The sequence below is a fragment of the Callithrix jacchus genome, chromosome 5 (assembly GCF_049354715.1).
Source record: "Callithrix jacchus isolate 240 chromosome 5, calJac240_pri, whole genome shotgun sequence".
NCBI classification, from domain to species: Eukaryota; Metazoa; Chordata; class Mammalia; order Primates; family Cebidae; genus Callithrix; species Callithrix jacchus.
Window position 1 is genome coordinate 4,130,793 of NC_133506.1, and position 143,396 is coordinate 4,274,188.

At 42.9% G+C, this 143,396-nt stretch overlaps 3 protein-coding genes and 1 non-coding gene across 15 annotated transcripts in view; 3 read left to right on the forward strand and 1 right to left on the reverse strand.

Annotated features, from left to right (window-relative positions):
• Positions 1-1,428: 1,428 nt before the first annotated feature.
• On the reverse strand, positions 1,429-7,082 carry PROCR (protein C receptor). The gene is made up of 4 exons (XM_002747285.7): positions 6,871-7,082; positions 4,153-4,404; positions 2,333-2,611; positions 1,429-2,080 (listed from the first exon to the last, which is right to left on the reverse strand). Exons 1-4 carry the CDS (start codon positions 6,938-6,940, stop codon positions 1,965-1,967), a joined length of 717 nt encoding a protein of 238 aa, XP_002747331.2. The 5' UTR covers positions 6,941-7,082; the 3' UTR covers positions 1,429-1,964.
• A 26,544-nt stretch (positions 7,083-33,626) lies between these two features.
• On the forward strand, positions 33,627-65,010 carry EDEM2 (ER degradation enhancing alpha-mannosidase like protein 2). Of its 5 annotated transcripts, XR_013535020.1 has the most exons (14): positions 33,627-33,815; positions 34,045-34,155; positions 35,333-35,380; positions 36,233-36,272; positions 38,529-38,634; positions 42,808-42,933; positions 46,474-46,685; positions 49,470-49,611; positions 54,723-54,847; positions 57,058-57,202; positions 61,795-61,916; positions 63,612-63,799; positions 63,937-64,038; positions 64,445-65,010. XR_013535020.1 is itself a non-coding variant. In XM_054255068.2 (13 exons), exons 1-12 carry the CDS (start codon positions 33,709-33,711, stop codon positions 63,759-63,761), a joined length of 1,434 nt encoding a protein of 477 aa, XP_054111043.2. In that variant the 5' UTR covers positions 33,627-33,708; the 3' UTR covers positions 63,762-63,799; positions 64,445-65,010. The 5 variants fall into 5 exon arrangements, 4 of the variants coding, with proteins under 4 accessions (XP_054111043.2, XP_054111045.1, XP_002747297.1 ...); XM_054255068.2 differs by lacking the exon at positions 63,937-64,038; XM_054255070.2 differs by lacking the exons at positions 63,612-63,799; positions 63,937-64,038.
• Positions 63,339-63,413, forward strand: LOC118154347 (small nucleolar RNA SNORD56). The gene has a single exon (XR_004744214.1). It is a non-coding gene; the product is annotated as a small nucleolar RNA SNORD56 (small nucleolar RNA).
• A 25,532-nt stretch (positions 65,011-90,542) lies between the features above and the next one.
• Positions 90,543-143,396, forward strand: part of TRPC4AP (transient receptor potential cation channel subfamily C member 4 associated protein) — an 80,496-nt gene continuing 27,642 nt past the window's right edge. For all 8 annotated transcript variants that reach the window (XM_008995477.5, XM_035298033.3, XM_008995474.5 and 5 more), the window contains exons 1-8: positions 90,543-91,335; positions 103,801-103,929; positions 106,087-106,203; positions 118,545-118,602; positions 121,193-121,248; positions 125,988-126,116; positions 131,850-132,057; positions 141,856-142,041. In XM_008995477.5, the coding sequence (XP_008993725.4) occupies positions 90,886-91,335; positions 103,801-103,929; positions 106,087-106,203; positions 118,545-118,602; positions 121,193-121,248; positions 125,988-126,116; positions 131,850-132,057; positions 141,856-142,041 (1,333 nt within the window). In that variant the 5' untranslated portion in view covers positions 90,543-90,885. The remainder of the gene's footprint in view (positions 91,336-103,800; positions 103,930-106,086; positions 106,204-118,544; positions 118,603-121,192; positions 121,249-125,987; positions 126,117-131,849; positions 132,058-141,855; positions 142,042-143,396) is intronic.

The following is a 143,396-nucleotide window of genomic DNA, read 5'->3' on the forward strand; positions in this document are numbered from 1 at the left end:
GGGTTCAAGTGATTCTCCTGCCTCAGCCTCCCAAGGAGCTGGGACTGCAGGCACGTGCTACCACGCCTGGCTAATTTTTGTATTATTAGTGGAGATGTGGTTTCACCATGTTGGCTAGGATGGTCCCTATCTCTTGACTTCGTGATCCGCCTGCCTCAGCCTCCCAAAGTGCTGAGATTGTAGGTGTGAGCCACCACATCTGGCCAACGTAAAGTTTTTATTTGTGTATTTCTTCCAGTTATATGAGGCATCTTGTTTGTGTTGTTCTTTTTGTATATGTTTTATTTTCTGAAGAGAACACTGGGTTCCTTGAGAAGGATCATATCCTAATCGTTTTGTGTCTTCCAAAGCACATAGTAAAGCCTTCTATATGGAAGTTTCTGACAAACATTTATTAAATGAGTAAATAAATTAATGATGTGAGATACAGTGAACATTTATGGGTTTTCGTTGTTTTTACTTTTCTATTTTATTTTTCTTTTGTTCCGGTTTTGAGCCCAGGAGGTTGAAGCTGCAGTGATCCGTGATCACGCCATCAACTTTAGCCTGGGCAACAGAGCAAGACTCTCTCAAAAAACAAAAAGATAATATGTTTAGTCAGTAAATATAGCAGTGGCTTCTGATCTCCAGGCCTCTCGTTTGCATCAGTTCTTTTTTTTTTTTTTTTTTTTTTTTTTTGAGATAGAGTCTTACTCTTTCACCCAGGCTGGAGTGCAGTGGTGTGATCTCAGCTCACTGCAACCTCTGCCTCCCAGGTTCAAGCGATTCTCCTGCCTCAGCCTCCAGAGTAGCTAGGATTATAGGCAAGTGCCACCACACTCGGTTAATTTTTGTATTTTTAGTAGAGACGGGGTTTCAACGTGTTAGCCAGGCTGGTCTTGAACTCCTGACCTCAAGTGATCCTCCCGCCTTGGCCCCCCAAAGCACTGGGATTATAGGCGTGAGCCACCATGCCTGGCTGACAAAACACATGCTCTTAAAGATCAATTATATTGCTTCTCCATGGAAACCACAGGTAGATAGTATTTGAAGCCATGGAGGTCAGTAGGCCACTCAGAAAGGGTATGGTTCAAAGGGGAACAAAAGGAGCCAAAAAATGAAATTCTAAGGAAGCCAACATTTCCAGGGTGAATCGAGTAAGATGACATTGTCAAAGGGATTGAAGAAAAATGAGACAGAATAGTTTTTAAAAGTTGAAGTATGGTCTCTCAGAAGTTAAGGTAAAAAGAGAGTTCTAGTCTGTAAATTTGCAGATACCATAGAGGGTGATGGTTTGACAATTAGAGCTTACTGGTGTTCTTACAGCAGTTTACACAGAAGTCAGATTGCAGTGGGTCTAAGAGTGAGTGAGAAATAAGGAAGCAGAAGAAATGGGTACAGGTTACTTTTCCAGAAGTTTTACAAAGTGAAGGAAATAACAATGCCTTAAATATAAGAAATTTATTAATATTATTAACTGATTAATTAATAATTCATTACTGCCATATTTTCCATTTCCACCCCTTCTTCGTGTTACTTCTTTCTACCCTATTATACCAGTGTCCCATCCCAAGTCTGACACACTTGGAAGCATTGAATGTTGTATGTTCGTTGTGGACGATTCGTTTATTTGGTTGTATCTTTTGAATGCCTCAGGTGATTCTGTCTGTCTTTGGAGGATGGGCCATAGGCCCCCTGTCCCAATTCCATCATCTGTTTTCCACAGAGACAGATAAATATTCACTTATCAGACCAATTCACCAAAGCATGCAAGTTCTTAAATTCTTAGCAAACCAAGTACTTTGTCCACCTCTCCTCTCCATCTCCCTTCCTCCAACCTTCAGTGGACAGATGAGGGAGAAGAAAGGAGCTGTCGCTCCGAACCTTCTGGTGTTTCAGCTGGGGAGTCTGGCTTCACAGTAAGCTGAAACTTTCCCTTGCCAGCCTCCATCAATCCAGCCCCTTCTGAGGGGGCTGGAGAGTAATTAACATCGCCGTCCACCTGTGCACAGGAAGATGCCCACAGCCACACCAGCAATGATGAAACAGCCCACCAGGACACCCAGCACCAGCGAGGTATAGGAGCGGCTTGTTTGGCTTCCTGCAGAACATGCAGAGAGTTAGCTCGAAGAATAGACCCCCAAGGAGTCCATGATTTGAGTCAAACCCCAAAGCATTTCTGCCTTAGAGGAAAAGGACCCGTTCACCAACTGACTTAAGCAGAGTGTGTTCTGTCCCAACCCCCCAGCTGCAGGCCTCTTGTTGCTCTGAGGATGCATCGTTTAGGTCCATCCCCTTGTCTGGAACCCACCCTCTCCCCAGCTCTCAGGCCTGGGCCCCAGTCCCATCATACCTTTGGTGTTTTCTGTGGTAATATATTTCTGCACATACTGCACACAGGTGTCCTCCAGGAATTCCCGGGTTTCATACCGAGTGCGGTTGTAGGCGTTGAGCTGCTTCAGCGTGTAGGTGACCACTCTGGAGGAGACCCGGGTGCCTGCCTCCCATAAGGCTGTCTCTGGCCGGAAACTCACAAAGGAGCTCCCATTCACAGCCACTTGGAAGAAGACATGGGCTCTAGAGCCCTCGGGAGGCAGCTCACAGCCCAGGAAGCAGCGGATGGTCAGAGGAACTGTGGATGGGGAGTCAGGGTCAGGGGACTGTGCAGAGAAGATGCCAGGTGTGGGGGGAGGCCAGCAAGGGAAAAAGAACACAGGAAGGCGAGAGTCAGTTGTGTAAGGAGAGGGGAGTCGAGGTCAGGGAACTGTGGGGAGAAGGGCCTGGTGCTGTGAGGAGGGGTTTGGAGTTAGACTGTTAGAGGCTAAGAAAGCAGGGGCCAGGGACTATGATGAAAAAGGGAAACTGTCAGGCCTTGTTCAACTGGTAATAGAAAAAAAGTGTGGGGGGAGGCGGGTGCGGTAGCTCACACCTGTAATCCAAGTACTTTGGGAGGCCAAGGTGGGTGGATCACCTGGGGTCAGGAGTTCAAGACCAGCCTGGCCAACATGGAGAAGAGACCCTGTCTCTACTAAAAATACAAAAAATCAGCTGGGCGTGGTGGCATGCGCCTGTAGTCCCATCTGCTTGGGAGGCTGAGGCAGTAGAATCGCTTGAACCTGGGAGGCAGAGGTTGCAGTGCGCAGAGATCGTGCCACTGCACTCCAGCCTGGGCAACAGAGCAAGACTTCGTCTCAATAAAAAGGCCGGGGGTGGGGGGGAGAAGGGGACAGGGGAGACTAGGAGAGAAAGGAGTTAAGGTCCATGAGGGGAGGGAGGGAGTGAGGCTTTAAGAAAAGAAACTGGAGTCTTTGAGAAGGAGTTGGGGTTGTGATGGGGAGGGAGCGGGGCTTTGAGAGAAGAAATTGGGGTCTTTGGGGGAGGAGTTGGGGTCCTGAGGGGAGCTAAGAGCGAAGCCATTAACTTCTATGAAGAGAGGTGGCTGGAGAGTGGAGGGTAAAATCCTGGGGTGTGGGAGGAGAAGGACGGGAATCTATGAAGAAAAGGAGTTGGAGGACTGTGAAGCGAGGGGTGAGGAGTCTTCAGGGGACCTTCGAGGTCACGGTGTCTGGGCCTCCCAACAGGGTCTGCCCCAAGAGTTTATGCCAGCAGGACGACCTCCAGAGTCGGGGCTTTCTTAGCGGGGACACCTGCCTCTCTCCAGCCCCGACCCGGCAATCTTTAAAGGCCCAGGCCCCACAGAGCTCGTGGAGGCCGAGTCCCTTCAAGTCCCTGCCCGCCCCCACCCGCCAGACTCCGCCAGACCCCGCCTCCACCCGCCAGACCCCGCCTCCACCCGCCAGACCCCGCCCCCACCCGCCAGACCCCGCCTCCACCCGCCAGACCCCGCCTCCACCCGCCAGACCCCGCCTCCACCCGCCAGACCCCGCCCCCACCCGCCAGACCCCGCCTCCACCCGCCAGACCCCGCCTCCACCCGCCAGACCCCGCCTCCACCCGCCAGACCCCGCCTCCACCCGCCAGACCCCGCCCCCACCCGCCAGACCCCGCCCCCACCCGCCAGACCCCGCCTCCACCCGCCAGACACCGCCCCCACCCGCCAGACCCCGCCTCCACCCGCTAGACCCCGCCCCCACCCGCCAGACCCCGCCCCCACCCGCCAGACCCCGCCTCCACCAGCCCCGCCCAGGCCCGTCCCCGCGGCGCGCCCACTCACAGTCCAAGCCCCGCTCCTGGTGCACCAGGCGCACGAGGCCGTGGAACTGCGACAGGTAGGTCTGCAGGCTGCTCTGCGTGCGCGCCCAGCTCTCGGGGTCCTGCAAGGGCTGCAGCTGGAGGATCGTGACGTTGGTGCCTGGGCCTTCCAGCACGTGCGTCAGCTGTCCCCCCAGCGACGCGTTGCCCTGGTACCACACGTGATAGGGGTCGCGGAAGTAGGAGATCTGGAGCATGTGGAGGCTTTGCAGGCCTGCGGGCAGAGTCGGCGTCAGCCTGGGCCAGCGTGGGAGGCGGCGGCGGGCAGCGGGAGATAATAGCCCCCTACCTCGAGGCTGGCCACCCACCTTCTAAACCCTTCATAAACTATAATGTGCCCTCCCGTCGCTTCTCCCATTTGACGCTCGCAGTAACTCTGCCAGGAAGGCAGGACAGGGATTATTATCTCCGTTTTACAGATGAGGAAACTGAGGCCTGCAGTGGAGGAGACACTCCTCACTGCCTCCTTTTTCACCCTCAGCTCTCGCTCCTCGCATTTCCTGTTGGTTAACAAATCCTGACCTGAATAAAATCCCAATTCCATCTCCTGTTCTCTATCTCCTCTTCCACTGCCCTGATTCAGGCTTCATCTGTTTTCATCTGGACCGGGGTAGTAACTTTCTACTTCATCTGCCCGTTCACTATTCCGACCTCCACCTGACCGGGATGAGATCCTGTCCTTTTCCTACTTAAAATCTTCCAGTGCTGTATGCCCCCACCCCCCGCCCCTTCATTAATCAAAAATAATCAGAGTCACTGCCCATTAAGTGCTTATTATGACCTGGGAAATGGACTTTACATACATTATTATCTTTGTGCCTTTTCCCAATGGCTTAATGCAAGTAGCTACTATTATTAACCTCAGTCTACATGGGAAACTGAGGCAGGGATAGTATAGCAGAGCCAAGGTTTGCATGTAGGCGGTCAAGTCCAGCACTCTTAGCCACTCTGTGACACTGTTTCCCCACAGGATCAAGTCCAGCACTCTTAGCCACTCTGTGACACTGATTCCCCACAGGATCAAGTCCAGAGTCTTTAGTTGGCATTCAAGGCTGCTAGAGACCTGGCCCTGCTGCCTTTTCTGCTGCTTCCTGCTGCTTATGTATCAAACTAGTTGGGGTTCTTTGTGCTGCCTTTGGCTGACACCTGAATAGCATGTTAGGATTGCTTGGCCTCCCTTTTTCTGCCTGCCGAAGTGTATTCATGATTTAAGACCCCGCTCAGAGACTGGGTGCAGTGGCTCACGCCTGTAAACCCAGCACTTTGGGAGGCTGAGGCAGGTGGATCACTTGAGGTCAGCCATTCAAGACCAGCCTGGCCAACATGGCGAAACCCCGTCTGTACTAAAAATACAAAAATTAGCTGGGCACTACGTCCTGTAATCCTAGCTACTTCTGGAGGCTGAGGCAGGAGAATAACTTGAAACTGGGAGGCGGAGATTGCAGTTAGCCGAGATCATGCCATTGCATTCCAGCCTCGGTGACAGAGCAAGACTCCATCTCAAAATAAATAAATAAATAAATAAATAAATAAATAAGAAGACCCAGCTCAGTTGCCCTCTCCTTTGAGACACAGTTGGTCTGTTTCAGTGATCCCAGACCACCATATATTAAGTGTATATCTCCCAAGATTCTACCTGATTGTCTCCAAATACACATAGGCTACACTGGACTCCTCTAGGCTATGGAAGCATGCCTGGTAATCTCTGCCTCCAACATCCAGAAAAGAGCCTGGCACAGAGTTGATGCCCAGAACACATTTGAATGAGTCCGGGGTTGTAAATCTGTGTGTGTGAGCGGTCCTGACTGTGTTTGCATTTCAGAAGCTGTGCTCTGTATCTACAGATGTGAATAAGTGTATTTATGGACCCTAGACATGGTCCTTAACTACTCTGTGACCCAGTTTCCTCCTCTATAAAATGGAGATAGTAATATTACCCACCTTTCAGGGTCTGTGGGAGTTAAATGGGTCAATACATGTATTAACCATAGTGAGCACTATTGAATACTGGTTATTATTTGCTGCCCCTCTTAGGGAGAGAATGAAGCTATGGGGATTGTGAGGGGCAGGAAAGGAGGCCCTTGTGCAATTATAAGGGAGGGTAATAACTCCCTTTTCTGCTGAAACAGGGCCACTTCAGGCAGCCTGATCGCAGATAAGTTCTCCTATTAGGCACAGCATCTTTCTCCCCAGTTCCATCAGTTGTACCCAGTCTTCTGTTTTCCCTAGCCTCCCCTCACCTCTCTCTGTCCCAGTCTTCCCCCAGTTCTCCCATCAGTTTTCCCAGCGTCTTCCCATTCCCTCCATTTCTCTTCTCATCTGAATCTCTTCCTGTCTTCCCTAGATGTATCCCTATCTACCATCACCCTCAGTTCCCCTTTCTGCCCTCTCCCTGGGGCTGATTCTCCTACCCTCTCTGATGGTTTCTTTCTCATTTTTCCAGTCATTCTGTTTTCCCCAGTCTCCTTCATCTCTCCCTTTTCAGGGGCTTAACTGTGCTAACTCACCTTGGCTTTGGCATATGAACCAGTCCCCAGGACTCTGCCTGCCCTGTAGAGAAATCTAGCCAGTTGCAGACACAGACAATGTGAGATAAGCTCTCCTCTGATCTTGCCATGTACGCAGATAGACTGAGATTCTCCAGAACCATCCTGAGGCAGGAGATGTGCCCCCGACTCACCATCTGAGGCTTCTTGGCTACAAAAGGCCCCGCCAGACAGCAGCAGTATCGGCAGCAATGTTGTCAACATCCTGAGGTTGAGGCTCTGGACCTGGGTTCCTGGCTCCGGCAGGCTGGGGGCTCCCTTGGCGGCAGCCTAGGGAAAAGAGAAGTGAGGACCGTCTGGGAGGGGTGGAGGCTGGGCAGAGGAGGATGGAAGGAAGCCAGGAGATGAGGAGGAAGAGGGTGTCGCGTTTATAAAGTGTTATTCCTACTCTGTCTCATTTCCTACTGGGGGCTGGCCTCCCTCCTGCCCCGCCCTTCATTGCGCCCTCCTGCCCAGACCTGCCTTTTCCCTTCTCTCTGGGCTGCTTCCAAGGAACCAGAAACAGCGAACGGAAAAGGGGGAGAAGGGCTTGGTGAGAGGTCCTGCCCGCTCTGACTCAGGGGGTGGGGCATCTACTTTAACTTAGAGCACACTCCTGGGTGTAGGATCAGCAGGTTGCTGTTGGGGAAATTGAGGTCCAGAGAGGTGCAGGGACTTGCCCAAAGTTTATACATCATGGTGGTGACAGGTCCAGGATGAGAATTTAATTTTCCAGTATAATGGCTACATTTTACCAGAATTTTAAGTAAATGGCAGTTACACAATCAGGGATCTTGCTCTCAGAAATAGTCATAAAATGAGTGTAAAGCAGCTTGCTCACTGCAGCATTTTTTTTTTAAACGGGAGAAAATTATGGGCAATCTGTATAAATCTCAGAAGATGATTGGGTACATAAAGCAATATTTTTGAAACTGAGGTCATAATTTCTTAGTGGACACTGAAAACAATTTAGCAGGTCATGGTTAGCATTTTTAAAAATGAAATAGAGCAGAATACAAAATTTCAGTGCATCACCCTTAGTAAGAGAAAGTTATTTCGTGAAACATTTGCTCCGTTGTGTATCTGTGCTTTGGTTTTGTGTGTGTGTACGTTTTTATGATGAGTTTTGGATAGCAGTGTAGAATGTGTTTCTTTCTCTAGGCAGCAAGTAGAAAACTTTTAAAGTCACTCCCCCAAGCTATGTTAATCTATACTGTGAACACCATGTAATAGTTAAAAAAAAAAATACACCTGCATTTTGGGAGACTGAGGCAGGCGGATCACCTGAGATCAGGAGTTCAAGACCAGCCTGACCAACATGAAGAAACCCCGTCTCTACTAAAAATACAAAATTAGCCAGGCGTGGTGGCACATGCCTATAATCCCAGCTACTCAGGAGGCTGTGGCAAGAGAATCGCTTGAACCCAGGAGGTGGAGGTTGCCTCTGATCATGAGATGGTGCCATTGCACTCCAGCCTGGGCAACAAGAGTGAAACTTTGCTTCAAACAAAATAAAAATACACCTCCCCTGCCCAATCTCCATTTTATTTTCATCATATTACTTAGTACTACATGAAATTCTATTATTTATTTACATGTTTATTGTTTGAATGTTTCACCAGAAAGTAATCTCTATGAGGAAAGACGGTGTCTATCTTGTTCAATACTCTCCCTGGAAGAGCGCACATCATATAATAAATATCAGCAAAGTGAATGACTGAGATAGTTATGGTACATAGATGTCCAAGAGTAAGCTGCAGAATATTATGTACAGTTTAGGACTATTTATGTGTCAACCACACACAAAACCACTAAACAACTTGTTTCTTCACAGGAATAAATGAATCTGGAAGGAGGTACATTGGACATAACAATAGTTTATCTCCAGGGAGGGGTCTGGGATTAAGAGCATGGGTGTATATGTGTGTGTGTGGTGTGTATGTGCAGGGTAGAGGGTAGTGGGCAAACTTGTGAAAGGCTTTATCACTCTAGTTTGTGAAGGATTTCATCACTATGTGTTGTTTGAAATTTTCATATCTAGAATATGATCCTAGGCCAGGCGTGGTGGCTCATGCCTATAATCCCAGCACTTTGGGAGGCCAAGGCGGGTGGATCACCTGAGGTCATGAGTTTGAGACCAGCCTGGCCAACATGGTAAAACCCTGTCTCTACAAAAAATACAAAAAATTAGCCAGACGTGATGGTGTGTGCCTGTGATCCCACCTACTCAGGAGGCTAAGGCAGGAGAATCGCTTGAGCCCGGGAGACAGAGGTTGCAGTGAGCCAAGGTCATGTCATTGCACTTCAGCCTGGGCAACAAAAGCAAAACTCCATCTCAATAAATAAATAAATAATAAAATAATTTGTTTTTTGAGATAGAGTCTCACTCTGTTGCCAGGCTGGAGTGCCGTGGCGTCATCTTGGCTCACTGCAACCTCCACCTCCTGGTTTAAGGGATTCTTCTGCCTCAGCCTCCTGAGTAGCTGGGACTACAGGCATGTGCTACCACGCCCGGCTAACTTTTGTATTTTTAGTAGAGACGAGGTTTCACCATGTTGGCCAAGATGGTCTCGATCTCTTGACCTTGTGATCCACCTGCCTTGGCCTCGCAAAGTGCTGGGATAACAGGTGTGAGCCACCATGCCTGGCCAAAAATTTTTAATTAAAAAATGTCACTTCTGATATGGGGTCTTGCTCTGTCGCCCAAGCTGTAGTGCGGTGATGTAGTACAGCCTTGACCTCCTGGACTCAAGTGACTCTCCCACATCAACCACCTGCGTAGCTGAGACTACAGGTACATGCCACTGTGCCACCACACACCGCTGATTTTTTTTTTTTATTTTTGCTAGAGACAGGGTCTCGCTATGTTGCCCAGGCAAGTCTTGAACTCCTGACCTCAAGCAATCCTCTGCCCTTGGCTTCCCAAAGTGCTGGGATTATAGGAAGGAGCCACTGCACCTGACCAAAATTCACTTGGTGTGTGTATCTGTGTAGTCGTATATACACAGGGAAAATGTCTGGAAGAGTACTGTCAGTGGAGACTACCTCTGAAATATGGGATTGGGTAAAGGACTGAGGGGGGTTAAGTTTTTATTTTATGTACTTCTACCTGGAGAGTTGACATCATAGTGAAATCTGGGACAAACTCTGGACATAAAACAGGCACCCATTCTCTGAACTGAATATATGCAAGAGCTTCCATGCTCACCTCTCAGGTGTTGAAACTGGCTAAGAAATAGCATCAAAGTCTTCTCTTTTTGCAGTTTACCAAAATGGTCTCATTGGAACAAGAATGGAAACCTTGTTTTCCTGCACTGGGCCTCAGGAGAAGTAGAATAACTTAAATCACTACCAATTTATATTGTCTTGTCTTTTATTAAAAATTATGAAAAAAAAATTTTTTTTTGAGACAGCGTTGCCAGGCTGTTGCCCAGGCTGTAGTGCAGTAGTGTGATCTTGGCGCACTCCCGGGTTCAAGCGATTCTCCTGCCTCATCCTCCCAAGTAGCTGGGATTATAGGCACCTGCCACTAACCCTGACTCATTTTTGTATTTTTAGTAGAGATGGGGGTTTCACCACATTGGCCAGGCTGGTCTCAAACTCCTAATCTCAGATGATTGACTCACCTTGGCCTCCCAAAGTGCTAGGATTATGAGCATGAGCCACCACGTGCAGCCTGAAATATTTCATTTTTGATGAGTTATTTCATGCTTAAAGGATTACATTTCAAACATACCTATCCCTACCACCCAGCATAAAAAATAAAATATTGCTAATATAGTTGACACCCCCATGACCTCTTCCCCAGTTGCATCGCTCTCCTCCTGCCACAGCCCCTGAAGTAACCACTTCAAATAAAAATTAAGATTTGAGAGTTTTCATTTCCTTATGTATCTATAAACTTACACTACTTATTTATATATCCTTAAACAATAGATAGTAGTATTTCACATATTTTGAGCTTTGTATAAATGGTATTAAAATGTATGTATTCTTCTGTACTTTTTTCACTTAATATATTAATAAGATTTATTCCTGTGGCTATGTGTAGACCATTCATTTTCACTGCTTTAAAACATTCCAACTGGGAAGGTGTAATCCCAGCACTTTGGGAGGCCAAGGTGCGTGGATCACTTGAGTCCAGGAGTTCAAGACAAGCCTGGGCAACACAGTGAGACCCCCATCTCTACAAAAATAAAATAAAATTAGCTGGGCATGGTGGGGTGTGCCTGTGGTCCCAGCTACTCAGGAGGCTGGTAGGAGGATCACTTAGCCCAGGAGGTTGAGACTACAGTGAGCTGTGATCATGCCACCACACTTCAGCCTGGGCAACAGAGCCAGACCCGGTCTAAAAAAAATAAAAATCCATTTTAGAAATAGATCTTTATGTATTCATTCTCTTGTTGTTGAACATTTTTCCAGTTTTTCACTATTACAAACAGCGCTGGTATGAACATTCCCATACGCAAGTCCTTGTGCGTATGTGGGAGTTTTCGTAGGTGCAAACTTGAGAGGAATTTCTGAGTAATAAGGTATATGCATCTTCAATGTTACTAGCTACTGCCAAACTGTTTTACAAAAAGGTTGTGCCAATTTACATTCCCGGCAGTGTATGAGAATTCCCTCACCTCACATCCGTGCCAGCCCTTGGCATTATCAGATGGTTGGGTGTAAAATGGCATTTCTTTTTGGTCTTATTTTGCATTTATCTGATTCTTAGTGAGGTTGTGCATATTTTTGCTTTGCCTTTTTTCTCCCTTGAAGGCTTGAAGGGTGCTTTGGGATGGAGGGTAAGAGAGTTGCTGGGCCCATCCCACAGACCTTGGATGAGCGACGGATGAAAGGAGTACTCAGACACAGGTATGCAGTGTAAGGGCAGCCAGGGGGCCGCCCGGCACTAGTGGTGAAGAGGGGAGGGCCGCAGCCTAGAACAGCTGGACCTGCTTGCTTTTATTCAGTACAGCCTGGAGCAAACGCAATCTGCAGGTAATTAACATTATCGTTCCCCAAGGCTGGTTTCTGGACAACATGAGTAAACAAACCTGTTTAAGATAAATTCCCCTACACTTGGTTGTACCTACTCCTGGCCCTCTGCCTCAAGGTGAGAGAACAGCTGCCTGCAGCTTATTCTCCCCCGAAGCTATGCAGAACTTTTCAGAAGGCCTGCTCCTTTCCCCACAGTTTCTCCCACCACTGTGAGCGATCTCCTACAGGGAGTGTATGATTGAACCAATTTGGAATTGAATGCTGTGAGTCTTTGATCTAAACGGGCAGGGTCTGGGTCCACTTTTCACTGACATTACTTTACCCAGAGCTCATTACATTGAGGCCTTTCTTTTCCTTTTTTGTTTTTGAGATGGAGTCTCACTCTGTTGCTCAGGCAGGAGTGCAGTGGTGTGATCTCTGCTCACTGCAACATCTGCTTCCTGAATTCAAGCAATTCTCCTGCCTCAGCCTCCCAAGTAGCTGGGATTACAGGCAGGTGCCACTACACCTGGCTAATTATTGTATTTTTAGTAGAGATGGGGTTTCACCATGTTGACCAGGCTGGTCTCGAACTCCTGACCTCAAGTGATCCATCCGCCTTGGCTTCCCAAAGTGCTGTGATTACAGGCATGAGCCACCATGCACGGCCACATCTAGGCCTTTCTTTCTTTCTTTTTTTTTTTTTTTTGAGACAGAGTCTCACTCTCACCCAGGCTGAAGTGCAGCGGCAGGATCTTGACTCAGTGCAACCTCCACCTCCTGGGTTCAAGTGATTCTCCTGCCTCAGCCTCCCAAGTAGCTGGGACTAAAGATGCTCGCCATGGCTGGCTAATTTTTGTATTTTTAGTAGAGACAGGATTTCACCATATTAGTCAGACTGGTCTTGAACTCCTGACCTTGTAATCCACCCACACATCGAGGCCTTTCTAATCAGGTTAAGATCCATCATGGACAGAGATGGCAGCAGCAACATCTATTTCCCAAACACCCCTCTCATATGCCAGAGCCCTGAAAATGCCCTGAACTGTGAGCCAATGATACCATGATTACAGGTAACACTTACTGTGGGCCAGGAGCGGCGTTCAGCTCTTACATAAACAATCTTACTTTATTCTTATGTTAGCCTTGTGAGGTGGGTTTCATTAGCATCACCATTTTACTCATACACAGGCTCAGAGAGGTTAAGTGAGTTACCTAAGGTCACACAGCAAAAGCTATAATTTGAAACCGTCTCTCTCTGATGGCAAAGTTTGTGAATTTAACTTCCACACACTCTCAAAAATTATTTTGATCTCTCTTCATGAATACATTTTGAACACATACCCCCAACATGCTTGAATGTTTAATATATATATTATAAAACATTCTTAAAATTCATACTATGTGCTACGCCTTTAATCACTTTCTCTGGTGCAGACCAGGCTCATTATTTCCATGTTACAGATTTTTTAAAAAATTAAAGCTAGCTGGATGTAGTGGCTCATGCTTGTAAATCAGAGACCAGCATGGGCAGCATAGTGAGACTCCACCTCTACAAAAAAAATTTTTTTAAATTAGCCAGACATGCTGGTGCACACCTGTGGTCCCATCTACTCAGGAGGCTGAGGTGGGTGTATTGTTTGGCTTGGGAAGTCAAGAGGTCAAGGCTGCAGTGAGCTATGACTGCCTCTGCACCCCAGCCTGGGTGACAGAAAAAGACCTTCTCTCAAAAAAAAAACACCACGCAAAGCAAAACAAAAACTGGGCATGGTGGCTCATGCCTGTAATCCCAGCACTTTGGGAGGCCCAGGAAGAAGGATCCTTTGAGCCCAGGAGTTTGTGACTAACTTTACAACCTGATGAAACCTCCCCTGTACAAAATTAAAAAAAATTAAAGCCCAGAAAAGTAGTTAAGTAACTTGCCCAAGGTCACACAACTTGGAAGTGTAGAGTAAGGATTTGAACTCAGAAAGTATGGCACCAGGCATGGTGGTTCATGCCTGTAATCCCAGCACTCTGGGAGGCCAAGGTGAGTGGATCACCTGCGGTTAGGAGTTTGAGACCAGTGTGGCCAACATGGTAGAACCCTGTCTCTACTAAAAATACCAAAATTAGGCAGTCATGGTGGTGTGCACCAGTAATCCCAGCTACTCAGGAGGTTGAGGCAAGAGAATCACTTGAACCTGGGAGGCGGAGGTTTCAGTGAGCTGAGATCTCACCATTGCACTCCAGCCTGGGCAACAGAGCAAGACTCCATTTCAAAAAGAAAAAAAAAAGGAAGTGTGGGGCTGGGATCAGGGAAAATAAAAAGAGTGTTGGGGGCAGGGAAGTTGGGAGGGGGCAGCTTAAGCATTTTCCCATTCTAAACCCAGGGATGGGACTGGGGAAGGAAAGAGCCCTGCTGCTGTTGGAGCGACGGCCTACACTGCATCTGGCCTGGGTGGCTGCGGTGTAGAAAATCACAGAGCAGAGTGGGCACCAGGCCAGCAGCTGGGATTTGACTGAGACCTAAAGAATGAGGGTCCCGTTGAGCAAAGGGAAGTGAAGGAAGCAAGTGGTAGTGTTTCCCACTCCGGAGAGCACATGCTGCAGGAAGATAAGGGAGACAGGAAGCTGAGCTGGGGCCAGTGCTGGTGCAGCTCACTGGGTGAGAGGGGCCTTGCCAGGGCAGCAGGAGCAGGGATGAGCCAGGGACTGGCCGTGTACCCAGCTGGACTTTGGAGGACCAGCCTTTCCCACCCCTGTTGTTAGCTACTGAAGATCGGCAGTTTACTCAACCTGGCCCAATATGGGTAGCAAAGGAGTGTGGATCCTTCAAAGGCGTTTCCCCCTTAGGATGAGGAATAATAACAACATGTACAAAGAGCTTACAGTGTGCCAGGCACAGTATTAAGTAAGCAAAGTACATGTATTTTATTCTCACCAGTACTCTATGAAAAGGCTGAAGAAAGTTCAGGCCAGGCGCTCATGCCTGTAATCCTAGCACTTTGGGAGGCCAAGCTGGAAGGATTGTTTGAGCCCAGGAGTTTGAAGTCAGCCTGGGTAACAAAGTAAGATCCGGTTGAAAGAATGAAAGAGAGAAAGAAGGAAAGGAAGGGAGGGAGGGAGGGAGGGAGGGAGGGAGGGAGGGAGGAAGGAAGGAAGGAAGGAAGGAAGGAAGGAAGGAAGGAAGGAAGGAAGGAAGGGAGGAAGGAAGGGAGGAAGGAAGGGAGGAAGGGAGAGAGAAAGGCTGGGTGTGGTGGCTCACACCTGTAATCCCAGCACTTTGGGAGACCAAGGTGGGTGGATCACCTGAGGCTAGGAGTTTGAGACCAACCTGACCAACATGGAGAAACCCTATCTCTACTAAAAATTCAAAAATTAGCCGGGTGTAGTAGCACATGCCTCTAATCCCAGCTACTCAGGAGACTGAGGCAAGAGAATTGCTTGAACCTGGGAGGCAGAGGTTGCAGTGAGCCAAGATCATACCATTGCAATCCAGCCTGTGCAACAAAAGTGAAGCTTGAAAGAAAGAGAGAAAGAGAAAGAAAGAGGAGGGAAGGAAGGCAGGGAGGGAGGGAGGAAGAAGGAAAGAAAGGAGGGAGAGAGGGAGGGAGGGACGGAAGGAGGGGAGGAGGGGAGGGGAGGGAGGGAAAAAAAAGAAGGGAGGGAGGAAGGTATGAAGAAATAGCCATCATTCCCATTTTACAGATGAGGACACAGAAGAACAGAACAGTAAACTGAGCTGCTCAAAGACACCCAGCTGGTAAAAGACAGAGCTGAGACTCAAACCCAGGTGAGTTGGATGCCAAAACATCCATCATTATTAGACCGTCTTGCGAGGATAAACAAGATGACGAATTCAAAGGTCCCAGCACACAGTACATGTTCAGTAGGTGGGAGAGATAAGAAAGTCGCTTAGCAGCAGCCAGAACCGACCCTGCCCAGGAGGGATGGAGGGGAGATGTTAAGTATGACTTCTTGAAGAGACAAAGGAATAGATTTAAGTCTCAATCAGATTTTCCCCCTGTAGCCACCCCGCAGCATACCCCAACTTAGGGAACATGAAAAGAAGTTCCAAACACTCAGGATGATGCCAGCCCAGCAAATGGTGGGAGCCTGCTATTATTGGCTTGGCTCCTGCCTATCTCTCCAGCCTTATCTATCCATGTATTATAGTTTCAGCCAAATCCATTCCTCCTGGTTTCCTGAACACAGAACACACATGTATTACCTTTCACTTTTTTTTTTTTTTTGCAGTAAGCTAAGGTTAATTTATTATTGAAGAAAGAAAAATATTTTCACTTAAATTTAGTGCAGTCTAAGTGAACAGTGTTGACAAAGTCTGCAGTGGTGTACAGTTATGTCCTAGGCCGTCATATTTGCTCCCCACTCACTCACTGACCCGCTCAAAGCAGCACCAAGTCCTTCAAGCTCCATTTATGAAGAACACACTCTACAGGTGTACCTTTTCAAATCGATTATACCATATTTTTACTGTACCTTTTCCATGTTTAGATTCCTTTGATTATTATATTTTAAGGTTTGGGGTACATATGCAGAATGTGCAGGTTTGCTACATAGGTATACATGTGCCGTGGTGCTTTGCTGCACTCATCAACCCGTCATCTACATCAGGTATTTCTCCTAATGCTATCCCTCCCCTAACCCCCCACCCCACAACAGGCCCCAGTGTGTGGTATTCCCCTCCCTGTGTCCATGTTTTCTCATGGTTCAACTCTCACTTATGAGTGAGAACATGCAGTGTTTGGTTTTCTGTTCTGTGTCAGTTTGCTGAGAATGATGGTTTCCAGCTTCATCTGTGTCCCTGCAAAAGACATTAACTCACCCTTTTATATGGCTGCATAGTATTCCACAGTACATATGTGCCACATTTTCTTTATTTAGTCTATCATTGATGGGTATTTGAGTTGGTTCCAAGTCTTCGCTATTGTGAACAGTGCCGCAATAAACATACATATGCATGTGTCTTTATAGTCGAATGGTTTATAATCCTTTGGGTATATACCCAGTAATGAGATTGCTGGCTCAAGTGGTATGTCTGGTTCTAGATCCTTGAGGAATCACCACAGTCTTCCACAATGGTCGAACTCATTTATGCTCCCACCAACAGTGTAAAAGCGTTCCTATTTCTCCACATCCTCTTCAGCACCTGTTGCTTCCTGACTTTTTAATGATCGCCATTCTGACATGAGATGGTATCTCAATGTGGTTTTGATTTGCATTTCTCTAATGACCAGTGAGGATGAGCTTTCTTCCGTATGTTCGTTGGCTGCATAAATGTCTTCTTTTGAGAAGTGTCTGTTCATATTCTTCACCCACTTTTTGATGGAGTGTTTGTTTTTTTCTTGTAAATTTAAGTTCTTTGTAGATTCTGGATATTAGCCCTTTGTCAGATGCATAGATTTGCAAAAATTTTCTCCCATTCTGTAGGTTGCCTGTTCACTCTGATGACAGTTTCTTTTGCTGTGCAGAACCTCTTTAGTTTAATTAGATCCCATTTGTCAATTTTGGTTTTTGTTGCCATTTCTTTTGGTATTTTTGTCATGAAGTCAAAACCTCCCCTTTTTCCTGAATGGTATTGCCTAGGTTTTCTTCTAGGGTTTTTATGGTTTTTTAATCTTATGTTTAAATCTTTAATCCATCTTGAGTTAATTTTTCTATAAGGTGTAAGGAAGGGGTACAATTTCAGTTTTCTGCATATGGCTAGCCAGTTTTCTCAACACCATTTATTAAATGGGGAATCCTTTTCCCATTGCTTGTTTTTGTCAGATTTGTCAAAGACCATATGGTTGTAGATGTGTGGTGTTATTTCTGAGGCCTCTGTTCTGTTCCATTGGTTTGTATATCTGTTTTGGTACCAGTACCATGCTGTTTTGATTACTGTAGCCTTGTAGTATAGTCTGAAGTCAGGTAGCATCATGCCTCCAGCTTTGTCATTTTTGCTTAGAATTGTCTTGGCTATGTAGGCTCTTGTTTGGTTCCATATGAAATTTAAAGTAGTTTTTTCCAATTCTGTGAAGAAAGTCAATAGTAGCTTGATGGGGATAGCATTGAATCTATACATTTCTTTGGGCAATATGACCATTTTCACAATATTGATTCTTCCTATCCATGAGCATGGAATGTTTTTCCACTTATTTGTGTCCTCTCTTATTTCCTTGAGCAGTGGTTTGTAGTTCTCCTTAAAGAGGTCCTTCACAGCCCTTGTGAGTTGTATTCCTAGGTATTTTATTCTCTTTGTAGCAATTGTGAATGGGAGTTCACTCAGGATTTGGCTCTCAAATCATGTTATTAGGGTACAGGAATGCTTGTAATTTTTGCACATTGATTTTGTATCCTGAGACTTTGCTGAAGTTGCTTATCAGATTAAGAAGATTTTGGGCTGAGATGATGGGATTTTTCTAAATGTACAGTTGTGTCATCTGCAAACAGATGCAATTTGACTTCCTCTTTTCCTATTTGAATACCCTTTATTTCTTCCTTTTGCCTGGTTGCCCTGGCCAGAACTTTCAATACTATGTTGAATAGGAGTGGTAAGAGAGGACATCCTTGACTTGTGCCAGTTTTCAAGGGCAATGCTTCTAGTTTTTGCCCATTCAGTATGATATTGGCTGTGGGTTTGTCATAAATAGCTCTTATTATTTTGAGATACGTTCCATCAATACCTAGTTTATTGAGAGTTTTTAGCATGAAGGGGTGTTGAATTTTGTCAAAGGCCTTTTCTGCATCTACTGAGACAATCATGTGGTTTTTGTCATTGGTTCTATTTATGTGATGGATTATGTTTATTGATTTGCATATGTTGAGCCAGCCTTGCATCCCAGGGAGGAAGCGTCTTGATCGTGGTGGATAAGCTTTTTGATGTGCTGCTGGATTTGGTTTGCCAGTATTTTATAGAGGATTTTTGCATCGATGTTCATCAGAGATACTGGCCTGAAATTTTCTTATTTTGTTGTGTCTCTGCCAGGTTTTGGTGTCAGGATGACATTGGTCTCATAAAATGTTAGGGAGGATTACCTCTTTTTCTATTGCTTGGAACAGTTTCAGAAGGAATGGTACCAGCTCCTCTTTGTACCTCTGGTAGAATTCAGCTGTGAATCTGTCTAGTCCTGGACTTTTTTTGGTTGGTAGGCTATTAATGACTGCCTCAATTTCAGAACTTGTTATTGGTCTATTCAGGGATTAGACTTCTTTCTGGTTTGGGCTTGGGAGGGTGTATGTGCCCAAGAATTTATCCATTTCCTCTAGATTTTCTAGTTTATTTGTATAGAGGTATTTATGGTATTCTCTGACTGTAGTTTGTATTTGTGTGGGATCAGTGGTGATATCCCCTTTATCATTTTTTTATTGCATCTATTTGATTCTTCTCTCTTTTCTTCTTTAGTAGTCTGGCTAGCAGTCTCTATCTATTTTGTTGATCTTTTCAAAAAAGCAGCTCCTGGATTCATTGATTTTTTTGAAGGGTTTTCATGTCTCTATCTCCTTCAGTTCTATTTAGTTCTGATCTTAGTTATTTCTTGTCTTCTACTAGCTTTTGAATATGTTTGCTCTTGCTTCTCTATTCTTTTAATTGTGATGTTAGGGTGTCGATTTTAGATCTTTCCTGCTTTCTCTTGTGAGTGTCTAGTGCTATAAATTCCCCTCTAGACACCGCTTTAAATGTGTCCCAGAGATTCTGGTACATTGTGTTTGTTTTCATTGGTTTCAAAGAACATCTTTATTTCTGCCTTAAGTTTGTTATTTACCCAGTAGTCATTTAGGAGCAGGTTGTTCAGTTTCCATGTGGTTGTGTGGTTTTAAGTGAGTTTCTTAATCCTGAGTTCTAATTTGATTGCGCTATGGTCTGAGGCTGTTTGTTATAATTTCTATTTTGCATTTGCTGAGGAGTGTTTTACTTCCAATTATGTGGTCAATTTTAGAATAAGCACGATGTGGTGCTGAGAAGAATGTATATTCTGTTGATTTGGGGTGGAGAGTTCTGTAGATTTCTGTCAGGTCTGCTTGTTCCAGAGCTAAGTTTGAGTTCTGAATATTGTTGTTAATTTTTCTGTCTCACCGATCTGTCTAATATTAAAGTTTCCTACTATTATTGTGTGAGAGTATAAGTCTCTTTACGGGTCTCTAAGAACTTGCTTTATGAATCTGGGTGCATATATATTTAAGATAGTTAGCTCTTCTTGTTGCATTGATCCCTTTACCATTATGTAATGCCCTTCTTTGTCTCTTTTGATCTCTGTTGGTTTAAAGTCTGTTTTATCAGAGACTAGGATTGCAACCCCTGTTTTTTTTTTTGTTTGTTTGTTTTGCTTTCCATTTGCTTGGTAAATATTCCCCTATTCCTTTATTTTGAGCCTATGTGTGTCTTTGGATGTGACATGGGTCTCCTGAATACAACACACCGATGGGTGTGCTATATTCGAGTGTGTGTGATAGAGTCAAGACCAACGGGTCTTGACTCTTTATCATATTTGCCAGTCTGTGTCTTTTAATTGGGGCATTTAGCCCATTTACTTTTAAAGTTAATATTGTTATATGTGAATTTGATCTTGTCATTATGATGCTAGCTGGTTATTTTGATCGTTAGTTGATGGGGTTTCTTCATAGTGATGGTGTTTTCAATTTGGTATGTTTTTTGCAGTGGCTGGTACTGGTTGTTCCTTTCCATGTTTAGCACTTCCTTCAAGTGCTCTTGTAAGGCAGGCCTGGTGGTGACAAAATCTCTCAGCATTTGCTTGTCTGTAAAGAATTTTATTTCTCCTTTGCTTATGAAGCTTGGTTTGGCTGGATATGAAATTCTGGGTTGAAAATTCTTTCCTTCAAGAATGTTGAATATTGGCCCCCACTCTCTTCTGGCCTTTAGGGTTTCTGCCAAGAGATCTGCTGTTAGTCTAATGGGCCTCCCTTTGTGGATAACTCGATCTTTCTCTCTGGCTGCCCTTAACATTTTTTTCCTTCAGTTCAACATTGGTAAATCTGACGATTATGTGTATTGGGGTTGCTCTTCTCGAGGAGTATCTTTGTAGTGTTCTCTGTATTTCCTGAATTTGAATGATGGTCTGTCTTGCTAGGTTGGGGAAATTCTCCTGCATAATATCCTGAAGAGAGTTTTCCAACTTGGTTCCATTCTCTCTGTCACTTTCAGGTAAATCAATCAAATGTAGATATGGTCTTTTCACATAGTCCCATATGTCTTGGAGGCTTTGTTCATTTCTTTTCATTCTTTTTTCTCTAATCTTATCTTCTCACTTTATTTCATTAAGTTGATCTTCAATCTCTGATATCCTTTCTGTTGCTTGATATTTGGCTATTGATACTTGTATATGTTTCATGAAGTTCTCACGTTGTGTTTTTCAGCTCTATCGAGTCATTTATGTTCTTCTCTAAACTGGTTGTTCTAGTCAGCAATTCGTCTAACCTTTTTTCAAGGTTCTTAGTTTCCTTGAATTGGGTTAGAACGTGCTACTTTAGCTTGGAGGAGTTATTATGCACCTTCTGAAGCCTACTTCTGTCAATTCGTCAAACTCATTTTCTGTCTAGTTTTGTTCCCTCTTGCTGGTGAGGAGTTGTGATCCTTTCGAGGAGAAGAGGCATTCTGGTTTTTAGAATTTTCAGCCTTTTTGCAGTGGTTTCTCCCCATCTTCGTGGATTTATCTACCTTTGGTCTTTGACGTTTGTTGACGTTTGTGACCTTTGGATGGGGGTCTCTGAGTGGATGTCTTTTCTGTTGATGTTGATGCTATTCCTTTCTGTTTGTTAGTTTTCTTTCTAATAGTCAGGTCCCTCTGCTGCAGGTCTGCTGGAGTTTGTTGGAGGTCTACTCCAGACCCTGTTTGCCTGGGTATTACCAGAGGAGGCTGCAGAACAGCAAAGATTGCTGCCTGTTCCTTCCTCTGGAAGCTTTGTCCCAGAGGGGCACCCACCAGATGCCAGCCAGACCTCTCCTGTATGAGTGTCTGTCAGCTCCTATTGGGAGGTATCTCCCTGTCAGGATACACAAGTTTCAGGGATCCACTTGAGGAGGAAGTCTGACCCTTATCAGATGCCATGCTGGGAGATCCACTGCTCTCTTCAGAGCTGTCAGGGAGGGATGTTTAAGTCTGCTGAAGCTGTGCCCACACACTTTTCCCAGGTACTCTGTCCCAGGGAGATGGAGGTTTTATCTATAAGTCCCTGACTGGGGCTGCTGCCTTTTTTTCAGAGATGCCCTGTCCAGAGAGGGGGAATGTAGAGAGGCATTCTGGCCACAGCAGCCTTGCTGAGCTGTGGTGAGTTCCACCCAGTTTGAATTTCCCTGCGGCTTTGTTTACACTGTGAGGGTAAAACAACCTACTCAAGCCTCAGCAATGGCAGACGTCCCTCCTCCCACCAAGCTCAAGTGTCCCAGGTTGACCTCAGACTGCAGTGCTGGCAGCGAGAATTTCAGGCCAGTGGATCTTAACTTGCTGGGGTCCATGGTGGTAGGACCCGCCAAGGCAGACCACTTGGTTCCCTGGCTTCAGCTCCCTTTCCAGGGCAGTGAATGGTTCTGTCTGGCTGGCATTCCAGGCACCACTGGGGTATGAAAAAAAAACTCCTGCAGCTAGCTCGGTGTCTGCCCAGGTGGCCACCCAGTTTTGTGCTTGAAACCCAGGGTCCCCAGGGCCCTGGTAGTGTAGACACCAGAGGGAATCTCCTGGCTGTGGATTGCAAAGACCATGGGAAAAGCAGAGTATCTCGGCCAGAGTGCCCTCTTCCTCAGGGCATGGTCCCTGACCCCTTGCCCTTCCCTGGGAAGCGACGCCCCACCCTGCTTCGGCTCACCCTCCATGGGCTGCACCCACTTCCCAACCTGTCCCAATGAGATGAACCGGGTACCTCAGTTGGAAATGCAGAAATCACCCGCCTTCTGCGTCAGTCTCGCTGGTAGCTGCAGACCGGAACTGTTCCTATTCAGCCATCTTGCCGCAAATCCTAGATTTCTTAATATACACAAATACCTCACTTGTGTTACTATTGCCTATGGTATTCAGTATAGAAACGTGTTCTACAGGTTTGTAGCCTAGGAGCAATAGGCTATACCAAGGAGCCTAGGTGTGTAGTAGGCTATGCTGCCTAGGTTTGTGTCCACTTTTTTTTTTTAACTTATTTTTATAGAGATGAGGTCTTGCTGTGCTGCCCAGGCTGGTCTCAAACTTCTGGACTCAAGTGATCCTCCCATCTCTGCCTCCCAAAGTGCTGGGATTACAGACATGAGTCACCACGTCCAGCTCCTTTGCACTTTCTTTCTCATGTCTTTAGGAACAAAAGTTCCTAATTTCAAGGTGCTTATATTCATCAATCTGTTCCTTCACAGTTTGTACTTTTTGTGCCTTATTTAAGCAACCCTTCCCTACCCTCAAGGTCATGAAGATAATCTGTTTATGTTCAAAGGTTTTTACTTTTGTCTTTCACCTTGAGGTGTACGGTATAAAGTGGAGGTCAAGATTAGTTTCTTTTCATGGATATCCGCTGTCTCAGAACTAGTTATGAAAAGTTGGCCTTTCTTTACTGATTGGCAATGACATCGCTGAGTTACAGAAAATATGTCTATTCGGTTTCAATGGCCCAGTTGTCTCACCTGCACCAATGCCCATTAGCATTATTTCATAATGTTTTTATATCTTATAGATCAAACCTTCCCTCTTTGTTCTTTAAAAGTGTCTTGGCTATTTTTGAATATTTGAATGTGTACACCTAAATTTTGGAATCGTTTTCTATCAAGTTGATGACATTTTGCTTGGTATTGCATTTAGCATGTAAATTTCTGGGGAGAACTGACATCTTCACAATATTGAATCATGCAGTGCATGATAGGGTGTATTTTTTTTCATTTGTTTACATCTTCTTTGCTGTCTCTCCGAGTTTTATAATTTTTCTCTCTGAACATCTGGCCCATCCTTCGTTAAATTTTCCCCTATAAGTTCTCTCTCTCTCTCTCTCTCTCCACACACACACACACACACACACACACACACACACACACCTCTCTTTCTCTCTCTATCTATTTATATAGATATAGAGAGATAGAGACAGAGACAGAGTCTTGCTCTGTTGCCTAGGCTGGAGTACAGTGGCACAATCTTGGCTTACTCCAACCTCTGCCTCCCAGGTTCAAGTGATTCTTCTGCCTCAGCCTTCAGAGTAGTTGGGGTTACAGACACATGCCACCACACCAGGCGAATTGTATTTTTAGTAGAGACAGGGTTTCAGCATGTTGGCCAGGCTGGTCTCGAACTTCTGGTCCTCAAGTGATCCACCTGCTTTGGCCTCCCAAAGTGCTGGGATTACAGGCATGAGCCACTGCACCCGGCCAAGTGCATCATATTTTTAAAATATTATTGCAAATAATATATTTTTTTAATCTCATGGTCTACTTATTTCCCGTGTATAGAAGTACTGATGATTTTGTTGCATTAGTTTTGTGTTTACCAACCTTAATCAACTCCTTTCTTTGTTATAATGATTATTTGTAGACTCTTGGATTTTCTACATGTGTAATCATAGCACCAGTAGATAATGAGTTTCTTCTTTTCTAATTTGTATAATGTTTATTTTTTTAACTTATTGTCTGGGTATAACCTCTTGTGCAATGTTTAACAGAGATAGCAATAGAAGGCCAGGCACAGTGGCTCATGCCTGCAATCCAGCACTTTGGAGGCCGAGGTGGGTGGATCACTTGAGGCCGGGAGTTCGAAACCAGCCTGGCCAACTTGGTGAAACCCCATCTCTACTAAAAATACAAAAATTAGCCAGGTGTGGTGCTGAATGCCTATAATCTTAGCCACTCAGGAGGCTAAAGCAGTAGAATTGCTTGAACTCTGGAGGTGGAGGCTGCAGTGAGCCAAGATCGCACCACCACACTCTAGCCTGGGCGAGAGAGCAAGACTCTGTCTCTAGGAGAAAAAAAAAAAAGAGAGAGAGAGAGAAAGAAAGAAAAAAAATGTGATAGAGAATATAAGAGCGTATTCTTGTCATTTTCCTGCTTTAAAAAGGAATGCCTTCCAGGCCAGTTGTGGTGGCTCACACCTATAATCCCAGCACTTTGGGAGGCTGAGGCGAGAGGATTCCTTGAGCCCAGGAATTTGTCTGGGCTCTGCAAAAAATACAAAAATTAGCCAGGTGTGGTGATACGTGCCTGTAGTCCCAGCAACTTGGGAGGCTGAGGTGGGAGGATCACTTGACCTCAGGAGGCTGAGGCTGCAGTGACCTGAGATTGCACCACTACACTCTAGCCTGAGTGATAAAGTAAGACCCTGTCTCAAAAAAAAAAAAAAAAAAAAAATGCCTAAGGGGCAAGTGAGGATGAGGAAAAAGTTGTTTCAAGTACGGGGTGAAGAAGGTACAAAAGGATATAATAGGAAAGGAGAAAGAATATAACATACTTGAGAAAGCAGTAATATTTAAGTATGGCCAAATAGGAGTAGGTGATAGGAAGGAAGAAGTGATATGAGGAGGTAAGCAGGAGTCAGAAGAAGAGCCTTTTATAATACACTACAGAATCAAAATTTTGAATTGAGATGCTTCCTACTACCTTCTTCAGCCCAGCTAATTCCTGTTAGAATACTCAGGCGTCACCTACTACAAGAAGCCTTCCCTGACTTCATGTCCACAAGCCAGGGTTAGATACTCCCTCTGTTCTACTGGAACCCTCTTTTTCCCTTAGTTCTTTTTATTTTTTTTCAAATTTTTTTTGGTTTGCTTCCTATTTGGACCTGAAGGAAGAATTTTTTTTTAATTTTTAATTAATTAATTATTATTATTATTATTTTGCAAGCAGTCCCCAAACCAGAATAGGTTCAGAGTTTTCCTCCTTTACTTCTTTAAATGATAATTGTCTATTTATGTATCTGTCTTCCACACCAAAAGCCATAAGAGGGCAGAGAATGTGTTTTAAAGTTCTGTATTACCAGCTTAGCAGAGTATTTGGCACATCATAAGTGCTCAACTGATTTTTTTTAAGTCAATGAATAGATAACAGGACTTCCAGGGAGGGAGAAAAAAAACCTGTAACTTAGTAGAGCTCCTGGCACTAAATTGGCACTGAGAAAAATTCTTTTATCTTTTATGCTTTTGCTTTCTCATCTGGAAAATGGCAACAAAAAAGAAACTCTCTTAAAGGCATATCATGGGTCTATAAATTACTTAATCCAGGGGCTGACACTTAGTGTCAGGGATAATTATCAGCATGTTAAAAACATAATTCTTGGCCAGGCGCGGTGGCTCACTCCTGTAATCCTAGCACTTTGTGAGGTCGAATTGGGTGGATCACTTGAGGTCAGGAGTTCAAGCCCAGCCTGGCCAACATGATGAAACCCTGTCTCTACTAAAAATATAAAAATTAGCTGAGAGTGGTGGCCAGTACCTGTAATCCCAGCTCTGTGGGAGGCTGAGGCAGGAGAATCACTTGAACCTGGGAGGCAGAGGTTGCAGTGAGCCGAGATCACATCACTGCACTCAAGCCCGTGCAAGAGAGCAAGACTTTGTGTCAAAAACAAAAAACATAATTCTTACTGAAATAGACAGTGAGCATGGGTCAGAATTTCATCTAACTCATTAATGAGGGAACTAGCAGGATGACAAATCCAGTTCAAAATAGAATATAAAAACTGGAGTTTTGGGTGGGCACTGTGGCTCATGCCTGTAATCCCAGCACTTTGGGAGGCTGAGGTGGATGGATTACTTAGCTAGGAGTTCAAGACCAGCCTGGGAAACGTGGCAAAACCCCGTCTATACAAAAAGATACAAAAATTATACAAAAATTACCTGGGTATGGTGGCACGTACCTGTAGTCCCAACTACTTGAGGGACTGAGACAAGATCACTTGAGCCTGGGATGTGGGAGGTCAGGACTGTAGTGAGCTGTGTTCACACCACTGCACTCCAGCCTGGGTGACAATGTGAGACCCTGTCTCAAAAAAAAAAAGAACTGGAGTTTTTGTAGTCAATGGAAAAGAAAAATGTTGAAGTAAGATTGCTAAATTAAATTCTAAATGGGTTAATGTCCTACAGAGTAATGATATCATAACCTTTGGGATTATCTTCTCTACCAGACAGAAAAGGAAATTGCCACATATTATTACTTTACAGAATTGTACAATGTCTGGGCCCTAATTAATTATGTAAATAGTGTCACATTTCTCTTCAGGGACAGATGACAAGTAGACTTTCTAGTCAATGCTTTATCATCACAGCAAAACGGTATACAATCATCTTTTTATCTTAGTAACATGTTTCAGATAATTTTTCTTAACACTAGTAAGTTTAATTCAGTAAACACTAACAGTTATAAGGCTCTCAATAAATGTTTGCTGAAACGATTTTCAATCTATTAGACTTCTTTTTTCCCTCCCGTTTCTTTCCTCCTGACCTGACTCAATTGATTGGCAGCAGAGTTTGGGGGCTATGGGGCAGGTAGGCTGATAGGGAGAATTCTGTGGGACATGGATCCTCTTCTCTCCCTTAGCCTGGTGTGGTAGGGCTAGTTTTGTATCATCAAATAGGCAGAGAAAGTATCTGCTTTGGATATCAGCAAGGAAGCACTCTGTGGGAAGTAGAAAAGTTTCTTTTTAAAGTTTCCTTTCTTGTTAAAGAATAAGTGTGCTAATAACTTTGTTAAGCCCTATCCTATGTAGCCATTAGAACATGCCATGCTTACATACAGGTATACATTCTATGTCCTTGTACTTTAACCAAGGTATCTGTGCTGGACGTGCTCACAGGCATGTCCCAGCTCTCTGTTGATTTTATCTGCTTAGGAAAAATTTAAGTTATTAGCTAATTGGGTTTTAGTTTAGGTTGTGAGGTCTGGATCTAACCAACGGAGATCAGACACAGCAGTAAGGATGACTCCAAATGCACAAGGGATAAATTTGTGTGTTTTCCTTTGTTCATTGTACTCTCGTGGCACAATGGCTATCGAGGGTACCCTTCCTGTAGTCCAGGAGGTAAAATTTGTGTGGCTGAAAAATCCTTTGTCTCAGTGCTGATTTTTCTTTGAGGCACCGAACATCTATTCCCAACACATCCTTTCCCCATATACCAATCAACCCTTTCCCTGCCAGCCAATAAGAACATATTTCCTTTGAAAGAATTAGATATTTCTTTTCTTTTCTTTTCTTTCTTTTTTCTTTCCTTCTTTCTTTCTTTTTTTTTTTGACAGAGTCTTTCTCTGTCACCCTGGCTGGAGTGCAGTGCATAATCTCAGCTCACTGCAACCTCCACCTCCCAGGTTCAAGCAATCCTCATGCCTCAGCCTCCTGAGTAGCTGGGAATACAGGTGCCTTCCGCCATGCCCAGCTAATTTTTGTATTTGTAGTAGAGACAGGGTTTCACTATGTTGGCCAGGCTGCTCTTGAACTCCTGACCTCAGGTAATCTGCCCACCTTGGTCCCCCAAAATGCTGGGATTACAGGCGTGAACCACTGCACCCTGCCATAATTGTTTATTTCAAAAGGGCAGTTGATGTCATTAAAAAAACAAAAAAGAATTTCGTTGGATCATATTCCATTTATCCCATTCCATTTACCTCTCTCCCACCTCAGCCTCCTGAATAGCTGGGATTACAGACATATGCCAGCACACCCTGCTAATTTTTGTTTGTTTGTTTGTTTTTGTAGATATAGGGTTTTGTCGTGTTGCCCAGGCTCATCTCAAATTCCTGGATTCAAGCAATCCACCCACCTCAGCCTCCCAAAGTGCTGGAATTACAGGCTCGAGCCACTGTGCCCACCCTCACTTTTTAATATTAAAAAAATTGTGACAAAATACATGACATGACTTACCATCCTAACCATTTTAAAGTGCACAATTCCACAGCAGATTTACCTGCAGGTCTGAGTTCACTGGAACATGAGCATAATAAAAATGTGATCTGAGGCCAGGTATGGTGGCTCATGTCTGTAATCTCTAAACTTTGGGAGACCAAGGTGGGAGGACTGCTTGAGCCCAGGAGTTCAAGACCAGCTTGTGCAATGCAGTGAGACCTTGTTTCTACAAAAAATTAAAAATTACCTGGGCATAGTGTCATGCATCTGTTGTCCCAGCTGCTTGGGAGGCTGAGGTGGGAAGATCACTTGAGCCTGGGAGGTTGAGGCTGCAGGCTCGACCTGGTGATCATGCCACTGCACTCCAGCCTAGGCTGCAGAGTGAGACCCTATCTCAAAAAAAAAAGAAAAGAAAAAAGAAAAAGAAAAAGAAAATAAGGATAAAAACGTGATTTGGAGCCCTAACCAGGAGGCATTGATCTAAATGATTGGACCTGCTGCACACAAAAGTGCACTCCTACAAAGCAACAGATGGGAAATTTCCCAGGAATAAACTTGTTATTTTTTGCCAAGTCAAAAGTATGTAGTGTGCAAGCCCTGCTCTGGGAGTTGGGAGAACCAAATGACCTCCAGATGTTTGAAAAAGTTTTCTTCCCTGCTAAAAGCAGTCAAGTGTATTTGGCCAAAGGGCATCTAAAATGCTTTGGCTTCCAACTTGGAAGAATTGAGCTTTTTCCTCTAACTTTCCAGCAAAAGGGAAGGAAATGTTGACCCTAAAACCATATGAAGCTGAAGCTAGAAGACACTGTAGCAGTTGACCAGATCTCCATTCTTAAGTTCTGTATTGGCCTTTTATTTATATATTTGTCATTATTTTCATTAATTCAGTACAGTATAGACTGTTTGGGTTCAAATCTTGACTCTTCTACTTACTTGGTATGAGATACTGATTAAGTGGCTAAATCTCTCTTCAATTCTTAGAATCTGTGCTTCAGGTTTTTGGTGTGTAAAATGGTGATAGTGACACTTTCTCAGAGGGGTGTGGTAAGGATTAATAGTGTTGGTGGATGTGAAGTACAAGGAACATATTAATTGCTATGCAAATGTTCACTATATCAATACATGTGACTATTTTCTCCTTCTCCTTCTTATCCCCCTCTCCATCCCCCTCATTTTCCTTGTTTAGTTGTCAAATAGTCAAATCCCATTTGGAATGCTGTCCCACCACTTTATTCTGCTTCATGGATGTTTCTGGGGGAGGGAAATTTCTGCAGTTGATGTGTGTTGAATTCTGTTTTCTGATTTTTTGCAATAACTCTGTATGGATCTGTTACTATTTTCCTTGTGCTGAGAGACAGTCTCACTCTTTCATCTGCCAGATATGGAAAATGAGTTCCCAAAAGGGAAAATGACTTGCCCAAGATCACACAGAGATAGTGAATAAACAAGTAACAGGTGGCTGGACGAGGTGGCTCATGCCTGTAATCCCAGCACATTGGGACGTCAAGGCGGGCAGATCACGAGGTCAGGCAATTAAGACCATCCTGGCTAGCGCGGTGAAACCCTGTCTGTACTAAAAATACAAAAAATTAGCCAGGTGTGGTGGCGTACGCCTGTAGTCCCATCTACTTGGGAGGCTGAGGCAGGATAATCACTTGAACCCGGGAGGTGGAGGTTGCAGTGAGCTGAGATTGTGCTACTGTACTCCAGCTTGGGTGACAGAGCAAGACTCCGACTCAAAAACAAAAAACAAAAAAACAAGTAACAGGACTGAGGGTTTCCGATGACCAGTCCAAGTCTTGTTCTGCTGAACACAGCGTCCAAGGACATTGACCTCAGATATTGATGTGATCTGAACCCCCTCCAAATTCTATTCACCTACAGGGAAGACTTGAACACCCTATGATTCCAAGTATTCTCTAATTGACATCTTCCCCTTCTAACAAAACTGCAAGCACTTCAAGGGGAAGGACTATGACTTGATTATTTTGGAATCTTAGTTATATGCTCAGCACTGTACCTCAAACTTTTGAGGGTAGGAACTACTGCCTATAACACCTTGGGTGACTAGGGGCAGATGCTCAGTAAATGGAACCAACTGCCCTGCCTTAAAAGAAAAAAAAAAAAAAAAAACTGGGGAGGCAGGGAAGAGAATTATTATGTATTAAGAACTTATATTATCAGTCACTGTGCTGGGAATTTTCACTTTCATTATCCCATTTAATTCCCAGAATTCCTTTATGGCATCATCAATTTCTGGATTTTACAATAGGAAATTGAGGCTTAGAGAGGTAGGCAATTTACCCTGAGTCTCTTCACAAGTAAATGCTCAAGTGTAACGTTTCACTGGTGGGCTATAACCTTCTGGAATCCAATATCATAAACACAGAGTGAGAGAAAGAAGAGTCCTAATACTTTTCCAGAGGGTAAAATAATTTTTTATTCTCATTAGAAAACTATGAAGTTAGTTACATGAATTGTGAAAACATAAGTCATGGTTTTATTTGTTCTGTGACAGTGTGAAAAATGTACATTTTCATTAAGCTAGAAAAAGAATATAAGGGAAAATTGTGAGTATTTCAGTCTTGCTTATATCTTGCTCATAAAGAGAGACCTATCATTACCAAATCCAGGCAACCTGAACCCACCCTTTCTGCAAATGTTTTATCCACACTAGAATTTTGAATGGGAGACAAAAAGATAAGCAATAGGATTTATAATATGCAGAATGTGAATTTCATAACAGGGAAAGGCCCAGGTCTGAAAATTATTTAGTCCCTGTGCTAGGCTGGAAAACAGCCCCCTAGAGTCCAGGTCCTAATCATTGGAAACTGTCAATGTGATTCTATTTGGAAAAAAGGGGTTTTTTCATACATGATTAAAAATCTTGAAATGGGAGTTTATTCTGTATTATCTAGCAGGGCAGGCGGATCCTAAATGCAATTATAAATGTCCTTATAAGAGAAAAAGCAGACGGAGATATGACACATCCACAGAGGAGGTGATGTGAAGACAGAGGCACACACTGGAGTGATGCAGCCATAAGCCAAGGAATGCTAGGAGTCAGGAGAATCTAGAGAGGCAAGGAACGGACTCTACTTTAGAGCCTTTGGAGGGGGTGTGGCCCTTTCAAGAACTTAATTTTGGCCCAGTGAAACTGATTTTAGGCTCCTGACCTCCCAGACTTCATGAAAATAAATTTCTGTTGCTTTAAGCCACTTGGTTTGGTTAATTTATTACAAGAATCACAGGAAATGAATACAGTGCTCCTGGGTTGTTATCCAGGTCTCAGCTTACTGGCATCTCCTTTCCCCTTCCATCTGGAAGCCCCAAGAAGAGTTTCTAAAAACATCCTAGGCCTGGCACAGTGGCTCACACCTGTAATACCAGCACTTTGGGAGTCCAAGACAGGCGGATCACCTGAAGTCAGGAGTTTGAGACCAGCCTGGCCAACATGGTGAAACCCTGTCTCTACTAAAAATATATAAATTAGCTGGGCGAGGTGGCATGTGCCTATAATCCCAGCTACTTGGGAGGCTGGGGCAGAAGAATCTCTTGAACCCAGAAATCAAAGGTTGTGGTGAGCCAAGATCCTGCCATTGCATTCTAACCTGGGCGACAAGAACGAAACTCTGTCTCAAATAAATAAATAAATCCTAATATTTACTAAGTGTCTCTTCTGCCAGACACTATGACAGGCACTTTACATGCAATAGCTCACCAAATCCTCACAATCCTATTAGGTAAGTACTAATATTATTCCCATTACGCAGATGGGATAACTGAGGCTCAGAGAAAAACTGGTGCGGTCATATCCTAACAGGCGATGAAGCTAGTATTTCAACTCAGGTCTGCCAAAATATAAAGCCCATACTTTTAGCCTCTATCATCTCAATCTCTCTGGGTTGTCAGGGATTTAATTCTATCAACAGATGGCATTTTGAGACACTTATTTGGGAAACATTTTCAGGGATGTGGGACCAAGGAGACCATCCCTAGGTGCACTCCAGGTTAACAAACTGAGCTACCACTTCCATCTGACTTTTTCAGCAAATAGAAGATAGCCAATCCTAGAATCATAGAAACCTCGACCGAAAAGGATCTCAGAGATCTGTTTGTTCAGACACCTTATTTTATAGACAAAGATGCTAGCCCCAGAGCAGAGGGTCACATACACAGGGTATAGATGAGTAGCAGAGTTGTCATTAACTGGAGCCTAGATCTGACGTCAAATCCAGGGTTGGTTCTATGCATGTCACACACCAAAGTCATGTGTGTTGTTATAGAGCTGACCAAACTTTAGGAACTTGGGAATAAAGGAAATGGAGAAATGGATGACAAACCTCCTGAAAGCTATAGTGAAACTGAAAGCCCAGTGAAACTGATTTCAGGCTGCTGACCCCTCAAACTGTGAGAGAATTTCTGTTGCTTCAAGCCACTTGGTTTGTGATAATTTGTTACAAGAATCACAGGAAACAAATACAATGCACCTGTGTTATCTGGGTCTCAGCTTACTGTCATCTCCTTTCCCTTCCATCTGGAAGCCCCAGGGTATTCATTTGTACCTACGACATTCTACAGGGCCAGCAGGGATAAGCTTTAGGTTTGAGATAGAGACTGAAGGGACCATGATTGTGTAACCACATCCCAAAGTGGGAGGAGGGAAATATAAATTCCTAGAACTGAAGGGATTTTAGGAAACCTCAAGAGTGACAGCATCAGAAAATGCAAGAGGTGTGTGTGTGTGTGTGTGTGCGCGCGTGTGTGTAAGTTTTGGACAAATAAATGTAAATTGTCTCCTATACAATCAACAAGTAACTGATTTGGGAAACTCAATATCCCTAATAATGGTAAAGGCTAAACATTTTTCATGCTTACCCTGCTTCATGCATAATAAGGTTGCTGAAAAAAATGAAAGAATGCATTTTAAATGCTCCGTACAGCACAATATGTGCTCAATACATGCTAGCTGTTATTATTAAAACATTAATTAATAACAGTTGTAACAACAGCCACTATCTTTAAGACACGTTGATGTTTCCTAAACCGCATATCCCAAGATGGTCTTCGGCCGGGTTTCGCTGCCCATTGCATTCCGGGGCTTGTAGTCCGGAATTGAGAGGCTGATTTCTCAGCGCGCACGCGCGGTGGGGTGAATACCCGGAAGAACCCGCAGCAGCTCCCAGGATGAGCTGGCGGCAGTGGCTGCTGCTGCGGCGGCGGCGCTGAGAGGACGCGAGCTCTATGCCTTTCCGGCTGCTCACCCCGCTCGGCCTTCTGTGCGCGCTGCTGCCTCTGCACCATGGTGCGCCAGGTCCCGACGGCACCGCGCCAGATCCCGCCCACTACAGGTGAAGGAGGCCAGGTTCCCGCCCTTCCGTAGTTGGGGAATGGGAAGCGCGGACCGGGTCCCTTCTCTTTCCGTCCATCCCAAGACCCCTACCCGGACTTGCTCGAACCCCGCCGCTAGGTTCCGGGCATAAATCAGCCAGTGATTCCCACTTTCCGCCCTGTATCTTATTCTTTCCCCCCTTGTTTTTGTGTACTGGCCCCATGCCTCATTTCTTGTCCCTCGCCCAGGGAGCGAGTCAAGGCCATGTTCTACCACGCCTACGACAGCTACCTGGAGAATGCCTTCCCCTTCGATGAGCTTCGACCTCTCACCTGTGACGGGCACGACACCTGGGGCAGGTAGTGAGAGCGGAGGGGCAAGGGTTGGCCAGGGTCTGACTCTCTGGGCCTAGGCGGGCGGGTCAGCTGGGGCTGGTGGCTTCATGGTCTCCTCACCCGCACCGGAGAGCTCCCAGCTGAGCTGGAGCCCCGCTCCCCCCAGTTCTTGCTATCACCTCCAGAATTCACTTAGCCTCTCGCAGTGAAAAAAAAGTCCTGGATTAGCGGGGTGGGCTGGATCGCTGGGCACAGCCCCAGCAGTAACAGGCATCAGCTGTGGGGAATTTCTGGAGTAATGAGATATCGTGGAAGGGCACCAAGAATGAGAAAACCCAATGCTTTGATTGTGTAGGTGTGCAGACAGGTCCTGGAAGGGCTGTGACCCTCCCCAAACTTAAGTCTTTGTAGTTGATGTTCCCTGTGTCTGAAATACACTCTCCCCATTTTCCTCTCATCACCCTCTGCTGCTTGTCATTCAGGTCTCAGCTGAGTAGTCACCTCCTCAGCATCCGCTTCCCTAACCACCCACGACCCCCTTTTAAGTCACTTTCACAAGTTACCTGTTTTATTTTCTTTGTAGCACTTCTCACTCTCTGACGGTATCATTTTCACTTATTTGTCTGATTTGTCTTTCTCCTTTCCACTAGAATAAAAATCTATGAGAGCTGTAATTCACTGCCTTGTTCCTTGCTGAGTGAAGAATCATTGCTTTAGCTAAAGCTGGCATTGATTGAATACTATGCTAAACATTTTACTGTGTCATCTCCTATAATTATCTTAGTACCCCTAGGAGTTAGGTGCCATTATCCCTGTTTTACACACGAGTGTGCTAAGGACGGGAGAAGTTAAATAAACTTGAAACTTGCGCTGATTTTTATTTTTTTTAAGTTGAAACAAAGTAAATACAAATGGCAAATTCAAGTGGTAAAAAATTATATACAGTAAATATCTCCCATACCTTAGAATTCCAACTGTTAACTTTCCTTTGTGTCTCTCCAGAAATATTCTTGGTTTATACCATTATACATATAAATGTGTATATGTGTGTCTTTTTAAAATGAACTTCTTAAAGGCATAATTTACACATAATAAAGTACCCCTTTTTTTGTTTTTACTTTTTGAGCCGGAATTTTGCTCTTGTTACCTAGGCTGGAGTGCAATGGTGTTATCTTGGCTCACTGCAACCTCTGCTTCCCAGGTTCAAGCGATTCTCCTGCCTCAGCCTCCCAAGTAGCTGGCATTACAGGTGACCGCCACCATACCCGGGTAATTATTTGTAGAGACCGGGTTTTGCTATACTGGCCATGCTGGTCCCAACTCCTAACTTCAGGTGATCCACCTGCCTCGGCCTCCCAAAGTGGTGGGCATTACAGGTGGGAGCCATTGTGCCCGGCCTACACTCAGTTTAAGTGCATAGAAACCACCATTACAGTCAAGATAGGGAACACTTGTTACCTTAAAAAGTTCCCTGTGGCCCTTTATAGTCCATCCCTGCACCACTGACCCTAAAAATTGCTGATCTGCTTTCTATCAGTATGTCTCTTTTTGAAACATAGATGGAAATATACTAAACCACCTTGTCTTTTCATTAAAAACAATTTGAATATCTTTCCGTCAGCACATAGAAGTCATGATACAATCTTTTTGATAACTTCATAGTTTTCCATGGTTTATAACACAGTTTAATCACCCAGTGGATAGTTGGGTTCTTTTTAGCCTCTTGCTTTTCTAAACAATACTGCCATGAACACTTTCAAACAGCTGTTCACTGTGGGGTAAATTTCTAGATGTGAAAATTGGTGAAAAGCCTGCGCTTTAAGCTATAATCTTATACTGCCTCCCAATGGTAGAGAAGAATGCCAGAATACAGGTGATGTATTTAATTACAGTTGAGCTATATCAGCCCAACCTCCCAGGTGCATTAAGTGGGTCAGAGTGCGATTTTCACTATGGCTTCTCTGTTGTGACTGTAAGTGGGACAGGCAGAGGCTTTTCTTTGCCTCTTTTAGTTTTAGGGGGATCAGATCTAGGGCAGCCATAATATCTGGTATTTGATTTTTTTTTTTACTAAGCAGCTGGGATTTCTGTCTTTTTGCAGTTTTTCTCTGACTCTAATTGATGCACTGGACACCTTGCTGGTAAGTATCTCGTCTGTTTCTTTTCCTTTCCACCATTACATAACGAACATTCTTCCTCTTTTGGCAGCTTGACTGTGGGTAAGAACTGAATTCCTCTCCTAGGCCTTTTATTTGCATCTATGATTCTGAACCATCAGGCTGTGGTTGCCTAGCTAGATAGAGAAAAATGAACTGCAGAGCAAGACTCTGTCTCAGAAAAAAAAAAAAAAAAGAACTACAACTTATGCAGGTTCATTTATTTAGCAAACATTTATAGAGGACCTATTATGTACAGAGAATTGTGATAGGCTTGTATAGTTCTGTGGGGGATACAGACTTTGACATCCTCCTGTTTTCAGAGGCGTACATTCTAGGGGCCATATTCAGTGATAATAAAATGATATCAGGCTGAGGACGGTGGCTCATACCTGTAATCCCAGCACTTTGGAAGGCCGAGGCAGGTGGATCACCTGAGGTCAGGAGTTTGAGACCAGCCTGGCCAATATGGTGAAACCCTGTCTCTACTAAAATATAAAAAATTAGCCGGGAATAGTGGCACATGTCTGTTATCCCAGCTACTGGGGAGGCTGAGGTAGGAGAATTGCTTGAACCCGGGAGGCGGAGGTTGCAGTGAACCGAGATCACACCATCCAGCCTGGGCAACAAGAGTAAAACTCCATCTAAAAAAAAAATTGAATTAAAATAATAATAATAAAATGATATCAGTGACTAGTTAGTGTGTTTGTTTAGAGCTTAGTACAGACATGTATTATCTTAATTCTTCCAACAACTTCTTGAGGTAAGTACCTTTACTCCTTCTTATGACTAAGAAATCTGATGCTTACAGCTGGGCACAGTGGCTCATGCCTGTAAATGTCAGCACTTTGGAAGGCCTAGGCAGGTGGATCACTTGAGCACAGGAGTTCAAGACCAGCCTGGGCAATATGATGAAGCCTCGTCTTTTCCAAAAATACAAAAAATTAGGCATGGTAGCACGCATCTATTTGGGAGGCTGAGATGGTAGGATTGCTTCGGCCAGGGAGGCAGAGATTGCAGTGGGCCTAGATTGCTCCACTGCACTCCAGTCTGGGTGACAGAGCAAAACCCTGTCTCAAAAAATAAAAAAAAAACCCTGATGCTTAGAAAGGTAAAAAGGGCCAGGCGTGGTGGCTCATGCCTGTAATTCCAACACTTTAAAAGGCCAACATTGCTTGATCCCTGGAGTTTGGTGCTGTGGTAAGTTGTGATCACACCACTGCACTCCAGCCTGGGCAACAGAGCAAGACCCTGTCTCAAAAAAAAAAAAAAAAAAAGACTTGGCCTGGTTCAGGTCAAGTACCCACTCTACAGCTAAGGGATAGGATCAGCCTCTCCCAAACCACAGGAGTGACTACTGGGGAAGAGTGATTCCTGGAGGGCAAATTGGGATGTTATTATCAAAAGAAGAGAGATTGAGATTGCATTTGGCTAATAGTTTAAATAAAGAGGGTTTATTTTCTCAAGTAAAAGAAAGTCTAGAGGTAATTTCTATCATTGAGTCAGCTACTCAACTGTGTCATCAGAGACCAGGCTCTTTGTAGCTTTCCATTCTAGTATCCTTAGTGTTTTGGCTTTTATTCTCATGCTTAGTGCTTCATGGTCTCACATAGCTGCCATAGCTTCAGAAATTGAGTCTGAGTTCAAGGCAGAAAGACAGACTAAAAGCCACATTAGCTGTGTTTGTTCCTTGGTGTTAAGAAAACAGAAGCCTTCGCAGAAGTGCCCCCAGTAGACTTCTCAAGGGTCAAAAATTGGCTGGGTAACACAATCAACTCTAGCAGCAAAGGAGGCTGAGAATGCATCTGGGTTTCCAACCTCTGGTAAGAGGCCATGAGGTAAAGAGGGTAGGAATGAATTAGTCTTGGGCCAACCAAACTTCATGTTTTCCACAAGGCTGAACGTGACAAGACAGGGTTAAAAACAACTGATACCTACTGCAAATGTGGACCTAAGACTTCTTTGTGTAGTTTGCATCTTTGTATTGTGTCCATTTAAATGACTGCATCGGGACTCTTAATTGGGACCTAGGAACTGACTTAACCAGTCTCTTGATATGGAATCTCTGGATGATTTCTAGCTCTCAGTGTTTTCTTCTGCTGTCTGTCACCAATCCTAGGACAGAAACTGGAAGTCTTAAGTGGAATTAGTGAGGGCCACATCAACATAGGATCCCAGACTCTGAATCTGCCTCTACATATGTAAGAGAGCCTCATTGTCAGGTCTCTTTTTTATTTCCAGATTTTGGGGAACGTCTCAGAATTCCAAAGAGTGATTGAAGTGCTCCAGGACAACGTGGACTTTGATATTGATGTGAACGCTTCTGTGTTTGAAACCAACATTCGAGGTGAGGGCTGCTCTCTAGGGACTTTAAAAAAAAAAGAGGGAGAGAGAGAGTGTGTGTGAGGTTGCTTCTGTAAACCAAGAAGTGGTAAATAGGATTTTAAGTACTGACCATGCCAGGACCCTTGGCCGAAACCTCTGATCGACAGAGCTCTTCTTCCCTCCTGGAGGGTGAAGTGGGGAAGTCTCAGGATTCCCCCATCAGTTTCAGATATGAAAGTGAACAGGAGACTAAAAGACTGGGAAGAAATACACCAGAATACTCACCTCTTTAATGTGCATTTGATACTAGGCACATAGCTATGAACAAGAAAGATGTGATCCCTGCCTTCTTGGAACTTACTGTCTGTCCGATCAAATTTTCTACAATGATGGAATTTTTTTTTTTTTTTTTTGAGATGGAATCTCTTTCTGTTGCCCAGGCTGGAGTGCAATGGCATGGTCGTGGCTCACTACAATCTCCACCTCGCAGGTTCAAGCGATTCTCCTGCCTCAGCCTCCCAAGTAGCTGGGATCACAGGCATGCGCCACCATGCCTGGCTAATTTTTGTATTGTTAGTGGAGACGGGGTTTCACCATGTTGGCCAGGCTGGTCTTGAACTCCTGACCTCATGATCCACTTGCCTCAGCCTCCCAAAGTGCTGGGATTATGTGAGCCACCATGCCTGGCTGGAAATGTTTTATATCTGTGTTTGTCCAATATGGTACCCATTAACCACATGAACTATTGAGCATTTAAAATGTATCTATCTATTACAACTATGGAACTGAATTTTAAATTTCATTTAATTTTAATGATTTTAAATTTAAATATTCACACATGGTTAGTGATTATTGTATGGACAGTGCAAGTCTAGGGCATTAATCTTCTAAACTTGGCTGCCCGTAGGAACCACTTGCGACCTTTTAAAAAATTCAGATGTTGAGGGCTCCACCCTAAACCGAATGAATTGGAATCTCTGGGTTGAATCCCAGAATCAGTATTTTTAGCAGACTTCCAGTGATTCTTGTGAAGCTACCACAGCCCTTATTTGCACTGAACCTCTAGACCACTGGCTTAACAGCTGTCACCTCTGGATAGCAGGGTTCTATTTTTCCCCATTATTTTGTATGTTTTCTGCAATGAAACTTATATTCCAGATATCCATAAAAGTTTAAAAAAGAGAACAGAGGGACAATATGGTCTAAAATCCTGGTTTAGGAATCCGGCATGAGTTTGAGGCTGTGCTTGTTGCTCTGTCTCCCAGCTTCTGAGCTCAGTTTGTCATCCGTGAATGAAGGTCATTCTTATACCTTCATTTCTGATATGAATATAATTGATACCAGCTTTCTTTTGGTTGACATTTTCCCATGTATCTTTTTCTATCCTTTCCATCTGTCTGTAGTTTTATGATCAGATACATCTTTTGTAAATAGTGTATTGTATTTTGTTTATCTGTTCTGACAGTCTTTAACTGAAACATTTAATCCACGGACATTTACTGTAATTACCCATATATTTGCACTCATTTCTACAGTTTGTGCTCTCTGTGCCATCTTTTTTTTTTTTTTTTGAGATGGAGTCTCACTCTGTCGCCCAGGCTGGAGTGTAGTGGCAAAATCTCACTGCACCTGCAGAGAGGTTGCTTACTGCAGCCTCTGCCTCCTGGGTTCAAGTGATTCTCCTGCCTCAGCCTCCTACCCTCCTACGTAGCTGGGATTATAGGTGCTTGACATCAAGCCTGGCTAATTTCTATATTTTTAGCAGAGGTGGGGTTTTACCATGTTGGCCAGGCTGGTCTCCAACTCCTGACCTGAGGTGATCCGCCTGCCTCGGCCTCCCACAGTGCTGGGATTGCAGGCCTGAGCCACCGCGCCCGGCCTTTTGCTATCTTCTTTATATTCCTTTTTTCTGTCTTTTCCATGCCTTCTTTAGACTGTCCCCCGCCATTCCATTTTCCTCTTACTAATGTGGAAGTTATGCATAATATCTAGCTTTTTACATAGTTTTCTGAGCAAATTTAACAAGCATAACTTATCAAAGTCTAAATTTAATGAAAATCTTTGTTCTCCTTCTGAATAAAACAAAACCTGGCTCTTAGAGAACATCCTGACCTATGTGCTATAGTTCTATGTTGTAGTTTTTGTTTTAAACCCTCTATACATTATACTTATTGTTCCGTACTGTTGAAGTTTTGCGTTTACACATATATTTACCACTTTTTGATTTGAAACCGAGTCTCACTCTGTCACCCAGGCTGGAGTGCAGTGGCACGATCTCCGCTTACTGCAACCTCCACCTCCTAGGTTCCAGCGATTCTCCTGCCTCCTGAGAAATTGAGATTACAGATGTGCACCACCACACTAGGCTAATTTTTGTGTTTTTAGTAGAGATAGGGTTTCACCATGTTGACCAGGCTGGTCTCTCACCCCTGACCTTGAGTGATCCACCTTCCTTGGCTTCCCAAAATGCTGGAATTATAGATGTGAGCCACTGTGCCCAGCCTATTTACCACTTTTCTACTATCCTTTCTTTTCATGACTCAGACCTTCTCTCTAAAGGATTTCCTTTAGAATGTCCTGTAATGCAGGTGTGTGCTTGGCACACATTCCCAGGTTTTGTTTATATGAAAATGACTTTATTCCACCGCCTTTGTTTGACCTTTGGGTGATATTTTTGCTGGGTGTATGGTTCTAGGTTGATGGTTACTTTCTTACTATGTTGAAAAATTTTTCCATTTTCTTCTGATTTCATTATCGTTAAGAAGTAATCTGTCAGTTGTTCTTTATAGATATCTTGTTTTGGTTTTCACTTTGGCTGTCTCCTCCTTTTAAAAACTTTTCGTTATGGAAAACTTTCATTATGGAAGACATAAAAGTAGAGAAAATAGTATAATGAACTAGATGTGCCCTTCACCCAGCTTTAATTATTATTTACACAGATTCTGGCTGCATTCGAGATCTTTTTTCCCTTTGTTGTTCTGCAGTTTTACCATAATGTACATAAATGTAGATTTGATTTCATTTCCTTCCTTCCTTCCTCCCTCCCTCCCTCTTTCCTTCCCTCCCTCCCTCCCTCCCTCCCTCTCCTTCCATCTCTCCCTGCCTTCCGCCTCCCCCTCCCCCTGCCCCTCCCTCTCTCTCTCTCTTCTTTTCTTTTCATTGCCCAGGCTGGAGTGCAGTTGTGTGATCTCAGCTCACTGCAGCTTCTCCCTCCCAGGTTCAAGTAATTCTCCTGCCTCAGCCTCCCAGGTATCTGGGATTATAGGTGTGCACCACCACACCCAGCTAAGTTTTTGTATTTTTTGTAGAGACAGGGTTTTGCCATGTTGACCAGGCTGGTTTTGAACTCCTGGACTCAAGTGATCCACCCACCTCAGCCTCCCAAAGTGCTGGTATTACAAGCGTGAGCCACCATGCCCGGCCTACATAGGGACCTTTCATCAGACTCCCACTTGGGGCAGGTCTGGCCTTTGTCTCCTATTCCCCCTCTGCAGGAAGGAGGGGAATTTTGAAGCTTAGGGTCACCAGTTGTTTTCAGCGACAGGGCCACTCAGGATATCGGTTTAGCTATATTTCCAAGTACAGAACCTTCACGTCTTTTTAAAAGTTCTAAATATTGCATAATAAGTTGAAATAGATAAATGAACAAAATACAGGTAATAACCACCATTGCCCCTTTCCCCCAGGTATGACAGGTGATTGGGAGACAGACAGAGTGACAAATGGAATGAGTATGGGCTTTGGAATCAAAGATACCCAGCCCTACCACCTACTAGATGGGAGGCCTGGGGCAAGTCACTTTTTCTCATGGAACCTCAGTATCTTCATCTGACAAGGAGGTAGTAGTACTTAGTTAGTGCTTAGTACACAATAGGGACGTAAAAAAAATAGCCACTGTTCTTGTGATGCACCAAAAGAAAAAAAAAAACCCATAAACTTAACACTGTATAAATGTGTGGGATTAAAGGACTCTTTTTTCACTAGGTGGCTCTAGCTCCTTCCCAGTGAGCCACCCCAATGGAGTGAGGTTTTTTTGTTTTCGTTTGTTTTTACCCATGAAATAGCCTCAGGAGGTCCTGAGAACATGTGCCATCCCCCCAACAGAGTGTTTAGTTTTAACTCACATGGGGAAAGCTTCTTGGTCCATTGGTCTTTCCCTTTGGACTGTGACATTTGCTTTCTGTGCCATCCGTAGTGGTAGGAGGACTCCTGTCTGCTCATCTGCTCTCCAAGAAGGCTGGGGTAGAAGTAGAGGCTGGATGGCCCTGTTCGGGACCTCTCCTGAGAATGGCTGAAGAGGCAGCCCGAAAACTCCTCCCAGGTAAGACCCACAGAGATGGGAGAGAGATGAAGTCCAGTAGGTCTTGCTTCCCTTGCTGAAGATGAGAGTGCCAGTGCTGAATTAATTCCTGGTATTTCTCACCACGTGTATTTGGTATTTCTACCCCCAGGCACCCACCATGGAAATCAGGAGCATCCTGGGCATTTAAGGGCCTGCTGGGGCCCTGTCTCGGGATGTATGAATTGACCTTATTATTGTTTGCAGGGGATGGTGAAGGTGGCAAGCCTGGTGGGTGGAAGGCCATTGTCCTTACTTTGAATGAGCCCATTTGTCCCCACCCAAGTACTACAGTTATTCCACCCACTGCGGGAATAACAGCGGCCCAGGGAAGGGTGTTAGTGTGAACATCAACAGCCCTGGATTTTTTTTTTTTTTTTTTTTTTTTTTTTTGAGACAGAGTTTTGCTCTTGTTTCCCAGGCTGGAGTGCAATGACACAATCTTGGCTCACTGCAACCTCCACCTCACAGGTTGAAGGGATTCTCCTGCCTCATCCTCCCGAGTAGCTGGGATTACAGGCATGTGCCACTACATCTGGCTAATTTTGTATTTTTAGTAGAGACAGGGTTTCTCCATGTTGCTCAGGCTAATCTTGAACTTCTGATCTCAGGTGATCCGCCTGCTTCAGCCTCCCAAAGTGCTAGGATTACAGGTGTGAGCCACCACGCCCAGCCCTGGATTTTAGACTCAGCTCTGCCAGCCAACGTCTTGACCAGGCCACTTTTTCTCTTTTTCACAGTTTGTTGTTTGTTTGTTTGTTTGTGATAGAGTCTCGCTCTGTCCCCCAGGCTGGAGTTCAGTGGACCTATCTCAGCTCACTGCAACCTCTGCCTCCCAGGTTCAAACGATTCATCTGCCTCAGCCTCCCTAGTAGCTGGCATTACAGGCGCCCGCCACCATGCTTGGCTAATTTATGTATTTTTAATAGAGACGAAGTTTCACCATGTTGGCCAGGCTGGTCTCAAACTCCTAACCTCAAGTGATTTCCCGTCTTGGCTTTCCAAAGTGCTGGAATTACAGGCATGAGCCACTGTTCCCAGCTTCTCTCCACAGTTTAATTTCTCCATCTATTGAATGAGAATCATAATTTCCATCTCACTACCACATTGGGTTTCGGGGAGGCTAAAATGAGGTCAGGAAGGAGAAACTGTTTAGAGAACCTCCAACACTTTTAAAACGAGAGGGATTTGTTTTGTGGCTAATCCGTGTCCAGGGCTGCAGGCCAAGCCTTCATGTTTTTGTCTAGTTGGGCAGTAACACCAGGCTCAGGAGCATCAACTGGACACTCTGTTCCCTTCAGGGTGTGGTGGAGGCTCTGAGGACTGTTCACACCCAGACACGTCACCCTGTGCTTTCCACCAGCCTCTTGGCCATCTCACTTATTTATCCCTTTCTTTTTTTTTTTTGAGACAGGGTCTTGCTCTATCGCCCAGGCTAGAGTGCAGTGGTGTGATCATGGCTCACTGCAGCCTCGAACTTCTGGGCTCAGTTGATTCTCCCACCTCAGCCTCCTGAGTAGCTGGGATTACAGGCACACACCACCACGCGTGGCTACCTTTTTTTTTTTTGTAGAGATGGGGTTTTGCCATGTTGCCCAGGCTGGTCTTGAAATCCCGGGATCAAGTGATCTACCTGCCTCGGCCTCCCAAAGCGTCGGGATTACAGGCGTGAGCCCCCACACCCGGCCTTTTTATCCCTCTCACGCAGCACTTGCCTCTGCTTCTGGGGAGAGCTGAAGATAGTGGGTGAGCCGGGTTCAGGTCTCATTCATGGCTCATGGCGTGAGCATCTTCTTGCAGACATTGTGTCCTGTGTGATTCATCCTTGGAGGAAACCCTGGAAACTCTGCCTAGCTGCTCCTCCTTTATTATTTACTTATTTTTGGTCATTGGTCATTTTATTAAAAAAGGTCAAGAAACAGGATTTTGTCCCTCCCCTTCTTTTTAATACGGCCTGACTTTTCTGAAATATTCCTTAGAGACCTTCCTGGTTGCGGCTCACTCTCCCATTGGTGCCTCCCAGATAGCAAGTGTCTTATCTGTGGCAGACAGAGTTGCTAGACCCTGTGGTTCTTGGAAGTGTCGAGACCTTTGTTCGCAGTTTGGTGACGCACAGGCTGCTCTAGAGTTGTTTGACTTTAGGCTCAGAGAGGAAATCTCTGCCTCTGACTGGTTGTCCAGTTCTCATCTTGAATCAGAAGGCACGCGAGTGGGGAAGGGAAAGAACTGGACTGGGGCTAGGAGTGGGCATGGGGCAGGTGTTACCATCCCAGCTCTGTTTGACTCTATGTGGCCTTTAGCTGAATCACCTTTTTTTTTTTTTTTTTCCTGAGATGGGGTCTCCCTCTCTCACCAAGGCTGGAGTGCAGTGGCTTGGTCTTGGCTCATTGCAACCTCTGCTTCCCAGATTCCAGGGATTCTCCTGCCTCAACCTCCTGAGCAGCCAGGATCACAGGCATGCGCCACCAGACCCACCCAATTTTTGTATTGTTAGTAGAGACAGGGTTTTACTATGTTAGCCAGGATGGTCTCGATCTCCTGACCTCGTGAGTTGCCTCCCAAAGTGCTGGGATTTTGGCCTCCCAAAGTGCTGGGATTACAGGCATGAGCCACTGCACCCGGCTGAGGCTGACGGAATCACTTCCTTACAGGGATGGTTTTCCCTACCTGTAAATTGATGGCAATACTCTATCAGTGGCTTAGTGGTTGATATCGTGTTTTGCTTCCTTTTAAAAATAATTTAGCCCCTATACTCTTTATTTAAAGCAGGGATCTTTATTTAAAGTCTATGAATGGCTTTGTTTATTTTTATTATTACTTGGAGACAGAGTCTTGCTCTGTCACCCAGGCTGGAGTGCGGGGTGTAATCTCAGCTCACTGCAGCCCCTGCCTCCTGGGTCCAAACGATTCTCATGCCTCAGCCTCCCTCCCAAATAGCCGGAATTACAGGTGTGCCCCACCACGCCTGTCTAATTTTGTGTATTTAGTAGAAACAGGGTTTTACCATGTTGGCCAGGCTGGTGTTGAACTCCCGGCCTCAAGTGATCCTCCTGCTTGGCCTCCCAAAGTGCTGGGATTATAGGCATGAGTCAAAAGTCTATGAATGGCTTTGAACAGGGCTTACTCTTGTCATTGTGCCACAGCCCCACCATTTTCTGTGGCTTAAACCTTGCCTGCGTCACAATAACTTACCTGCTGGGGCTTGGAAGGCATAGGGTAAAATAAATAGAAGTAGCTAAAGCACGCTAGCTAAAGTGAGTGTGTGTGGACCACAGCCTGCTCCATGCCCCTTATCATGGGCGGGAACCCAAGGGTCGTGCAGAGCAGTGTTTGGCAGCATCTGGGCGGGGTGGCTGTTCAGGGCCCTCCAGTTATAACAATTACTCTTCTCTGTCTCAGACCCTAGCGGGGCACCCAGGAGTAAGAGAGAAGTGCTGGCTAAGGTCTCAGGCTTTGGGCATATATCAAAACCGTCCCTGTCCCCCTGCTTCCGTCTGGGATCATCATTTTCCAATTGTTCAGCCTTTCAGACCCCCACTGGCATGCCATATGGAACGGTGAACTTCCTTCATGGTGTGAACCCAGGAGAGACCCCTGTCACCTGTACGGCAGGGATTGGAACCTTCATTGTTGAATTTGCCACCCTGAGCAGCCTCACTGGTGACCCCGTGTTCGAAGATGTGGCCAGAGTGGCCCTGATGCACCTCTGGGAGAGCCGGTCAGATATCGGGCTGGTAGGTTCGCAGCTGCCCTTCCTGTTTGAGTCAAGTCTGCCGCCTTGGCCCCTGCTTATGAGGCCCCAGGCTCTGAGCAATAAGTTGCAATCAAGCCAAGGAAAACTCAGGGTGACCTTGGGAGTGGCCCAGGGATTGGGCTCAGGACACCAAAAATAGACCAAGCCTCCAATTCAAGTTTGGTTTGGAGTGGGGAAGAGAGTGGGAAAGCACATTTCTCTGGTAAGGAGCGGGAGCTGCATTAAGCTATGACCACTTGAGATTCTCATTTCTAGGAAGAGGGTCATATGTTTCCTGCTCCTGACTCACTTAGTGACTTTAGATCATCAGCTCATCGGGCCTTCATTTTTAGTATCTATCTGTATTTATAAAACTGTGTTTCTTAGGACACCATGTCTGAGAGATACTGAATGGCTGTTGCATGAAAAAATAAGTCCTGGCCAATTAAGTTAGGGGAATATTACAATATCCCTCCCCTTTTTTGGAGCGTCACAATGCACATGAGCAGAATTAAAATCTTCTAGTGAAGAAATCCATTCAACTTTGCTTAACATTTCCCAAACTTATTTAACACCAGAACCTCCCTTTATCTTCCAGTCCCATTAACCCATGACCACACTTTGGACCAGATGATCTCTAAGGTCAGTTTCAGCTTCTAAATGGGATAATCCAATGAGATTAACAGTAATTGAGCCAGAGCCATCCAGGACGTAACAATGGATTTACTCAGAACTGGATTCAAGCCCCGGCCTTGCTGCATCGAAACTGCAGCAAGTCACTGAGCAAGTCACTCAACCTCCCTGGTCCTCTGTTACTTCTGCAGTAACGTTAATGGATTAATACCAATTTTACTGAGTCACTGACTTAGGAAGACTCCGTTCAGGTCTAGGCACATTTTATGCGGAGTCTGGTGCTAATTCAGCTTGAAAAGTGAAGCTTGTGTGAGGACCCCTTGAAAATCCCTTAAGCAGGCGCCCAACCTCCCGGAGGAGACCTGTAATAAATCTCTTAGTAAGTCTAACTCAGGCAGGTTTTGCTCCAGCAGTGGGACTGTAGTGGACTCTGTTGGTGCTGTGCCCATATCCTCTCAACTCTTACCATTTCCATGTACACTGGCCAGTCTTCCAGCTGCCATCACCTGGGCCTCTTTGCCTGTGGGTCTCCTCTGGTGCCTGAAGCCACTCTGATTGTCTTTAGCTGACAAGCAGAGTGGCTCCAGGCACCAGAGGAGACCCACAGGCAAAGAGGCCCAGATTTAATGCTACCCATGGGTAGCTCTGTAGCCAGTGACTGATACCGTTGGGAGTTGGTGATAAGCATTCCAGCTCCCTGCCCCTTGGGTGGGATCACTCCAAGGCTCGAGCTCTACACTGAATTCCTGAGCTCCGCAGCAGGATTGAACTCCAGTTCCCACGGTGGAAACCTGCCTCTTGGCATACCCCTTCGATGCTGCCTCCTTTGCCCCGCCTCCCTTTCCCTTTCCTCTGTTGGTGTTTACAGGGACTCACCTTTCAAATCAACTACTTTCTGTCTTCCTTGCTGAGGGTGTGCTCCTGGGGGAACCTAAACTCACACAGGATAGTTAGCTATTTCTTTGAGTACCAACTGAAGTTACTGGCTTCCATGAGGGTCTAAGCTATATGAAAAGTACATATCTTTATTTATTTTTGAGACAGAGTTTTGCCCTGTCACCCTTCACCTCCTGGGTTCAAGTGATTCTCTGTCTCCTGAGTAGCTGGGACTATAGACACACACCACCATACCTGGCTAATTTTTGTGTTTTTAGTAGAGATAGGGTTCTTGAGGTCACTTGAGGTCATGTTAGCCAAGCTGGTCTTGAACTCCTGACCACAAGTGATCCACTTTGCCTCAGCCTCCCAAAGTGCTGGGATTACAGTTGTGACCCAAGGTGCTTGGCCAGCATTGGCAATTTTTGGCTGTCTCTACAGAGACCGAACAATTAAAAAAAGGTCAAAGGATATAACAAAAGGTTCTCAGTGACATTGGTGAAGTCCCCTTTTGTCCCTGTCTCCAGCTATTCACCTTAGAACCACTCTGTCTTCTTGGTGGTTGTTCTTCTTGTTTTTTTTTTGAGACGGAGTTTCGCTCTTGTTACCCAGGCTGGAGTGCAATGGCGCGATCTCGGCTCACTGCAGCCTCCGCCTCCTGGGTTCAGGCAATTCTCCTGCCTCAGCCTCCTGAGTAGCTGGGATTACAGGCACGTGCCACCATGCCCAGCTAATTTTTTGTATTTTTAGTAGAGATGGGGTTTCACCATGTTGACCAGGTTGGTCTCGATCTCTCGACCTCGTGATCCACCCGCCTCGGCCTCCCAAAGTGCTGGGATTACAGGCTTGAGCCACCACGCCCGGCCCCGGATGTTCTTCTTGAGTTAATTTATGGGAATATGTAAAGCACGTCAGTGTCTTCAGATACAGGAATCACGTGCTTAATGCTGAGAAATTAGACAGATTGTGGGAACAGCAAATTCTCATCTTCCATCTCACACTCCAGACAGGACATAAACACTCCAAATCATTTTTTGCTCAGTGTGTATAATTAAGTCCTGATAAATGTGCATGAGATGCATCTCTACTATACAGATGTACAGAAAGGCTGGCCATGATCCAGCCTTGCCCTTCCCTCTCACGGTCTGCATGTCTCCCAAGAAGCACTGGGGTTCCTACCTTGCATCTCCCTGCGCAGTCAGGGTTGGGGGTGAGTAGATTCTTCTTTGGCCATTGGCCTCCCCCTTGAGACCATGTGTCTTTCTTGCTCTCTCAGGTCGGCAACCACATTGATGTGCTCACTGGCAAGTGGGTGGCCCAGGACGCGGGCATCGGGGCTGGTGTGGACTCCTACTTTGAGTATTTGGTGAAAGGAGCCATCCTGCTTCAGGATGAGAAGCTCATGGCCATGTTCCTAGGTAAAAAGGGCAGGGTAAGGGAGCTTTCCCCCTGATTTTTCTTGTTGATGTGTGGTTTGTTTATAAACTTTCTTTTTTTTTTTTTTTTTTTTTTTTTTTTTGAGACAGAGTCTTGCTCTATCTCCCAAGCTGGATTATAGTGGCACAATCTTGGCTCACTGCAACCTCTGCCTCCTGGGTTCAAGCAATTCTCATGCCCCAGCCTCCTGAGTAGCTGGGACTACAGGTGCACACCACCATACCCAGCTAATTTTTGTATTTTTAGTAGAAATGGGTTTCATCATGTTGGCCAGGCTGGTCTCAAACTCTTGAGCTCAGGTGACCTGCCCGCCTCGGCCTCCCAAAGTGCTGGAATTACAGGCGTGCCCAGCCTGAGTGCCTGCAGAATCAGTTCTGAATACCCAAGGCTGCATTCAGAGCCACTGTGGACTTACGCTGCCTGCTTCATGCCTGCTATACCACTTCATGCCTTCTTGCAAGAGCCAACTGAAGGATGCGGCATTCTCTGTGTGTGGCCCTGGATTTCTTAACTCCTGGCCATTGCACATGGTGTCTTCTTTGCCTAGAATATCTTTTCTCCTATCTTCCTGTGGCCAAGTTCTTTTCACCCTTCAAAGCCTAGCTTAAATGTCACTTGCCTAGAAAGTAGCTTGATCCTTCTTCAGAATATAGGACCTTCAACATCTTTTTTGTAGTTAGCTTTCATCAATAGTTACAGCTTAGCCAGGTGTGGTGGCTCATGCCTGTAATACCAGCACTTTGGGAGGCCAAGGTGGGTGGATCACGAGATCAGACGTTCAAGACCAGCCTGGCCAACATGGTGAAACCCCGTCTCTACTAAAAATACAAAAAAATTAGCTGGGCATCGTGGTGTGCACCTGTAATCCCAGCTACTCGGGAGGCTGAGTCAGGAGAATCACTTGAATCCAGGAGGTGGAGTTTGCAGTGAGCAGAGATCAAGCCATTGCACTCCAGCCTGGGTGACAGAGCAAGACTCTGTCTCAAAAAAAAAAAAAAAAAACAGAGTTACAGCTCTGCCAATTGAGTATAGGATCTATGCCTTATTCATCTTATGTTTCCCACAGTGCTTTACATGTGGTAGGTAATAGATTAATGCCTGTTGAATAAATACATCTTACCCTCTAGGCCCGTAGACACTAGCAATATCAAGGAATAGTTGAACACCTAATGACTATGATTATTATAGCTGTGGTAGTCCCCTGTTATCCCCAGTTTTGATTTCCATGGTCAACTGCAGTCTGAAAATAGGTGAGTACAGTCAGATAAAATATTTTGAGGCTGGGTACAGTGGCTCACGCCTGTCATCCCAATGCTTTGGGCGGGAGGATTGCTTAAGGCCAGGAGTTTGAGACCAGCCTGGGCAATATAGCAAGACCCCATCTAAAAAAAAAAAAAAGATATTTTGAGAAACCAAATTCAGATAATTTCTTTGCTGTCTCTTACCGAAAAGACAAATTCACATAACTTCTATACCATGTATTGTTATAATTGTTCTGTTTTATTATTAGTTATTGTTCTTCATCTCTTCCCATTCCTAATTTATAAATTAAATTTTTTTGGCTGGGCACAGTGGCTCATGCCTGTAATCCCAGCGCTTTGGTAGGCTGCTGCAAGACAATTGCTTGACCCCAGGAGTTTGAGATCGGCCTGGGCAACATGGTGAGACCTTATCTCTACAAAAAAAAAAAAAAAAAAATTAGCTGGGCATGGTGGTGCATGCCTGTGGTCCCAGCTACTTGGAAGGCTGACTAAGGTGGAGGAGTGCTTAAGCCTGGGAGGTCGAGGGTGCAGTGAGCCATGATCATACCACTACACTTCAGCCTGAGTGACAGAGTAAGACCCTGTCTCAAAAATAAAAAATTTTTTGAACATTAATGAATTAAACTTTCTCATAGATATGTATGTATAGGAAAACAGTAGTCACGCGTTGCTTAGTGACAGGGATACGTTCTGAGAATTGCATCATTAGGTGATTTCATCATGTGCAAACATCATAGGGTGTACTTAAGCAAACCTAGAGGGTATAGCCGACTGCATACCAGGCTGTGTGGTGTAGCCTATTGCTACCAGGGTACAGACAGCATGTTACTCTGTACAGCATGTTACTCTACTGAATACTGTCGACAATTGTAATAGAATGGTAAGGATTTATGTATCTAACCACAGAAAAAGTACAGTACAAATACAGTGTAAAAGATAAAAAGTGGTCCACCTACCATGAGTGAAGTTTACAGGAGAGGAAGTTGCTCTGGGTGAGTCAGTGAGTGGCGAGTAAATGCCAAAGCCTGAGTCATTACACTGCTGTAAACTATAAATACTATACACGTAGGCTACACTAAATTTATTTAAATTTTTTTTTCTTCCTCCAGTAATAATTTTTTTTTTTTTTTTTTTTTTGAAATTGAGTCTCCCTCTGTCGCCCAGGCTGGAGCGCAGTGGTGTGATCTTGGCTTACTGCAACCTCGCCTCCCAGGTTCAAGCAATTCTCCTGCCTCAGTCTTCTGAGTAACTGGGACTACAGGCACACACCACCACGCCTGGCTAATTTTTGTATTTTTAATAGAGACGGGGTTTCACCGTGTTGGCCAGGTTGGTCACAAACTCCTGACCTCAGGTGATCTCCACCCACCTCTGCCTCCCAAAGCACTGGGATTACAGGCATGAGCCACCGTGCCTGGCCTCCAATAATAGATTAATGTTAGCTTACTGTAACTTTTTTACTTTATAAACTTTAAAATTTTTAAACACTTTTGACTCATATGTAATAACTCTCAGCTTAAAACACATTATGGCCAGGCATGGTGGCTCATGCCTGTAATCTCAGCACTTTGGGAGGCCGAGATGGGCATATCACAAGGTCAGGAGATTGAAACCATCCTGGCCAACATGGTGAAATGCTGTCTCTACTGAAAATTAGCTGGGCATGGTGACACGTGCCTGTAGTCCCAGCTACTTGGGAGGTTGAGGCAGGAGAATTGTTTTGAACTCAGGAGGTGGAGGTTGCAGTGAGCTGAGATCGTGCCACTGCACTCCAGCCTGGAGACAGAGCAAGACTCTGTCTCAAAAAAAAGAAACACATTGTATAGCTATTCAGAAATATTTTTTAATATCCTTATTCGCTGAGCTTTTTTCTACTTTTATTTTGTTTTTACCTTTTAAACTTTTTTGTTAAAAACTAAGATTCAAACATGCATTAGCCTAGGCCTACACAGGGTCAAGATCATCAGTGTCACTGTCTTCCACTCCCCCATGTTGTCCTACTAGAAGGTCTTCCGGGGAAGTAACACTCAGAGAGCTGTCATCTCCTGTGATAACAGTGCCTTCTGGAATTCCTCAAAGGACCTGCCTGAAGCTGTTCACAGTTGACCTTTTCTATATAAGTGGAAGGAGTACTCTAATGATGAAAGGATAGTATAATAAATACATAAACCAATAATTAGTTGTTTATTATCAAATATCATGTACTGTATATAATCGTGTATGCTATACTTTTATGACTGGCAGCACAGATTTGTTTTTTGAGACGGAGTTTCGCTCTTGTTACCCAGGCTGGAGTGCAATGGCGCGATCTCGGCTCACCGCAACCTCCACCTCCTGGGTTCAGGCAACTCTCCTGCCTCAGCCTCCTGAGTAGCTGGGATTACAGGCACGCGCCACCATGCCCAGCTAATTTTTTGTATTTTAGTAGAGACGGGGTTTCACCATGTTGACCAGGTTGGTCTCGATCTCTCGACCTCGTGATCCACCCGCCTCGGCCTATCAAAGTGCTGGGATTACAGGCTTGAGCCACCGCACCCGGCCTGCTCTATTATAATCTTACAGGACCTAATATCACAAGGTCAGGAGATTGAAACCATCCTGGCCAACATGGTGAAATGCTGTCTCTACTGAAGATTAGCTGGGCATGATGATGAAAGAATACTATAATAAATACATAAACATACAGTTCAGAGTTGACCGGTATGTTGTTATGTGGCGCATGACTGTATACAGAGTTGATTTAGTACTGTCCATGGTTTCAGACATCCACTGAGGGTCTTGGAAAGTATTCCCCTCAAATAAGGGGAGACTAGTATACTCATTTATTCAAAAAATACTTCTTGAATACCATGGATGTGGCAAGCCATGTGCCAACCTCCGAACATGGACTGCTTCATATCATCCTTACAACTCTTGTTATCTTATTTATTTGCATGTGTATTTGATACTTTGTTCATTCAGAAAATGTTTATTGCTTGTACTAGTGTGGGGGATTCTGCAAGGAACAAAACAAAGTCCCAGGTCTCATGGATTTACAATCTAGGGGAGAGATAAGAGGGATAAATTCAAGTTCCCACTAGAATGTAAGTTCTCTGAGGGCTGGACTTTGTCTTGTTTACAACCATATAGGTGCTTGGTACCTAGTAGGTGCTCAGCAAATGTTCGTTGTATAAATCCCACAGCTGCATAACATTACTGTGCTAGTCCATTTTCATGCTGCTGATAAAGACACAGTCAAGGCTGGGTAATTTATAAAGAAAAAGAAGTTTAATGGACTCACAGTTCCACATGACTGGGGAGGCCTCACAATCATGGCAGAGGTGAAAGGCACATCTTATGTGGTGGCAGGCAAGAGAGAATGAGAGCCAAGTGAAAGGGGTTTCCCCTGATAAAACCATCAGATCTCATGAGACTTACTCACTACCACGAGAATTGTATGGGGGAGACCACCACCATGATTCAGTTATCTCCCACCAGGTCCCTTCTACAACACATGGGAATTATGGGACCTACAATTCAAGATGAGATGTAGGTGGGGACACAACCAAACATATTAATTACTTTCCCCATTTTATAGATAATAGGGCTGTGGCTTATAAGGGAAAAACCTGCCCCAGGTCAGGGCTAGCAAGTGGTAGAGCTGAAGATCCAGGAATTTGAGCCTGGAAATTTGACTCCAGAATCCATGCTCCTTTCTAGTCACCTTGCCTCATTGCATCCTGGCACTCTTTCAAAAGTATAAGTCCTCACTTCTGCTATCCAGGCCTGCCTTTTGTCCATGCCTCTCCCTAATCACTCATTTGTCCATGATCTCATCTCCCCAACTGCAGAGTATAACAAAGCCATCCGGAACTACACCCGCTTCGATGACTGGTACCTGTGGGTGCAGATGTACAAGGGGACTGTGTCCATGCCAGTCTTCCAGTCCCTGGAGGCCTACTGGCCTGGTCTTCAGGTAGGAATGATCAAAAAATGTGGATCTGGCAAAGCAAGCTCATTTTGATGTTTAAGTCAAATAAGATATTTTGTGAGTTGCTTGAGTACTCTTTCTGGAGGGACAGGTTGAGGATGGGAGAGAGACCTAGAATGAATTAGATTTAGAGTTCTGCCAAATTGAGTGTCAGGAACCGAGCTTCCAGTTTGCCATGGAATGTCGTAGTCCTTAAAAGTTCACAATACATTTCCAGTCTGGGCAGGAACAGCCATTGGCAACGGCTGTTTCTCCACTGGGCATTTCTGTCCGAGCTTGACAATGGGCCTCAGGAAGGGCGGGAAGCAGCTCATGCCGCTCTGCCATCTTGTTATTTTCCCATTACATGGTCTGATAGAGTTGCAGCCAGAAGAATCTTAGAGCTCATCTAATCTACTCCCTTTGGTGTTCCAAAACAGTGCATGTACCAAAATGTTCTTATAATCTAGATTTTTTAAAATTTTAAGAAAAAGTAGTCCCACCTGGGCAACATAGCAAGACCTCATCTCTACAAAAAAATCAAAAATTAGCTGAGTGTGGTGGCACATGCCTGTAGTCCCAGCTACAGGAGAGACTGCAGTGAAAGGATTGCTTGAGCCCAGGAGATCAAGGCTGCAGTGAACCATGATCACACCACTGCAGCCTGGGCAACAGAGTGAGACCCTGCCTCAAAAAAAAAAAACCAAAAAAACAAAATGACCACCAGATTTCTATCCAGAATAACCGGCTAGACATTATGTCATTTACCAAGAAGGGAAAAAGGCCAGAGTAGGAAGACAACTTTGTGGGAAAGCAGGGGAACCAAGAAATTTGTTTAGGAGATGCCAAGTTTGTTCTGTCCATGAGACATCCAGTGAAGATGTCAAGGTCACCTGCTTCCTTGTTAGATTACATTAGTAGTAATGGCTGCTTAGCAATAGCTGGTAAAATTATGGATGCATATATACTTTGACCCAGAGATCCTAATTCTGAAAATGTCCCTTACATACAACACTTTACATCTGTTTGATGTGACATATATACAGATTTATTGCCACATTAGTTGTTGGAACCAAGTCAAATAAAAATATCTGAAAGCCAAATTTCTGAATCTGAAAATATGGAGATAATTAATATCCCTATTAATAAGAAACCAAAGGCTATTTTTTAGTGTTGGGAAAATAACATCTACTCATGCATAAAGAAACTCTGGAAAATTATACAAGACACCAGTAATGGTTATCTGAGGCAGGGCATAATGGGTCATGCTTGTAATCCCAGCCCATTGGGAGGCTGAGGTAGGTAGATCACTTGAGCCCAGGAGTTTGAGGCTAACCGAGCAACAAAGTGAGAACCCCCCCATCTCTTCAGAAAATAAAAAAATTAGCCAGGAGTTGTGGAGTGTACCTGTGGTCCCAGCTACATGGGAGGCTGAGGTAGGAGGATCTCTTAAACCTAGGAGGTCAAGGCTGCAGTGAATCATAACTGTGCCATTGCACTCCAGCCTGGGTGACAGAGCCAGACCCTGTCTCCAAAACAAAAATGGTTATCTGTTAGGGGTGTGGTGTGGGAGTGAGACTTAGGACAAACTTTTCCCTATTCTTAGAATTTTGAACTAGCTGGCTGAATTCTAAAACTTAATAGCTGACATTTACTCAGAAGATTTAGGGACTTAATATACAATCTGTGTTCCTTCCAACAACGTATGAGATAGGTGGTGTATTTCACGTCTCATAGATAAGGCTCAGCGAAGTCCAGTGCCTTGCTCAGCACCACACTGAGTAACTGGCAGACTCAGGGATTAATTCAAGGCCTTTTTGGCCCCACAGATTTTACTTTGTCTTTTCTTGAGGTTGTCTGTGGGTTTTATTTTTTTTAGACAGAGTTTCACTCTTGTTGCCCGGGCTGGAATGCAGTGATGTGATCTCGGCTTATCGCAACTTCTGCCTCTTGGGTTCAAGTGATTCTTCTGCCTCAGCCTCCTGAGTAGCTAGGATTACAGACCTGCACCACCACACCCAGCGAGTTTTTGTATTTTTAGTAGAGACGGGGTTTCTCCATGTTGGTCAGGCTGGTCTCAAACTCCTGACCTCAGGTGATCCACCCACCTCGGCCTCCCAAAGTGCTGGGATTACAGGCGTGAGCCACCGCACCCGGCCTGTCTCTGGGATTTTATGCCTGCTGTCTACCTGCCTGACAGCCACTTTCTCCCACAGAGCCTCATTGGAGACATTGACAATGCCATGAGGACCTTCCTCAACTACTACACCGTATGGAAGCAGTTTGGGGGGCTCCCAGAATTCTACAACATTCCTCAGGGATATACAGTGGAGAAGCGAGAGGGCTACCCGCTTCGGCCAGGTGAGCAGCATTTCTGGCTCTCGTCATCATCTGCCTGCAGGCTCTGGTCCCTGAAACCCCAAACCCTCTCTACAAGGCTTCATGCTCCACAACTGCTCATAAGTTCATGTTTTTCCCCCTTTCTGTTCCTTCCAGTGGCTCTGGGTGGTTTTCTTACTAGGAGTTAATTATCCTTGTGTTTTCAGATATGGAAACTGAGGCCTAGTGGGATGAAATGGCTTGCCCCTGGCTCTTAAGTGCAGGAGCTAGGCTCCTAACTAAATCCTATGCTCTTTCAAATCAGGAAATGAGTGAGAAGGAAAAGGCCAAGGTTGACTCCTTTTGATCTCCTGCCATCAGGATTCCAGAAGTGTAGGCAAACTTCCTTAGGCCGTGGGTCAGATAAATTATGCTTACATGTATGGAATGTTAGAACTTTGGACAGGCCTTAGGAATTACCTAGTCTCTTCCACCTCCCCCTTTACATCTCAGAATCAAGCAAAGGACTATACATGAAACACTGTCTTATATTCCTTTCTAGCCCCGATGCCCTCTGATTCACTTCAGGGAAGCTGAAAATTGTGAGGAGGGGAAGAAAAAGGGGGACAAAGGAAGGAAGCTTAGTCAGCACACATAGTCATCCCCTCACCCTAAAACGGGCCATGAGCCCATTTTTTTACACATTTCTCACTTTCCCACCTGAATTGCCTTTTAGCCATGGGACAGGCCTTCCTAGTGGCTTCTGCTTATCCTGCCTTCCCCTACCCCATTTCCTTCCTCTTCTAACTCAAGTGATTATTGTAGGAGGTGTGGAGGGGACCAGGAGAGGGAGTAAACAGCACATTAGTCACTTTTCTCTCCTTAGAGGCCACTGTTCTTGGTGTTTCCCATGTATTTGTTCTAATGGCATGTTTTTAAAACCAGAAACTCAGGCCAGGCCTGGTGGCTCACACCTGTAATCCCAGCACTTTGAGAGGCCAAGGTGGGCAGATTACCTGAGGTCAGGAGTTGAAGACTTCCTCACCAATATGGTTAAACCCTGTCTCTACTAAAAATACAAAAATTAGTCAGGCAGGGTGGCAGATGCCTGTAGTCCCAGCTACTTGGGAGGCCAAGACAGGAGAATTGCTTGAACCTGGAAGATGGAGCTTGCAGTGAGCCGAGATCGCACCACTGCACTCCAGCCTGGGTGACAGAGGGAGATTCTGTCTCAAAAAAAAAAAAAAATGAAAAGAAGAAAAGGAAAGTCCAGGAAGGGACAGGTTGTCTGCATGTGTCACAGAGGCATATAAACTTAACCCAAGGAGCCTGGCCTTTATAAATAAATAAGTAAAAATAAGGCACCGCTGTCAGGAATCCAGGAGTCATCCTTTCTACCCCAAACAATGACAAATAGGAGATAAGGACTACTCTTTCACTGGATTGGCCAGAGCCTTATACTCTCATATGTTTCTGATCAGCGGTGTTGGAGCACAGAGCCTGGCCTAAAGGCTTCTGTAGGCTTTTACTTCTAATTCCAAATCTAAACTTCAGGCTGTCGCCTCCCTCTAGAGCAGGGATCCCCAACTCTCAGGCCATGCACCAATACCAGTCTGTAGCCTGTTAGAAACCAGGTCTTGTCAGGTGCAGTGGCTCACGGCAATAATCCCAGTGCTTTGGGAGGCTGAGGCGGGTAGATCACGAGGGCAAGAGTTCAAGACCAGCCTGACCAACATAGTGAAACCCCATCTCTACTAAAAATACAAAAAATTAATCAGGCATGGTGGCACACCCTGTAATCCCACCTACTCAGGAGGCTGAGGCAGGAGGATCGCTTGAACCCAGGAGATGAAGGTTGCAGTGAGCCGAGACGGCACCACTGCAGTCCAGCCTGGGTGACAGAGTGAGACTCCATCTCAAAAAAACAAAGAAAAAAGAAACTAGGTCACACAGCAGGAGGTGAGCAGCCCATGAGTGAGTGAGCTTCATCTGTATTTACAGCCGCTCCTCATCGCTCGAGTTGCTGCCTGAGATCCACCTCCTGTCAGGTCAGCCGTGGCATTAGATGCTCATAGGAGCAAGAACCGTATTGTGAACTGCGCATTTGAGACATCTAGGTTACATGCTCCTTATCAGAAGCTAATGCCTGACGATCTCTCAGTATCTCCCATATCTCCATCACCCCTAGATGAGCTTGCAGGAAAACAAGCTCAGGGCTCTTAATGATTCTACATTATGGTGGATTGTATAATTATTTCATTGTATATTACAATGTAATAATAATATAAAGTACACGATAAATGTAATGCACTTGAATTATCCCAAAACCATCCCCTACAACCCTAGTTCATGGAAAAATTGTCTTCCATGACACTGGTCCCTGGTGCCAAAAAGGTTGGGGACCACTGCTCTACAGAGTTGGTCAGATGCACAGGAAAGAGTGAAGCAGTAACTAACATACTCATGCATGAGGAGAGAAGCACCATGGCTGGGCATGGGGCTCTGGCCCCAGCAGCTGCTAGAAGCAGAAGAGGGCTGGGTGCAGTGGCTCATGTTTGTAATCCCAGCACTTTGGAAGGTCAAGGCGGGTGAATCAACTGAGGTCAGGAGTTCGAGACCAGCTTGACAATGTGGCAAAACCCCATCTCTACTAAAAATACAAAAATTAGCTAGGCATAGTCATGGGCACCTGCAATCCTAGCTACTCAGGAGGCTGAGACAGGAGAATTGCTTGAATCCGGGAGGTGGAGGTTGCAGTGAGCCAAGATCGTGCCACTGCACTCCAGCCTGGGTGACAGAGTGAGACTCCATCTCAAAAAAACAAACAAAAAGAAGAGGAGGCCTCCCGTGAGAGCACTGTCTTTTCTGCCTTTGAACACACAGAATGTGTTCATCTAGCAGTGAGTGTGCCCTAGTCTGTGCCTTAGAATATGAGCAATTAGATTAGCAATTGTCTAGAGGTCTGTAAGGGGAGAAGAGGAGGAAGTAAGAGAGAACTGGGGAGATAGGCAGAGACCTTTTCTCTAAAATGAGAACTAGAGGCTGGGTGCGTGCAGTGACTCACGCCTATAATTTCAGCACTTTAGGAGGCCAAGGCAGGCCTTGAGGTCAGGAGTTTGAGACAAGCCTGGCCAACATGACGAAACTCTGTCTCCACTAAAAATACAAAAATTAGCCAGGACCGTAATCCCAACTACTTGGGAGGTTGAGGCATGAGAATTGCTTGAATGTGGGTGGTGGAGATTGCAGTGAGTGGAGATTGTACCACAGCACTCCAGCCTGGGTGACAGAGCGAGAGTCTGTCACAAAAAATAATAATAAATAAAATAAAAACTAGAGTTTGCAGCAATAAACCAAAAGGGAGAGAAGCACTGATCAAGCCCAGGGGTAAACAGAACAGAAGATTGCGGGAGACGATGGTATAGAAAGGGGACAGGGGTTCTTCTCTCTTAGAAAAGGTGGATAAGGTAGAAAGCATATTGAGCTGAAGTCACCCTTGAAGTCAGGTCTACAAAAGTTCTTCAGGTATTTGAAAGCAATAAACACATTTTCCTGGATTTTCTTTTCTCTAGAATAAATATTCTCATCTGGACCCATTCCTGTTGGCTATCACTCATCTTAAGATAGAGCTCATGTCTTAACAGCAAGTTCCAGTTGAGCAAGACAAAACATCATTTTCTTCTGGGCATAGTGAACTGACGACTACATCTTTGTTAGACTGATGTTTTGGTGTTTTTTGTTGTTGTTTGTTCATTTGTTTGCTTTGAGATAAGGTCTCACTCTGTCAACCAGGCTGACGTGCTGCAGTGGCTCGCTCACACCTCACTGCAGCCTCAAACTCCTGGGCTCAAGTGATCCCCCTACCTCAGCCTCCTGAGTAGCTGGGACTACAGATGCATGCCACACCCAGCTAATTATTTTTATTTTTTGTAGAGGCAAGATCTCGCTATGTTGCCCAGGCTGGCCTCAAACTCCTGGGCTCACACGATCGTCTCCCCTTGGCCTCCCAAAGCGGTGGAATTACTGGCATGAACCACCGTGCCTGGCCTGCTGTTGGTTCTTAGCCTTCATCTTTTGGCCTATCCTATCTCAGAAAGAGCCTTATGATGCCCGGCTCTTACTCTTCTTTTGAGTTTTAGAATTAGGTTAGACTCTGAGTGACAGAAAAAAAAAAGTACTTAATTAGGATAGAAATTTTTTCTCTCACGTTCTGAGCCTATATGGCTCGCCATGGTGTCCTTAATCCCACCTAGCTGTTAGAATAATTGCTGGCATTGGCAGCCAGGCAGCCTGTGTTTAGCTGAAGTTTGGAATTCTGCGACTAAGGAGAAAACGGGGAACAGATATTGGGAAATGGGAAACAGCCTCTGCCACCTTCTCTACCCCAGATCCTGGCTACCTTTCTCTCCCTTAGGGTGGGAATCACTGGTCAGCCTGAATGCTGGTCTCTGCTGAGCTTCACGCTTTGGGTATACTGGCTCTGAAATTCAGCATTGGATGAGGTATCCTGTGTTCCTACTAGTTGGGGCCTTATGGACAAGCTATGGAGGAGAGTAGTCCCTCACTGCCCTAAGAGGCCCCAGGCCATCCCTGTGCAGCCACTGAGTGAGGAGGGTCTGCTTTGGACTTTGCAGAACTCATTGAAAGCGCAATGTACCTCTACCGTGCCACGGGGGATCCCACCCTCCTAGAACTTGGAAGAGATGCTGTGGAATCCATTGAAAAAATCAGCAAGGTGGAGTGCGGATTTGCAACAGTAAGTGTCTTCATGGCCCCAAGAACTGGGAAGTTTTCCCATTGCTGCTAAAAAGCCTCTTCAGGAGTAGAGCTTTGGGAGTTCTGATGTATCGGCATTAGAAGGGACCTTGGAGATAGACATTATGCCTGTATTTTACAGATGGGGAGACCAAAGAACAGAGACGCTAAGTGCCTTGCTAAAGATCTCACAGCTAGCAGAGGTAGAGCTAAGATTGGTTCCTCAGGATCTTGACCCAGGCCCTTGCCATTCCTCCCACATCAGAGATCCTTGATCTGTTTGAATTGTTGACTTTGAAAAGGTGAGTTTTGTAAAAGGTTTTGTTAGGGAAATCCAGAGTCCCATAGCCCTATATTCAGACCTGGGACTCCTTAACAAAGCAGTCCTACTTAGTCTTGCAGATATTTATTGAATGTCTTTCACATGCCAGGCACTCTGCTAGCCCAAGGGTTATAGCAGTGACCCTGCTCTCACAGAGCTTACATTTTAATGAGAAAAAAACCATGAATGTGTGTCCTGTAGACAGAAGGCCAGTGTGGCTGGAGTGGAGTAAGCAAGGAGAAAAGTGAGAAGAGATGAGGTCCCAGAGGTAGGCAGGGGCTAGATCACACAGGGCTTTGTGTAAGCCACAGGAAAGAGTTTGGCTTTTTTTCTCCTTGGAATGTGAAGCCTTGGTAGGATTTACGGCAGAGTAGTGACATGATCTGATTTGTGTTTTAGAAAGATCGCTCTGGCTGCTCTGTGGAGAATAGATTGAAAGGTCAAAGGTGAGAGTTATCTCACATCCATATAGGACCCAAGCAGGCAAGATATAAATAACCATTACGGATATAGAAGGAAATGGTCTGGAAGAAAACTCCCCGGAAAGCCTACAGAGTTGGGGTTGGGGTGTGGAATTCAAAACTACAACAAAAAACTTATTTTGCTCTTGGAGTATGTTTGAATTAGAATTAAAAAAAAAACAAAAAACTTATTTTACAAAATAATGTGATTGTATTCTATAAGTAAAATATAGATAAGTGTAGGGGAAGAGAGAAGACCTGCATGTGGAGGGGCAAAAATAAAGCCCTGATATGATTTGGTTTCTAATATGCTGTATTGTGTGAAAAACCAAAATGACAAGCCTACTGGGGTTTTCCTGGGAATGCCGGGCTCATTTCCATGAATGTGAAGCCCTTTGGAGGTCTTCCATGGTGACGGGAACAGGCATCTGACCTTTGTCAAACAGGGCAAGAAAATAGTAGTCTTGATATGTCAAGACCATATTTGAGTCATATTTTTAAATGTAAGATAAAGTCCACTGAGAATGTTTTGTTTAAAAGCATTACTAATTCTGAGAAGCTAAAATAAATGTTTGTAGCAAGTAATCTTAGTCATCCATGCCTGAAAACTCAGCTGAAATTCTCTAAATAAGACTCCTTACTAAAACAATGTCAATGGTTTTCATCCACAGCAGTTGATCTAGTTAGTAAGTGTCGATACTTTGGGTCTGAATGGAGGGGAAAAAAAAGACTCCTTATTAGTTGCTTACAAAAACTTGGGAATCACCTGAATGCCCTTCCAGGGAGGTAGCTAAGTAAATGGTGATACATTTTCACAGTGGAATGCTGTGCCATCATTAAAAGGGACAATTAGCTTTATGTTTATAGTCACAAAAAGGCTGGATAAACGAGATAGGATATTGTCCTGTCATAGGGGAAGGTTATTGGAGACCTTTCTGGTGAGGAAGCCTTTGAGCAGAGACTCGAAGGAACGGAGGGAGCAAGCTGTGAGGAAAACGAGGCAGAGTGCTCCAGGCTGAAAGAACCACAGATGCAAAGAACCCGAGGCAGGAGTATGTGCTAGCTCAGGACAGAAAGGCAGCAGCTGGAGCTCTTGGAGAGGTAAGAGGTGAGGGCAGGGAGGGAGGGAGCAGGGACCAGGTCATGACTTCCGTTTTTATCCTGCATGAAATGGAGGGTTCACAGGAAGTGTTGAATAGAGAACCGACAGGAAGATTTATGGTATAAATATACTGCAGGGGCCGGGTGCGTGTCTCACCCCTGTCATCCTGGCACTTTGGGAGGCCAAGGCAGGAGGAATTGCTTGAGCCCGGGATTTCGAGACCAGCCTGGGCAACACGGTGAGACCCCATCTCTATTTTTAAAAATAGTACAAAAATAAATACACTGTAGGGCTAAGGATGAAAGCTGGAAGCCTATTTGGAAACTGATGTGAGATAATCCAGACCAGGCTGGGCAACATGGTGAAACTCCATCTCTACTTTTTAAAATAGTAAATAAGTAAGTAAGTAAATAAATAAACTGTAAGGCTAAGGATGGAAGCTGGGAGCCTACTGGGAAGCCGACAGGATAATCCAGGTGAGAGATGATGGTGGCTTGGGAAAGAGTGAAGGCCTGAAAGTTTCAGTGATTTGCTCACAGGCCCTCAGCTGCTTAGAGGCAGAACAGGAACTCTTAAAGGATTGTCTGCCCCTTGCTACCAAATGGTGATGCTGTTCCAACTTGCTTCCTTCTCCCACGTGTCAGATCAAAGATCTGCGAGACCACAAGCTGGACAACCGCATGGAGTCGTTCTTCCTGGCCGAGACCGTGAAATACCTCTACCTTTTGTTTGACCCAACCAACTTCATCCACAACAATGGCTCTACCTTCGACGCGGTGATCACCCCCTATGGGGAGTGCATCCTGGGGGCTGGGGGGTACATCTTCAACACAGAAGCTCACCCCATTGACCCTGCCGCCCTGCACTGCTGCCGGAGGCTGAAAGAAGAGCAGTGGGAGGTGGAGGACTTGATGAGGGAATTCTACTCTCTCAAACGGAACAGGTCAAAATTTCAGAAGAAGACTGTGAGTTCGGGGCCATGGGAACCCCCAGCAGGGCCAGGAACACTCTTCTCACCTGAAAACCATGACCAGGCAAGGGAGAGGAAACCTGCCAAACAGAAGGTCCCACTTCTCAGCTGCCCCAGTCAGCCCTTCACCTCCAAATTGGCATTACTGGGACAGGTTTTCCTAGACTCCTCGTAACCATTGGATAATTTTTTTATTTTTATTTTTTTGAGACTAAATAATAAATCTGCTTTTGGCTATCATGTTTTGGTTGTCATGTTTTACATATTGGGCTATTTTATGAGGTTTCATTCAAAGAAAGGATTGGTGGCTATGGGCAATTGTGAATCTAGTTAATTTCCTCATGCAGATGGAGAAACGGGGGCTCCAAAGATCCCAGGGTCCATAGTTGAATCTCCCTTCCTTTTCTGGTGTCTTTCGGGAAAGTGTTGTCATAAATGTATTTCTTAGTTCTTGCTCTAACCTGTGCTTCTTTTTTTCATATTTAAATTTTTTTTTTCTTTAGAAACAGGGTTTCACCATGTTGGCCAGGCTGGTCTTGAACCCCTGACCTCAGGTGATCCGCCTGCCTCAGCCTCCCAAAGTGCTGGGATTACAGGCATGAGCCACCATACCTGGCCACTTCTTGCTTTTTAGTTGACCCATCTATCCACCTGTCCTTCCATGCAACAAAGATTTATTAAGCACCTCTTTTCTTTTGAGACAGGGTCTCCCTCTGTCACCAAGGTTGGACTGTAGTGGCATGATCATGGCTCACTGCAGCCTCGACCTCCCAGGCTCAAGTGATCCTCCGATCTCAGCCTCTGGAGTAGCTGAGACCACAGGCACACACCACTCCGACTTGCCTGATTTTTAAAAAATGTTTTGTAGAGGTGGGGTCTCCCTGTGTTGCCTAGGCTGATTTCAAACTCCTGGGCTCAAACAATCCCCCGATCTCAGCGTCCTGAGTAATTGGGATTACAGGAGTGAGCCGTGGTGCTGGGCAGGCACCTTTGTGTACCAGTCCCAGCCCCAGAGGTTCAGCAGTGGACAAGGCAAACCGTTTTTATTCTTGTGGAAATTAAATTTCTAGCAGAAAGAAATAACCTAGTAAGTAGATAAAATAACATTGTGATCAGTTCTGTGAAGAAAATAGGGGGCTGTGCTAGAAAATAATGGCGAAAGATAAGTTGCTTTAGATAGGGTAGGTGGAAAAGGCTTCCCTGAGGAGGCGAGCTTTTAAACCTTAATTATGTAAAATTTTATTTTCTTTTAACTTTAAATTTTTCTTTTCATTTTTGTAAACATTAGAGATGGGGTCTTGCTTCGTTGCCCAGGCTGGTCTGGAATTCCTGGGCTCAAGCAATCCTACCTTAGCCTCCTAAAGTGCTGGGATTACAGGCATGAACCACTGTGCCTGGTCATAAATTTTTTTTTTTTTTTTTTTTTTTTGAGACAAGGTCTCACCCTGTTGCCCATCCTGTGCAGTGGCACAATCACGGCTCACTGCAAGCCCTCACCTCCTGGGCTCAAGTGATCCTCCCACCTAAGCCTCCCAAGTAGCTGGGACAGCAGGAGCATGCCACCATGCCTGGCTAATTGTTCTAATTTTTGTATTTTTTGTTGAGATGGGGTTTTGCCACATCACCCAGGCTGATCTCAAACTCCTGAGCTCAAGTATTTTGCCTGCCTTGGCCTCCCAAAGTGCTGGGAGGCATGAGCCACCATGTATGGCCAGGCTGTACAATTTTATTTTATTCTATCTTATTATTTATTTAGAGACAAGATCTCACTTACGCCCTGGCTAGAGTGAAGTGCGGTGATCTGAGCTCACTGAACCTTCCATCTTCCAGGCTCAAGCGATCCTCCCAAGTAGCTGAGACCACAGATGCATGTCACCATGCCTGGCCAAGTAAAAATTTTATATAAACAAAAGTGGAGAGAACAGGACAGCAATCCCTTGTATGCTCATCACCCAGTTTCAACAAACTAGCTTCAAAGATGGTACACTCATGGCCAACCTTATTTCATTTACATTCACACTAGATTATTTGGGATTCCAAATATTTTATTCTTAAAAGTATTTCAGAATGCATCTCCAAAGTATGCCTGTAGAAATCAATAATCATTCCTTGGTATCCTCTCCAATTAATGTTCAAATGTTTTGTTTCATAACTTTGTATTATAGTTTGTTTGAATCAGGACCCACATAGGGTTGATTTATATATGTGAAATTTGATTATATGTCTCTGAAGTATCTTTTATAGGAGTTCTTTCCCTCTCCCTCCCTCCCTGCCTCCCTCCTTCCCTCCCTTCCCACTCCTCCTCTATTTTCATTGCACTTTGTTTAAGACAACAGTTGTATGCCTTAGAGATTTCCCATATTATGGATTTTTTTAATTGCATCTCTGAGATATTTATTATAATAGCTGTTTTTTAAAGTTGATATTAAGACCTAGAGGCATCATCAGATTTGGATTTTTACTTTTGTTTTTATTTGTGTATTTATTCTGAGACAGGGTCTTACCCTGTCACCCAGTGGCATGATCACAGTTCACTGCAGCCTCAGCCTCCCAGGCTCAAGTGATTCTCCTGCCTCAGCCTCCCAAGCAGCTGGGAGTACAGGTTCACACCACCATGCCTGGTAATTTTAAAAATTTTTGTTTAGTTGGGGTCCCACATGTTGCCTAGGCTGGTTTTTTTTTTTTCCTCTAAGAATGGTTCATAAGCACTGTTGTTTCTTTCAGTCAAGAGACACATGATGTCTGCTTGTCTGTTACTAATAGCCATTTGGTGATCATTGCTTAGATTCATTATTTCAACAGGGGTTTCAAAATAAATTTTAATTAGGCTAGACTACTTCTCTGTTTTTTTTCTTTTTTTGGAGATGAAGTTTTGTTCTTGGTGCCCAGGCCAGAGTGCAATGGCTTGATCTTGGCTCACTGCAACCTCCACCTCTGAGTTCAAGCAACTCTCCTGCCTCAGCCTCCCAAGTACCTGGGATTACAGGCATGCGCCACCACACCCAGCTAATTTTACATTTTTAGTAGAGACAGGGTTTCACCATTTTTGGTCAGGCTGGTCTCAAACTTCCGACCTCAGGCAATCCACCTACCACAGTCTCCCAAAGTGCTGGGAATATAGGCATGAGCCACTGCGCCTGGCCAAGCTAGACTGCTTCTCTAAAGAAAGACTTCTCTCATCAACTCTTTGGATTCCTTGCGGTAGAGTTTATTCAATTCATTCAAGTATTTGATTCTTTTTTTTTTTTTGAGACAGAGTCTCGCTGTGTCACCAGGCGCCAGGCCGGAGTGCAGTGGCGCAATCTCGGCTCACTGCAACCTCCTCTTCCTGGGTTCAAGCGATTCTCCTGCCTCAGCCTCCCAAGTAGCTGGGATTAGAGGCACGTGCCACCATGCCCAGCTAATTTTTATATTTTTTAGTAGAGACAGGGTTTGGACATGGTCTCGATCTCTTGACCTTGTGATCAACCCGCCTCGGCCTCCCAAAGTGCTGGGATTACAGGCGTGAGCCACCGCGCCCGGCCTCAAATATTTGATTCTTAACTTTTATTTTTTATTTTCCAGAATAGTGCGTTGTTTCCCTAGCATCCTCCAATGGTGACAATGAAGGTTTGCTTTGTTTTTTTTTTTTTTTAAGTATTGTGAACTCTTGGATTTAAACTCATTTGATGATTTTCAGTTCGTTGAAATTATTTTCTTATCAAAGCTCAAATTGTCCCATTTATGGCCAGTGGAAGCCTCTCTTCAAGTTAGCCCTGAGTCCTGTTAACACAACCCCAGTAGTCTTTGATAGCATCCTAGCTTTCTGGTATTACACGTTGTTCCAACCTCTGCTGATCTCGTTTCTATTGAAACCCTGAATCAACTGTTTCTCTAAATAGCTCAGGAGGTAACTTTTTTTTTTTTTAGACTAGTCAAGTGCAGTAGTGAGAAGGGAGGTAACTTTTAATCAGGAATTTGTCTGGCTTTATCTGCCAACCTCATCTTTGCCCATGAACCTTGGCTAATTCAGCTGCTCATCATTTTCTTCCATACCATGGCAAACCTCTGTTGCTACCTTGATAGGCAGGGATATACCTCCTGCCTTCTCTTCTATTACTATGCCTCAAATAGAGACCCAGGCCTACACATAGTTCCCCATAATATAGACAAGAACTGCTATGACTTTAAACAAGACTTGACTGAAAGCCGAGGCATAATGGAAGGAAATTACATCATTTACTAGCTAACAGCTGCTCTTAGAACCACGGTCCACTCCATTATTCAGGTTTCTTTGTGGCCAAGGCCAGCTCATCCAAACACCCAGGGATACCCTTGGTCATCGATCAACACCCCAGATTCCAGGCCAGATCAGAGAGAGGAAAGAAAGTCCCTTCCTAAACCCCACTCTTTCCTAACTTAGAAAGTTTGTACTTTTCTATGAATTAATTGGCATGAAGTTGTCCTGTCATTTTTTGTTCCTTTTTTTTTTTTTTTTGAGAAAAGGTCTTGCTCTGTTGCCCAGGTTGGAGTACAGTGGCATGATCATGACTCACTGCAGCCTTGACCTCCCACACTCAAGCAATCCTCCTGCCTCAGCCTTCCAAGTAGCTGGTACTCCAGGTGTGCACCATCACACCTGGCTAATTAAAACATTTTTGTGGGGGCCACGGTGGCTCCGGCCAGTTGTCCTGGCGCTTTAGGAGGCGAGGCCATGAGTTCAAGGCCAACCTGAGCAACGTTACATGCTCTCATTGATTGAGATAGATAGATGGATGGATGGATGGATGGATGGATGGATGGATAGATGGATGGATGGATAGATGGATAGATGGATGGATGGATAGATAGATAGATAGATAGATAGATAGATAGATAGATAGATAGATAGATAAAACATTTTTGTGTGTGGAGACAGGGTTTGCCCAGAATGGTCTCAAACTCCTGGCATCCAAATTGTCCTCCTGCCTTAGCCACCCAAAGTGCTGGGAGTACAGGTGTGAGCCACCATGCCTGGCCTGTTTTTTAATAGTTAATATTAAAAATGTCTTTTCTTTTTCTTGATTAGTCTTGCCAGAGATTTCTCATTTTATTACTCTTTTTGAAGAACAAACTTGGGACTGACTTGTTGCTGTCAAGTGTATGTTTGTCTACTGTGCTAATTTCTGCTTTGATCTTATTTCCTTCCTTCCTTCTGCTTTCTTTGAGTCTGCTGGAATTGCTTATTACTGTGGCATAATCTAGTGTGTAGGATATCTTCCATTGGCCCCTGTGGATGTACTTTTTACCTTTTTTCACCCTATTCTTTGCCCCAAGAAGTTCATTCTCCTTTGTTCTTGTAGTCCTGTATGAGCTACATTAGTGGGCTCATTCTTCCTGGCTTCCAGTTGGGTCCATCCAAGGGGGATCCCAGACAGGAGATCGGTAAAAGGGAGTAGAATGAGTTCAGGGCATTTATCCCTCTGGCTCCCTTCTTGCAGGGTTGCTTCAGGCTGGCTACATCTCTCAATCGAAAGGTATCATTTCTGGCTGAGCAAGGTGGCTCACACCTGTAACCCCAACGCTTGGGAGGCAGAGATGGGAGGATTGCTTGAGCCCAGGAGTTCAGGACCAACCTGGGCAACACAGCGAGACCCCATCTCTCTATATATGTTTATAAAAAGAGTATCCTTTTATCCCAAGGTGCCCACCTCTACACAACTTTTTATTTTCAGGTGACGGTTAATTTTGTGTGTTAACCTGGCTGGACCACTGGGTACTCCACTATTTGGTCAAACATTATTCTGAGTTTTCTGCAAGGTTGTTTTTGGATGAGATGAACATTTTAATTGGTGAAGAAGATTGCCCCCCATAATGTGGGTAGGCCTCATTCAATCAGCTGGAGCCTGAAGAGACGGCCTCTTCCTTACTTGAGAGGGAATTCTCCAGCAGTCTGCTCTAGGGCTTCATCTGTGCCACTGGCTCTCCTGAGTTTCAAACCTGTCAGCCCACACTGCACATTTGGACTTGCCAATCTCTGCAATTGTGTGAGCCAATTCCTTATAAACCTGTTTTTTTTTTTTGTGACACTCTCCCTCTGCCTCTGTCGCCCAGGCTCGAGTGCAGTGGCACAATCTCGGCTCACTGCAGCCTCTGCCTCCTGGGTCCAAGTGATTCTCCTTCTTCAGCCTCCCGAGTAGCTGGGACTACAGGCAGGCACCACCACACCTGGCTAATTTTTTGTATTTTTAGTAGAGATGGGGTTTCACCATGTTGACCAGGATGGTGTCGATCTCCTGACCTCATGATCCACCCACCTTGGCCTCCCAAAGTGTTGGGATTACAGATGTGAGCCACTGCGCCTGGCCAATAAACCTCTTTCTATACACACACGTATTCTTTTATTTAATTTTTTTTGAGATGGAATTTTGCTCTTGTTGCCCAGGCTGGAGTGCAGTGGCGCAGTCTCGGCTCACTGCAACCTCTGCCTCCTGGGTTCAAGTGATTCTCCTGCCTCAACCTCCCAATTAGCTGGGATTATAGACACCTGCCACTATGACCAGCTAATTTTTGTATTTAGTAGAGACAGGGTTTCACCATGTTAGGCTGTTCTCAAACTCCTGACCTCAGGTGATCTACCCACCTCGGCCTCCCAAAGTGCTAGGATTATAGGTGTGAGCCACAGCACCTGGCCTTACACACACATATTCTATTAGTTCTGTTTTGTAACTCTAATACAGTAACCATTCTCTTATTCCCTTCAGGCTAGGGATAGGATTAGCTGTATAGGACTACTGTATTTTCCCTGTGATTCTCTAACACTCTGCCCGCACCTTTGTAAGTAGTCTCTTTATTAAACCTTCCACTAATCTTTCTAATTTGAATGAGTCATCTATTTCCTGTCAGGTTCCTGGCTAATATACTTAGAGACCATTATGGCTGGTTTATATCCTTAAAGTCTAAAGTTAATCACATATGCTAATTAACCTCAATGTAGCCATTCTGCAATGTATGTATATTTCAAAACAACATGTACTTGATAAATAAATACTAATCTTATTTGTCAACATAAATAAATTTTTAATGATTTATTTTTTTAAAAAGGCCAGAAGCAGTGGTTTAAGCCTATAATCCAGCACTTTGGGAGGCCAGGATGGGTGGATAGCTCAAGTCCAGGAGTTTAAGACCTGGGTAACGTGGTGAAACCCTGTCTCTACTAAAAATAGAAAAATTAGCTGGGCATGGTGGCTCGCACCTGTAGTCCCAGCTTTTAGGGAAGCTGAGGCAGGAGATGTTAGTGAGGACACAGAGAATTTGGAATTTTCTTTTTAAATTTTTTTTTCTATTTTTTTTTGAGACAGGGTCTCACTCTCTTGCCCAGGCTGGAGTGCAGTGGTGTAATCCAAGCTCACTGAAGCCTTGACTTCTGGGGCTGAAGTGATCCTCCCCTCTCAGCCTCCCAAGTAGCTAGGACCACAGGCACATGCCACCATGCCTGGCTAATTTTTTATTTTTTGTAGAGACAAGGTTTTGCCACATTGCCCGGGCTGGTCTTGAACTCGTGAGCTCAAGTGATCTGCCAGCCTCAGCCTCCCAACGTGCTGGGATTACAGGCATTAGCCGCCACGCCTGGCCCTGGAATTTTCATCCATTGCTGGTGGAGATGTGAAATGGGGCAGCTGGTTTGGAAAAGTTTGTTGGTTTATCAAAAATTAAATATTATCCAGCCTGGCCAACATGGCGAGACCCATCATGAGGTCAGGAGATTGAGACTATCCTGGCCAACATGGTGAAACCCCATCTCTACTAAAAATACAAAAATTAGCCAGATATTGTGTCACACACCTGTAATCCCAGCTACTTGGGAGACCGGGGCACGAGAATCACTTGAACCAGGGAGCCAGAGGTTTCAGTGAGCCAAGATCATGCCACTGCACTCCAGCCTGGTGACAGAGAGAGATTCTGTCTCAAAAAAGAAAAAGAAAACATAAATACCCCACCCACCCATCTCCTACCACTCCCCACCAGCCCATGAAGCAGAAGTAGTTTGCAAGCCCAGTGTGGGGGTATAAATCCAGCCTTGAAGAATAAAGTTATCAAAGAAAACATTCTGCATGCAGAGAGGTAAGCTGTTTATTGTATTTTTTACAAACTCCCTTGCAGTAGTTAATAGTTTAGTGCCTTAGAGTAGTGTTTTTGAGACGTTGCTCATGACCCTTTAGTGGGTCAAGAAATAAATTTAATGTGTCCCACTAACTTTTTAAATAATGAAATAGAATGGATTAGAAAATATTAGAGTGCCTCATATGGATTCTAGATAAGAACCAAGGACATTAGCATATTACTAACCGAACAAGGCTAATTGCATTACATTGTGGGAGAGACAGAAGAGGCGATGTGAAAAATGTACACATTAGCTAAAAGCAGTTTGTTGTATTTGGTGCATTGTTATCTCATTGGATTTTCTGGCATATGACTGTCAATATGATCATCAAGACAGAATACTGTATTGTTTTTTGTTTTTTTTGTTTTTTTTTTTTGGAGGCAGAGTTTCACTCTTGTTGCCCAGGCTGGAGTACAGTGTTGCCATCTCGGCTCACTGCAACCTCTGCCTCCTGGGTTCAAGGATTCTCCTGCCTCAGCCTCCTGAGTAGCTGGAATTATAGGCATACGCCACCATGCTCAGCTAATTTTTTTTTTTTTTGAGATGAAATCTTACTCTGTTTCCCAGGCTGGAGTGCAGTGGCACAATCTTTGCTCACTGCAACCTCTGCCTCCTGGGTTCAAGCAATTCTCTACCTCAACCTCCCAAGTAGCTGGGATTACAGGCACCCACCACCATGCCTGGCTAATTTTTGTACTTTTAGTAGATACGGGTTTCACCATCTTGGCCAGGCTGGTCTTGAACTCCTGACATCATGATACACCTGCCTCAGCCTCCCAAAATGCTGGGATTACAGGTGTGAGCCACAGCGCCTGCCTATTGTTTTTGTATTTTTAGTAGAGGTGGGGTTTCACCATGTTGGGCAGGCTGGTCTCCAACTCCTGACCTCAAATGATCCACCTGCCTTGGCCTCCCAAAGTGCTAAGATTACAGGTGTGAGCCACCGCACCCAGCTGTGTATTGTTTAATTTTATATCAACATATTTTGTAGTTAGTTGTGAATTGAAGAGTGGAGTAATTATTTATTTATTGCAATATTGCTATGACTTTCAAATGGGTTTTGATTAGGAATTTGCAGTACAGTTCTTCAGAAAGTTTATAATCAGATAAAAAAAATTAGAATATGCAACAATTGTAGCATTTTAATTGAACTAGTTCAAATTTTTCTTAAGTTGACTGTTTCAATCTATGAAGAACAAGAATAATAAGGTGAAAAACATGGGAAGAGTAAATGGAAATATTGGAGAAAATGTCAACTCTAATCAACAGACTGACATTTGCATCTTGTTAAAAAGGGTAAATGCTTGTTTCATGTGGTCCATGAGGAAAAAAGAAAGGGTGAATCCAAGCTTTGCCTTATTTATTTATTTTATTAAAGACGGGGGTCTCACTATGTTTACTAGGCTGGTCTTGAACTCCTGGTCTTGAGCCCTCCCATGTCGGCCCCCAAAGTGCTGGGATTACAGGCATGAGCCACCATGCCCATGCAGCTCACGCCTGTAATCCCAGCACTTTGGGAGGCCAAGGCGGATGGATCACCTGAGGTCAGGAGTTTGAGACCAGCCTGACCAACATGGCAAAACCCCATCTCTATCTACTAAAAGTACAAAAATTAGCTGGGTGTGGTGGCAGATGCCTGTAATCCCAGCTACTCTGGAGGGTGAGGCAGAAGAATTGCTTGAACCTGAGAAGCAGAGGTTGCTGTGAGCTGAGATCACACTCTCCAGCCAGAATGATAATTGCAATATGTATATATATAATTTTATCAAATGTGTAAAACCAACTAAAATATGTACACCAGTGCATCATAATGATGTTCTTGCAAATGAGAGTTTAAAACCATCAAAACAAAAGATGCTTAGAAACATGACATGCTGAATTTGACGAATTCAGTCTCTCAAATATTTCCAAAGAAAGAAAACATATATAATGTGTTAGGCAAATTTTATGATTCATGTTGTGACTGTCAGTGAGAAAGTCTTGTTATTGTTGTATTTGGTTGCATATTATGTGCCAAAAGAAAAAATCGCTCACATGGTTCCTGAAAAAAATGATTCTCTGGCAGGTATTTTGGTGTACACAGTTTTTATGGTATATCAAGTGATAACAATATACCAGTCAGTAATAGAGTTTCTCCTTGAATCGATAGTGTTGCAGACTGTTGGAAACAATGCTTATTATGCCGTTACAATCTCATATAGATTTTGTAATCCAACAAGAGAACGTCAGGTTGAAAGTTGCACAACTCTTAGTTTATACCTTATACGAGTGGTAAGAACATTTTAAAGAGGGTCTTCTTGTTTGGTTAATCTTCTCCCACAAAACTGAATTAAAAGCATGTAGAGAATTGACAGTTGTAACTTTGGCCAATACATATTAGTCCAGAAAAATGTGAAGGCATCTTATGAGAGTAGCAAATATCAATGAAAATATAATAAAGTTATTATAAAATTGTTAGAAGAATCTGAAAGCAATGCTACTTGGAATACTCTTTTATGTGCTGTAAATCTTTGGAAAATAAAGAGATCCTGCTAAAATTCATATATATGTTGGAGGAGAAAACAGTGATAATCAATTTCTTGAAAACAAATTTTCAGGGATTACAGCTGACCGTATCATTTACTTTAGCAAGTCAAAGTTGGCCAATCATATCAATTTTGGCCAATCTAACCAATATTTTTTTACATCCTTAGAGAATTAAATTAGAAGCTGTTCCAACATGCCGAGCCTGTCCAAGCATTCCAAATGACATTACCTCTATGGCAAGCAAGATTCCAAATAGTATTATGTGCCACTGGGTTAGTGATGGTCAAATGTGGTCCTGGTGCAGAGGCAACAGCATTACTAGGGTTGTTGTTAGGAGTAAAACTCATGGGCCCCATCCTTGACCTTCTGAATCAGAAATTCTGGGGTGGAGCCAGCCAACCCCTGCAGGTGATTCTAATGCAAGCTCAAGAATGAGAACAAGGGTATTAAATGTTCCCAACATTGCTGCAACAAATTGATGCAACTTTATTAATGAAAGCAGTTTGTATTAATCCATTCTCATGCTGCCAATAAAGTCATACTTGAGACTGGGTAATTTATAAAGGAAAGAGATTTCATTGACTCATAGTTCCACACACCTGGGGAAGCCTCAGAAACATACAATCATAGTGGAAGGGGAAGCAAACAAGGTCTTCTTCACATGGCAGCAGCAAGAAGTGACAAGTGAATAGGAGGAAAGCCCCTTCTAAAAACCATCAGATCTTTTGAGAACTCACTCATGATCAGAACAGCATGGAGGTAACTGCCCCCATGATTCACTTACCTCACACCAAGGGTCCCTCCTGTGACACATGGGGATTATGGGAACTACAATTCAAAATGAGATTTGGGTTGGGACACAGCCAAACCATATCACAGTTTGAACTGAATGAAATGAAATTAGAGATTCTTTTGCACCTTATCTGCTATGTTAGTGTCAATGTTATGTTGCTTTCATGTCAGTTGGTGATGTTTTTTCCTGGTCTTTGAAAGAAATTATGTGATGTTGGGATTATTTCTTCTTTAAAAGTTTGGTAGATTTCATAGGTATTAGGGACTGGAGTTTTCTTTGTGGGAAGTTTTTTAATTATAGATGAAATGTCTTTCCTTTCCTTTCCTTTCTTTCTTTTTTTTTTTTTTTTTGAGACCGAGTCTAGCTCTGTTGCCCAGACTGGAGTGCAGTGGCAGTCTCAGCTCACTGCAACGTCTGCCTCCCAGGTTCAAGTGATTCTCCTGCCTCAGCCTCCCAAGTACAAGTGCCTGCCACCACACACCTGTACTTACAGGTAAGATTTCAGGTGCCTGCCATCACACCTGGCTAATTTTTTGTATTTTTAGTAGAGATGGGATTTCACCATGTTGGCCAGGCTGGTCTTGAACTCCTGACCTCCCAAAGTGCTGAGATTACAGGCGTGAGCCACCAAACCTGGCCAATGAAATGTCTTCAATAGTTATGGGATGATTACAATTTTCTATTATGTTTTATGTCCATTTAGATAAGCCTGTTTTTCTAGAAATTTCTCTGTTCCACATAAATTTTCAAATATAGAGGCATAAAGTTATTGATCATGTTTTCTTATGATTTTTTAGTGCTGAAGAATCTGAAATGATATTCCCTTTTCAAATTTCTGACATTAATTTTTGGTTGGAATCTCTTCTTTTTATTCATGGAGTCTGTTCTAATTTGATCAATTGTTTTCTAGGATTACATCGCAACGCCCAATCTGGGATTTTTTTTCTTTCTATTTGCAGCTTTGAAAAAAACAGAAAAATTATTGTTCTGTGAGATGTTAATATTAGAGAAACCTGGGTGGCAGGTGTAAGGAAACTGTCTGGACTATCTTTGCCATCTCTTTAGGAAATCTAAAATTATTCCAAATTAAAAAGATTTTTAAAAACAGAAAAATTGTATTAATTATCCACTTATTCATCAAGCTTTGCTCAGAGGGCTGTGGGTTATATATAAGACAATGGAAATTTGTCACTTGTGAGGAGCTTCCAAAGAATGTAGTACAGATTCAGAGGCAGCAGCTTCTAGATTTTGTTTTTCTTTTTAGGATGTATATTTGGGTCAGACACAGTGGCTTATGCCTATAATTCCAATGTATTGAAAGGTAGGGTGACAGGATTGCTGGAGGCCAGGAGTTTGACAAGCCTGAGCAACATAGTGAGAACCTATCTCTATGAACATATTTTTTTTAAAATGCTTGTGTGGATTGGAGCCCTGATGGTAATTGCTTATGTGTCTGCCTTCCTCCACTAGACTTGGGCCCTAGAAGGCACAGGCTATATTTGTGTTATTCACAGATGTATCCCCAATGCCTGGGACAGAGCTTGTACATAGTAAGTTTTCAAGAAACATCTGGTGAATGAATGTAATTCAATGACTACATGCCTTTATTTATAATAGTATGTATTCTAGTGTGCTGTGATAATTTGTTAGTTTGTGAAATCTCTATTTTATTCACCTTTGTTAAGATGACATGTATCAAACCCTTAGTATAGTCAGGAACATAAATGGTAGGTCTTGTCTTTTTCTTTTTGAGATAGGGTCTCACTCTGTTGCCCAGGCTGGACTGTGCAATCTCTCTCACTGCAGCCTCAACCCCCAGGGCTCAAGCAATTCTCCTATACCTCAGCCTCCCAAGTAGCTGGGACCACAGGCACGCACCACCATGCCGGGCTAATTTTTTAAAAAATTATTTGTAGAGATGAGGTCTCGCTCTGTTGCCCAGGCTTGTCTCCAACTCCTGGGCTCAAGTGATCCTCCTGCTTCAGCCTCCCACAGTGCTGGGATTTCAGATGTGAGCCACCACTTGGGGCCTAGGTCTTTTTTAAATGTTAATTTTCTTATTTTCTTCCCTTTGAATTCCTTTGCATGTAGCACAATCTCTAATATATAATAGGTGTTTAGAGATTTGGAGGTCACTGTAAATAATCCAAGAACCCCTGGCAAAATGTGTGTGTCTGTGTGTGTGTGTGTGTGTGTGTGTGTGTGTGTGTCTGTCTGTCTGTCTTTCTGTCTGTCTGTGTGTCAGACGCATGCATCATTTGGGGAAACGTTTCAAGTTTACATCATAAAAGTCTTCAGCATTGCTGAAGAACGGCTGTTGTAGATTAAGGAGTGACGAGCTTTGGAAGGTAAGAATCTACATCTGTAGAGATCGGAACAAAAATTTAGAGATATTGTATTTTCTGAAGTCAGAACCAATCATAGAGTGGGGCAAGTTTAAGTCTTATAGGGACCATTTGTATAAGAATGTTCAAAGTAGCTATATTTATATTAGCCCCAAACTAACCCAAAACATCCATCAATGGAAAATGGATGAACAAATTGTGTATATTTATGCAACAAAATACTTCTGTAGGGCCAAGGGAAAACTTCCTCTTTCCCCTCTGAAGGTTTGCTGAAAATCACTGACAAAAAGACAGATTTATAGGAGAAAAGCGTACACATTTATTGGATCACAGTTTTATTTGACACGGGAGCCTTCAGAATGAAGACCCAAGGATACAGGCAAAACTGTCCATTTTTTATGCTTAGGTTTAACAAAGTGTGTAGAAATATGATTGGACAAAGAGGGCTTCATCTAACCCTAGTAGACAGCGTTGGGAGACGCAGCAAGGCCTGCCTGTCTAGATTCTTCTGGGCTTTCCTGTGTACCATTCCTTCCCTCTGGGTGTGTAGCAGGACCCTCTCTGGAATGAGGGTCTTATGACCTACAATCAAACAAAGTAGGCCTGATAATTTCTTTACGGCCAGTTTATGCACAGAAAGGTGTGTGTGGGTTAGGGGGAGGGAATTAGAGTAATATTTTAAGGTTTGGTTTTACCGCTGGCTAGGGGAAGGAGGAAGGTTTCTGGCTTTTCTTTTTTTGAGATGGAGTTTAGCTCTTGTGCCCAGGTTGGAGTGCAGTGTCATGATCTCAGCTCGCCACAACCTCTGCCTCATGGGTTCAAGCAATTCTCCTGCCTCAGCCTCCAGAGTACCTGGGGTTACAGATGCCTGCCACCACACCCAGCTAATTTTTGTATTTTTAGTAAAGACGAGGTTTCACCATGTTAGCCAGGCTAGTGGCTAACATCACTTCTGACCTCAGGTGATTCACCCATCTTGGCGTCCCAAAGTGCTGGGATTACAGGCATGAGCCACCATGCCCAGCAGTTTCTGGTTTCTAAGGCCTGTCTTGAGAAAGAGGGATTCTAATTTTTATGACTAGCCTCAGGGGAGAATGAGAGGCCAGAGACAGAAGGTAGGAGAAGATCAGAGAGAGAGAGCTGTTCTGAAGCCTTTTTCATAGGGTATCATTTTTATTTTTTCAGAGACAGGGTCTTACTCTGTCACCCAGGCTGGAGTGCAGTGGTAGGATCATAGCTAACTACAGACCCCAACTCCTGTGCTCAAGCAGTCCTCCCATGTCAGCCTCCCAAGGAGCTGGAACCATAGGTATGTGCCACCAAGCCCAGCTCATTTTTAATTTTTTTTGTAGAGACTCCTGGTTTCAAGCGATCCTTGCACCTCAGCTTTCCAAAGTGCTGGGATTATAGGTGTGAGGCACTGTACCTGGCCCTGGGCTATGATTTCCTGAGACCATACACTTCCCAGTAGTAAAAAGGAATGAACCACAGGCAGAACAATATGGATGAATCTCGAAAACATCATCCTGAGTGAATTAAGCTAAACACAAAAGACTACATATTAGATGGTTCCACTTATATGAAGTTATTGAGCAGTCAGAATTAATCTATGATAAAAATTAGAACAGTGGAAAGGTACATTTTCTCTTTTGGAGCTAATACGTAACAAGTGCATGAGAACTTTCTGGAGTAATGGAAATGTTCTATATCCATTGGGGGTATTGGTTAAATTAAGTTGTTGGTTACACAAGTATATACCTATGTCAGAATTCATCAGATTAGACATTACTCAATATCTGTGCATTTCATTTTATGTAAAAATACTGTAATGAAACCAAGGGAAAACAGAATAACAACATTAATGGTTTATAACACATAAATTATAATTTAGGAGTCTGTAGTGATACCCCAGAAAAAAGGCAGGAGCTCCTTTTGGGGGGGGGATATTACCTAATAAAGGGGGAAGCAATGATAGAATCAGAAAGTTACTGTTTTGCAACCCCAGCATAGTACTCCAGGCAGGGATCATCAAGGGATGATAAAAACTACTGAGTGAGGGCCAGGTGCGGTAGCTCAGGCCTGTAACCCCAGTACTTTGGGAGGCTGAGGTGGGTGGATCACCTGAGGTCGGGAGTTTGAGACGAGCCTGGGCAACATGGTGATACTCTGTGTCTACTAAAACAAACAAACAAAACCAACCAACCAAACAAACAAAAAAAAACTTGCCGAGTGTGGCGGCTTGTGTCTGTAGTCCCAGCTACTTGGGATGGAGGCTGAGGCAAGAGAAGAGGAAGATGAAGAGGAGGAGGAAGAGGAAGAGGAAGGGGAGAAGAAGAAAAGAAAGAGGAAGAGAAGAAAAGAAGGAGGAGGAGAAGAGGAAAAGGAGGAGGAGGAGGAGGAGAGGAGGAGGAGCAGGAGGAGGAAAGAAGGTTGCAGTGAGCCGAGACTGTGCCACTGCACTCTTGCCTGGGCAACAGAGCGAGATTTCATCTCAAAAAAACAAACAAAAACACTACTGGGTGAAAGGTGGGTGGGGAACAAGAGTCTCGGGGTCTTGAATGCCACAGATTACTTATTAACTCCAAAAGGTACCTTTCCAATGAAGACATTATCCGACAGATCAAACTTAGCATCATCAATAATGGGACAAATGTACACAATTTTCTTCCAATATGAAGCAATGGGAAAGACACGCCATCACCTAATATTCTAATCCTAATCAAATCATGAGAACACAATAAAGCAGATCCAGATGGTGGGGCATTCAGTACAACGGACCTGGATCCCAAAATTGTCAATATCCTGAAAGGACAAAAGAGATGAGATTAAAAGATAGTAACAAGACATCGCTTTCAAATGCATGCATGATCCTTGATTGAACTCTGAATTGGGGGAAAAGACTGTAAGGGCTATTTGGGGGGGGCAACTGCAGATATCTGAATATGGATTATAAGATAAATAATGGCCAGGCACAATCGTTTACGCCTGTAATCCCAGCAGTTTGGGAGGCCGAGGTGGGCAGATCACTTGAGATCAGCAGTTCGAGACCAGCCTGGCCAACATGGTGAAACCCCATGTCTGCTAAGAATACAAAAATTAGCTGGGTGCGGTGGTGGGGGCCTGTAATCCCAGCTACTCAGGAGGCTGAGGTAAGAGAATAGCTTGAACCCAGGATGCAGAGGTCGCAGTGAGCCAAGATCGCAACACTGTATTCCAGCCTGGGCTATAAAGCAAGACTCTGTCTCACAAAAGAATAAAAAGATAAATTATATCAATATTAAATTTCTTGGGTGTGATAGTATCATAGTTTTTTAGGAGCATATCCTTGATCTCAGGAGATACATTCTAAAACATGGAGGTGAAGTGTCATAATATCTATAATTTACTTTCAAATGGTTTAGCAAACAATGCCACATGGATGCAGCTTCTCACACTTATAATTCCAACACTCTGAGAGATAGGACAATCCCTTGAACCCAGGAGTCTAAGGCTGCAGTGAGCTGTGATTGGGCACACCACACTTCAGCCTGAGCAACAGAGCAGGACCCTGTCTCAAAAAAAAGGTTTAGCAAAACAAGCAAAAACTCAAAAACCCTCTCTCTACATATAAATGAAGTATAAAGACACACAGAGAGAGATACATATATGGAAAGACCTCTATATATATATAAAGAAAAAAATATAGTTTTTTATATTTTAAAAACTTTTATATTTAATAAAACTATATTTTATCTTTATAGAGAGAGCTCTTTCCATGCTACATAAAGATATATAAAGATAAAATATAGTTTTATAAAGATATGTAAAGATAAAACATAGTTTTATAAAGATATATAAAGATAAAATGTAGTTTTAGTATAGAACTAAAGCTATATGGAAAGAAAAAATACAGTTTTAGTAGTTGGCAAGTCTAAGCAAAGGGTATGAGTGTTCATGGTATGTCTTTCAGCTTTTCTGTAGATTTGAAAAATTTCTCCAAAAAAGCTCCGAGAAGAACAAGATGGTGCAAATAGAGTTCTTGGCCAATGGTAAATGGTCAGTAAAGGGTAGATCTTACCCAAAAGTATAAGCCCCATGAGGGCAGGGAATTTTGTATCTTTTATTTAGCACAATATCCACAGCACCTGTAACAGTGCCTGGCACATGAGGTGGTACTTAACAAACATTTAAAAGACAAATCATTGAGAGGTTGTACATTAGAAATGTAATGTTACAAAAAAAATTCACTGCAAAGGATGACACCCCAGGACAATGCACGGTGGCATGGGACAGCTATAACTATGGCCTGATGCAACTGTGCCAGTTACTCTGATTAAAATGATTTATTGTGACTCATGCCCGTAATCCCAGCACTTGGGAGGCTGCAGCGGGAGGCCACACCACTGCACACAAGCCTGGCCCACAGAGCAAGCCTTCAAAAAAAAAAGCCCAGACAATCGTCTGCCCAACTGAGATGAGTTTCGCAGTTCATTTGCATGAGTCAATATTCTCTGAATAGCATCATCATGTTTGGTTAAGACATTTGGGATTCCTGTGGGAAAAACTCAGCCAGTTTGGGAGGCTTCATTTTCTTTCCGGTGCTGACGAAAATTGCCATCAACGGGCCTCGGTACTGCGCCCCCTGGTGGTGAGAGACACTCAGCTGGTTTCCACGGAAAAGGCCGGCAGAGCGGGGGTGAAAGTGGAAAGAGTGGTGTTTTTTCCACAGAGGTTTCTGGAAACATGTCTCCTTACTTCCTAGTCACATGAATTTGAGGTGGTCATTTTTGACCCGGTGAATAGCCATCTTTGGTGAATGCCTGGGCCGGGCTGGGCTGTCAAAGATAGGAATTGAGGAATGCAAAGTGACATTTGCAGTTGGGTCACAGCTGAGGTGGGAAGATTTGTCCCCAGCATGAAGAGCGCCAAGGGAAACCTGGACGGCCGTGTGAACTGTGAAGGATCCTGTCTCCTCACCGCGACAAGGATGAGAATATTCATCACCTATGCCTCGGGAATAGCTCTGGGCGGAATCCCCGGGCTGTGGATTCCCTGGTAAGGCTGGCTGCTGCCGGGAAAGCTCACCAATGTCCAGTCTGTACCCCTGGAAATGCCTCTTCTTCTTATGTCTTTTTAAGGTTAATTTCACATATAGAAGGCATTTTTTTCTTGAGTCTAAAAATGCCACCCTCTCCCCCAAGTATAATTGTGATCTGTCTTGTTCTTTGCTGCATGCACCCTAGCACCCACAATGGTGTCTGGCACACAGTATTTGTTGATGGGATCAACAGATTAGTTAACAGATGCATGAACTCCTGCAAAATTACAAAGATAAGTCAAAGAATATAGTAGAGGCCAGGCACAGTGGCTCACTCCTGTAATCCCAGCACTTTGGGAGGTTGAGGCGGGCAGATCATGAAGTCAGGAGTTCGAGACCAGCCTGACCAACATGGTAAAACGCTGTCTCTACTAAAAATACAAAAATTAGCCAGCGTGGTGGTGGGCACCTGTAATCCTAGTTACCTTGGGGAGGGGGCTGAGGCATGAGAATTGCTTGAACCCAGAAGGCAGAGGTTACAGTGAGCCGGGATTATGCCATTGCACTCCAGCCTGGGTGACAAAGCGAGACTCCGTCTCAAAAAAAAAAAAAAAAAAATGGCTGGTGCAAAAAGTTATGAAAAATATTGTTATTGAACCAAACTGGGGGCTGCTTACCTGGTGCAGCAAAGCCATAGACATTGGGATTACAGCAAGAGAAAGTGAGGCCCTTAATATTTGCACTTACTGCAGGGTGCCAAGCAAGAATTAGACAATTTATGATTAAGACCTGAAATCCCTAATGGCTTACACATTTTTTTCTTTTTCTTTTTCTTCTTTTTTTTTTTTTTCAAGACGGAGTTTTGCTCTGTCTCCCAGGTTGGAGTGCAGTGGCACAATCTTGGCTCGCTGCAACTTTTGCCTCCCGGGTTCAAGCGATTCTCCTGCCTCAGCTTCCCGAGTAGCTGGGATTACAGGTGCCTACCACTATGCCTGGCTTAGTTTTGTATCTTTAGTAGAGATGGGGTTTTGCCGTGTTGGCCAGGCTGGTCTCCAACTCCTGACCTCACGTGATCCATCTGCCTTAGCCTCCCAAAGTGCTGGGATTATAGGCATGATCCACTGTGCCCAGCCAGCTTACAGGTTTTTAAAGACAGAAGGGCAGAGGCTACAGGTGAAGTCATAATCAATACATGGGGGCTGTATGTTGGTTCCACCTAAAAAGAGAGAACATCTCCAACCGGGGGCCCACAGGTGGATTCAAATATTTTCTGACTTGTGATTGATTAAGGAGGCAAAGCTTTGTCTAAAAATTTGGGATCCACAGAAGAGTGCTGGGATTACAGGCATCAGCCGCAGCGCCTGACTGAGAGTCCACATGAATTTTAAGATTTTTTTTCTATTTCTGCAAAAAATGCCACTGGGATTTTGATAGGGATTGCCTTGAATCTGTAGATTGCTTTAATTAATGGACACTAACCATATTAAGTCTTTTACTCTATGAACACAGAATGTCTTTCCACTTATTTGTGTCTTTATTTTATATATATATATATATATATATATATTTTTTTTTTTTTTTTTTTTTTTTTGAGAGGGAGTTTTGCTCTTGCTGCCCAGGCTGGAGTGCAATGGAGCCATCTCGGCTCACTGCAACCTCCGCCTCCCGGGTTCAAGTGATTCTCTTGCCTCAGCTTCCCGAGTAGTTGAGTTTACAGGCACCTGCCACCACACCCAGCTAATTTTTGCATCTTTAGTAGAGATGGGGTTTCACCACATTGGTCAGGCTGGTCTCGAACTCCCAACCTCAGGTGATCTGCCCTCCTCGGCCTCCTAAAGTGCTGGGATTACAGGCGTGAGTCACCACACCTGGCCCTTATTTATGTCTTTAATTTCTTTTATTAGTATTTTGTATTTTCAATGTGTAAGTCTTTTGCTGCCTTGCTTAAGTCTATTCCTAAGAATTTTATTCCTTTTGATGCTGTTGTAAATAGATTATATTTTTAATTTCCTTTTAAGATTGTTTGTCACCAGTGTTTAGACAAACAACTGATTTTTTTTTTTTTTAATAGACAGATTTATCCTCCCAAGTAGCTAGGACTATAGGCACCGGTGCGTCTGATTTTTGTGTGTTGATTTTGTATCCTACAACTTTATTCAATTGGAATTCTACCAAGGTGTGTTTGTGTGTATGTGTGCGTGTGTGTGTAATTTTTAGGATTTTGTACATATAAGATCACATCATCTGCTAACAGAGATGTTGCAGAGATATTCTTCCTTTCTAATGTGGATTTTTTTTTTATTTCTTTTTGTTTTGACTAATTGCTCTGGCTAGAACTTCCAGTGAAGCTAAAGGAATAACTATTAAGTCAAAAAGTTTGTATTTCTTTATGACAATCCATATTGCTAAAAAAAATGCTTTCCAGAAAGGTATATATTAATTTATGTTCTCACCATTAGCATTCCACTCTTGGTAACATTGAGGATAGGCATCTTTTTATACATTTACCACCTACTTTCCCTTATAAATTACTTGTTCCTATTTATTTTCTACTATATTCTTTTTTTTTTTTTGAGACACAGTCTCACTTTGTCACCAGGCTGGAGTGCAGTGGCACGATCTTGGCTCACTGCAACCTCTGTCTCCTGGGTTCAAGTGATTCTCCTGCCTCAGCCTCCTGGGTAGCTGGGACTACGTGCCACGTGACCACCACACCCAGCTAATTTTTGTATTTTTAGTAGAGACGGGGTTTCACCATCTTGGCCAGGATGATCTCGATCTCTTGACCTTATGATCCACTGGCCTAGGCTTTCCAAAGTGCTGGGATTACAGGCGTGAGTCACCACACCTGGCCTCTACTATATTCTTTGACTTATCTTTGTAATTTTGTAGGATATCATGCATCTGTTAACTAACCTATTGATGCCAGACACCATTGTGGGTGCTAGAGATGGATGCAGCAAAGAACAAAAGAGATCAAAATATTATAAGCTAGTCAGGGGGACGGGGTGACAACTGTAGGTCAGGTGGAGGTAAGTGGCTTTTTTTAAAACAGGTAATTGAGCTTTGAGTCAGTGACTTGTTAAAAAAATCAAATAAAAAGGAGGTTATAAGAGATCTACTATACCACTACTGTAGGTGGTCAGGGAAGATCCGTCCCTGGGCAGAGATCTGGTGGTAAGAGAGCCATTCAGAGATTTGCTTGGGGATAAGAACTCCAGGAAAAAGGGGAAGTCATTCTTCAGAAGTTCTGGATATTGATACTTTTACAGAATATCACTTGCTTTTTTTCCCCAGAATTGGGGAATTTCATATAAAAAACTCTGATTTTTGGCTTTTCTGTAAAGATCAGAAGATCTGGCAGCAATCTGCTGGAGATGCATGGAGACCAGTCCTTTTATTTCTATTATTTTATTTCAATAGGTTTTTTGGGAACAGGTGGTGTTTGGTTACATGAATAAGTTCTTTAGTGGTGATTTCTGAGATGTTGGTGCACGCATCACCTGAGCAGTGTATATTGTATCCAGTGTGTAGTCTTTTATCCCACCCTTTCTCCCAAGATCCCAAAGTCCATCGTATCACTTGTATGCATTTGCATCCTTACCGTTTAGCTCCCACTTACGAGTGAGGACATAGGATGTTTGGTTTTCCATTGCTGAGTTACTTCACTTAGAATAATGGTCTCCAGCCTGGGTGTGGTGGCTCATGCCTGTAATCCTAGCACTTTGTGAGGCTGAGGTGGGCAGATCACTTGAGGTCAGGAGTTTGCAACCAGCCTGGGCAACATGGTGACAGCCTGTCTCTACTAAAATACATAAATTAGCTGGATGTGGTGGTATGTGCCTGTAATCCCAGCTGCTCGGGAGGCTGAGGCAGGAGAATCGCTTGAATTCGAGAGGCAGAGGTTGTATTGAGTCAAGATCGTGCCACTGCACTCCAGCCTAGGTGACAGAGTGAGACTCCATCTCAAAAATAATAATAATAATAATGGTCTCCAGGTTGCTGTAAATGCCATTATTTGTTCCTTTTTATGGCTGAGTAGTATTCTATGGTATATACACACTACAATTTATTTCTCTCTCTTTTTTTTTTTTTGAGACTCTGTTTACTCTGCACTGTTGCCCAGGCTGGAGTGCAGTGGCACGATCTGGGCTCACTGCAATCTCCACCTCCTGGGTTCAAGCAGTTCTCCTGCCTCAGCCTCCCGAGTAGCTGGGACTACAGGCGTGTGCCACCACGCCCAGCTAATTTTTTTGTATTTTTAGTAGATACAGGGTTTCACCATGTTGACCAGGATGGTCTCGATCTTCTGACCTTGTGATCCACCTGTCTCAGCCTCCCAAAGTGCTGGGATTACAGGCGTGAGCCACTGTGCCCAGCCATACATACCACAAGTTCTTTGTCCACTCAGTGATAATGGACATTTGGGCTAGTTCCATATTTTTGCAATTGTGGATTGTGCTGCTATAAACATGCATGTGCTAGTATCTTTTTTGAATAATGACTTATTTTCCTCTGGGTAGACACCCAGTAGTAGGATTGTGGATCAAATGGTAGTTCTACTTTCAGTTCTTTACAAATCTCCATACTGTTTTCCATAGTGGTTGTACTAGTTTATATTCCCACCAGCAGTGTGAGTGTTCCCTTTTCACCACATCCACGCCGACTTCTATTATTTTTTGACTATGGTCATTCTTGCAGGAGTAGGGTGGTATGGCATTGTGGTTTTGATCTGCATTTCCCTGATTGTTAGTGATGTTGAGAGTTTTTTCATGTTTGTTGGCCATTTGTATATCTTCTTTTGAGAACTGTCTCTTCCTGCCCTTAGCCCACTTTTTGATGAGATTGCTTTTTTCTTGCTGATTTGTTTGAGTTCCTTGTAGATTCTAGATATTAGTCCTCTGTTGGATGTAAGATTTTCTCCCACTCTGTAGGTTGTCTGTTTACTCTGCTGATTGTTTTTTTTTTTTTTTTGCTAATTTTAATTTAGTTTAATTAATTTAGTTTATTTAAGTCTCATCTATTTATCTTTGTTTTTGTTGCATTTGCTTTTGGATTCTTGGTCATGAAGTATTTGCCTAAGCCAATGTCTGGAAGGGTTTTTCCAATGTTATCTTCTAGAATTTTTATGGTTTCAGGTCTTAGATTAAAAGTCCTTGATTCATTTTGAGTTTATTATTATTATTACTATTATTTTTTTGAGGTGGAGTCTCTGTTGCCCAGGCTGGAGTGCAGTGGCATGATCATGGCTCACTGCAGCCTCTGCCTCCTGGGTTCGAGTGATTCTCCTGCCTTAGTCTCCTGAGTAGCTGGGATTACAGGTGCCCACCACCATGTCCAGCTAATTTTTGTATTTTTAGTAGAGGTGGGGTTTCACTATGTTGGCCAGGCTGGTCTTCAACTCCTGACCTCAAGTGATCTGCCTGCCTTGGCTTCCCAAAGTGCTGGGATACAGGTGTGAGCCACTGCCCCCAGCTGAGTTTATTTTTGTATAAGGTGAGAGATGAGGATCCAGTTTTATCTTGTGGCTTGCCAGTTATCACCATTTGTTGAAAAGGATGTCATTTCCCCACTTTATGTTTTTGTTTGCTTTGTGGAAGATCAGTTGGCTAAAAGTATTTGGCTTTATTTCTGTGTTCTCTATTTTGTTCCATTAATCTATGTGCCTATTTTTATACCAGTACCATGTTGTTTGGGTGACTATGGCCTTATAGTATAGTTTGAAGTCAGGTAATGTGATGCCTCCAGATTTATTCTTATTTATTTATTTATTTATTTATTGAGACAGAGTTTTGCTCTTGCTGCCCAGGGTGGAGTGCAATGGCGCGATCTCGGCTCATGGCAACCCTCCTGGGTTCAAGCGATTCTCCTGCCTCAGCCTCCCAAGTAGCTGTGATTACAGGCATGTGCCACCACATCCGGCTAATTTTTGTATTTTTAGTAGAGACGAGGTTTCTCCATATTGGTCAGGCTGGTCTCAAACTCCCAACCTCAGATGATCCACCTGCCTCAGCCTCCCAGTGCTGGGATTACAGGCACAAGCCACTGCGCTTGGCCTCAGATTTATTCTTTTTGCTTATTCTTGCTTTGGCTATGCAGGCTGTTTTTTGGTTCCATATGAATTTTAGAATTTTTTCTTTCTAGTTCTATAAAGAAGGATGGTGAGACCACTCCTTTTAGATGGGGCGTGAGGATGGTAACCAGAGTGCCAGTTCACCTGGGAGAGTCCCTTTTATGCCTACTGTCCAGATGTAATTATTTATTGTGTCTTTTCATTCTTTAAAGTGTTTGGTCTGAGCAATTATTTACAGCCATCTTAGTTGAGTCACAATCTTCACCATTCCCTCTTACATCACACTTAGCTCCCCCCCCCCACTTTTTTTTTTTTTTTATTTGAGACGGAGTCTCGCTCTGTCTGGAGTGCAGTGGTTGGCTCACTGCAACCTCTGCCTCCCGGATTCTTGCAATTCTCCTGCCTCAACCTCCGGAGCAACCGGGACTACAGGTGCACGCCGCCACGCCAGGCTAATTTTTTGTATTTTAGTAGAGACGGGATTTCCCCTTGTTGCCCAGGCTGGTCTCGAACTCCTGAGCTCAGGCAATCCACCCACCTCGGCCTCCCAAAGTGCTGGGATTACAGGCGTGAGCCACCGCGCCTGGCCCTCTTTCATTTTTATGGCAAGCCCCTTGCTAGAAAGGGAAAAATTGTGTGTGCATTGGGTGCAAGGAGTCAGAGCCATCTTGCCACAGAAGTTAGCTTAAAGAATGAATATGTGGGCTCATGGTAGAGACAACAGGCTATCTGGTGGATAGAAAGTAGGACAGGGTTTCCCTTTGACAGAGAATGTGATGTCACAACTTACTAAACCCTTTGCCTTCCATCATTTAATTTCACAACAACCTATCCAGTTACACAACTTATCCAGTTTGAGTCTGTGCATTTCTTTCTGCTGTTTTCCCCTGTGACCTGCATTTCGTGATAAAGAGTTCTAGGCCGTTCTGCTCACCGCTGTATCCCAGACACCCCACCTTTCCCCAGACATGGTTCAGTGTCGGGTGCAAAGAAAGCCCCAGGAACTACTGATTGACTGATCAGGATCCCAGGACCTATAGCTGGAGTGACCTGATGAGGACACTGAGGGGCAGGAGCAGAGTGCGATGACTTGGTCGAGGTCCGCGGCGAGTCACAGGCAGAGAGAAGCAGGCCAGAATCAGATTCGAGGGCCTGACTCCTGACCTGAAGCCCAGGATCATTTCTTAGCCAGCTGCCTGCATCCTCCCCAAACAGAAGGGGAGAAATGGGAGAGTGCGCATGCAGGGACTGATCTCAGACCTCGGGAGATTCAGCCTGAATGCTGGGCCCGGGGGCCAGAGAAACCGGAGGTACCGGAAAGACCTTATCTTTTTTCCCACCGGCCCCGCTGCCGCGCAGGACTACATTTCCCAGCAGCCCCCACGACGCGCACTGTTCGTGCCACGCGGCTTGCGCCTCCGCCGACGGCCCGCTGGGGGCGCTGCGGCGACCCCTCCGCCGCCCCGTAGAAATCTCCTGGGCCCCGAGGCCGCTTGCTTCCTGTTTGTCGGACGAGGAGACATGGCGGCGGCGCCGGCAGTGGCAGGGTCCGGAGCCGGCCGAGGCAGACGGTCGGCAGCCACAGTAGCGGCTTGGGGCGGATGGGGCGGCCGGCCGCGGCCCGGGAACATTCTGTTGCAGCTGCGGCAGGGCCAGCTGACCGGCCGGGGTCTGGTCCGGGCAGTGCAGGTACGAGGCTGGCCCAGGAGGGGCGGGGCGGGGCGGACCAGGCGGGAGCTGGCCAGGGACCGGGAAAGAGGCCTTTCCAGGCCGCCGCTGGACAGGCCAGACCCCCCTTGGCTGGCCGCAAGGCCTCCCTGTGAGCTGCCCGGACGCTCTCAGCTGCAGCGGGGCCGTGGAAAGCAGCTGGCTTGATGTCCCTTGTCAGTAGCCGAGCGGGGCTGGGCTGCTGTGGGCACTGATGGCGTGTACGAACCCTGGGCCCGGTTTCTGGATCCTCCCTCCCTTGCGCCACGTCTGCATGTCTGGGAGACCCTGGCGAGTTTGTTTTAGTCTCTATGGGCCTCGAGTTTCTCCCGTGTATTGGGCGTGGGGGAGGGGGTCATCATTGCAGCCCCCAGACGGTTCCCAAGCGTTATCATAAATGTCATTTTCTCAGGCCTTTCCTTGACACTCTCTCTTCCTCCTTTCTAAAGTAGGTCCCCGTTGTTATTCTGTCACAGCCGCGCATTGGTTTCGTTTACGTTACTTTCTTAGTCTATAATTTCATATTTCTTTGTTGTCTGCCTTTTTCTCGCCTGTCTCCCACATTAGGCTGACTTCCAGCGGGTGCAGAGACTGGATCTGGTTTGCCAATGTAGAGCGTCATGGTTAAGAGGGACTCTGGAGTCAGGCCTGGGTTCAAAGCCCTGCTCCTCTCTCTTGGTTGGGCAGGTTACCTTTCTGTGCCTTAGTTTCCTCACTTGTAAGATGAAGATGAGAATTAGTAACCAACCTTTTAAGATTGTTGTGGAGATCAAAGGGGGCAATTGTGTAAAGCATTAGTGCATTTCTGGCTGAAAGTGGTTGGTTAATATTAAGTATCTGATTTATAACAGGTGCCCAACATATGGTGATTATTATTTTTGAGTGAGTGAAGGACACTGCTTTAGGGTAAAGCAGAATTAGTAAGACCTAGTCTCCTCCTTCTTTCACCCTCCCCCACCTCAAACCTTGCTAACACACCTGTAAAACATTAGCTTTATTTAAAAGACAGCTTTTGCATCAAGGAAGTTTGAAGGATACTCAAGAAACTATAAAGTGGTTGGTGGGAGTGAGGTGGGAATTGGGCTAAAGGGAAAGAGAATGGGAGTGAGACTTTTCACAGTATAACTTTGTATTTAAATTTAACTTGCATATCACTTTCTCAAATGATAAAAGGATAGAATAAAATAAAGGCTAGGTGGTCTGTGTGTATGGAGGATGGTGGATGAAAGGCGCAGTTCTGAGTGAGAAATGTTTTCCTGGGCATCAGACAACCTTTTTAGCAGCCTTTTTCCCCCTTTGTGTTCTTCTCTCCGTGACTTAAGATCCTGTAATCCCAGCACTTTGGGAGTCTGAGGCAGGCAGATCGCTTGAGTCCAGGAATTCTGGACCATCCTGGGCAACATGGCAAAATCCTGTCTCTACAAAAAATTAGCTGGGTTTGGTGATGCGTGCCTATGGGAGGCTGAGGTGGGAGGATTACCTGAGCCTGGGAGGCAGTAGTTGACGGAGTGAGACCCTGTCTCAAAAAAAAAAAAAAAAATCCTGTAACTACTTGATCTCTCCTTCTTAAGCTAAGGTACCTTATTGAGCTGGGTGTGTAGATAGAGACAGGCAGAAAGAGGACTAACTTTTAGTGAGGACTTAGATTAAGTATGGTGCAAGGCATAGGGTATCTTTAATCCTCAAGCTTTTGAGTTATCTATCAAGACTCACTTCTTAACATGGATGAGGAAACTGAGGCTCAGAAAGGTTAGGTGATGTGTTCCTAAACACCCATCCTGATAATCTGTGTTCTGAGAGTAATAGGGAGCCACAAAAGTTCTTGAGCCTGATGAGTGAGGCAATTTAGGCAACTTAATTTGTTTCCAGTGCTGAGTGACTTCGAATGGGAGGAGCCTAGAAAAGCTTACCAGAGGCTGGGAGCTGTGGCTCACACCTACAATCCCAGCACTTTGGAAGGCCTAGGTGGTGGATCATCTGAGGTCAGGAGTTCAAGACCAGCCTGACAAACATGGTGAAATCCCGTCTCTACTAAAAATACAAAAATTAGCTGGTTGTAGTGGCATGCACCTGTAATCCCAGCTACTGTGGAGGCTGAGGCAGGAGAATCACTTGAACCAGGGAAATGGAGGTTGCAAGCTGAGATCATGCCACTGCACTCCAGCCTGGGCAAGAGAGTGAGACTTTGTCTCAAAAAAAGAAAAAAGAGAGAAAAAAAAGCTCACCAGATACAAGGCTGCTGGAATATTCTGGAGCCTGGTTGGTTTAGGCAGGTTATTGTGGTAACTGATGGTTGTGTATAGGTAAGGGAGCTATTTCACAAGTTGAGATAGAGACCCCGGCCTGGAACTATAGTGAAGACAAAATGGGGACCTTCATCTTTCAAATGGTTCTTTTCTTTTTCTTTTTCTTTCTTTATTTTATTTTACTTTTTTTTTTTGAGGCAGTCTCCCTCTGTCGCCAGGCTGGAGTGCAGTGACGCGATCTCAGCTCACTGCTGCCTCCGCTTCCCGGGTTCAAGCAATTCTTCTGCCTCAGCCTCCCCAGTAGCTGGATTACAGGTGTGTGCCACCACGCCTAGCTATTTTTTGTACTTCTTAGTAGAGACGGGGTTTCACCTTGTTGGCCAGGATGGTCTCAGTCTCTTGACCTCATGGTCCGCCCACCTCAGCCTCCCAAAGTGCTGGGATTACAGGCGTGAGCCACAGTGCCTGGCCTCAAATAGTTCTTTTCTTAGTTTTTTTTCTTTTTTTAAAAATTTATTCCTTGCCATGCCCTTTCTCTCCTCTCTCCCATCCCAGAGAATAAATTATTTGCTTACTGGTTTTTTTTTTTTTTGAGATGGTCTTGCTCTGTCACCCAGGCTGGAGTACAGTGGCACGCCTAACCTCCTGGGCTCAAGTGATCCCTCCACCTCAGCCTCCCTAGTAGCTGGGACTACAGGCGTGTACCATCATACCCTGTTAATTTTTGTATCTTTGGTGGAGACAGGGTTTCACTATGTTGGCCAGGTAACCCATATTTTTATACCGTTATGGCATGTGGTATAGTAGGAAAAGACCAGATTTAAATTTTTTTAATTTTTGGTAGATGGAGTCTCACTCTGTCATCCAGGCTGGAGTGCAGTGGTGCCATCTCAGCTCACTGCAACCTCCGCTTCCTGGGTTCAAGCGATTTTCCTACCTCAGCCTCCTGAGTAGCTGGGATTACAGGCATGTGTCACTACTCCCAGCTAATTTTTGCATTTTTAGTAGAGACGGAGTTTCATCATGTTGATCAGGCTGGTCTTGAACTCCTGACCTCATGATCTGCTTGCCTTGGCCTCCCAAAGTGCTGAGATTACAGGTGTGAGCCATCATGCCTGGTCAAAATGTTTTAATTACTGTAAACAAATATATAATGTAGGCCAGGGACATTGGCTTATTTCTGTAATCCCAGTACTTTGGGAGACCAAGATGGGAGGATCACTTGATCCAGTTTGAGACAAGCCTGGGCAATGTAGTGGAACCCTGTCTACTACAAAAAAAAATTTATCCAAGTGTGAGAATGCACACCTGTAGTCCCAGCTACTCAGGAAGCTAAAGTGGGAGGGTCACTTGAGCCTGGCAAGTCAAGGAGGCAGTGAGCCACGATCATGCCATTGTACTCCAGCCTGGGCAACAGAATGAGACCCTGCCTCAAATTATAAACATATGCGTGTATGTGTGTGTGTATATATATATGTATATGTAAACGTGAAGTTTACCGCCTTAACCATTTATAAGTGTATAGTTCAGGTCCAGTGTGGTGGCTAATACCTGTAATCCCAGCACTTTAGGAGGCTGAGGTTGTGGGTTGCTTGAGACCAGCCTGAGCAACATGGTGAAACTCTGTATCTTTAAAATAACAAACAAACAAAAGTGTATACTTAAGTAGTGCGAAGTATATTCCCATTGTTGTGAAACAGATTACCAGAACTTTTTCATCTTGTAAATCTGAAACGACCATTGAACAACTCCCCATTTCTCCCTCTCTCAGTCCCTGGTAACTATTCTTCTCCTTTCTGTTTCTATGAGTTCTACTAGTTATAGATAACCCCAGTATAATCATACAGTATTTGTCTTTTTGTGACTGGCTGATTTTGCTTAGCATAATGTCCTCAAGGGTAGCATGTGATGGAATTTCCTTGGAAAAAATATCAGATTTTAAAGTAAGGTGGACCTGATTTGAATCCTATCAGAGTGACCAAGGTTAAGTTACTTAACCTCTCTTAACTTCAGTTTCCTTATTTCTGAAGTGGTAATAATAACATGTATGTCATAAAGCTATTAGGAGGATTAAGTAAAATAATATGTTTTAAAAGCTTAGCCAGTTAAACTGTGGCACACAGTAATAATTGTTTAGTAAATAGTTGCTCTTAGCTAATAGCTAATTAGACTGGGCTTCTTGAAGAGACTGTGTCTTATTTTTGTGTTGTATCTGCAGAGGCTGAAACCATGCCAGCCATTTGATACTCAGGAAATTGCTTGAATTGAAATACAAATGTGTCCTCAGTCAAATTTCTGTCTCTATTACTCCCCAAGCAATCTCATGGTTTTAAAGAGTTCCAGAGTCAAATTGCCTAGGTTTGAAGCCTGGCTGTGGTATTTACTTACTGTGTGTCTTTAGGCAAGTTACTTAATTTGTTTATGCCTCTGTTGATTCATTTGTAAAATAAGTATAATCATAGAACCTGACCTTCCAAGGTTGTGGTGAGGTCCAAGTAACTTATACATATAAAGCTCTTAAAATAGTGACTGAAACATACTTCCTCAATTGTAAGTATATTGCTCACTCTGTAAGATTAGCTTGTGTTGTTATTAATAGCTGCTCTATATTCTGATGGATCCCAAGTTTCTGTTTCCATTCCTATTTCTCCCTTTAGCTCCGGATGGGTAGGTATATCCAATTGCCTTCTCAGCATTTCCACTCTGATGTCTAATGGGCATCTCAAACTTAGTATGTTGAAAGCCAAAATTCTCTCCCTTTTCCACAAGACCTGATCTCCATCTCCCTAAATGGGGCATAAGGGAAGCCTGGGTCATGACTACTGGCCACGTAATTTATAATGGGTCGATTCTTCTGGGATTTTAGCTTGCCTTATTTTCTTCCATTTCTTTTGTTCTGTCCTCTGTCAAGGTAGTAAAATATGCTGGGGTGATACTTTGGAGTTTACTGAGCCTTTTTACATTCATCAGCACATTTGATCCTTAATGCAAATCAGATCTTATAAATCCTTTGCTGAAAACTCTCCAGCCTCATCTCATTGCGGTTGAGAGAATCAATTCGGGATTCCTTACCATGGGCATATAAGGCCCTGAATGATCAGTGGGAGTTGAAGGAAAGGAATAAACCCTGGGCTCTAGGATAGTGCAGCTCACACTGCAGGTCATGACCCACCATCCCTAGAAACCCTTCAGTTTGGCAGTCCGGTGACAGACGGGGTTGTGGAATGGTGTTATATTTCCCACATGCCAGTCATTGCTTTCTTTATGATTATTGGCATATCTAAATGTACCTGTTACTTGCTTTGTTTTTTTTCTTCAGGTTCACTGACTTTTCTTTTTTTGAGATAGAGTCTTGCTCTGTTGCCCAGGCTTAAGTGCAGTGGCATGATTTCAGCTCACTGCAACCTCTGCTTCCCAAATTTAAATGATTCTCCTGCCTCAGCCTCCCGAGTAAATGGGACTACAGGTGCGTGCCACCATGGCTGGCTAATTTTTATATTTTTAGTAGAGACAGGGTTTCACCATGCTGGCTGGAATGGTCTCAAACTCTTGACCTTGTGATCCACCTGCCTTGGCCTCCCAAAGTGCTGGTATTACAGGTGTGAGCCACTGGGCCCAGTCAGATTCGCTGACTTCGAAAGAAAAATTTCAGCAGTCATTACTTGTTTTAGCCTCATTCTAAGCATTAGTATTTATGAAACCTATGTATTTAAGTCAAATAAATTTTCCCTTGCTTGTCAAAGGTAATTTGATACTGAAAAACTCCTGAATACGATAAAGTGTCACATATGTGTGTGTGTGTGTGTGTGTGTGTGTGTGTGTGTGTATGTGTATGTATATATATACCATTCATTTCAGTGGGAAGTTTTTGTATTCATTAGCCCCTAAAATTTATACTGAATACTTCCATTTAAGGAGACACAAGTATTCGGTGGTTAACATGTATTGTCAGAATAACCCAACAAGGTATTTGATCTTCATTGTCCTTTAAGATGTCTATTTAGGCCGGGTGCAGTGGCTCACACCTGTAATTTTAGCACTTTGGGAGCCCGAGCCAATGGATCCCTTAAGCGTAGGCATTCAAGACCAGCCTGGGCAACATGGTGAAACCCCATCTCTACTAAAAATACAAAACATTAAATGGGCATGGTGGTACATGCCTCTAATCCCAGCTACTTGGAGGTGGTGGTGTGGGGTTGGGGGTGGGCGGTAAAGGGGGAGGGGCAGGACTGAGGTGGGAGGATCACTTGAGCCTGGGAGGTGGAGGTTACAATGAGATTGCGTGAGACCCTTGCATTTAGTATGGTATTTTGAGGCGTTAGATATCTCACACGTAGGATTAAAGAAATAAGATGCACATTTATCTTCATGGAATTTAGCCTTTAATTATTTTTTAAAATAATAAAATCAATGAAAACTGTAAATGTCTAGAAATGTCACATTTGCTAAACAGCTTGACAGTTTAGAGGGTATGATGTAAGAGATTATCACTGCTGTAAACCGTTAAACCACAAGTACTTCAAGAGAAAAACCCATATGATACCTGCCAGTAATTCAACTGTGAAGATGACTGAATGGTGGCACTCTTTTCGCAGCACTGAGTTGTTCACAAGGAAAGCAAAATTCTAATGATTTTCTTTTTTTTTTTTTGAGACAGGGTCTTACTCTGTTGCCCTGGCTGGAATGTAGTAGTGCAGTCTTGGCTTACTGAAACCTCCGCCTCCTGGGATCAAGCACTCCTCCTACCTCAGCCTCCCAAGTATCTGGGACGATAGGTGCATGCCACCATACCTAGTTCATTTTTGTATTTTTTTGTGGAGACAGCGTTCTGCCGTGTGGCCCAGGCTGGTGGCAAACTCCTAGGCTCAAGCAATGGGCCCACCTTGGCCTACCAAATGCTGGGATTATGAGTGTAAACCACTGTACCCAGCCCAAATTATTATTTTTAAATAAGAGTAAATGCCTTGTAAGACAATGTAGAGATAGTTAAGAAATTGCTTGTGAAGTCAAATATTTGGACTGTGATTAGATCTCTTGGTATTATGAGGCTTGTAACAAAAAAAAACAGTGGTGCCCTGCCTGCTTTGCATTCTAAGTTCTATACTCCCAATGCTCTTCAGTGTCCGTTCTTAGCTATTTATTTTGCAAGAGAAGGATCCAGGAAACAGGAGAGTCAGTAGGTCTAAATAACATGCTTGTAAAGCTGTTTTTTTCTATTTTAGATACTAGTTTCTTCGTTCTGAAAAAGAATAGCATTTAATTCACAGCACTTGATCCCTTCTTACTCATCTCTGCTGTTCTGCCAGTGTACTTAGATCACAGTCTTGGCTGTTGCTAAGTATTGACACTACTATGTTATAATTATTTACAGCAGGGCCATGCATTACACAGTTATATTTGTTTGGTATAATTTGGTTTTTGTAGTGTTAAAAACAGTCTTCTGTTTTTTAAATTGAAGGATAAATATACATACAGCCTGCATAGCCTGTTGACTTTCATTGGCATAATAGTGCATCCTTTTACTTGTTTTACTGTTTTAAAATTTGTATTCATGGGGTACAAGTGAAATTTTGCTACATTGGTGTATTGCATGTTGGTGAAGTCAGAATGCTGCATCCTTTTAGAGTGTTTTGCTTTTTGTATACCTTTTTTTTTTTTTTGAGAGGGAGTCTCATACTGTCGCCTAGGCTGGAGTGCAGTGGTGCAGTCTCGGCTCACTGCAACTTCCACCTCCTGGGTTCAAGCCATTCTCCTCCCTCAGCCTCCCAAGTAGCTGGGATTACAGGTATGTGCCACCACACCCAGCATGTTTTTTGTATTTTGGGTTTCACTGTGTTGGCCAGGCTGGTCTTGAACTCCTGACCTCATGATCTGCCCACCTCAGCCTCCCAAAGTGCTGGGATTACAGGCATGAGCCACCATGCCCAGCCTGCTTTCTGTATACTTTTGTTCCTAAATTCTAAAACTTTTTTTTTTTTTAAATCCTTTGAAGCCCTTCATTTTTCTACTGCAGTTTATTAGTTTAGTTACTAGATCTGCTGTATAGCAGCTGGTCACTTTGCAAATGTTCTCTGTGTACTTGTAAAGAACACGTAGAGAGCATTTACTAGATATAATGCTCAAGGTGTGTCTGTTTTGTTTATGTTAAAATACTCTATATTCTCACTAATTTTTGTCACATATATCAGTTTTTGAAAGAGGTGTGTAAAATCTCCCATTATGTTTATGGATTTTCTCGTTTATCCTGTTAGCCTTGTCAGTTTTTGCTTTATATATGTTGAAGTTTTTATTAGATATTTTTAAATTTAGGACTGTTAAATTATCCAGATTGCCATTTTTATCCTTATAAAAGTACATATCTCTGGTAATAGATTTTTTTTCTTTGGGACAGAGTCTCACTCTGTCACTCAGGCTGGAGTGCAGTGGCGCATTCTTGGCTCACTGAAACCTCCACCTCCTGGGTTCAAGGATTCTCCTGTCTCAGCCTCCCCCCGGCCTCCCCCGCCCCCAAGTAACTGGGATTACAGGCCTGTACCACCACACCCAGCTAATTTTGTATTTTTACTGGAGACAGGGTTTTACCATGTTTTGAACTCGTGGTCTTGAACTCGACCTAAGCGCTCTACCTGTCTTGGTCTCCCAGAGTGCTGGGATTAGAGGCATGAGCCACCATGCCTCTTCTGCTAATGTTTTTTCTTTGCTCTTGCTGATTTTAATATAGTTATACCACCTTTTGGTATATGTTTACATTGTGTATTATTTCCCATTCTTTTACTCTCAGCTTTTCTGTTTCTCTTGTAGGCGGCATAACAAACTTTGTCTTTATTTTATTTTATTTTTACTTTTTGAGACAAGGTCTCACTCTCTTGCCCAGGCTGGAGTGCAGTAGTGATCACAGGTCACTGCAGCCTTGGCCTTCTAGCATCAAGGGATCTTCCTGCCTCAGCTCTCTGAGTAACTGGGCATATGCTGCCATGCCTCTTTTTATTTTTTTCCTTTGGTAGAAACAGGGTTTTGCTGTGCTGCCCAGGCTGGTCTTTTAACTCCTGGGCTCAAGCAGTCTGCCTGCCTCTGCCTCCCAAAGTGCTGCAATGACAGGTGTGAGCCTCTGCACCAGGCCCCAACTTTGCTTTTAATTGGAGCATTTAGCACATTTAGATTTATTATAATAACCGACATTTTGGGGTTTAAATATACTTGCCTAATCCAATTTTGCTTTTTAAATGTCCTACCTATTCTTTGTTCCTTTTTCTCTCATCTCTTTTTATAAATATTTCTTAAACAGCTTTATTGAAGCATGATTTATGTACAATAAAATTTACCCATTGTAAGTGTACAGTTCAGTGATCTTCAGCAAATTTATGAAGTTTTGCAACAATCACCACAATCTAGTTTTAGAACATTTTTGTCACCCTAAAAAGTTCACTTAATGTTAATCATTTAGTTTTAATAGCAGTTTTATTGAGATGTAATTCGTCTATTGCACAAGTCACCCTTTTAAAGTGTACAAGTTGGTAAACCAAGGAGATAAAAGGGTAAAAAACAAAAGAAAAATGAAGTGTACAAGTCAGTGGTTTTTACTGTATGCCCAAAGTTATTCATCTGCCATCACAATCAATTTTAGAACATTTTATCACCCAAAAAAGAAACTTTGTATTCAGTAGCAGTTACTCCCCAATTTCCCCATCCCCACAGCCTTTGCCAACCAGTGATCTTGCTGTCTGGATATGCTTATTCTGGACATTTTAAATTAATAGGATCAAACAATATGTGGCCTTTGAGACTGGCTTCTTTTTGTTTGTTTGTTTGTTTGTTTTTTTTAGGAGTCTTGGTCTGTTTTTGTTTTTGTTTCTGTTTTGAGACAAGGTCTGGCTTCATCCCCTAGGCTGGAGTGCAGTAGCACAATCTTGGCTCACTATAACCTCCACCTCTGTGGCTCAAGCCATTCTCCCACCTCAGCCTCCTGGAGTAGCTGGGACTACAGACATGTGCCACCACACCTGACTATTTTTTGTATATATATATTTTTTGTAGAGATGGGTTTTCGACATGTTGCTCAGGCTGGTCTTAAACTCGTGAGCTCAAGTGATTTGCCAACCTCAGCCTCCCAAAGTGTTGGGATTACAGGCTTGAGTCACTGTGCCCAGTCAGACACTGCATTTTTTGATTTAGCATAGTGGTCTCAAGATTTATCCATGTTGACCGGGCACGGTGGACATGTTGTAGTATCAGTACATCATTATTTTTTCTTTCTGAATAATATTCCATTGGATGGATAGACTGTATTTATTCATCAGTTGATGGACATTTGAGTTATTTCCACTCTTTGGTTATAATGATTGTTTTTTTATTTTGGTCTCACTGTGTCACCCAGGCTGGAGTGTAGTGGTGCTGTCATAGCTCACTGCAGCCTCGGTCTCCCAAGCTCAAGTGATCTTCTCACCTCAGCCTTCTGAGTAGCCGGGACCAGAGGCATGCAGCACCACCCTTGGCTAGTTTTTTTGAATTTTAGTAGAGACAAGCTCTGGCTATGTTGCCCAGGCTGGTCTTGAATTCCTGAGCTCAGGCGATCCTCCTGCCTTGGCTTCCCAACGTGCTAGGCAAATGTTGGGGCAAAGAGTTCATAATACTCCTTTATAATCCTTTTAAGTCCATGGAGTCAGTCATAATAACTCCTCTTACATGTTGCATATTAGTAATTTGTGTTTCTTTGTTTCTTGGTAAGCCTGTTTAGAATTATCAATTGTCCTTTTTTAAAGGACTAACTTTTGGTTTTGTGTTCTCTCTTAATTTTCTGTTTTCAATTTGAGTGATTTTGGCTCTCATTTTTATTTTTTTCTTCTGTTTGCTGTAGGCTTAAACTACTCCTGTTTCTCTGGTTTATTAAGGTAGACACTTAGTTTGTTCATTATAGGTATTTCTTCTTTTCTAATATATGCATTCAGTGATACAAACTTTCGGCTTATTACTGCTTTTGCTGCATCCCACAAATTTTGATAAGTTGTATTTTAATTTAGTTTAAAATATTTTATCTATAAGAATTGATTTGTCATTTTTTTTTTCTGGCAGTTCTTTTAGGCAGTTTTTGCCTCAAATATTTTGACATGCTGTTGTTAGGTGCATACATGTTAAGGATTGTTACGTCTTCTTAGAGAATTGACCCTTTTGTCATTATGAAATGACCCACTTTATTCCTGATAAATTTCTTTTTTATGAAGCCTGCTTTGTTTGAAATTAATGTAACTACTCCAGCTTTCTTTTTTACATGATTTATCTTTCTTCGTCCCCCCCCGCCCTTTTTTTTTTTTTGAGAGAGAGTCTTGCTCTGTCGCCCAGGCTGGAGTGCAGTGATGCAATCTCAGCTTACTGCAACCACTGCTTCCGAGGTTCAAGTGATTCTCCTGCCCCAGCCTCCCAAGTAGCTGGGACTACAGGCGCCTGCCACCATGCCTGGCTAATTTTTTTTTCCCTGTTTTTAGGAGAGATGGGGTTTCACTGCGTTAGCCAGGATGGTCTCAATCTCCTGACCTCCTGACACATGATCCACCCACCTCAGCCTCCTAAAGTGCTGGGATTACAGGCGTGAACCACTGTGCCTGGCCTTTCCCCTTTTAACATTTCTATATGTGTATTTAAATGGGTTTCTTACAGACAGCATATTGGTAGATCTTGGTTTTTGGTCCATTCTTACAGTCTGTCCTTTGATTAGTTTGTTTAGACCATTCATATGTATTTGTAGTGATTATTGATATAGTTGGATTGATATATACCATATTTGTTTTATTATACTTGTTCTTCATTTTTTCTTCCCTCTTTTCCTGCCTTCTGTGGGTTTAACTGTGCCGTTTATATGGTTCCATTATTTTTTGTCTCTTAGCATATAAATTCTTCTTCTTGTAAAAGTACTTTTAGCAGTTGCCCTAGAAAGTTCAGTTTATGTTTACAATGAATCTGAGTCCACTGTCAATGATACTATGCTGTTTGTGAGTGGTACAAGAGTATTTCCCTTTCCTTCCTATTACTTATAACATTGTAATAGGCTGTTGGGGAGATTTTGAAGATTTCTAGAAAGAGGCCTTTTAAGGAAGTGCTTAGAGAGAAATTTGTAACTCTTCTGGGTGGGTTTGGAAGTCACTTGCTCTCCTCTGTCATATCATCTATTACCAGTAATACAATAATATGTGTTCTCTTTTTTTGACAGTTCACTGAGACTTTTTTGACAGAGAGGGACAAACAATCCAAGTGGAGTGGAATTCCTCAGCTGCTCCTTAAGCTGCATGCCACCAGCCACCTCCACAGTGACTTCGTTGAGTGTCAAAACATCCTCAAGGTAACTCTTAGGGACCTTGGAGGGGCTGTATTCAGGACCTCCAGGTGACAAGCTGTCTGTTGTATTTTTTCTCCTTCCAGTGGCTTTTGAAAATAGCCTGTTTTTACTGTGTGAGCTATAGAAAATTTGAGAAATTCAGAAAACATACAAAGAAGAAAATAAACATCACCTATAATCCCATCATCCTGAGATAAACACCGTTAGGTTCCTGTGCTATCCTTTTAGGCTTTATCTTTATTTTGTGACAGTGCTTGCTTAATTTGGGAGGTCAGCACTATGTGTGTCCTGCTATTGGAATAACATTCTTTTTGAAAAGAGTTTAAAAGATCTCATATTGCTGAAGTCTTGTGGAAGGGGGCCTTGTGGTTGTTGAATCTTATTACTAACATAAGAAGATTGAAGGGGCCAGGTTTGATGATTGGGAAATGAGTGGAAGGAGCTCAAAGACTTTATGTTAGGATCATTGTTGTCAAACTGGAGTGTGTTTGTGAATCACTGGGCTTATTGAAACAGAATTCTGGGCCCCACCCCTGAAATTCTGATTCAGTAGGGCTCGAGATACCTTATCTAAACTTCATCTGTAGTTTGGATCTAAATTTTAATTTAGAGCACCAGCTCTAATATAGTTAACACTCATGTAAGTTATATTGAACATAATGAAACTGAATGACATAATGTTCTTCAGAGGTGAAGTTTGGATTATTATATCACATAGTTATTTTAAAATGTAATAGAAACTAATTAACCTTAGTCTTTACCTTTAAGAAGAGACATTTTCATATTTTGAATCTTCTCACAGTCTGATAGAAATAAAGCTTTATACGCTTTTCAAAGAATTGTATATTATTTGATTCCTGCAAAATCTCTGCGATGTGAGGTTTGTGTATCTTTGCTATGTGATCATCATTTCTTTATTCATTCAATAAATACTTACTTGAAACTTAGCTATGTTTTAGGTTTTTGTACAATATTTTTTTACTTTTAGCTTTGTTCCTTATGAACAAAGGATTCTGGTGTCCTCAGAGTTTGAAAACTGCTACCCTATGTGTACCGTATCAGAGACTTACGGTGTCTTGGAATCTGTGGGGAATACGAAGTGGAATCTGTGTTGTCTTCAGGGAGCATTTAGTCCAGGGAAGAAATAACATAGATTTGTAAATAGGTGCAAAGCAAAAGTGCTAAATGTTACATGTAAGTTACAGGTTGTTTTAGGGGTCTGAAGAGCATGCTTCTGGTTGGGGGAAATCAGGAAGACTTCCTGCAGGAGATGACATTTGAGCAGTGACTTGGTCAGAACTAGTCACCCTGAAACCTAGTAGCCTGAAGTGACAAGCATCGTTCATCTCAACAATTCTTTGTTGGTTGAGCGGCTCTTCTGCTTCATGTGCTTTTAGGTAGGGTGGTACTGAGATACCTGGAATGTCCCAAATGGTCTCTCACATCCCTGGCAGGTTGGTGCTGCCTGTCAGCTGGAGGTCAGCTAAGGATATTGGTCTTGGCTCATGGCCTCCACATTTGACTGTTCTCACAGCATGATGTTTGGGTTCCAGGGTGACAGGAGTCACGTCTGCCAGGCCTTTTTTTTTTTTTTTTTTTTTTTTTTTTTTGAGACAGAGTCTCCCTCTTTTGCCCAGGCTGGAGTGCAGTGGCTCTATCTTGACTCACTGCATCCTCTGCCTCCTGGGCTCAAGTGATTCTCCTGCCTCAGCCTCCCGAGTAGCTGGGATTACAGGTGTGTGCCACCATGCCTGGCTACTTTTTGTATTTTTAGTAGAGATGGGGTTTTGCTATGTTGGCCAGGCTGGTCTTGAACTCCTGGCCTCAAGTGATACACACCCGCCTCAGCCTGCCAAAGTGCTGGGATTACAGATATGAGCCACGCACCTAGCCTACCAGGCTTTCTTAAGGCTTATGCTGGAAGTGGCCTAGTGTCACTTCTACCACATTCTGTTAGTTGAGGTATGTCATACCAGCCCAGACAGGGTGAGAAAGGGCTTTACAGGGGCCTGAATACTAGGAAGTTTGGTTCATTGGGGGTTGTCTTTGTGTTCATGGGAATTCAAATTTGGACTAAAGCTCAAACTGATGTTTTAGTGTCTGGTCTGTGTGGGTTACTAAAACAGAATGTCCTTTTTTTTTTTTTTTTTTTTAAACTAGGAAATTTCTCCTCTTCTCTCCATGGAGGCTATGGCATTTGTTACTGAAGAGAGGAAACTTACCCAAGAAACCACTTATCCAAATACTTATATTTTTGACTTGTTTGGAGGTGTTGATGTAAGTAGCTATTTATTATTACTGTTACTATCGCTTAATGGTTTGAGAATTTAACTTTTGAAATAGGAGATAGGAAAGATTTCAGAATTTGTAACATTTCAGATTTTAACTTTTAGAAGCTTAGTGGCATTGACGTGTTGAAGCAGCATAGTTTTTACTTTCTAAGAATTCATTTATTTAAATTGGTATCTACCTTTCTAAAAAAATACAGAGTGAAAAGTCAATCTCTCAGTTTTCCAATGTCCCCTCCTCAGAACCAGTTGTGATTACTGGTTTATTGTGTGTCCTGCTAAAGATGCTCTGTGGTGTGTGTGTAAGTAAATGTTCCCCACCACCTCCACCTTAGTTTATTTTCTCCCCACATAGACTGATAACACCGTATACATGCTACACTCTCTTATACCCTTTTTTTTAATTAAACAATTTTTTAATGGCTAAATAGTGTTCCCTGGTGTGATTGTACAATAATTTTTTTACCCAGGCCCCAGTTGATGGGCATTTAGAATTTTCCCACACCATTTCTCTTACAAGGTTGTAGTAAAGATTTTGTACCTATTTTTGTATACATGTGAGTGTATACCTTTGGAACAAGAACATATGTTTTTTATTGTTTGTAAATCTGAAGTTTGCCTATCTAACAATTTTTATCAGTTTATATCCCCAGTAACAAAGTATTCATGTCGGATTACCCACACCATCACCAGTATACTGTGTTTATGTGTGTTTGTATGGACTTTGTTGCTGACGTATAACCTTCATACAGAAAAGTACACCAATAGTTACCCACAAAATAAATTCACTTTTGTACTGCCACCCAAATTAGGATATAGAACATTACCAGTACCCAGAATCTCCTTTCAGCAAACAGTATATTTTAAGTATTTACTAAGCAGATGTGAGAAAAATGGTATTTTTCCATAGTTTTTTAGCCAGCTTTATTAAGATATGGTTCACATGCCATACAGTTCACCCATATGTGCAACCATCACCACAGTCAGTTTTAGGGCATTTTCATCTCACCAAAAAAGAAACTCCATGTGCTTTATCTATCACTCTCTTACCTCTGTGACCTCCTCCCTGTCTCCCCACACTAGAATACTTTTTGTCTCTGTAGATTTCTCTGTCATGGGCATTTTGTATAAATTCAGTTATATAATATGTGGTCTTTTGTGACTGGCTTTTTTTCACTTAGCATAATGATTTCTAGGTTCATCCGTATTGTAGCATGTATCAATACTCATTCCTTTTTATGGCCAAATAATATTTCGTTGTGTGGATATGCCACATTTTTTATTTGCTGAGGGACATTTGGATTGCTGCTGCCTTTTTTGCTGTTATGAAATAACAGTGCTATAAACATTCTTGTACAGATCCTTTGTGGACATGTTTTCATTTCTCTTGGCCATATGCATACCTAGGAGTAGCGTTGTTGGATCATTTGGGTAACTCTATGTTTAATTGTTTGAGGAACTGTCAGAATGTTTTCCAAGAGGCTGTACCATTTTACATTGCCACCAGCAGTATATGAAGGTTTCAGTGTTTCTGTATCCTTTTCAACACTTGTTATTATCTGTCATTTAAAAAGTTACCTAAATTTTTTTTTTAAAAAATACTGAGATGGGGGTCTCTCTTTGTTGCCCAGACTGGTCTCAAGCTCCTGGGGTCAAACAGTCCTCTAGCTTTGCCCTCCCAAGTGCTGGGATTACAGGCATGAGCCACTGCACCAGCCCTGTAATATTTATAGCCGTTCTAGTGAGTGTGAAGAGATACCTCATTGTGGCCTTGATTTGCATTTCCGTGATAACCACTGATGACCATCTTTTCTTGAGTTTGTCATTTTTATATCTTCCTTGGAGAAATGTCTGTCTCCTTTTTCAATTTCTTAGTTGAGATATGTCTCTTTTGAATATTGTGTTGTAGGAGTTCTTTATAAATTCTCTGCATAGTTTTTAAAACTCAGTCTTCTATGACTGAGATTGGATATTTTCTCTAGTGTTTGTAAGTAGTTTTCTGCCAGTTGTCTGTTTTGCATCTTTTTCTATTTGGTTATTAGTCCTTTTTCCTTTTAATTTGTAAGTGCTCTTGACTTTTTAAAGTCCTTTGTTTGTGGTTTTTTCCTATTTTGAGAATTAAATTTTGACTTTTGTGTTGTTGTTGTTGTTGTTTGTTTTGAGATGGTGTCTCTCTCTGTCACCAGGCTGGAGTGTAGTGGCGCGATCTTGGCTCACTGCAACCTCCACCTCTTGGGTTGAAGCGATTCTCCTGCCTCAGCCTCCTGAGGAGCTGGGGCTACAGGTGCTTGCCACCATGCCCAGCTAATTTTTGTATTTTTTTTTTTTTTTTTTTTTTTTTTAGTAGAGACAGGGTTTCACCATGTTGGCCAGGATGGTCTCTATCTCCTGACCTCACGATCCTCCCACCTCGGCCTCCCTGAGTGCTGGGATTACAGGTGTGAGCCATGGCACCCGGCCTGACTGTTATTTTTAAATTAGAAATGTTTAATTTTTAGATTGTCAGATTTAGTCTTTTACTTTGATGGCTTCAGAGTTTTGGTTCATGCCTTTCCCACTATTGGATATAAACTGTGTCTATTTCTTTCTAATATTTTACAGTTTTTATTGTATATGTTTAAATTTTTTTTTTTTTTTTTGAGACAGAGTTTCGCTCTTTTCACCCAGCCTGGAGTGCAATGGCGCGATCTCCGCCTCCCAGGTTCAGGCAATTCTCCTGCCTCAGCCTCCTGAGTAGCTGGGATTACAGGTACGCGCCACCGTGCCCAGCTAATTTTTTGTATTTTTAGTAGAGACGGGGTTTCACCATGTTGACCAGAATGGTCTCGATCTCTTGACCTCGTGATCCACCTGCCTCGGCCTCCCAAAGTGCTGGGATGACAGGCTTGAGCCACCGCGCCCGGCTGTATATGTTTAAATTTTTGCACCATTTGAAATTTATTTTGGTGTAATGAGTTTAGGGTTAGGATCTGACTTTTCTCCCCTAGATATTTGCCCTTAACTCCATTACCTGAAGCAAACATGAGGGAGAAGACATTTCCAGGTATTGTGGTTAGTCTTTATCTTGATCTGTGTGGTGATTGTATAGAAATGGTGTTCAATGTGTAAAACTGTACATGAGTGATTTGTTCTCTTAGCCCGATGCAGTGACTCATGCCTGTAATCCCAGCACTTTGGGAGGCCAAAGCAGAGGTGGATTGAGTGAGTTGAGGAATTCCAGACCAGCCTGGGCAACATGTCAAAATTCCATCTCTACTAAAAATGCAAAAAATTAGCCAGTTGTGGTAGCACATACCTGTAGTCCCAGCTGCTGTGGGGGCTGATGTGGGAGGATTGGTTGAGCCCAGGAGGTTGAAGCTACAGTGAGCTGAGATCACACCACTGAACTCCAGTTTGGGTGGCAGAGCAAGACCCCTATCTCAAAAAAACATTGTACTCTTTATGTATCACATTATACTTCAGTATTTAAAGTGTCCTTTTGTTTAAAGATACTGTTTTCCACTAAAGTAAAGATTAATTGTGACATCTGCTTGCGTGTCATCAGCCACAGCCTTTCTTCTTTAACTACTGTTCAGTATTCCCTCTCCACAGCAGTGTCGGTGGTCCTAGAGATTTACTTACTTGGCCAGCTCCAGAGACCCTTTACTTTTGAATTGTTTCATCAAGAAATCTACTCAGAACTGATGTATTTATGGGAGGAAAAATACTAATGTAGGGCTGTAGCCTGGTGACTATTTGCAGAGGAAATGTGGCTCTCTGTAGTAGGAGCCTGTCCCATCTCAGGACATCTTTGGATCAACTGTTCTTGATTTTTGGGGGTTTTCTCTCCTGCTTTGAGTTAGGGCAGCTTCTCTAGGAATCCCAGTCATTTTCTAAATGGGCTCCTGCTTAAGTCATTATCCACCTCACTAACCTTCAGTTTGGTTGCATTTGTTACTGGACTCTCTTGCTATCTTGATGCTGCCAGTATTTTCCAAACAGAACTTATCATTTCTTCTTCTGATAATAAGTAGCAAGAACCCAAAGTAAGCCTCTCTTGGCCATGCTGCCCAAAGCTCAGTGGGATCACTCCTTGTCAACCTGACCCTATCAATAACATGATTCTGAAAAGTACATCTTAGAGTTTACAAAGTAGATGCAAAGTACATAACCAAGTGAAGTGAAGCAGACCCAGAGCAAGCTCATCTGCATAAATTAAATGAGTATGGGGACTATGGTGGAGTAGAGTGTGTGCCTGCTTTTATGGGGGAAATGACTCTTCCTTTCCCATTGACTGTTTTCCTCAGAGGTTGTAGGAAATCTAGATTTGTAGGTAAAATTATTCCAGCTTTTCAGGAGGTGTGGGCGAGTTGTAAGCCATTGCTTGGCATTCAGGAACTTTTATTCATTGACATAGTCTGTCTTCCATTTGAAGTGAATTTATTTTAAATACATTCTGTGCACTTGAGCATCTTACATCTTGCTTGGATGAATGTGATCTCTCGCTGAAAGAATTTGTGTGATATACTTCAGAGCTTTAAAAATTACTACTCATTTTGCCCTGTTGTTTTTATTTCCGTGACTCTCCTGAAGACGCAAGTTAAAATGAGATAAAAATTTGTGTACCAAGACGGTTAGGTGTAACATTATTTGTAATGACTATCTACTGGGAGAAGGTAATGGTTATTCTATTTTGTGAGTTGTTAGTATAATGTTAAAGTTATAATAATGTGGGAAAATTCACGATGAAAAGGACAGGCTGTAAAATTGTATATACTCTATAATAATTACTCCACTTAAGGATGACCTTCGGTCTCTATTATACAGAGCAAAGCAAGCTTACATTCAGGGCAACTTTTGTTGTTGCCCCAAGTCATGAGGAGACTTCTTTCTTTTCCCTCCTACAAGTGGAGTTAACATTAAATACGATGAGCAGAAAGCTGAGCCTAGTGCTACTCTAGAACTTACAATCTGTGGTGTAGTAGTTTAGGATTTTTATTTTTAATCTGCTGCTTCAAGCTAAAACACATCTCTCTTGATTCAGGATATTGAATTCTAGTGTCACGTTCATGCCAGGAACAATCTCGTGGCATGTGGATTTACTTTCTAAAGATTTATTGCTGGTTTGAGATGAAGAGAGGCTTTCTCAGACCCTCTAGCTAAACTGTCTAGTCTCAAAGATTTGCCTACTGGCTTTTTAATTAAAAAATGCTGTGGAATCTTTTTTCTTCATTTGGCTTGAAGTGTCTTGGACATGGTGCCTAACTATTGGCCTATCGCTAGAAAGGGGTAGAGGAAGAATTTTTTCATTTTTGTTCTGGGGTAGCTCCTAGCTTGATTTAAACAACAATAAAAAATAAATAAAATATGTATATAGGGGATGTCTTTAAACATATGGGCTTAATCATATTCTCAGCATATAGATTATTTTTAAATACTTTAATATATTTAAGTGGAAAATTGGCTTTTTTTGAAAACAAAGGTCCTCATTTTGAAAGGAAAAGGTGTTTGTCAAGGAAAACGTGAAAAACTGTCTTGTCATCTGTCACCAAAATTTAGCCACTGTTAAGATTTGGGAGTATTCCTTTCTAACCTTTATTTTTTTCTGTTTATATTTACCTAGAATTTGTTTAACAGAATTTTTTTTTTAATAGCTTTTAAAAATTGTTATTTTAGAGATGGAGTTGCACTCTGTCGCAGGCTGGAGTACACTGGTACAGTCCTAGCTCACTGCAGCCTTGAACTCCTGGGCTCTAGTGATCCTCCTGCCTCAGTCTCCTGAGTAGCTGGGACTACAGGCTCGTGCCACCACACTTGGCTAATTTTTAAATATTTGTTTAGAGATATGGGGGTCTTGCTGTGTTGCTCAGGCAGTCTTGAACTCCTGGCCTTAAATGATCTTCCTGCCTCACCTTCCTGAGTAGCTGGGATTTTAGGCATGAGCCACCCTGCCTGCCCAGCAGTAACGGCTTTATTGAAATCTAATTTACATATCGTAAAGTTAACGCTTTTATCCACACGTCAGTATCGTGCAGTGATCACCAGAACGTTTTTATCATGCCAAAAACAAATCCTGTACCAATTAGCAGGCACTCCCCATCTCCCCTTCCCCCCAGCTCTGGCAGCCATTAATCTGCTTTATGTCTGTATTATGAAAGATCCATAATGTCCATAATATGACTATTGTATCAGTCCATTCTTAATGCTGCAATGAAGAAATACACAAGACTGGATAGTTTATAAAGGAAAGCGGGTTGATTGACTTAAAGTTCCATATGGCTGGGGAGGCCTCAGGAAACCCACAATCATGGCTGAAAGCAAAGGAGAAGCAGGCACCTTCTTCTCAGGGCAGCAGGACACAGTGAGTGGAAGCAGGGGAAATGCTAGACACTTGTAAAACCATGGGATTTTGTGAGACCACTTGTTATCACCAGAACAGCATGGGAGAAACCTCCCCTATGATCCAGTTACCTCTACCTGGCCCCACCCTTGACACCTGCAGATTATTACAATTCAAGGTGAAGTTTGGGTGAGGACACAGAGCCAAACCATATTACCTATTATGGATATTTCATATCAACAGAATCATGCACTATGTGGCTTTTTATGTCTAGCTTCTTTGAGTATGAGGTGTTTTATTGTTTAAATGATCCAATTTAAAAGACAGAATTCAGGTCGGGCGCGGTGGCTCAAGCCTGTAATCCCAGCACTTTGGGAGGCCAAGACGGGTGGATCACGAGGTCAAGAGATCGAGACCGTCCTGGTCAACATGGTGAAACCCCGTCTCTACTAAAAATACAAAAACTTAGCTGGGCATGGTGGTGCGTGCCTGTAATCCCAGCTACTCAGGAGGCTGAGGCAGGAGAATTGCCTGAACCCAGGAGGCGGAGGTTGTGGTGAGCCGAGATCACGCCATTGCACTCCAGCCTGGGTAACAAGAGTGAAACTCCGTCTCAAAAAAAAAAAAAAAAAAAAAAAAAAAAGGCAGAATTCAGTATTTTAGTATAGTCAGTTATACCACTATCACCACAATTGATTTTAGAACATTTTCATCACTCCAAAAAAGAAACACCATATTCTTCAGTAGCTACTCCCCATTTCCTCCCAAGGCCTCCCTCCCCCATTCTTAGGCAACCACTAATGTATTTTCTATCTTTATAGATTTAATTATTCTGTGGACATTTCACATAAATGGAATCATACAATATGTGGTCTTTTGTGACTGGCTTCTTTTGCTTAACATAATGTCCTCAAGATTAATCCATGTCATAACGTGTATCAGTACTCCATTCCTTTTTATTATCAAATATTCTGTTGTTCGTATAGATCACGTCTTGTTTATCCATTCATCAGTTGATGGACATTTAGGTTGTTCCCACTTTTGGCTATTATTAATAATATGCTATGATTAATAATGCTACTGTGAACATTGGCATGTAAATTTTTATATGGACGTGTTTTCATTTTCTATTAGATTGCCTTACTAAAAAAACTTTCCCAGCCAGGTGCGGTGGCTCACGCCTGTAATCCTAGCACTTTGAGAGGCCGAGGCAGGTGGATCATGAGGTCAAAAGATCAAGACCATCCTGGCCAACATGGTGAAACCTGTTTCTACTAAAAATACAAAAAAAACAGCCGGGTGTGGTGGCATGCGCCTGTGGTCCCAGCTACTCAGGAGGCTGAGGCAGGAGAATTCCTTGAACCCAGGAGGCGGAGGTTGCAGTGAGCCGAGATTGCACCACTGCACTCCTCCAGCCTGGAGACAGAGCAAGACTCCGTCTCAAAAAAAAAAAATTTCCCATGGTATATACCTAGGAGTAAAGTTGCTGGTAACTCTTTAATTTTTAAGGATCTGCCAGACTGCTTTCTGAAGTTGCTGTACCATTTTGCATGCCTATCAGCAGCCTGTGAAGGTTCTAATTTCTCCACATCTTTGCCAATAGTTACTGTCTTTTATTAGCCATCCTAGTGGGTATGAAGAGGTATCTCACTGTCATTTTGATTTGCATTTCCCTGATGGCTAATGTTGATCACGGTTTATTGGACATTTGGAGATTGGCTTTTGGAAAAATGACTTTTCACCTACTTTGACCATTTCTTGATTGGATTGTCTTTTTATTGTTGAAGTTGTATTAGTTTCTGGATACTAATTCCTTGTAAGGTATGTAATTTGTAAATATTTTCTTGCATTAAGTAGCTGTCTTTTCACTCTCTTGATGGTGTCCTTTGAAACACAAAAGCCATCAATTTTGATGAAGTTCATTTTATCTTTTGTTACTAGGATATTGGTGTGCATCTAAGAAACCATTTCCTAATCCAGGTTGCAAAGGCTCAAAAGTGTGCTTCTGAGAGTTTTATATTTTTTCTCTTACTTTTAGATCTTTGATACATTTGCACTGATTTTTGTTTATCATATGAGGCAGGGGTCCGGTTTCATTTTTTGGCATGTGTCTATCCATTTGTCACAGCACCACTTTTGAAAAAACTACTCTTTCACTATTGATTAGTTTTGGCAACCTTGTTAAAAATCAACTGACCATAGACACTTGGGTTTATTTTTGTATTTATAGATCAAGCTTGTTTTGGCCGTTATGCATCCCTTGTATTTGTATGTGGATTTCAGGATCAGCTTGCCACTTTGCAAAGAAGCCAGCCAGGATTTTGATAGTGATTGCATTGAATCTGTAGGTCAATTTTGGGAGTATTATCTTAACAATATTATATCTTCTGATCCATGAACCACACGATAGCTTTCCTTTTTTTTTTTTTAGGTTGTCTTTAATTTCTCTCAAAAATGTTTTGTCTACAAGTCTTGCACTTGTTAAATTTATTTCTAAGTTTTTGATGCTCTTTTAAGTGGAATTGTTTTCATAATTTCAGTTGTGGTTTGCTTGTTGTAACAATTATGGAAATACAGTTGATTTATGTATATTGATCATGTATCATGAAATCTTGCTGAACTCTTGTTTATTGGCTCTAGGTTTTTTTTAGTGGATTCCTTTGGAATTTTCTATATTTTAGATTGTGACATCTGCAAATAGAATTAGTGTTATTCCTTTCCAATTTGGGTGCCTTTAATTTCTTTTTTTATGTTTCCCTAATTCCTTAGTTAGAACACTCAGTACAATTTTAAATTGAAGTAGCGAGAGTGGACATCTTTGTCTTTTTCCTCATCTTAATCAGAAAGCATTTAGCTTTACTGTTAAGCGTGATGTTAGCTGCGGGTTTTTTAATAAAAGCCCTTTATCAGGCTGAAGAAGTTTCTCTCTGTTCCTCGTTGATTTTTATCATGAAAGTGTGTTGGATTTTTTTTCCAAATGCTTTTTCTACATCTGAGATGACTGTGTGGATTTTGTCCTTTATTCTATTGATATGGTGTATTATATTGATTTTCATATGTTGAGCCAACCTTACATTCCTGGGATAAATTCTGCTTCTACTTCACCATGGTGTATAGTCCTTTTTGTTTTTTTTTTGTTTTTTTTGGAGAGACAGGGTCTCTCTGTCACCCAGGCTGGAATGCAGTGGTGTGATCTTAGCTCACTGTAGCCTCAACCTCCTGGGCTTAAGTGATCCTCCTATCTCGGCCTCCTTAGCTGGGACTACAGGTGCATGCTACCATGCCTGGCTGATTTTTTTGTTTTAATTTTTGGAGAGACAAGGTCTCACTGTGTTGCCCAGGCTGCTCTCAAACTCTTGGGCTCAAGTAATCCTCCTGCCTTGACCTCTCAAAGCACTGGGATTACAGACATAAGTCACCCTGTGTGGACAGTAATCCTACTTATATGTGTCTGGATTTTGTTTGCTAGGGTTTTCAGGACTTTTGTGTGTATATTCATCTGTAGTTTCTTGTGATGTCTTTGTTTGCTTTTGGTATCAGGGTAATACTGGCCTCAATGAGTTGGGAAGTGTTTCCTCCTCTTCTGTTTTTTGAAAGAGTTTGTGAAGAATTGGTCATTCTTTAAATGTTTTGTATTGTTCACTAATTGAGCCATCATGTCCAGGGTTTTTCTTTATGGATACTTTGTTGTTGTTGTTAAATCACTAAGTCAGTCTCTTTACTTGTTATAGGACTCTTGAGATATTCTGTTCCTCCTCCTCCTCCTCCTCCTCCTCCTCCTCCTCCTCCTCCTCCTCCTCCTCCTCCTCCTCCTCCTCCTCCTCCTCCTCTTTTTTTTAAGGTATGGAGTCTCGCCCTGCTGCCCAGGCTGGAGTGTATTGGCATGATTATAGCTCACTGCAGCCTCAACCTTCTGGGCTCAAGCAATCCTCCTGCCTCAGTCTCCTGAGTAGCTGGCACTGTAGGCATACCACCACACCCAGCTAAATAATTTTATTTGTAGAGACATAGGGTCTTGCTCTGTTGGTCAGAGCCATCTCAATCTCCTGGCTTCAAGCAGTCCTCCTGCCTCAGCTGCCCAAAGTGCTGGGATTACAGGCATGAACAACGATGCTCAGCCTCTGTTTCTTCTTAAGTCAATCTTTATAGTTTTATGTCTTTCTAGGAATGTATCCATTTTATCTAGGCTATCTAATTTGTTGGCATGCAGTTTGTAGTAGTTCCTTGTAATCACTTTTGTTGCCATAAGGTTGGTGATAATGCCCTCTCCTTTATTTCTGAGTATAGTAATCTGTATCCTCTCTTCTTTGTTCTTGGTCAGTCAAGCTAAGGATTTGCCAGTCTTTTCAAAGAGCCAACTTTGGTTTTGTTCTTTTTCTGTCTTCTGTTTCATTTGTTGCAACTCTTACTCTCCCTTTTGCTTGCTTTGGATTTAGTCTACTCTTATTTTTCTAGTGTCTTAAGGTAGAAGATTAGGTTGTTGATTAGGGAATAATTTTCTTCGGCTGGGTGCGGTGGCTCAACACTTTGGGAGGCCAAGGTGGGCGGATCACCTGGGGTCAGGAGTTTGATACTAGACTGGCCAACATGGCAAAACCCCAGCTCTACTAAAAATACACAAAGTAGCTAGGTGTGGTGGCAGGTGCCTGTAATCGCTGCTAGTTGGGAGGCTGAGGCAGGAGAATCACTTGAACCCAGGAGGCGGAGGTTGCAGTGAGCTGAAATTGCGCCATTGCACTCTAGCCTGGGAAACAGAGCAAGACTCCGTCTCAAAAGTAATAATAATAATCTTAGTATAGGCATTTACAGCTGTAAATTTCCCCATGAGCACTCCATTAGCTGCATTATGAGTTTTGGTATCTTCATCCATCTTGGATACTTTCTACTTCCCCTTTTGATTTCTTCTTTGGGCCATTATTGCTATGTAGGATGGGTTTTAAAAATTATCCACCTAGCCTAGTTTATCATTGTTCTATGAGAAAAAGAAAAAAAAAATCCACATAATTTATTAATTTCCCAAATTTCTTTCTGATTCTAATTTCATTCCATTGTGGCCAAGCAAAACTCTTTATATGATTTCAGTCTTTTTAAATTTATTGAGGCTTGTTTAGTGGCCTGAAATATGATCTGTCCTAGAGAATGTTCATGTGCACTTGAGTAGAATGTATATTCTGTTCTTGCTGCATGGAGTGTTCTGTAGATGTCTGTTAGAATGTAGTTTGTTCATTGTGTTCAAGTCCCCTATTTCTTTGCTAATGTACCTAGTTGTCTATCTGTTATTGAAAGCAGAGTATTAAAGTGTCCAACTTTTAGTTTCGAATTATCTGTTTCCTTCATTTCTGCCAGCTTTTGGTTCATGTATTTTTGGGCTCTGTTGTTAGGTACATATATATTTGTAGTTGTTATATCATCCTAGCAGATTAACCCTTTTATCAATTACCCTTTCTCTCCATAGAATGAATTTTAAAATATATGCTTATTTTGAGCAGTTTATGCAAAATTGTGTTGTATTAAAGGTATGTAAAATAATATATGCATGTAACTCCCAAACCTGTAGAAATCAGTGTTAACAATTTATGGTTTATCTTCTGAGACCTTTTTGAAATAAACTTAAACACACAAATGTTCTTTAAACAAAACAAGAATTATAGTAATAATGTTCTGCAGCTTTTCAGAAGTTAAAGCCATATTTGATTCCAGAGATTACTTAGTCTAAAATACTTCTTTTCAAAAATGGGAAAGCTGAGGCCAGAGAAGGGCATTGATTTGCCTAAGTTTACATGGCAAGTAGGTGGCCAAGCTGGGACTAGAACCTGGAAAGGTTCTAGAATAAGTTAGGAAACTTGCTGCAGTGTTTCTTTTACTGAACCTTTCTGCCTCCTGAAACAAAAGGATCTTGTAATACTGTGACAGATATATGGGCCATGAATGGTTATGGCAAAGCTTATTTTATAAGTTATGCTTTGAATTAAGTTTGAAGATTTTTTTCTGATTTTTTTTTTTCTTTATAGCTTCTTGTAGAAATTCTTATGAGACCTACGATCTCTATCCGGGGACAGAAACTGAAAAGTAAGTATACCTGTTAGTTGCTGGTCCTCATTTTCCAACCTGCTGATATGGTGGCAGTTCCCAGCAGTTGCTTTCTTCCTTCCCTTCCTAACTCTTAATAGTGAGGACATGTCTTACATTCGGCTACAGGGGCTCCCCACCCCCAGCTAAGCAGCTGTCTATTCATTCTGTACTGCATGGAAATTCAGATTTGCGTTAAAAGAATACATCTTTGTACTTTTGATAGTCCTGTGATCCAGCTTCTATGTTTCCTTGGGAAATTCATATTTCTCATATATAACTTGCTGAGAGAGTAAGGAATAACCTGGTAAGATCACTCTGTGTTATTTTTTTAAAACCAATTTTTTGTTAGAAAGGTGATATATGCTCTTTGTAAAAAGTTCAGTCATTACTAGGGTGTGAATGGTAAAAAGTCAAAGTGTTTTTGGTATGCACTCTTTCTTAAGCTGGGTGGTAGATATATGGGTAATATTCTACTATTTTTTATAATCATGGACAAATAACTTTGTCCATGGTTTTTTTTTTTTTTTTTAAGTAGAGATGGGATGTTGGCCAGGCTGGTCTCAAACTCCTGACCTCAAGTGATCCACCCACCTCAGCCTTCAAAGTGCTGGGATTACAGGCATGACTTCAATATTTAATTTAAAATAAAAAGTGAATGCACTTTACTCTGACATTAAAAGCCAGAGATGACTTTAGTTAATGTTTGGTGAATGCCCTCCTACCAACTTTGCATTTTTTAATTTAAAAGTTGTTTTTTTTTTTTACCCCTAATGTTAATAGGACATACTATATAAGGCCTCATTTTTTTGTGCAGTAGTGTTTAAGAGGATTCATATTCATTTTTAATGTCTCAGCTGTGTGTTCTGTCTAACTTGATCTTTCATGTTCCCTAGCTACCCTTACAGCAAGTAGCATATTGTAATTATTCGTTGGTGCACTTGTTTAGTCTCTCTCCCTCCCACTAGATTTATAGATTGCATAAAGGCTGAGACTTTTTTCCTTCACTGCTGTATCTGCTCTAGAGTAGATGCTGAATAATACTTGAGGAATGAGTGAATCCCAATTCCTTTTAAAAATGGAGGATCTAGAAATAGTGAGATATTCAGTGAGATATACAGAGCAGTGTTCCACCCTGCTTTGAAGTCATTAAACAAATAAACCACAGAGCCCCAGTAGTTTGAAAGGTAGCGATGGGGGATGCAGGGCATCTGCACTGTCTCAGGATTATGTGAGGCAACCCATCTAGTTAGGCTAGCTTGGCAGGGCTGCCCATTGTGATCTAAGAAGGAGGCCTAGCATTTGAGCATTCCTAGCAGCTTAGGAGTGAATGGAAACAGTTTTTAAAAATAGAAGCAGTGCCAAATAAAACACTTTGTTCATGGTTCATACTCAGCTTCATCATCTCTTGGTTTTGGGGTCATGAAAATGAAGTTTCCTTTTCATTCTGCTTTCCCGTTCCTACTCACAAGGAAGTAATTGGTTCTTTATGAGAATTAGTAATAGGTCAAACATTAAGAGCTATTTGCCCAACACAGATAACAGTAACAAAAAAATGAAACAGTTAATGAGTCTGATAAAACATGTATCTCTGTTTGCTGCTAGTAGAACTTTCAATGGAAATTTATAACGGGCAGTTGAGATGATTATACCTTTAACTTTTAGCCACGCATGTTGGTACTTGCACGCTAGCTGCTCGGGAGGGCAAGGAGGGAGAATTACTTGAGCCTAGGAGTTCAAGACTACAGTGAGCTGTGATCATGCCCCTGAATGAGAGAGTAAGACTTCATCTTTAAAAAACCAAAACAAATGAACAAAAAAAAAGATGCTTATACTTTAGATTCTAGTAGTTCTGCTTTTGAAAATGTATCTTGAGGAACCAGTTTAATGCAAGCATTAAAAGGATACACATAAATATTGCTTATTTGTAGCCTATTTAAATAGCAAAAAAAAAAAAAAAAAAAAAATCCTGAGTATATCCTAAGCAAGACATTAAGGAAAAATGGCTTTATTAAGTGATGACACAACAACAGGTTGAAATTATGAAGACTGGCCAGGCGCCATGGCTCGCGCCTGTAATCCCAGCACTTTGGGAGGCCAAGGTGGGCAGATCACGAGGTCAAGAGATAGAGACCCTCCTGGCCAACATGGTGAAACCCTGTCTCTACTAAAAATATAAAAATTAGCTGTGTGTGGTGGCACATGCCTGTAGTCCCAGCTGCTCAGGAGGATTAGGCAAGAAAGTTGGTTTAACCTGGGAAGTGGAGGTTGCAGTGAGCCAAGATGGTGCCGCTGCACTCTATCCTGGTGACAGAGCAAGATTCCATCTCAGGAAAAAAAAAAAAAAAATATGAAGACTGTAGAGCATAATAAGAAATCAGCTGCTCTATCAAACCAAAAGCAGTATGCAAATGGGCTTATAGGTTCTGATGGGCACTATGAAAATCTGGTAGACTGGAAGCAGTATATTAAAAGGAAAATAATCATCTTGGAGGGGATTATATCAGTTCTTATGCTGAAAAACAAAATGTAACCGTTTTACTGTCTTTTCAATGAGAAAAATAACCAGTCATTCCCCTTTCACTTTCAGTAAGTGATGAAATGTCCAAGGACTGCTTGAGTATCCTGTATAATACCTGTGTCTGTGTAAGTACCCCTGCCAGTGGGGCTCCGTTTATCTCCCTACCAGATCTGCAATGGTTCAAATGGGAATGTTCAAGTGGGGGTGGCAGACATGAGCACTCTGTTCAGACAGTGAGAGAATTGGGCTTATTTTATGTGTGCCCGAAAATCAGGACTAACTGGTAGAAACGATGGGGAGGCAGAATTTTGTAGCAGTTACTAAGAGCCAGGACTGCTGCAGCAGCTACTAAACTCCTTGGGCCCTGGAGCTGTCCAAGTACAAACTGAACAGTTACTTGTCAAAAGGTGACAACGTTGGCAGACGGTCTGTGACGATTTAAGACTCATTTTAACTACATTATGCCTATTTCTTCATTTTCCTTGTTAGAAAACAAAACAAGAACCAGAAACCCCACCCATATATTGAGCAGGACTCTCTACTAGGTTGACCACTGAGCCAGGAAGAATGGAGAATAAAGGAAGCAATTTGATAGAAACAAAAGGGGATAGCACTCAGTGTTAGAACCCGATTTTGTGTTCTGGTCCTTGGCTTAGTACACCTCCCAAGCCATAGTTTCTTAACAATAGAGTGCAGTTAACGGTCATACTAACATCATAGATTTATTATCAGGACTGAGATAATAGATGTGAAAACACTTTGTAAAACAATATATAAATGTTTTTATAAGACATAGTACCTGTTTTTTAGAGACTTATGGTAAACTGTAAATCGTGAATCATAATACATGGCAGAATGAGACCAGTGCTATTATAGATGTGAACCCTGTATGCTGTGGAAATAAAAAAGGAACATTTAGCTCCATTTCATTTCTTGCCTCATTCAAAATAAGATTTCTGGCTTCTTGTGGGTGTATGCAAAATCTACCAAGATCACAAGTAGGTAAGAAAGAAGAAGATATAACAAGAGTGGGGACATAACGTACAGCCAGGAATTAGACGGATATAAAAATGTAGACCATAAAATCATCTGTATTATGGATGGGCACAAATTTGGCTCCACATTTCTTAGCAGCCAACACAAATAGGGGAATATGTTCGAACACTTATATAATTCAGCATCTATAATAGTGTTGTGCAATTGAAATATGCAAGCCACTTGGGTTATTTTAAATTTCTTTGTAACCACATTTTTTAAAGAAAAATGTAGGAAGAAATAGTGATTTTTAATGATAAATTTTATTTAACACAGTATATCAAGAATATTGTCATTCCAACATGTAATCAGTACGATAATTAATTAGATATGAATTTTTTTTTTTTTTTTTTGGTACTAAGCTCTCAAAATCTAATGTGTTTCTTTTTTGGTTTTATTTTTTTGTTTGTTTGTTTGTTTGAACACCAAGAGCACATCTCAGTTTTTGGTCTGGCCACCTTTCAAGTGCCCAGTAGTTAGGTATAGCTGATGACAAAGATAGGCACAGGTAGATCTGTAAGATAAAAAGCAAATTGTTCAGGAAATGCACAATTATTCTTGCAACTAAGGCCAATAAGAAATTGTCCTTATGGAATAAGACAGTGTATAATATAATAATTCCATCACTGGCAGCTTCCATATAGTCACCAGTTTTATGGTGTTTTAAAATCATGATACCTAATGTTAATCAGTGACATTCCAGTAAAACAGTTAAGTTAAAAAAATGAAACATATGATTAAAGGGTACAAATATATGGGTTGATAAAAGAAATAAGACCGAGTGTTAGATAAATCAGTATGGGTATAACTTAGTTTATAATAATCTGTTTTATATTTCAAAATAGCTAGAAGAGACTTTAGTAGCATAAAGAAAAGACAAGTATTTAAGCTGATGGCTATCCCAAGTACATTGATTTGATATTTATAAATTACCTGAATATATTAAATTCTATGCCCTCTGAAATTATGTACCTTTATTATACATCAACTAAAAGTATTTTTAAATAAAATTTTTTAAAAATGTTAAAGTAAGGAGCATAGGATGATATGGTCTAATTAGGAGCTGTCTAGCTGATTTCCATATTAAGTAGAAAACCTGGGGCTGTTAGGATTGCAAACACCAATGCCTCCAGGGATCAGGCAGAAAGCAGGAAAGGTTTGAAATTGCGGGTATTGGAGTGGGGACTAGTGTAAAGTTTGACTAAACTGGAGCAAGTAGGAGCTGTCTAAAGATGTTTCAACTCAAAAGTTTAGAAAGTACTGTTGGCTGGTCATGGTGGCTCATGCCTGTAATCCCAGCACTTTGGGACGTCAAAGTGAGTGATCACAAGGTCAGGAGTTCGAGACCAGCCTGGCCAACATGGTGAAACTCCATCTGCACTAAAAATACAACAATTAGCCAGGTGTGGTGGTGCGTGCCTGTAATCCCAGCTAACCGGAAGGCTGAGGCAGGAGAAGCGCTTGAACCGAGGAGGCAGAGGTTGCAGTGAGCCAAGACCACGCCGTTACACTCCAGCCTGGGTGACACAGTGAGATTCTGTCTCAAGAAAAAAATTGGCCGGATTTGATGGTACATACCTGTAGTCCCAGCTCTTCAGTAGGCTGAGGTGGGAGTACATACCTGTAGTCTCAGCTCTTCATTAGGCTGAGGTGGGAGTACATACCTGTAGTCTCAGCTCTTCAGTAGCCTGAGCCTGAGAGATCAAGGCTGCAGTGAGCCATGATTGTGCCGGTGCACTCAGCCTGGGCTATAGAGTGAGACCCCGTCTCAAAAAAAGAAAAACCTGTGATGAATATTATATAGAAAAAACTCTCCCCAGAAAAATGTAGTGGCACACAACATTTTATATATTGTTTTAGAACTTTAAGACCTCAGGAACTTGTGATGTAGAGGAAAGGAAGGATTGGAATGGCTTTTTGGGTTGCTAGTCTTGACTTGGGAAGGCTTTCCAAGAGGAGGCATTTCAGCCCTCTCTAAAAGGAGTAGGACTTTGATAAATTGAAGAGAGGAGAAAGTTGAGTAGTCAAGGGTAGCTAGTTAGAGCAGGAGGATTGTGCATTTGACAGCCTGGAGATAAATTTTTAAGCTTTGAGAAAGTGGTAAATTTATTTATTTTTGTTCTGTTTCTTTGGATAGTCTAGAACTTTTGCTTGTGTGAGTAAAGCTAGAGTCAGTCCTGTTTCACATCTCATAGTCAGTGGAGGTGTTGTATGGAGTTCAGGAATACAACCTTTTTTTTTTTTTTTTAATGTATCAGTACTACAACTGAAGAACAGAAGTATATCATTCATTAATACAGACTGAGATTACTTTCTTTAGTGTCCTATTTAATGTGATTGTTGAAGATTTATATACTTGGCACATCTTTATTGATGCCTTCACTTTGAAAATTAAATTTGCCAGGTGCAGTGGTACACACCTGTAGTCCCAGTGATTCAAGAGGCTGAGGTAGGGGGATCACTTGAGCCCAGGTGATTGAGGCTGCAGTAAGCTGTGATAGTTCTTGTGAATAGTCATGGGCTCAGCCTGGGCAGCAGAGTGGGACCCTGTGTCTAAAATTAAAAGAAAATTAAATTTGCTGCACCTTATCTCATCCCACTGATTCTGAAATGCTTCCTAGCTTGGGGTTCTCATTTACCAAACTGTGCATGTCTGCACACTTGATTATATTCTTTAAGGAGAAGTCAAGTTTGTTGCAGTAAGCCTTGGAATTTTTTCAGCTTAGAGGCTGAAAAGAAGAACTATTGAAGCCACTAAGCTCTAGTTACCTTAAGGTAGCAGGGGTGGGATGTATGTGTGTGTTTAAGCTAGCAATACTGCAGTTTCATTATTTTTAGAGACAGGGTTTCACTCTGTTGCCATGCTGGAATGCAGTGGTGAGATTGTAGCTCACTGAATCAAACTCCTGGCCTCAGGCAGTCCCCTCACCTCAGCCTCTGTGTAGCTGAGATTACAGGTGTGAGCCATGCACCCGACAATACTATAGTTTTAAATTCAAACTCTTGAACCTAAGTTTTAAGGTCTTTAACCAGTGAATTTCCTTACTTCGTTTGTACCTCTTGGGGGTTTTTGTTGTTGTTGTTGTTTTTTGTTTTGTTTTTTTTTTTTTTTTTGAGTCAGAGTCTCCCTCTGTTGCCCAGGCTAGAATGCGTCTGCCCAGTAATAGCTCACTGTAGCCTCCACATCCTGGACTCAAGTGATTCTTTTAGCTCAGCCTCCCGAGTAGCTGGGACTACAGGCGTGCACCACCACACCCAGCTAATATTTGTATTATTAGTCCAGACAGGGTTTTGACACGTTGGCCAGGCTGGTCTCAAACTCCTGGTCTCAAGTGATCTGCCCGCCTCAGCTTCCCAAAGTGTTGGGATTACAGGTGTGAGCCACCATGCCCAGTCTCAAAGACTTTTAAGATGATTATTTTACTGATGAAAAAAACAGAGTTCCAAAGGTGGGAAGTGATTTGCTCAGGATCACACAGCTGGAATTAGAATTGGGTCTGACTCTTAAATTCATGCTTCAGGCATGAATTTCAAATTTAAGAATGGCCTTCAGAACCCTCTATTAAGTTCTCTTAGGAAATACCGTCTCCTTGTGTTATGTTCTCACAAGTGGGCTCCCATTTGTGTAGCCTGCCTGTCTGGAGGCTTTTTTCTTCCATGGCTGGGGAGTTAACAAGTGTTTCCCACAGTCAAATTGTGTCATTCCCTTTTTGTTGACTCATGCCAGTTTTCAGAGGTGAAATTGCTTTTCAGTGTCTGTAAAGGATGCCTTGCTCTTTATAATTTATTTTGTGCTTACAACCTATTCTGTCTTTTCTTCTTGTGACAGACGGAAGGAGTTACAAAGCGTTTGGCAGAGAAGAATGACTTTGTGATCTTCCTGTTTACACTGATGACAAGTAAGAAGACATTCTTACAAACAGCAACCCTCATTGAAGATATTTTGGGTGTTAAAAAGGTAAGCTGTCTCCTCGAGCTGACCAGATGGGGAAGGGTGTCTCAGAACATTGGATTCTCAAACCTGAATAATACACAAAGCTTTTAAAAAGAAATTCTTGCAGATTCCTAGTGTTAAGTTATGTCTAGTGTTACTTAGATATATTCAGGTATAAAACTTGATTACTCTTTATACTAATGGTTCTTCCATGACTATAGAACCTAAACAAACATGTACACTGAAATCAAACTAATTCTAAAACTCAAAACTTCAGATTGCCTCTGTGAATTTAGTGTGATGCCTCGTGTTACTTTGCTGAAATTAAATTGCCCCTCACTTATGATTGTGGAGCAAGTTCTTTGTTGCATATTTGTGCTATTGTATGCTGTGCAGTGACTCCATTCTCTTACCACCTTTCTCTGCCTGAACCGCTATCTGAACTGCTGTGAAGCTTTCATTCATTAGGATATGTTCCGCTTTGGTAGTAATGTTTGGCTTTCACTTATGAAGTCTGCTTCTGTTTTTTCTCATTAGTTGTCAACAATTAAAGTTGGTTGATTGGCACCAGTGCAGTAGGAGACAAATGGGAGCTCTGAAATACTGTCACTTGGTCAAAAGGTTGATATTCAGATGATCCATAGCTTTTTTAAAAAACTGTGATTGAGGTGAAAACTAAATTAAAAATTTCAGGGGTTCACAGATACCCAAAGATGCATTCATAGACCTCTGTTAGAGACTCACTGTGTTACATTTTTGGTGTAATGCTTGTTAGAACCTGGAGCTCACTTCTCCAGTCCTGATCTGTCCTGAGCCTCCATGTTGATTGCAGGTTGGCAGATTATTTTCTCTTCCTGTTGAGCAGCCTCCTAGAGGTTGCTGTTGCAGGGAAAGGGGTGTTCACGTGCACTGTGGTGACCCTAGCTTTATTTCTTCTTGCTGTGCTTTCCCCAGGCCTTGCTTGTCATTGCCCAGCACAAGTGGCCTATTGTCTGTAGGAACACACTGGAGACGTGTGCAGGCCCCAGACAGACCCTTTGTGCCCTTTGATAAAAAAGGCTTTGTTATTATTTCAGTAATTGTGTGTTCCAGCCAGTGTGTGAAAGGGGGCCTCCAGAGTGGAAACTCCAGATTCCCTAGCAGTCTCAGCATAGGAGTCTAGAGTTGCTCCTTCACAGCTTTTCCTACTTGCCCTCTCACTCCCTCTCATTCCTTTTTGTGAACCCTAAAATGGTGATGTGTTCTACCAGACATTATGGGTATCTTGGTGCAGTTTGAAAGGGGGGTAGATGCCATAAAGAAAGTGGAAACACAAACTGGGAAAAGACATTTGTAATTCGGGTAACCAACAAAGGGTTGGTATTTGGAATTTATCAAGAATTCTTACTGGCCAGGTGCCAGGGCTCACTCCTGTAATCCCAGCACTCTGGGAGGCTGAGGCAGGCAGATCACTTGAGGTCAGGAGTTTGAGACCAGCCTGGCCAACATGGTAAAACCCAGTCTTGTCTCTACTAAAAAAATACAAAAATTAGCCTGGTGTAATGGCATACACCTGTAGTACCAGCTAAGGTATGGGAATCGCTTGAACCCAGGAGGCAGAGGTTGCAGTGAGCAAGATGGTGTCACTGCATTCCAGACTGGGCAACAGAGCAAGACTCCCTCTCAAAAAACTTACAAATCAGCATGAAAAAAACAAATAGCACAGTAGACAGTTGAGCAATGATATAAACAAGCATTTCACAGACAAGAAAGAAATTGTCCATAGATATGAAAGAGAAGATGTTTAACTTCATTGACAGTCAAGGAAATGCAAATCAGTACCATAGTGAGGGGGAGAGTGGGCAAATGTTGGTGAGTATGTGTATCAGTGGGAACACTACACTTATATGTTGCTGATAGTTTGTCAGCAGAATATCCTCTTTTTTTGTTTTGTAGTTGAGCAGGCACATACCTTGTGCCCTAGCACCTGGGGAAGCTTTGCCCTGAGGGCTGAGACATCAGCATTTTGCTGTGGGTCACTTAAAACCTGTGCCTGGGCACACTTGTGGGGAAGCTCAGTTCTAGAACAGTGATTCTTAGAAATGAAAACACTGGATTAACCAAGCAGGTTGTGAAATCAATCCATCAGGTCTACAAGCCAAATAGAAAAGATCACATACTGTATTGTGTAAGGGTATTATTTGAATGACTTTTTGTTTGATATTTATATATGTATGTTTACTGGTTTTTTTTTTGGTGATAGTTAAAAAGTTTGGAAGCCACTGCCCCAGGAAAACTTTGCACCTGTGCATCAAGAAGCATATAACATTTGTAGCTTCATTGTTTCAGAACAAAAAACTGAAACCAAGTCTCTGATCCATCAGTAGGAGAAGGGATGTATGTACTGTCTTCACACAATGGAATATTATAAAGTAGTAGAAATGAATGAACTGTTGACATAGGCAACAACATAGCTGAGTAATTGAAATGATCAGGTGATAGAAGCCAGTTGCAGAAGACTGTGGGTAGTATATAATTTTCAGAAAGCTCAAAAAAGCAAATTATTCATTGATAAAACTAGTTTTTAAATGGCAAGGCAATAATAGTTAATGTTAGTGGTTCCCAGAGGCAGAGAAATGCAATAGGAAAGGCAAACACAGTTAGTCATTTTGTTATGTTGCATAATATATATTGTATGTATCAAAAATTACAACATAATTTTTAAAATTTAAAACAAACAAAAACATGAGTGGATTGGGGGTTGTGGGACCTGTTTTGGAACCCATATACTGAGACAGGGCTGGAGAAACTGGTGAACTGAAAGTTACAGTTGCCACTAATAGCAGCAGCTAACATTTGTTCTGTACTAGGGAAAGGTAGAAGCAGCTGCTCCCCAATACCCCTGCACAGCAAATTCCTGTCTTCCTCCATTACTAGAAATAGAGGGGAATGTGGGATTCGTGAGGGCACCTAGGAATCATGCACTTGTTTCAGACTATGCATTGAGTCTCAGGAGAAAGGGTAGGATATATGCCTTCCTCAAAGTATGGTCAGATTATTTGGATGTAGATGCGGGAACAGATGATTACAAGTTCATGTGATCTGTGCAGTGAAAGAGAAATACCCAGTCCAGTGGAAGTTCAGTAAATTAGTGGGATCAAGGATAGCAGGTGTTATCTGAGTAGCACCAGGATGGTTCAGAATGAGAAAAACTCATGTAGTACATGACATTTACAGATTTTTAAGGAGTAATAAATGAGAATAGAACCAAATCACACAAGGCATTCCATAAAATTCAATTATCATTCCTAATAAAAGCTAACAATAGAAGGAAAGCTTATAAACTACATACAGGGTATTTATTAAAATTTAACTGACATAGGGTATTTATTAAAATTTACAGCAAATATTAAACTTTATATTTTGGAAATATTTCTAGTAAAGTCAAGAAAAAGACAATAATTCTTGCTCTCACTTAACTGTAGATAAATGGCCACATGTATGTATACACAGAGAGTACCTGTAGGAATGTTAATTGCAACATTGTTTAATAGTGAAAGACTGGTTTACCTAAATATGTGTTAAAAGAAGAAAATGGGACCAGACATGGTGGCTCACACCTGTAATCCCAGCACTTTGGGAGGCCGAGGCGGGTGGGTCATGAAGGAGATCAAGACCATCCTGGCCAACATGGTGAAACCCTGTCTTTACTAAAAATACAAAAAAAAAATTAGCTGGGCGTGGTGGCGTGTGCCTGCAGTCCCAGCTACTTGGGAGGCTGAGGCAGGGGAATCTTTGAACTGGGAGGCAGACGTTGCAGTGAGCCGAGGTCACGCCACGGCACTCCAGCCTGGTGACAGAGCAAGACTCCATCTCAAAAAAAGAAGAAGCCGGGTGCGGTGGCTCCCAAGTGTAATCCCAGCACTTTGGGAGGCCGAGGTGGGTGGATCACGACATCAAGAGATCGAGACCATCCTGGTCAACATGGTGAAACCCCATCTCTACTAAAAATACAAAACATTAGATGGGCATGGTGGTGCATGCCTATAATTCCAGCTACTCAGGAGACTGAGGCAGGAGAATTGGCTGAACCCAGCAGGCGGAGGTTGCAGTGAGCCAAGATCATGCCATTGCACTCCAGCCTGGGTAACAAGAGCGAAACTCTGTCTCAAAAAAAAAAAAAAAGAAGAAGAAGAAGAAAGGGTCAGGCACAATAGCTCACGCCTGTAATTCCAGCACTTTAGGAAGCCAAGGTGAGAGGATTTCTTGAGGCAAGGAGTTCCAGCCTGGGCAACAATAGTGAGACCCCCATCTCTATAAAAATAAAATATTGGCTGGGTGCAGTGGCTCACACCTGTAATCCCAGCACTTTGGGAGGCCAAGATGGGTGGATCATCTGAGGTCAGGAGTTCAAGACCAGCCTGGCCAACATGACAAAATTCCATCTCTACTAAAAAATACAAAAATTAGCCTGGTGTGGTAGCAGTCACCTATAATTTCAGCTACTTGGGAGGAGGCAGGAGAATTGCCTGAACCTGGGAGGTGGAGTTGGCAGTGAGCCAAGATCATGCCACTGCACTCCAGCCTGGGCAACACAGCAAGCCTCCATCTGGAAAAAAAAAAAAAAAAAGGCTATTAAAAAACTAGGTGTAATGGGATGCACTTGTAGTCCTAGCTACTCGGGAAGCTGAAGTGGGAGGGTTGGTTGGACCTAGGAGTTTGAATCTACAGTGAGCTATGATGATGCTACTGCAGTCCAGCTTGAGCAACAGAGTGAGACCCCTGTCTCTTAAAAAAGGGAAAGAGAGAAATGATTAAGCTGTGGGGTGAAACAGTGGGAAGTGATTGAAACAGCTGGTTGCATCAGTGTAGATAAACTTTAAAAACGTTGAATGAAAAGTAAGTTGTAGTATGGTGCCATTCACACTGTGCACACAGAGCAGTACCATGTATTTTAATGGAAATATTTGTATAAAAATATACGTGAGAACAATAAACACAAAGTTGAAAACAATGGTTACCTCTGTGGGGGGAGAAAAAAATTCGACTGGATGGGGGATACTCAGAGGCCTTTAGCTATATTTGAAGTAGTTATTTATTTATTTCATTTTTTTTTGAGATGGACTTTTGCCCTTATTGCCCAGGCTAGAGTGCAGTGGCACAATTTAGGCTCACTGCAACCTCCACCTGCTGGGTTCAAGTGATTCTCCTGCCTCAGCCTCCCAAATAGCTGAGATTACAAGGCACCTGCCACCATGCCCAGCTAATTTTGTATTTTTAGTAAAGACGGGTTTCTCCATGTTGGTCAGGCTGGCCTCGAACTCCCAACCTCAGGTGATCCACCCGCCTCAGCCTCCCAGAGTACTGGGATTACAGGCATGAGTCACTGCGTGTGGCCTTTATTTTTTTTAAAAAGAAAATCTGTAGCAAGAATGGTAATTTATGATTTCTAAAACTTGAATGGTAGGCATTTCCTTTTTTAAAAAATAGGCAAAATATACCACAAGAATGAGTAAAAACAGTGGTGCTCAAAAGGTAAATTTAGCCCTCAGACTAAATCCTGTGAGATAGGTTAGTCCCATTTTACAGATAAACAAGCAAAGACTTGAAAGGTTGTTATAACTTACCTAAGGTTGCAGAGCTGCAAGTTACAGAGCTGAGATACGAACCTAAATGATCTAGCTACTGAGTCCCATATAAGGGGGATGAAAAAGAAAGGCACATCCAATCTCTTGAGTGAATTGAGTGTGGGGATTGTTTCATTTTTGTCTTCTGTAGGAAATGATCCGACTAGATGAAGTCCCCAATCTGAGTTCCTTAGTATCCAATTTCGATCAGCAGCAGCTCGCTAATTTCTGCCGGATTCTGGCTGTCACCATTTCAGAGATGGATACAGGGAATGATGACAAGCACACGCTTCTTGCCAAAAATGCTCAACAGAAGAAGAGCTTGAGTTTGGGGCCTTCTGCAGCTGAAATCAATCAAGGTAAAGTCTCCAAATTCTCAGATTTTGAGATGATAGCTCTGAGGCCCTTCCTAAATCTTCTAGCTCTTTTTTTTTTTTTTTTTTTTTTTTTTTTTGAGATGGGATCTCACTGTGTCACCTAGGCAGGAGTGCAGTGGCCAGTCATGACTCACTGCAGCCTTGACCTCCCCAGGCTCAGGTTATCCTCCCACCTCAGCTTACCGAGTAACTGGGACTGTAGGCAAGTGCCACCACATTGGGCTAATTTTTGTATTTTTTGAAGAGATGGGGCTTCGCCATGTTGCCCAGGCTGGTCTTGATCTCCTGGGCTCAAGTGATCCACCCACCTCATCCTCTCAAAGTGCTAGAATTACATGTGTGAGCCACGACACCTAGCAACCCTTTTTAATATCTCTAGAGATGGATCCATGTGAGGGCTGCTAGTTATGTAAATTTTGTGTATCTGTTCATTATTTTGGGAACCAAGTTCCATACCTCTCATTAGATTTTTTAATGGGCTCAGAACCACAAAAAAAGTTAAGAACCACTTTTTATCAGAATTACAAATGCATATGCTTTTGACCTACTAAGTCTCTCCTTGGCCTTCATTTTATAGATATGATGTATAGGCATTCGTCCCTGCTTGTTTGCAGTTTCACTTTCTGTGGTTTCAGTTACCTGTGGTCAACTGCAATCTGAAAATACTAACTGGAAAATTCCAGAAGAGACCACATTCATATAACACTTATTACAGCATCTTGTTATAATTGTTCAATTTTATCATTAGTTATTGTTGTTAATCTCTTATTGTACCTGATTTATAAATTAAGCTTTATCATACGTAGGTATAAGAAAAAACATAGTATATATAGGGCTTGGTGCTATCTGCCATTTCAGGTATTCACTATGGGATCTTGGCTAAGGGAGGACTACGTAGAAGATTATTTATTGAGGCCAAGCACGTTGGGTCACGCCTGTAATCCCAGCACTTTGGGAGGCCGAGGCAGGAAGACCACTTGAGGTCAAGAGTTTGAGACCAGCCTGCCCAACATGGCAAAATCTCATCTCTACTAAAAATACAAAAAATAGCTGGGCGTGGTGGTGGTGCACGCCTGTAGTCCCAGCTGATTGGGAGGCTGAGGCAGGTAATTGCTTGAACCAAGGAGGTGGAGGTTGCTGTGAGCCTAGATCACACCAGTGCACTTCCACCTGGGCAGCAGAGTTAGAATCTATCTCAAAAAAAAAAAAAAATTATTCATTGCAACATTGGTTGTAATAACAAAATGAACCCAGATGTTCATTAACAAGAGACTGCTTAATGTATTCAATTATTTATATAATGGAAAATTGTGTAGCTTTGAAAAAATGAAGATCTGTATGTACTGGTATAGAAAAATGTCCAGTGTATATTAATGATGAGGGAAATGCAGAATTGTACGTATAATATGATAGTTCTTGTATTAAGTTGAGATAAGACCATACATTTGCTCACATATCGTATGCTTAAAGAAACTGAAAGGATACACAAGAAACCTGAAGTGGTTTACTTAATAGGAAGTAGCTGGTAAGGGAAGGGTAGCAGTGGCAGTGGGACTCCTTACTGTATACTTCTATATATAGTTTGATTTTAGAACCATGTAACTATATTACTGTAAAAACAAAACACTATTCTCATCAATCTACCCCACCTATTTCTGTTCAGCAAAAGAACTGTGTTCTATCTAAAATGTTGACTGCACAGATTTTGGAGAAACTGGCATATATGTGTTTTGGCCATAGGAGTATAGATAATTCATATTTGAACTGAAACTTTTGTCTTAAAGGCTAGTTTTTCAATATTAACAGGCTAGAAATATTGTTAATACAAAAACCTATCACTGTGTACCTTAGGGTACACCAAATAAGCAAAGTAAAATCATGCAAATGTGTCATTAAAAAGCAGCAGTAGAAAACCACGACCATCCAGAGGTAGCGCTGATCATGCTCTGAAAACAGTTGTTTCTAAAGTCTAGTTGTGTTCGTTCCCCAGGCTGGCTCTGCAGAGTTGCCAAGTGCTTCAGAGCAGCCCGTCTCCTGAGGCTGAATACGAGCCTTCTATTCACTCTGTTCATATGTAGTTTTAGTTAGGAACATGAGGTGATCATAACCGTACTTTGTAGATTATTAGGGAATATAATTCTGTGTGTTGTAGTCATATGTAAAGGTAGAAAAGTTTGTGGACTTTGACCCCAGATTAGTCATTCTCTCTCCAGATTTGTTTTTCTTCCTGTTTCCCTAGATACAGGATCTTCCTTGGTCTGTGTATGGTTTTCTTCCCACTCCTTCTTTGTGATTTTTGGGGAGTTCTCATTTTAGTAAAGTTACATTTTTTAAAAATATGTGATTTTCATTATAATTAAATTATACCTCAGAGCTGGTGTACACACCTTCATATACATCGACAAAAGGTTGTATTTTGCCTTTTGGCAAATAGGAGCTAAGCTCCTGCTATACGGCAAATACTGGGCTGCTTTACCTAGAAGTGATTTTATTTAATCTTCAAGCACCCTGTGGAATAGAGATTCGTATCCCCATTGCACATAATGAAGAAACTGTGGGCTAGAAAGGTTCTGTACAGAATACCTGTGTATGCCGAGGCACTAAGTAACTTTCATCTTTTAGTTTCCCATTTAAGGAATCTATTCTGGCAGATGATTTTGATCCTGTTGGTACTGATCGCCTTCACATGCCTGTTTGTAAGCTGACTTAAGTAAAACTAGCATTACCTGTTACTCTTGGGGAATGAACTGTTCTGGTCAGCTAGGTTTGCTTTTGGTTTTTGTTTTTTTACTGAGAACCCAAAGCCCAGTTGGTTTTTGTTTCTGTTTGTGGGGGTAGTTTTTCTTAAAAGTCCTTTTAAAATATCTAGATTCACTTTCATACCTGTGTGACTAACCTGGTAGACAGTCTGTGTGTGATTCTGCTTGTAGCTTTTGGGATAAAGCTTAAATGTTGTAATTCTGCACATGAGGTTATACAGAGTCTGACCATGGTTTCTGCTCCATTCACTTACCCACACATTTTTCTCCATTCGAGTGCCCTGGGAAGGCCAAGCTGGTGGATGTAATTAAATCAAGAGTGGGTGAGGAAAGTGTTGGCCCTCTGAATGTTGTCATTGTTGAATTGCACTCCAGTAGTGAATGCGTTTGTATCAGGTGTGTGTATCAGTCAGCTTGAGCTGCCATAACAAGTTAACCATGACTAGGTGGCTTAACTAATGGACATTGATTTTTTTCACAGTTTTGGAGGCTGGAAGTCCAAGATCAAGGTGCTGTCAGGACTGGTTCCTGGTGAGGCCTTTCTTGTGGGCTTTTAGATGGCCACCCTTTCATTATATCCACATAGGACTTTTCCTCTATGTGGGTGAGGAGAGACAGAGATCTCTGGTGTCTCTTCCTCTTCTGATAAAGACGCCAGTCCTCTGGGTTTGGGGCCCCATGCTTATAACCTCATTTAACCTTAATTACCTCCCTGTATTAGGCAGCAGTCTCCAGAGAGACAGAAGCAGTAGGATTTATGAGAGGGGATTTATTAGGAGAATTGGCTCACATGATCATAGAGGCGGAGGAGTCCCATGATAAGCCATCTACACAAAAATCAGCGAGGTGTGGTGGTGCACACCTGTAATCCCAGCTACTTGGGAGGCTGAGGCAAGAGAATTGCTTGAACCCAGGAGGTGGAGGGTGCAGTGAGCCAACATCATGCCATTGCACTCCAACCTGGGTGATTAGTGAAACTCTGTGTCCAAAAATAATAAATAAAATAAAAGATAAGCCATCTTCAAGCTGGAGTACCTGAGAAGCCATTAGCATGGCTCAGTCCGGAAATCTTAGGAGCAGGAAAGCTAACGGTGTAGCCCCCTGGCTGGAGGATCCCAGAGACTGCTGGTGCAGGTCTCAGAGACCGAAGGCCAAAGATCCTGGAGTCTTATATCCAAGAGCAGGAGGAAAAAACTTCCCCATCCAGAAGGGGGAGAATCCCTTTTTGTTTTCCTCCATCACCTCCCCTCGCTTCCCCCGCCAATTGGATGGTGCCTGCCCACATTGAGGGCAGATTTTCTCTCTTAATTCACAGACCATACACCAATCTCTTCTGGAATCACCTTCATAGACACACCCAGAAACGGTGCTTCAACAGCCTTGTAGGCATCCCACAAGCCTGTTGAGTTGACAGCTAAAATTAACCGTCACACTCCCTAAAGGCCCTGTCTCAAAATGCAGTCATTTTGGGGCTAGAGCTTCAACATGAATTTGGGAGGGGGAGTGCAGTCCATAACTATATGGAAAGCTGAAATATGTAGGATATTGCCAAAAGTTTTTGTTTCGTTTTTTTAAATTTTTTATTGGATTATAGGTTTTGGGGTACAAGAGCAGAGCATGCAAGACAGTTGCGTAGGTACACACATGGCAGTGTGCTTTGCTTTTCTTCTCCCCTTCACCCACATTTGGCATTTCTCCCCAGGCTATCCCTCCCCACCTCCCCCTCCCACTGGCCCTCCCCTTTTCCCCCCAATAGACCCCAGTGTTTAGTTCTCCCCTTTCTGTGTCCATGTGTTCTCATTTTTCATCACCCACCTATGAGTGAGAATATGCGGTGTTTCATTTTCTGTTCTTGTGTCAGTTTGCTGAGGATGATGTTCTCCAGATTCATCCATGTCCCTACAAACGACACAAACTCATCATTTCTGATTGCTGCATAATATTCCATGGTGTATATGTGCCACATTTTTCCAATCCAGTCTATTATCAATGGGCATTTGGGTTGATTCCAGGTCTTTGCTATTGTAAACAGTGCTGCAATGAACATTCGTGTACATGTGTCCTTATAGTAGAACGATTTATAGTCTTTTGGATATTGTTTCGTTTTTAATAAACTGTGGCTGTGAGGTCATTTTCTTGCCCAGCAAAATAATGATTTATGCTATCTTCCGGGAGCTCAGATAGTTTACTTGTAATTATCTAACATAAATTATCTGAGCTCCAGGAAAAGAGCATAAAGGGTTATTTCTTGAGATTCGTTATTAAATAAATCATTACTTGAGTCCTTTTTGAGATTCTCAGAACTACCAGTTGTTCCTTCTGTTGATTCAGATGAAAACAAATGATTTCCTTCTGAGGGAAAGTAACATCATTCAAGATTTTTAGCAGAGATGTGAATGAAGCTATAGGCTAGATAATTGTCAGTTTATAAGTGACACTTAGCTGAGAGGGACTAATTTATGCAACACATGAAGCTGGAAAGCAGGGCCTAAAGCACTAAGGGAAACTACAGGAGTGTGTGGGAAATACTGATGTTTCAAAAACGAGGGGAGAGAAGAGCCTGCTTCTGCAGAAATTCTCAGGACTTGTGAGTGATTTAGTTGTCAGTTTAACATTAACCAACAAGGGATGGTAGGTACTGATAAAGTATGAGAATTACAAGGACTGTATGATGCAGGGATGCCAGCCCATGAGATTGTATATGAGTTGCTAGGTATGATTGGTCCAGTGAATTTTTTTCTCAGGAGAAGGTCTGTATCTTTCATCAGCTTCTCAAGAGATGAGTGACTCAAAACAGCTCAAGAATCTCAGATGGAAAGTCCGACTTAGAAGGCTGAGTGCTGGGCACATCACCTCTGGAGGAGTGTGTTCAATGTGCTGGAGCGGGAAAGACTAGCTCCTACATACTGTCCTGAGAGGAGCAGTTCAGGCAACAGGAGCTCTTTTCGCTGGAGAAAAGAAGTTTAAGAATAAGAATCCAGCCACGTGAAGATTTTCATGTAGAATACAAATTCTTTTTATTTCTTTTTTTTTGTGGGGGGGGAGGGGTGGGGATAGAGTCTGGCTGTGTTGCCCAGGCTGGAGTGTAGTGGCACAATCTTGGCTTACTACAGCCTCCACCTTCCGGTTCAAGCAATTCTCGTGCCTCTGCCTCCCAAGTAGCTGGGACTACAGGCATGCACCACCATGCCCAACTAATTTTTTTGTATTTTTAGTAGAGATGGGGTTTCACCATGTTGGCCAGGCTGATCTCAAACTCCCAACCTCAGGTGATCCACCCACGGCCTCCCAAAATGCTGGGATTACAGGCATGAGCCACCATGCCCAGCCTATTTATTTGTTTTTAGAAAAAATAATATATACCTAAGATTTTTTTTTTTAATGGTACAGGCCAGGTGCAGTGGCCCACACCTGTAATCCTAGCACTTTGGGAGGCTGAGGCAGGTGGATCATGAGGTCAGGAGTTCAAGACCAGCCTGGCCAATATGGTGAAATCCTGTCTCTACTAAAGATACAAAAGATTAGCTGGGTGTGGTGATGTGTGCCTGCAACCCCAGCTACATGTGAGGCTGAGGCAGAAGAATTGCTTGAACCTGGAGGCAGAGGTTGCACAGTGATCCGAGATCGCGCCACTGCTCTCCAGTCTGGGTGACAGAGCAAGACTCCATCCCAAAAAAAAAAAAAAAAAAAAAAAAGTAAAAAGGAACAGCAGATGTACAGCGGAAAGTTTGTCCCTCTCCCTGTAGTAACTTTCTACCAGTTTCTTAAACGTGCCTCCAAAGATATTCTGTACATACTCAGTCATGGGATAAGGGAAGGAAGGAGAGAGTGCTTCCTGCTTGTACAGTTGGTAATGTAACTAAGTAATATAAATAAGCACTACCCTGTCTCTTCTTAACTTACCTTGCCAAACACTACATTCCAGCATATAGAATTATGAGATTCCTTTTTGTAATTATATAGTATTCGATTATATGGGCATACCATAATTTTAATTAACCAGTCCCCTATTAATGAAACTTCATAAGTGTTGACAAATTAACCCTCCAAAGAAATAACTTGTTCATCTTCCCACCCTGTTGTCTGCAGCCTTCCCAGTGCACAGCAATTTCAAACTTCTTTGTATTTGCCAAGCTGATGTGTTAAAAAAAAAAATGGTGTCTCAAAAAAAAAAAAAAGAAATCTATCTCTGTGTAATTATTTGATGGAGATAGAGATCATATAATATAAAATATAACCAATTTAAAGTGAACAATTCAGCGGCATTTAGTGTCTTTACAGTGTTGTGCGGCTACCACCTCTGTCTAGTTGCTTGTTTTCATCACCCCAAAAGGAAACCCCTTGCACATTAAGCAGCTACTTCCCATTACTGCTTCTCCCTAACCGCCGACAACCACCATTCTGCTTTTTCCTCTATGGATTTACCTATTCTGATTACTTCATACACAGTCATGTGTATGCTAATAAAATTATTTTTTTAATTTCCTTTAATGTTGTATTCTTTTGAATCTTACTTTAAAAATTTTTATTATAGCTTGTGTGGTGGTTCACGCCTGTAATTCAAGCACTTTGGGAGGCTGAGGCATGCCATAGCTTGGACCCAGGAGTTCAGTGCCAGCCTGGGCAACATGGCAAATCCCTGTCTCTACCAAAAGAAAAACAAAAATTAGCTGGGCATGGTGGTGTGTGCCTGTAATCCTAGCTACTTGAGAGTCTTAAGTAGGAAGATGGGTTGAGCCCAGGAGGCAAAGGTGCAGTGAGCTGAGATTGTGCCAAGCACTGCAGCCTGGATAACAGAGCCAGACCTTGTCTCAAAAATAAGTAAATATACTGTCTTGCTATCTAATATTTAAGGGAAAAATAATAAAATAAAATTTTTCATCATGGAAAAATTCATACACGTAAAAGTAGAGAGAACACCTCTAATACCATTTACTCATCACTCGGCTTCAACAATTCTCAGCTGATGCACTGTCTTATTTTGTGTGTGTGTCGTCCAGGCTGGAGTACAGTGGTGTGATCTCAGCTCACTGCAACCTCTGCATCCCAGTTCAAGCAATTCTCGTGCCTCAGCCTCCTGAGTAGCTGGGACTACAGGCATGCGCTACCACGCCTGGCTTATTTTTGTATTGTTGGTAGAGACGGAGTTTGCCACGTTGGCCAGGCTGGTCTTAAACTCCTAGCTTCAAGTGACCCACCCACCTTGGCCTCCCAAAGTGCTAGGATTACAGGTGTGAGCCACTGCGCCTGGCCAGCCTGTTTTACTTTATCTCTACTCCCATTCACTATTCCCTACTTCACCTTGGGTTATTTTGAAGTAAACCCCAGACATTATATAATTTCATCTGCATAGATTGCATTATTTCTACAAGATAATGACTTTTAAGAAACATAACTCTGTCATATAAAAAATTCATAGTAATCCCCTAATACACTGAAATATCTAGTTATTAATTTTTAATTATATATAACATCACATGGTTCCAAAAAAATCTGCAGATTCAAAAAGGTATTTATTGAAAAGTTTCCATTCCACTCTTATTCCCAGAGATCTAATTCCCTTTTCCACCTGATGGGCATTTTGGCTATTTCCATCTTTTGGCTGTTTACGGTGGCAGCCACTGCTGTCGGCTTCTTTTCTGTCTTTCTAGGGAAATTTAGTGGATATACAAGCAAATATGAATAGGCATTAATCTCATTTTAAAGAAGGTTAAATGATGGAGTCAGGATTTGAACCTAGATCTCCCTGTCTCCAAAGTTTATGATGCTCTTCTGTGCTGATCAGAATTTCCACCTCACTCATTGTGAATAAAATGAGATTGGTGGAAAGAAAAATTGGGTAATTATTCAGTTTCTTTTTTTAACCTTAAAAAATGTTTATCTTCTTTCATCCTGCTAGTAAATGTTACAGGAAAATTAGAAACTGTAGATGAGTGGTTTTAAGAGAAATGTTTATATTCTCTCCCGCTTAGGAATAGCCACAGTAAATCCCTTGGTATATATGCTTTCGTTCCTTATTTGTGTATTTTTTATTTATTTATTTATTTTTATTTTTGCTATCTCCCTGTAGGACAAAAAAAATGAATTTCTTTTTCTTTTTTTTTGAGACGGAGTCTTGCTCTGTCACCAGGCTGGAGTGCAGTGGCGTGATTTCAGCTCACTGCAACCTCTGCCTCCCAGGTTCAAGCAATTCTTCTCTCTTAGCCTCCCGAGTAGCTGGGGCTACAGGCATGTGCCACCATGCCTGGCTAATTTTTTTTTGTGTGTGTGTGTGTGTGTGTGTGTTTTTAATAGAGGCAGGGTTTCATCATATTGGCCAGGCTGGTCTTGAACTCCTGATCTCGTGATCCACCCACCTCAGCCTCCCAAAGTGCTGGGATTATAGGCGTGAGCCACCGCACCCAGCCATTATTTGTGTATTTTAAAGAAGGGAATATTTAAATTTTTGAAGAAAATGAACTTAATGAAACCCATACTGTTTAATAATTTACTCTTTTTCTCTAACAAGTAAATTTTAACAGCTGTTTTGAGTCACTGTATAAAGATGTGTGTGTCATCATTCTTAGCGTCTGTGCAGTCTTCCATTGCGTAAATGTATCATTGTACTTAATTAATCACCTGTTGATAAACATTTAGTTATCTTCACCTTTTTGCTGTTACAAAAACCACATTAGTGAACCTCTTTATACAGATGTCCTAATGTAATATGACTGGCTATTTCCTTAGAGTAAATTCCCACAAATTGATCTCTTGGCTCAAAGACACACAAACTTAAGGCATAAAGATATTCTAATTTTATTCCCAGTAGATAAAAAGATGGTTTTCCCGTATCTGCTAAAAATTGAGCTTATGCCTATAACATAATTAATATTTTACCTTGGCTTGGCATTTCATTTTAAAAGAGTAGCTTTAACTAGCTGCCGTCAGAGGAAGAATTGTTCCTGTCATGCAGATTGTTAGGGCTTTAGGGGTAGTTTTGCTCGTCTCTGTTGAAAATTTTCTCTTGTTTTCTTCCTTGCAGCGGCCCTTCTCAGCATCCCTGGCTTTGTTGAGCGGCTTTGCAAACTGGCGACTCGAAAGGTGTCAGAGTCAACGGGAACAGCCAGCTTTCTTCAGGAGTTGGAGGAGTGGTACACATGGCTAGACAATGCCTTGGTGCTAGATGCCCTGATGAGAGTGGCCAATGAGGAGTCAGAACACAATCAAGGTATGAGAGGATCACTCCCTGAGTGATCAGGAACTTTTCCTTGGGCCCCTGGGACCATTCTTGCCCTCCTTTCCAAGGAGGATTAATTCAAGGTTTGCTCAAAGTAGAATTTTCCTCAAGGCAATTATAGACTGTGTCTATTAAGACTCTTTTGACAGCTTATTACAGAAACCTCACTGAACGCCCCAAAGTGGATCTGATTTCAGGGAGAAGGGCTTTGTTGCAGACCTGAGACAGATGTGCCTCAGAGACGTAACCAGAGCATTCTTAGGAACCTGGAAACTTCTCTCCTCATCTCTTTTTCTTTCTACAGCGTTTCTTTAGTCTTTATCTCTCATGGTGCCCTGCCTTTTCCTGGTCCCCTTGATGGGACTAGGCAGAAGACTGCCTAGTAAATAAGACGACTCCCAATCTCAGCTCCAGCTTCCTGGTGAAGGACTCTGGCGCATCTTTGGTTGGGTGTCCATCCCTAAAGGATTTGACTCTGGCCAGCAGGATGGGTTCAGAATATACAAACCCAGGAATTCTCTGCTCCCAAACAAGGAATAGGTATCTCATGGGGAGTGGCAGGCCACCAACTTTTCTTATTCCCTCCAGCTCCAAATTAAAGAGGCTAAGTTCTCGGTGAGTATGGCAAAGAGATCAGAGGCTTCCTTCCTCCCCCCACCTTCATACCACACTGACAGTATGGAAGCTCTGTCCCACATACTTCAGGCTAAGAATACTATGGCTCTGTCATCTTTGCTGTAGCTTGATGATGTACAGAGGTTTTACACTGGGAGAGGCAAGCCCAGAAGACTAGAGACTACTGACCCTGTTCCAAGAATATGCCCAGAGAGAGAGGCGGTTAAGAACAGGGTCTAGGGAAGTTCATGCCTAAGGAGATGATAAGTAAATGAAGAGACAGATACCTCTTTTTTTTTCACTCTTTTATTTTTTATATTTTCTCTTTTTTTTGAATAGAGACAGATTCACCTGCCTTTGCCTCCCAGAGTGCTAGGATTATAGGTGTGAGCCACTGCACCCAGTCAGGTACCTCTTCTTAATTAAGAACAGGGTGATCCACAGGCCAGCTAGTTCACCAGAGAACCAGGGAAAGAGACAACTGAGAAGAACTCTCCTAATGTTAGAACAAAGCTCAGTTTCAAAAATTATCCCTTCCTGAGTTTAATTGAATTAGACTTTGGAGCAGTTTATACTCCAGGGCATTGTCGAAAACAGTCAAGGATTCAGTCTGCAGCTAGTAGAGCCTAACAGTTGGATGTGATACCAGAAGAGGCAGAAAGCGTAACAGAGATATCATGGAAGAGCCAGTCAAAGCCTGGCTGAATGTCATCCCAGGGAGACTCTGTACA

Excerpts from the sequence above, each read along its gene's own strand:
- EDEM2 (XM_054255070.2), top strand. The coding sequence starts at position 33,709 with ATGCCTTTCCGGCTGCTCACCCCGCTCGGCCTTCTGTGCGCGCTGCTG. Across the intron at positions 35,381-36,232 it reads CCAAGTAGCTGGCATTACAG|TTTTTCTCTGACTCTAATTG; the intron begins GTGACCGCCACC and ends GTCTTTTTGCAG. Across the intron at positions 46,686-49,469 it reads GCCGGTCAGATATCGGGCTG|GTCGGCAACCACATTGATGT; the intron begins GTAGGTTCGCAG and ends TTGCTCTCTCAG.
- PROCR (XM_002747285.7), bottom strand. The coding sequence starts at position 6,940 with ATGTTGACAACATTGCTGCCGATACTGCTGCTGTCTGGCGGGGCCTTT. Across the intron at positions 4,405-6,870 it reads TAGCCAAGAAGCCTCAGATG|GCCTGCAAAGCCTCCACATG; the intron begins GTGAGTCGGGGG and ends CTCTGCCCGCAG. Across the intron at positions 2,081-2,332 it reads TACCACAGAAAACACCAAAG|GAAGCCAAACAAGCCGCTCC; the intron begins GTATGATGGGAC and ends CATGTTCTGCAG.